The sequence below is a fragment of the Lepeophtheirus salmonis genome, chromosome 14 (genome assembly GCF_016086655.4).
Source record: "Lepeophtheirus salmonis chromosome 14, UVic_Lsal_1.4, whole genome shotgun sequence".
Taxonomy (NCBI): Eukaryota; Metazoa; Arthropoda; class Copepoda; order Siphonostomatoida; family Caligidae; genus Lepeophtheirus; species Lepeophtheirus salmonis.
Genome location: NC_052144.2, coordinates 28,105,813 through 28,249,991, shown reverse-complemented (window position 1 = coordinate 28,249,991; position 144,179 = coordinate 28,105,813). Strand labels below are relative to the sequence as shown.

Genomic DNA, 144,179 nt, shown 5'->3' with positions numbered 1-144,179 from the left:
TAAGCATCTTTGTGAGATCAGAGTTAAAGTATAACTTGATGTATTCATCATTAACTTGATTTTTTAGATGAATATCCATTCTCTTAATATGAGATGAGGATAAAGAGTGCCATTTAATTCTAGACGGGGGACTAAAGGCACATTTATATCTACAAATCCGACAAGCCATCTATTTCTCGTCCGGTAAGTATTTCCAAATTCCTCTGCCTCCATTTCCAGAAATCCAGACAGAAGGATCCTCAGAAATCCTCATAATTTGTCATTGAAGAGCGTCCCAAATTTTAAAACATGTTCCACAATTGTCAGTAGACAGCAAAAGAGATAGGATGGGTCTTGGATTTGTATCCAAAGTACTCGGGTACAGTATAAGTAAACAGGTATTTTCCGACAAGATCCGAGATCTGAGACCCGAACTGCCTTCGGGTACTCGAACTTTTACGGATCTTACCAAGCTTATAGTATTACTTAATAAAGACAGTACGAGTCTTTAATCCTGATCCGAATTACTCGGTTACAGTATAGGCAAATATGTATTATCCCAGATCCTCCATCTGAACAGGCTTTTGGTACTCAAACTTTTACAGATCTAAAAAAAGATTCGAGGTTTTTTAAAACTTCCAAATCCTATAGTAATTTAAAATTTTGATACCCACTCTGTTGACCTTTCAAATTTTGTTTGGAGTCAAAAAATGTGTAGCAGAAACAGTTCCTGAAGAATACAGCCTTGAGCAACGTTTCAATAATGCTCTCTATATCTCAATAACATTGAGAAAATATAATATGTAAATACCAATATATAGCTTGTGGTATTTAATGAGCCAATTTACATTTGATTAAACTTTCCATTTATATTATACATACGAGTAGAATAATTGCGTATGGATTATAATTGAACGATCCATTGCTATTTGAATTAGGACTGAACGACTTATTCTAACAAAAGAAAAAAAATAGGTAAATTATTTGGTAAGTCAATGAAACCTTCTAAAAAAATTATTCTCAATTCGCTTGGAGACGCTGTACCATACTCTAAATACTAAGTGGTCCATTAAAATCGGAACACTTTAATTTTTAAACTTCAACAAGATATAATTAATTAACTAACATTAATAGAATTTCGACAAAATTAATGCTATAAATAAATGTGTGCCTCAGCTCTCTTAATCATTAATGTAGCCTCTTTTAGCGGCAACTATGGTTTCTAGAAGGCGGCGGAAGGGATAGCAGCTGCTGCAGATGTAGTCCTCTGTAATACCGTCCCAGTACTGGCTGTCAGTGACTTTGAGCGCCTCGGTGTTTGGATGACGGACACTGCAGGCCTTCCCCTCGACATTCATCCAAAAGTTGTAGTCGAGGGGGTTGGCATAAGAGCTGTTAGGTGGGCCAAAAGCATTTATCGTTTGGGATGAGACATATCATATGTGACTTGGAAACAGGGCCTTCGGAAGGCAAACTATTAAAGAGTTGAAGTACATTCTGAAAGACGATCATGATAGTCTTGCAAACAAAGAGAGCAACGCCATCTAACGCATTTAAAAAAAAGGTATGGGGATTATTATTATTAATTATTTCAATACAATAATTAATCAATACAGTCAAATTCGTTGGACACAAGTAGTAGATGACAGAAAAAAGTACGACTTTCTCATGGATTCGCATAAATTTAAAGGGAATAATCGATAGTCATTTGGAGAGAATTCAATTTCGTTGGTTTATCGATCGACTATTGCAATGAGAAAGAGACTACTAAAACGGCTAACACTTTGAGAGCAATCAATCTATCGTGGAAAATTCCTTGAAAAATCAAAGTTTTCCATTGCTTCCATTACTCAAGTTATTATTTCTGCGCACTGCAGCTATGCTGTTAGAGTGGTGTATATAATGTGTAGGGATGGACATCGAGCGAGTGTGTGTAAAAAGCGGAAACCAGACATATGGTACTGTTGATTAAAGTTACGGTCTTGGAGGATAGAATATCACGTGATTCTACTTTAGAAATGCGAATCTTCTATACATATTTCAAATCACAATAGAACAGTTAATATAAAAAGTATTCGAAATTTTCAAATTCAGGAATACTTGATTTACTTCGTGAAACTCATAAAATTAACTTTCATATTTCTATATTATAGATCTAATAACATTGAGATCTCCTAAATTTCTTCCCTTAAAGTCGCTAATACGATATGTTATACAATGAGTAATCAAAAACTAATGGCTAACACTTAGAAATAAAATCCGTCTTCATCCTATCATACTTCAAATACACTAAAAAGACTTAAAATTATCTTAAACAAATTTCCCATCTACATGTTCGAATCCATGGATCATACCCAAGTGTTTACCCAAAAAATGGATGTTAGCAAAGACCTTGCACACCATTTGAAGCTAAGATCCCCTTTGAGACCATTTAGGCAGTTGCTCTACGTTGTTCGTAAATCCAGATACAACTTAACTTACAACTGCGAAAATATGGATTTGTATTTTTGGATGAGACAAATATACGAAAACTCTTCAGATATGTTATCCAAAAGATAGGAGGACCAAAGCCAGATAGAGGAACTCGAAGAAAAATACTTCTAACTTCATCATCCATCTCAAGAGAGTTGATTTGACTCTTTCCTTGCAAAAGATACTAAAAGATTGGAACATTTAAGAGATCCATTCACGATGATCAGGGAATTCTAATATTTCAAATATAATTATTATTTACTTTATTTGAATTTGTACGAAGCACGATATTATACAGAAATATTAATTATTACATAGTATGACGTTTTTATTGTTACATTGAAATAGGGAACATTATTAAAATAATTTAATAAAGTATTATAATGCATGCTTATAATAGTAAGCTAAATATGAGTATGGGTAAATTTAAAAAAAAATCAAATAAAAAACCAATTATATTAATTATAACTAAAAGTCATAAGCAAAGAATCCGACAAATTTAAAAGGACAAATGATATGATATGGAAGTTATTAATATAAAATAAAAAAAATACATTTAACAGTTTATTAGTGACACTATACATATACAAAATGAAATGACACATTTTTTTTATATTTTACATACATTTTTGTACTTTTGAACATAGAGGGAATGATTCACGAGGTCAAATTCATTATTACAGACCTTGAAAAGAAAGGGACAATTGTACAATGAACGAACCTTCCATTCAATAAGATAAAATCCATCGAATGAGACACACAGAGACGAGATCCCTTGAACAAAACATGAAGAGAGGATCAGAAAAATATGATCTCCGAGGGAAAATGGATGGATGGGGATCCAATTAAATGCAATCTAGGGGAAGGGGGAATTTTTTAAAGGAATTTAACTAATAAAATTAATTATATTTAATATTACTAAGGTAAGAGGCAAACTATAGTCTTTATTAGAGGGAGATGTTGTACAAGAAATATTAATAAATAATGAAAGAAAAAAGAAGAAATGGACAATCTACCAACTATTTTCCTTTTCTAATCTTAAAACAGTAACTTATTAGACAAAACAGCTCAACTTTAATAATAAGTAAACATGCTTCTGCACTGTATTCCATTGTAAACATAGAATTTTCGTGGTTTATGGCTTACAATACAATAATTAATGTGAGTTTTAGCCGGCTGGCTTTCCAAGATCGGAATTTTGTTGCATAGTGTTACTGTTGTCGTTTTTTGTACTAATATGTCTCACACGTCGTTATCTTTATTGTATCACGCAACCTTTTCTCCAAAAAGAAACTGGGGAAAAAGACCTGAAATCACCTGGTAGTTTGCCAAATAATTCAATCATACCAATTTCTATTTATATCTTATATACTATCACTTTCATATTATTTCTTCACCATTTTTAAAATAAATGACATATTATTAAAATCTACATTGTATTTTATTCTATACTTTATTATAATATTGCTAAGTAATATTTGATTATAATAGTAGTTATGCTTAGTTATTATACTATTTACTATTACTATGGAAATAATAAAATGGCCAATATATATATTATATAAACGACGTGGGATCAACAAGAAATTGTATTCCTGTTCTTTTAGAAACGGAGCATAAGTATAGAATAACTTATTACTATGTGTACTTATCAAAAGGAATAAATTGTGAAATAGCCATGACATATCGAGGGAGAGGAGCCAATCGACAGCTGAGAACAAAATACATAGGATATTTTTGGGTTAGCGCAGTAAGGCCGTGTCAGCCGTTTTTCCTTTGGTTATCGATATACTTACTTGTTGTGCTTAAAGACCGAGATTAATAGAAATGCAAGCTTATAACTTAACTCAGGCACGACGGATGTTTGACTTCCACCACGCTTTTTAAAATAGACGTCATAGTGTATGAGTAGTTGTGTGTTTTCTCAAAATCTGTTTTTCTTGCTCAGCAGGCGGTACAATACATTAAAGTAGGTACGATTTTCTTATATCTTTATCTAATAAATTAAGATAAAATCTCAAAATCTCACGAAATCATAAGTTCAAAAACTTGAAAACCATGTGTTCAAGCTCAAGCTAATTATTAGGTTTATCTGGATGGCAGTGCATAAAAATGCTTAAATAAATGTCCCCTCAGACAGTGGTTCCCAAAAAATTTGTGGCCAAGGCACGCCAAAAGACAAATAAAATTTCTTGATACACCTATTTTAATTAAACCAATAATATTGATCATTATAAGCTATTGGAAATAATGTATGGTCGTCATAAATCGTTCAACAAACATGAACTCGCCTTAGGGAACATTGTTTGGGACACACTTCCCATAAGCGCTTATTGTCTAATTTGCATGTGGTAATGTGAATTCTATCAATTTAATAATTTTTATTCAAAGTAATTTGAATATTTGTCAGATTGCCGTTAGATCTAATCAAGAACAAATGCTCCCTTCTGCCTTATACATATATTCGTCTGAATTGACGGTTTCCGTTTGAGAGCAGATTGTTGGTAAGCTGCAATGCGTGGCTATATTGGTTTAACTTTCCATTGGATTGAGGCTGATTTTTCTTATGGTCAAAACAGTATTAGCATGCTCTAGAATAAAAGACAGGCACATTCACGATAAAATAGCCGAAGCTTTAAAAACCATTAATTTCTACTATGGCTTGCAAAGTAAGTGTGATGGAGGAATCCTACTCACAATGCCAGAAATTTCTTTGTAGGTGTTTTGAAAATTATGGAATCCAAAATGATGAAAAAGAAGATTTCCGGTATGAAGATGTACAATATTTTGAATTAACACCTGTTTTTATAAAAGATTCAGAATTTCGCCTACAAAATCATTTCAGATGTGCTGCTCACCGTATGAATTTGATTGCACGGAAATAAATAGAATCAGTTTTTAAAGATCTTTTGTTTAAAGGATTATTTTATAAAGCTTTTGAAAAATGTCAATCACTTTGGAACAACCAAAGTCCTAATATTATTGCGGCTGAAACTATTAAAGATATTGTAGGAAAACTTCTGAGAATCCCAAATGAGTCAAGATGAAAGGGAAAATTGGATGGTGTTTTGGACATTTCCAGAGCTTTTGAAAAAAGTAGTGATCCTTTCCATGAGTTATTTGACAATATTAGATTGATTTATTTCACCCAAGTAGAGATAGACTTATTTAATTAATACAATTTGTGTTTTTGCAGCTTCCTTACATATCTTGTAAGGTGAGAAGAATATGTTTCTTGGCTACCTTTTGCCTTCACTTTCAGTGAACGAGAAAAAACTCACAATTGTGAGGCCCTAGTAGAGGCTTTATTAAGTATGTTAAAATGAATTTGGTTTTTTCTATTAGTGAGCGCTCTTAAGACTGAAGTAATCATCTGTCATCCCAACATATCATTTTTTTTTACCAATTTTTATTATTATTCTTTAAATCTTGAGAAGAGAATACGTCATATGAATAAGTATTATTGTATTGACTTGTTACATGTGAGTGTCCTCATGAAAAATGGCAAGCAACATTGAGGATTTCTTGGGGAGTTATCTTCTATATTGTTAAAGAAAAGTTTGTCTTTTAACCGGGCCCTAATTACTCCGGGCATTGCCGGGTACTACCACTAGTCAAATAATAATTCCACAGTTTAAATAATTGACTAACTGCTCACTGACTTTGGGCCTTTTTTCCTGTTTCTTTTCGGAGGAGAGGTTGTAATGAAGAATATAACGACATTCCCAATATTATTATAAGAATAATTATATTAATAACTATGTACTAACATTGAGTTACTTATTCTGTCAAAATCAGTAATCAGTAAAAATGCAACAAAAATCAAGGTCCCATTTTATTGAGATCCAAACTTTAGATAAATTTGTCTTAAATATCCAAAAATTTACTAGAATATTAATGTCTACAAATCCGAACCTACCTGTATCCGAAGAAATATAGATCCGTCCTATCTTCACTAAATTAGTAGAACCGTAATTAAATGAAAGAGGGAATCGTGTTAAGACAATCGTGAAGTAAATGTCATTTCGAAACTATTAAACTCTAAAAAAGGACCCTTACTTTGACCAACTATGGGAGAAAATAGTGGAATGGAACATGCATAGAGTTTTCCTTGAATAAGGGAAGGTATTGACAATTTATATAATCAACACAATTTAACATTCATGCCAAAATATTTAATATATTTCAAAAACAATGGCAAATGACAATGTACTTAGCATGACAATCAAAATATTTTGAACAAGTACTATTTATATATTTATATGTAACAAAATAAATAAAGAAATTGACAATTTATTTAGCTGTTTATTTATCAAAAACATATTAAAAAGTAACATAAATATTTCGAAATAATAAAAAAATATATATATGAGAACATAAATCCCGATATCCAATTGAGCTAGGCATAGATTGCATTCAACTTATTGATATACACTTGATCTTGGGGGAACTTGGGTGGTCTCAAGATCTCCTGAGTATCATCCAATAGAATCAATCTACGAATCCTCTCAACAATTTCGTTCAAATTCCCATTGCGTCGATATGGAACTTTCTTCAATTTGCGAGACTTTCTTCTCCTGAAATAACATTTTATATAATTATTAGTGTTGAGACACGGTTCTGGACCGAATTTTATCTCTGGTTCGGTCTTTAGTGATTTTTTGTAAACTGATTTGGACCGATATTTATATTAAACTGTAGACGGATCACTGTTTGGACCGATATTTCGGTCCAAACAGTGATTTTACACTGTGGACGGAAATTTAATTGTTTTAAAATTGTGGACCGATTTTTCAATGTCAATATATAGAAAACAAATTTCGGTCTCAATATATAGACCGATTTCCTCCTTTATCGGCCTGATTTATGAGTTGTGCACATATGATTTATGCAATAAATTTAACTTATATGACATATAATTCACAATTTTAAAACAAAACTGACGTCATCAAGAATTCCTGTATAGAATCGGTCTAGACCGAATTTTACTTAAGACTGATTTATTTTTCTGAAGGATCCAAACCAATTTTTATTTGAAACTTGTCCAGAATGAACTTCTTTACAGAACTGAATTATTTTGATTAACTAAAAACCGACACCCAACACATATATTTATAGATTAATAGATTTCTCACTCACTGGTTAAATCTCGAATTATGAAAGGCCTTAGGCATTACTCTTTTAAAGTCATAGCCATATAAACTATTTTCACTCCTTTTTGGAGAATAGCCTCCAGTGTGTCCAAGTCCTTCATACGGGCCCCATCCTCCATATGGTGCAGCTGTTGAATAAGCTATCGCGAGAATAACATATATCAGCAATGACTGTAAATATAAATTAGAAATTTATTTGAAGTACTTTCTGTTTTTATAGGATCTGCCGTGATATTTTTTGGGACAATATATTTTTTAAGTATTACTGCACTATTTCAACTTCCCGCGCATTAATTCTCCTCTCACACGATTGATATATCAGTTTTGGCGTTGTATCGCTTAAATTCTCTAAAGTGAGTTGCAAATACACGAAATAGAAAAACATCAAGATGCCATTGTTATGCATTTCTCTCGCACAGAAATAAAAGCCAACGTTGTATTGTTGACGCATAGGGACGGGATTTATGTAGAGCGCGAGCAGAAGGCAGGAACTAGACCTATGGTATTACTTGTGTTGAATGTTTGTAATGAAAAAAAGAGCACGAGGATAAGGGGTTGGAGCGAGACATATGCTACAACTGAATTAAGACCCTGGTTAATATCAGCTACCTTGTATTTTTTTTTTTTTTTTTGGGGGGGAGGATGAATTACTAATATAAAGAGGAGAACCTTCTACGTTTAAAATAGTTTTAGTAAAAAAAAATATTGTAATGATATTAAAAATTATGCATATTTATTTTATAAAGTTTAAAACGATTTGCACTCAAAGATAGGTGAGAATACATACTTTATCAGACGGAGAAGTTAACATCCTAACGACCTATTAAATAATAATATAAAAAAAGCTCATGCAACAACTTCTTACAGAATTTTCCTTTTCTAATTTCAAAAAAGAAAAAATGATAACAGAAACCGTTTATCCTTTTCCAATCAGTAAACTGTATTTTTTCTTTACAAAAATCCAATTCCTGCCCATCTCAAATGATGTCTTACAGATAGGAGGAGAGAAGGAATAATGCTCATACCTTTTCGTTATATCCCCTACAATCAGCTGTGACAAGGGTGGAAGGAGAAAAGGATATAAGGAAAAAAAATTTACTCCGATGTTGATTTACAATTATTACTCTGCAACAAACCCTCAGGGTTACGCTCCGTCTTTTATGAGCACGCACAAATGTTCAATCAGGGTTTGAATATAATTGTTCACTACTCAAGAATTAAATCATAATGACAACTGCTAAGTAAAAGAAAATTCATTCTTGAGATTACCCATTACAAATATAAAGGCCAGCTAAAAAGTAGACTGGATTTCGTCACTGGTTATCATACTACAATATCTAAAAAGTAAGGCACGTATGACCCCCTAATTTTAAGGAGAGGACGCTAATACTTCCAAGATTTTAAAATGAATTTCTATAAATTTTAATTATTTTTTGAAATAAATATTTAAGATCTTTTTTTTATATTAATTTTTATTTGTTTTTAATTTTATCTTTTTAAAAGTTGGCATTCACTGCTTGTCCCACAAAAAAAAAACCCAGTCATTTCATGAGTTGATATAAAAGTTTGAGAACGCTCTGGGTAGAATGTAAAAAGAGAACATCTTTAAGGAAACGAGGACGGTTGGTCACCATAAACTACCCCATCCAGGGGTTTAAGAAGATCAACAGCACCCAAAACAGGTCGAAATCTACACGGAACAATTTCTTGAATTCTATGCAGTTTGAGCCCCCAAACTTCAAACTCTTGCCTTCTACTCTTCAACACTTTCAAATTCCATCTATGATTTGTATGACAAACACGTTCCAAGTATTATATATGCATTGATATAGTCGAAGAAATCAGTCATATTTTTTTATTTTTTTTAATATACGGGCTTGTCGTTATTCGTATAATACAAAGGGCAAATTTTTTGGAAGAATTATATCTTATATAAATTGGCAACAGTTGAAATATAAAATAATTTAGCAAGCAACGTTTTAAAAATGATGAATTAAAGGATGTATTGAGATTGATTCGCATGTACCATTAATAAATACCAAATCGGTTTTGAATTGATAGCAAAAAAGGGAAAAAAAAGTTGACTCTATGCAGATATTTTACTTCATATTTCTTCTATGCAAAGTATTTGATATAGTCATAAAGAAGCATCTGAGAGACTTTTGAGCATAAGTGTATTTTTATTATATAGAGATTTAACTGTATATGTTAATATATAATTAAATCCCCGAAAAACAGCTGGGATGAACTTATGTGATAACAGCCTCCTCATGAAAAACTTAGTCGCTCTTTACAAAATTATCTAAGGCAGTAGTCGGAGAACAGGGGTAAATTACAGGAAATGGGGTTACTTAGAAATTTTTTGGAGTAATGGAAGTGGATGCTATGCCATGCCATAAAGAAGGGCTTTACTTCCTAGTGATAAATGAAATAAGCATTATGCTACTAGTTTGTGGTAAATTCATTTTACTACAAGTTCTTTTGGTTTAGTGCAAAAAAAAGTAACCCGACTTAATTGAACCCGATTGATTTAATTCACATACATATAACTTTTTATCATTTGCATCTAGTAGTATCCTATACAGGGAGTTATGTCTTTCTTTTTTTTCATTTTGTAAAGCCATTTGATAAAAATGTATCAAGATTTATTAGATATTTGTTCCTTTTATGCTGTAAAAAGATGGCTTCCCCTTCAATCCTGATGCAATTTTTGACGTCAATGAAAACGTTATATTGACTTATGAGTCAAGAATCATGATGACAGCATACCGATAGTATTTTGAATTGGTCATCAAATAAGTAATTATATATTACATATACGAGACCTTGTTCTAGACATCACATAATTATCTATACTCATATAATATCATTGACATTTGATGCATTTAATTAATAATGAAATGTCAATAAGCAAAGTAGCTATTAAGATATATTTCCTATACCCATATAAAAGCTAAATCCCTTGTACAGTTACAGATTATTTTATAAGTAATATGTACTTAAAATTACTAAGTAATTGAGATCTTTTCATTGGGTAGGACTCAAAAGGTTACCTAAGCATAACATTTGGTTAAAAACTGTTAAAAATGTAACAAAACATTAATAAAACGAATTATATTGAATATACATCATATCGTTGTGACCTTTCATCCACAAAGAAACAGAAAAAATCCCTAAAATCAGTTATTATTTAGTTAACTATTCCCAACTATAGAATTATGATCCAATAATTGTAAGTAACAAATTCGAATTCAACTGATGAATGTTCCGAATATCAATAAGAAAAAAATAATCATCGGGAGCTGATAAAAAAAAAATAGTGTAATCTTTTGCATTAGTCGGGTAACACCGTGAGGACTATTTGATGTACAAGCCTGGCCATTAGGGTGCCCTCTATCCAGTAAAAATCTGACAAGATAACAAATTTGAAACACTGTGAAGGAAGTCGAATTATTCAAATAACTACGTGGTCTCATTTTCTTGTAATATACTTTGCTTTGAGCTTGGATTTTCCACATTTCATAATGTTTTCGGTCAAAATTATGTTTTAAATTCTTATTTAGTTTTGGTACAATACTAGTCCCTTAAGGATTTTGTTGTACGTCCTATTCGGTGCTAGTATCGTGGCAAAACTCAATAGGATTTTAAGATAACTATGACTGAAAACATTATTAAATGTGAAAAATCTAAGAAAATGATACCCCAATGTAATTTGAATTTTTCGACTTTAGTTCGACTTCCACTTAGTGTTTAAAATTTGAAATCCTGTCAGTATATGACTGGATAGAGGACGCACTAGTGTTTTTTATTGTACATCAAGCAGTCCTTATTTAATCACATCAATAATCTTAAACGAAAATACATTTGTCTTGAACCAAAACAATGGAAATTGATTCACAATTAATAAAACATAATATAATTTTTTAATTGCAATTAAAACGGATTAACAATTAAATTTGTACAACGTGTTGAGTTGAGGAAACTTCTAAGAATCCTTAATTATATAATACAGCCCCTCATGCCTACCACCTGCAGACGCCCCTGATAATTGCACTTATTTTTACTTCATCATTAATGTCAATAATTATTTTTATGCTTAAGAAGAAATAAGGAAATTTTTTCACAGTAAATATTTGTGCTCATTTCGTCTACCCATTTTGATATTGTAACCTATAAATTCCATTCCCTAATTATTATTATCATATTTTGCTGATCTATCCATTATCTATGTACAAAATATTATGAAACAAGCGTTGTAATAAGATTCAATGACAACATACTTGGTTGCATGAACATTACAAGACATATTTAACATTTTCTTGAGAATATTACGAGTCAAATATGAGGATGTGAAATCCCATAAACTGAGGAGATGTTTACTGCATCTACTAGAAATGTTAATACACCGAAAATGTTAGCATCATACTTATAACACTTCCCAATAAATGACTGATAATTTTATATAGATTTGATTAGTGTTGGGCCAGTCCTTATTTATTCGGTTTAGTCCTGCCTTAGGACCAATCCTATTTTTCCTTAGGACCAGTCCATAAGACAAGTGGTCCTTCAAACTGTCAGTGCTAGAACTGATTTAAAAAAAAAAAGTTAAGTGACATCATCAAGGACCGAACTTTTTAAGTTTTAGAACTGATATGTAGGACTTAACTTAAGCAGACCCAGACTAAACTGGATGGTACTACAGTATTTAGTCCTAAATATGAACCAATACAACACTTGATTTGATCTCAATTTTGTGTGTTACAACCTCACTCCTTTAAAAAGTATTTCATGTTCAATACTTTTGGTCGTCATTGTATCTAAAACACACAAGAGCTTGCCAAGGTTTTCTAATCTTTCAAATGTTACTTTAATATCTAAAATCCCTGGATGTTCCATTCTTAGTGGATTTTTCTGTATTTAGTAGTGTATTTACCAAATTACACAAAAGTAATTACTTTATTATATATACTCATATATGGGTTTGTAAATTTCGTAAATTTACACTTTTTTAAACCTATAATAACCTATTATTTTGAAGCTCAAAAATGTAATAGCTAAATAAAGCTTTGAGTTATAAGCTCATTTTTATGATAGTCCTCAAACAGTGAATTATTTGCATCGCACAGTTAAGTGGTTTACAAACTACAATTCAAAACGCAAGGGTCTTAAATACCATTTTTGATCGAATTCGAAATTCCCAATAATGGGTTATTTGACCAACCAAATTTTATTCAAATCGGATGAAGAACAAAAAAGTGTAAATTTTTCATGAAAGGATCCATATGTATATGTATATAGGTACGGTCAAAATTGGTCTAACGGTCCCCTGATTTAAGTGTATTACCGCACTAAGTCACAATATTCAGTTTTGAAATTTAAAACCCTAACAAAATAGGAAACATGGTTTGAGAGGTTGCAACGAGTATTGTACGAGTTCTTGTAATTTTTCATAAAAATGTTGATAGCTTAGTAAGCCAAATAAGATGTATTAGGATCATTGCACATATTCCTATTCTCATTATAAAACAATATTATACGCATTATACTAAATTTTACTTAGTGTTATAATTTATTTTGTAATATAACGGAATAATTTGAAAAAGGAAAAAAGCCATCAACGACGTCATAAGGGATTGACTTTACCTTCTTTAAGGATCAACAAATTGATTTGGACTGGACTGCAGTCCTCGGTCCGAAATAAGGACTAACACAACACTAGTTACAACAGTTATTGCTGGACCATTCTGGAAGACACTAAGGTCATAGAAGTGTGCAGAAAAAGAATGGATCGATTAAACCACATAACGTAAAAAAATATATTAAAAAAGTTTTTTTTTTTTTAAATATTTCATTTTCCTAATTGGCTGAATCCGTTCTTTTTTAAATTTTATCCAATTTGCTAAAATTTAAGCCTCCCATTTTTTTTTTTTAAATGCTTGACTCATATTTAAAAATGGGCCTCCCATTTTTTTTTTTTAAATAAAAGGATTTGTACGACCCCAAAAATAGCTTGGGAGGACTCAAACTTTGCTGGAGTCAATTATTTGATTGTCCCTAGGAAATAATTATTTGTGCAGAGGGGAAAATATTAACCCAAAAATGGGATAATCTTCAGTTATTTTCTTGATTTTTGGAAGACAGTTTATTCATTTTCAAAAATCTCAAAATAAGCACTTACCTTAAATGAGAGAGAAATTAAATGGATAACATTTAATATAGAAATTATTGCAACAAATATCTAAAATTAAATTACATTTAATAAGTACAGGATATATTTTTCATGGCATTATTTTTTAAATGTTTCCAACTCATGATAACACCATCTTAATATTCTATTCAAAGAGCTAATCAAACGTTGTAAATGTATTGTACATGCTACAATAACGGTTTAAACTCAAACATTAAATGAAGTACAATTTTAAAACGTTGCATGCAAAAAAAATTATCTTTCACTTGTTTGAATGGTTTTTGTACGATTATTAAATGGTTGATGATATGGTATCTTTATTGCTCGTGGCAGAATTGTCATTTACAAAAATGCATGTCATTTTTAAAAGTCAATACGGATATGTAAGAGTAAGTAGTACTTATATTCATATTATGAAACCAATGAACATACATAGGATTAAACATTATATGAAGTTATTTATGTTAAAAGTGCTGAATTGAACTTTAGGAAATAAGAAACTTGACAAAATCAACACAATGACTTTTAACCTTGGAGGTTGTAAACGAACAATAGAATCTTAAAGAGACAAAATATGTATCATATACATTGATACAGTTTTTTTAGTAATAATGTCAAGGCACACCTTACAAGACATATCAGATCAACTGCAACTCCTATTCAGGGAATTGAAATACTTGAGTATGAAACTGTCTATTATATTGTAATTTCAACAAAAAACATAAGCTTTTAATAGAAGTATATAAGAATTCGATAAGTTTATTCAATATATATATATAATTATATAGTGCTATGTTAGTCCTTATTTAGGACTGAAAACTGTAGTTTCGTCCAGTTCAGTCCTACCAATCCGTCCTAAAACTTATAAAATTATAAACTTATAAATTTGGTCCTTGATGACGTCAATTAAATTTATTTTTTTAATCATTTCTAGAACTGACAGTCCAAAAAACTGCTCCTAAGATCGAGTAAATAAGGACGGACACAGTACTATCTATATGAACTAGGGTTTCTCTTCCGGGATTTATCTGGGTTTTACTCCTACCATAAAAATTCCGAGGAATTATTTTTTTATTCTGAAGTCTCCCATTTAATTATTCTATAATATAAGCTTACATTATGTAATTTATTTCATGGAAAGTTGAATTCACAAATATAGTTAATCACAATTTATGATACAACACAAATGATATGCATTGATAAAAAATGATCAAACCTACAAATGAATATTTAATAATAACTACAGAAGGTAAAACACATTCAAAGTCTATTCAAGTTAAAATTATTTCTAAAGTATTTAATAAAATATAATTAATGGAAAACGAAATTAAGTCTTTTCATGACTTTTCCAAATGTAAAATATCTTAAATTGAAATTCTTACCACTCCGTAAATGTAACCTTTCATGATCTATTTTTCTGAGTATTAATATGTGTATTTATTTTTCTCATCTACAACATCTGACTCCACACAAACGACTAAAAACCAACATATGAGATCCTTCAAACGTTATGTTAAGCATCCATATTTTTCGGGGAAGAGCGAAAAAAGCACCACCAAGTTCTTCATATTCAACAGCGGGTAAATAAAAAAAAAATATCCGATTGAAACAAATACGTATACATATTCCCTATGGTTTATTCAGATAAAATATGAAATTTTTTGCCATTTTGTAAAGAGCGTGCGCAGTAAGTGGGGGAATGCCTCGTCTATGTAATAAATAATATATCAAAATTATTTTCATGTACATGCAGCCAATAAATCATTAATAAGACAAATGAGTTGAGTCAAAAGAAACATCATTTTTCATCTTCTTGAAACTATAAAATTGTAAGAAAAAAATCTATTGACAGTTTTATACTCTTAGAAGTCATTTATCAACTCTGTAAAACCATCAAATCATTTAATATACTTCTTTATGCTGTGTTCTTACAAGTAGGTTTAAGTTTTTCTGATGTAGCTCTTTATGAGAGCCTAAATTTAAAAAAATAATTAACTAATTGACTTTTTATCCATATTTCATTGCAATAAATTATTTCACAAATTGATATATTAAGATTATAATTAATCAAACCTGAATTATGTCAAAATATGGACAATAATTAAACTTTAGTATTTATCAAAATTAATAAACAAAAACGTGAACTTAATTATAAATTGTACAAAATTAAATAGAATTGAGTATCAATCAAATTTCTAATTACATTGAACTGTACAGAGAATGGACTACAATGATATTGATGATCAAAATGAGTCAAATGAATCGATTGTTGATAAGATGCCTGTAAGGTTAGAAATATTACTAGATATGCCAGATGTTCCTTTGGATATACAGCTTATGCATGCCTGGAATCCAGACGATAGGTATATTGTATAATCATCATATTTATAGGTTTACAGATGGATCTTAATAATAAATCCTTCATGTGTTTTCATTATTTGAATATGTGTATAACTATTATAGTGTGTTTATATTTTGTAGGGTAAAAATATTTCATTATCTTATTAAACGTTGAGGTAGATATTGTTTTCTATTGATTCCATAATTACAATAGACTAAACAAGGTTCTTTAATACTCAAAGTATTTACCCATTCTATATTTCTACTTGTCTTTTTAAGCTCTGATAATATTTTAGTAAAAGAGGAGGACAGATTAACATTCCACCGTCAACCCGTTGCCCAGTCGACTGATGCAATACGAAGTAAGATAGGATACGAGAGAGGACTTCATCTCTTCGAAATTAATTGGCCAAATAGGCAAAGAGGTACACATGCTGTTGTGGGATTTGCTACAGGTAATTAAAGCTTATTATCCTATTTGTAGTAAAATATCATTGATAAAGTCTTTATACCACATAATAATGAACTAAAACGACAATTTTCCTCAATTTATGAAAGTACCATATCGTTAATGATTAATGCTATGCATCATTCCAATTTGTAGCTAAATACGGAATACCATTCCAAATTATTTTAAGTATTAATTAAACATGGTAATTATCAGAGATTGGGACTTGGACTCACAACTCGATTTCAACACAAATCCATATTTTGAAGATTCGTGGCCCCACTCGGACTTGAAAGACATTTAAACTTTTTCACTGGATATAAAGTACTTTTTAAAGTAACTTTTATTTTATGAAGACTTGAGACTCGACTTGGACTTGCAGTATAAGCACTTTTTCCAACCTCTGATAATTATTTATAGAGAGTAGCGTATATTAATTTCAACTACATAAACTCATAGGTTGTAATTGAAATCTGAGAAAAAGATTGGGCATAATTGGCCAATCGTAAGTAGTCCAGAAAAGGAATAACAAAGAGAAAGAAAATAGTTATAATATTTAATAGAGATGTCTCCTCAAATAATATATCGCCACATAATTTTAAACTTTTTAAGAGGTAAAAAAAATATTTGACTTTTCTTGCATGTAAGTGTACCAACTTGCAAAAGTTGTTTCGCTGAGGCTTAAATGATCTACAATCAGTTAATGATCACTTTTACATAAATTCATATCTATATTTTAAATTATTATGTTTCAGATGAGGCGCCAGTTAAATGTTTTGGTTATCAAAGCCTTGTCGGAAACAATGAATTTTCTTGGGGATGGGATATAGGAAGAAGTAAAATTTTTTTTGATTCTAAAAATATACCAGGTGCTACTTATCCAGCTTTTCTTCAACCAGATACGACATTTTATGTTCCAGATAAATTTAAAGGTAAATTAAATTTATATTTTAAAACTTGTATTGTTTATAGTTTTGCAATATATACATAGTTGTTCTTAATATGGATGACGGCTGCATAGGATATTTAGTTAATGACAGGTATTTGGGAACTGCATTCAGAGGTTTAAAAGGTAAAAAGTTATATTTGATAGCTTCATCAGTATGGGGACATTGCGAGGTATCAATGAAATATATTGGTGGAATTGATCGTAAGTGGCCTAATGAGTTATTATAATTTGTAAATGGATAATATATTATATTTTAGCTGAACCCCTTCCGCTTCGGGTATTATGTCGTAGAGTTATAAGAGTAAATTTGACCAAAAATGGAATAGAAGATGGAATGATAGAGAAATTAGAACTACCACTCACATTATATGATTACTTAAGATATAAAGATCATCTCTCTGTAACTTCAAACTAATTTTTTATGAGATAATTCTTTTGGATGTAAAGTTGCATTATTAATTATTGTCAAATATGTATAAAGGTACTTGATGTAAAATTCAGTTAATTAAGTACTTTGTCGTAACAAACCATAGTTCTTAAAATATGTATTTGATGTGATATTCAAAAGCTGTAAGACATTTTTATCCATATACATCAATATAAATTGAATTTTAAATCGAGACTTAGTCCCTCTAATGTTCTGATTTTGTGATTCCTTGTTTTCAGATTGATTTTATGACTTTAATAGAAATACATTCATAGATGCTAAAAGAAGTTGTATATTAAATGATTTAGAACATTTATTTCAGTTCATTGCAGGATATATGGGACAGCTGTAACATTCTTTGCTTATAATTCAATTACTCTGACCTTGTTTGATTCAGACACGTCAAAACTTGACACAACATATGTTTGCTATTTCTATTGTTTATTTTTAGATTATAATAGTAAGGATTTTTTTACTTTTTCTACAAATTATATTTGAATACGCAACTGTCCTTGAAACCAGGGACAACAATCTAAAAATAAAGTTGGAGTAAGAAATTAAGAAAATTATACTAAATAATATTCTTGAGAAGTTAATAAAGTTTTTAATGATTAATTTACTTTCAATGTATTTAGCAGATTAAGATATAATAATATTTATATTACCGACCATTGATCATTATTTGTATATCACTAATTCAGAGTCATGCCCTGACAATCAGACATACAAGCTGTGGTGTGTTGATACGAGTATATAAGATATGAAATAATAAAAAATCAGTACGATGCAACATCAGATTTTTTGAAAAAATATTTTTAAATATTAAATTTTGTGGAGAAAAATTTCAAAAATCCATAGCTATTCACAGACAATGAAATTATTTGAAAAATTTAATTAAATTTCAAATATTAAATTTTCTAGTAAGAATCAAAAACTCCAGCCCTCCCCTGCAGACGGGAGCTGTTATAACTTTTTTGATGTTCGAGAAAATAGGTCTGTTTCAACTTTCACAGTCTCTCCTATGGAATAGTTTTGTTGAAATCATGTTTCACAAGAGAATCAACAAATTGTCTTTTGAATTACAACACAACACGATAAATCTTGTTTATATGGTAATACATCAATTGACGGATAACAAACTTTAATTAGATACCTAATTATCTCAGCATAACTACATTATAAAAAGGCATTATTATTATATAATTAGAAATAGCAAATGTGCAGTTAATATTAGATAAGCTATCAAAACCTTTCATTCTTAACAGTAAACCTTTTGCCAAATTTAGTAACGTCAAATATACCTATAAGTAGTGTTGTGCCATACTTTTTCGGTAAAGTCCAGTTCATAATAAAAAATAATAAAATTGCCAATATTGATTGGGGGAGTAAGGATACATGTAACAAAAAACATTTTTTTTAAACTATCATACGTTTCACAATTTAAAAGATAATTCAACGCCCAGGCAACATGACATAGGTAGTTACCTAAAACAAATAATTTCAAAGTATTTTTGATGTAGTGCAATAATTAATAACCATTTATTGGTGTGTTCGAAAGTAACCAAAATTAGGATACTTGATACACCAGGAGGAGACATGATACAGGGTAGGAGGAGACATTTTACAGGCTAGGATTAGACATGTTACATCAGGAGGAAACATAAAAAAACTGTCATTTGTTATATTCAAGCATTTATTCTACTCTTTAATACAGTTTGTCACCATAAACTAAATATTTATAATAACATATATACGACAAACAAATAAACATTTACAGAAATAGAGCATATTTAATAATAAAATTATAAAACATATTTTTTACTACCGAAAATGTTTACTTTTTGTGTCAATAATTTCAATGTCGAAATTCTCTCTAACTGTAAGCATTAGGCAACCCGGGTTTTATGTTGATTTGATGAAGAAATGAAGACATTCAATTATATAAGAACAGGGTGGTTACTTTACATTTTAAAGTAATTGACAGTGTAACATGTCTCCTCTGTAACAAGTATTCTTACTCTACCCTATATTACATAACGAGAGATCAACAAGAAATTGTATTCCTGTCCTTTGGGAAACGGAGCGTAAGTATTCATAACTTCATAATAATTCATAACTAAAGCTGGGCTATTTTATCAAATAAATTACTGTTTTGAGATTAGAAAAGGAAAACAGTTGGTAGAATTTCCCTTCTTGTTTATTCATTATTTCTCGAATTATTGTTGCGCTAACATCACCTCAAAAAGTCTATTGTTCGCTGAGTACCTTTAAGTTTGTACAATAAAATTAGAAAAATGCCGAAAAAAAATTCTCCCTATGCCTGGATTGAAATTAATGGAGGCCATGAAATTTGGAGCTACCTACCGGACGAAAACAAAATATTTTGTCGAATATGCCGATGTAAGTACTCTTCCAGCCCCCTATTCAGAGTCAAACGACACTTAATGTCCTCGTCCCACATCCAGAACATGAATGTATACAAACAACATTTGACTCATGATGATTCTGACAGCTTTAACACCGACCTCTTAAAGATGCTAGTTTCCTGTAATATATCTTTTTTTACCATGGAGAACCCCCATTTTCTCGAAGTTTATTAATAAATATCCCGATAGAGCCGTCCCTAGTAGAAGGACTCTATATAGATTAATGGAGGTTGTCAGCAAGGATGTAATCTCCAAAATTGGAGATAAGGATATTTTCCTAGCTGTTGATGAGACTAAAGACAACTGGGAACGATCAATGACAGCTATATTGATGGGCCCATTGGATGACCGTTTCTTGGGTCGTCCTTATCTAATCAATATGTTAGACATAAAAGTTGCTAATGCCGTTAATGTTGCAAATTTTGTTGTTCAGAGAATTCAACTAACTCTTGGTGTGAACTTTGATGAAAATAAGTTAAAAGTTTTCATCACGGGTGGAGCGTAATACTGTAAAAAAGCGGGCGAAGGCCTCAAAAGAAGCTACCCCCAATTGAAACATTATTTGTGTAGCTCATGGACCCCATAACGTAACTGAACTTGCACGTAAATAATTCCCAAAGACAAACAAGCTCATTTCAGAAATTAAAAAAAGGTTTTTTTTTTGCAGGGCTAAGAAAACGGAACTTTACTGCTTCTTACCAAATTCCCTTACATCCAACACCTATCCTCGTATGCTAGGGAACTTGGTTGAAAGCAGTTAATTACTATTTCAATGACTTTGAAGTAATCAGGGAATATTTAAATAACCTTAATGAAAAAAGATCAACAGTCGTTAAAGCTAAGGAGATTATAAGTGAAGAGTTTATTTATGAAGAATTGTCAATAATTAATCCTAATCTCAACCCAATTACCGAGGACATTACCGCGTTAGAAGGAAGACTCCCTTTACTTGTTAGCTTGACTATTGTCGAACTAGAGCCATTGAGAACAAAATGAAATACATTTTTAGATGAAAATCCAGTGTACAGCGATTTGCGAGACATAGCAAATTCTGAGGAATAATTTACAGAAACACACATATTGTAAATTGTGACTTAGAGAGGATTTTCAGCATATTGAGAGCCATTCATACAAAAATAAGATCCTGTTTATCAGTAAAAAGTGTCAAGAGGAAGCTAATTATAAAATGGAATATTAAAGTATTAGATTTGTAAGAGTAAGTATTTATCATATTACTGTATTTAGGAATATATTACATTTATTCCTAAATACAGTAATATGGTTAAGAACAACAGCATGAATGGAGTCAAAGGGGTTCTTAGCTTCAAATGGTGTGCAAAGAGTTTGCTAACATCAGTTTCTTAGGGTTAAAAATTGGGTATGCTCCATGGATTCCAATATGTTGAAGAACAATTTATTTAAGATAAGTATAAGTCGTTTTAAATACTAAACATATTAATTTACTTTTCCTTTTCTTAGTTTTACAAATTATTTAGAAGACGAAAAATGAGGATTCTTCATGGAATTTGAAGTATGATAGGAAAAAGACGGATTTAAGTTCTATTAATAATTAGTATATTTTTTTCTGTATAAAAATGTCTCACTATTTTTGTATATTTATAATTTACATTTGTCCCTAATAATTTGTTGAATCCATTCGTAATATTTAATTTTAATAACTTCAATTTTGTTTCATTTGTCCCTAATAATTTGTTGAATCCATTTGTAACATTTAGTGTAGTTTGTTATTATCAATTTGTTAATTTGTTCTACTTTCTGTATATTGCTACTATTAACATTTCTAATTAATATTTTTGTTATAATTAATCGTTTTTTATTTATGCTTTTTTTATTTTACCCATACTTCTTTAACTTAATATCACAAATATACGTTATAATACTTTCTTTTTTTTTAATTTACTAGTAATTAATTTTAAAAAAACATTTATTGCTACACTAAATATAAAACATACAATCAGTACGGTCACGTGTAATAATAACTTTAACTTTCGGTGCCCTCGCAATAGTTTGCCGGATTAGGTATCCTGCAGTCCGTCCTGAAGGTGTTCTAGGGATGGTGCCTTGTTTAGCCAGCCTACGATATCATAATTCATTCAAAAAAATGGAGAGGCTGGAGACGGAATGTCTAAATTTAGTAGAAATCTAATGCTACAGATTAAGTGATAATCATAAGTTTTTGACATTGTATGACATATCATATTAGCGAATTTTGTTAATAAATCTATAATATAGAAATTTCGAAGTTTTTTCATGATTTTCACCAAGTAAATCAGGTATTCCTGAATTTGTAAATTTTAACTACTTTTTATATTCACTCTTCCAGTATAATATGAAGAATAGAAGATTCTCATTTATATACCTGCATCATGTGATATTCTATCCTCCAAGACCGTAACTTTTAATCAATAGTAAGGTTATTAGAAATACAAGGTTAGACCAAGGAATACTAAAAATAAGTTCTAGTATTCCTCAGTTAGACTATCATATAATCGGGCTTGCTAGAATTTTCAATTTGATGTATTGTACTGACTGTTGGGCAAGACAGGCAGATTTCGACAAAACACGCAACCACTCATAGTCTATGACGTCATTGTTGCTAGAATTTTCAATTTAATGTATCGTTCCTACTGCTGGGAAAGAAAAACAGATTTTGACAATACAATCAACCACTCATCTACTATGTCGTCAATATTAACAGCATGGTGGAAGTCAAACATCAGTCGGAAAAGCGTTATGGTATAACTTTGTATTTCTATTAACCTTGCTACTTCGTATATTTATTTTAAATAATAAATTATGAAATAGCCATGACGTATCAAGTGAGATGAGGGAATCGGCAGCTGACAAACAAATGCATAGGATATTTTTGAGTTAATGAGGTAACGCCGTGTAGGAAATCAATCCTAGGACCGATCCAACACTAACTATAACTTACTAAAAAAAAGGTGAGTGACAACAAGAATTACCGAACTTTATAAGTATTGAGACTGAACTGAACCGGAACGAGACTGAACGGGACGGGACTGCAGTCTTCAGTCCTAAATAAGGACTGACACAACACTACCTATTTGTATTCATTTCCATAAAAATACATCTGTATATTGTCGAGCAATCAAGATACTTCCAAACATTACAGTAGAGTGGATATACATGGGTATACGAGTACACCATACTCAACGGAATTGTGGAAGATGATCCTAAAAAGAGGAGAACTCCTCTTACTCTTACTTTCTTTCTGAAATCATTATCTCATAATGGCATATACAAATGAGACAAATTTTAAACAAAGATAGAAGTTGTCAAATTAGTTTGGGAGAATTTATTACTCATATATTGAGCAGAAAATGAAGACCGTTTATGCTTTCCGTTCATTTTTGAACGTTGCTGCATATGAGTGAAAAAAAGTTGATCGTTTACGAAAAAAATCTTTGAACGGTGTTCATTTCTTCCCTTCTTCTTCTAAGACCTCTTTTGCCCCATGATCAAACCTAAAACCAAATAGCGAAGAGAGACCACGGGAACTATTTTTATTTAAAATTAATTTCCTACAAGATTATTTTTTTTCCTGCAACCTCAATCACGTCATTGCCGTTGTTGTATCACGCAACCTTTCCTCCTAAAAGAAGCCGAAAGAACCCCGAAATCAGTAAGTAGTTATTCAATTCAATAATTGTTGGGAATCGTTAACAGCTAAAAATAGAGCATATTCAAATTCAATCAAGTGAAATAGTGAAACACTAATTTTGTGAACTTTCAAGGATTTTATAAAATCTCTAGTTTCACAGTTTTACTATAATAAGGGATGGGATTTTAGTAAGAGTGCAAGAAAAAGGCAGGACCATTATTAATATCCGCTACCTGTTATTTGATTTGAGGGGGTGATAAAAAATGAATGACTGCTGTAAAGAGGAGAACCTTCCACATTTAAAATAGGATTAGTAGAGGAAAAATATTACAACTACATATATTTAAATTCATTTATTTTTCTTTTATTATGCATTTTCAAATCCATTTACTCTAAAAATAAGTGGGAATTCTTCTTTTAGAGGGTGATCTTAAAATACCAAGAACTATTAAATAATGAACTAAAAAGAAAAAAGAGCTCACGCATCAACCGTTTTCCCATTTCTAATTGCTATACTTAGTTTTTTCTTTACACAAATCCCTTCTTTAACTATAATATATGTATAAAAACCTATATTCAAATAAATTATGATAGAGAAACATTGTCGAATCTTTTGTTTTTCGTTCAATCTTTCTAAAAATAGTATTTGATTTAGAACAAAGAATCTGAACATATTTAAAATGTATTAGTCAAAATACATGTAGACTAGACATTCATTCCTGTAGGTAACAGTCAAGTACGGATGGCTTATTTAAGCTTATGGCATTTACCCATAATTAAAATATCGAATAGACAATGTAAGATCATATTCTGGTACTTATCCCAGTTAATTTATTCAAAGTTAACTAGCGTATACACTAAGATGTACCATTCAATGCGTTATCTGTAATTTTGTCTGGATCAAGTTATCTTCTGCTGCGCATATATAATTATACTTGAAAAGTTTTAATTATGTTAGGACAGTTTTGTTACTCTAAAGCAATTTGAAAATGATATTAGTCAGCCAAAATTGATTAATTTTATCGGGTTTAAAAGGTCTCAATTTCAAAAATATTTTGCCATTTTTTCAAGATCTCAACTTGTAAAAAAAAATATGTACAAGTTAGCAAATAACTATTTCATATGATTTAAGAAATAGAACTACTTCATTACCTTTATTGTATACAGCTGATAACAAAATACATAGTTAATTTTTATGCTAGCTTTAAAACTAAGTAGCGAAATACGAATGTTAGCTATCAGAGGTCCATGGTCGTCCTACTATCTTTTCCCCATACAAGATGTTGCTTATTATTATAGCACAGATCACTTTATCATTTTGTTCATTTCCCCTTATGCTGTAAGCATCTTTTGTTCCCTTTTCAGAAGTTACCTTATTAATTCAGTTTAAAGGTTGAATTCATGAAGACTATGTAGATAGTTATAGTCTATAGAATAATATACAATACTCCTAGCGGAAAGAAAAAGTGTTGCTTTTGTACAAATGTTTACGTGGCCTTTGTTTCGTCACTTATTTATAAAGCCTTATAGACTACTATAGTGAATTAACCATAGAAATTTTAAAAAAACATTAATAATTATGTGAAGATGAAGTTGACACTGCCAAAAAAAAAAAAAGGTTGTTGACCAAAACATTCAAATTGTCGAAGTTATATGTATATAGTATAGAGAATATATAAAGTGACAAAGTTTTAGTTAATGGGACTGCAGTAGAGGATTATGAGTAAGCAATTGTCGGGGGCATAGTTATGCTATGAATTGAATCTTGTTAGCTATTAATGCTTATCGCTTATTAGTTATCAGTAACATCTAAAAGGTTTAAATATCGCATGGATGGTTAACGCCATGCTTATGCAATTTCGTCAGATGATAGATAAACATTTTGACTGAATTATTTACGTTTCAAACAAGCGCTAAACTTACCGTTTCGAGAATGAATACGGTTATTCGAAAATCGAATAATACATACTTAATGTTATTTATTTTTGTATTCCAAAAAATTCGTAGAAAGCAAAAGAAAAATTAATTAATAAAAGTTGTAGCACATATATAAAACTACAATTTAAAATAAACAAAAATATTTTTACACAGCCCCAGACAAAAATTTATGATTTGTTTGAAATAAAAAAGATACTTTTATTATGTCCATAGAAATAAAGGACCAAATATCGCATAGATGGTTAATGCTAGCTTTATACAATTTCGTCAAATGATAGATGAAATATTTTGGTGTAGTTATTTATTTTAAAAATTAAATATTTAAAAAAAAAAGTGAATTATATAATTATTAGTTATTTCAAACTTGAAAAATACCACCTCTATTTTTTTTTTGGGGGGGGGGCAAAAGCAGCACAACTACAATGATCCATTTTGGACACTAATTCGAATTATTTAATTAGATCATGGATGGATAAATGACTTCTTTTATAATATCTGGACAATACAAAATTAAATTAGTAAATAGTAAACATAAATGATAATTAGAGCCACGACCTCTTCATTCAAAATTATAATACGTCATAACTCATATGTACGTCATAAATAAAGTTGTTGGGGAGGGGTTTCTATTGTATTATTATACCATAAAAGTATAAAGTATTGTATGATCACTTCATGTTTTTGTCCTTCAAAATAATAAATTTGATTGATTTACTGCCCCCAACAATAGCTGACATGAAATTCTGCGACGACAGTGCCCTAACGCAATCTATATTTATCTATGGTGTGTTAACAGCATTGAGGGCGCTTCAAACATTTTTATGTTCCTAATCTTCTCTGTATTTTATATTCGATTATATATTTTTAATGGAACTTTTCAGTTTTTATAGAAGTATAGGATGATTCCATATAAGGTCTGGAGTAGTTGATGTATTAATAACTATATTTTCCATTGTTTTGGTCAAATCCCTTGCGTTAGCACTCTATGTATAGAAAAAGAAATACTTAGAGGCGACAAGGTGTGCAAAAGGTTGAGCAATATATTTCAGATAACAAAAGGGTTACAGTCAAAGAAATGACGTCACTGCTGATTTTTAATAATTTAATAAAATATATATTTAATGGAGTTATCTGCATGAGGACTTGTACTTATATCGGATTCGGTGACGTCTTAGCTTAGAGGCATAATGACTTGGACTCATCTTACAGTCTGAAGACTTGAATTCAGAAAAAGCATGTGCTATGGATATCTAAGGATCACTGTGCGCCTGTAATGACAAGAATGATGTATTACATGCATTGGAAGAGGTCAATTCGTATGTGAGTAGATATGTGTATCATACAAATATGAAATATATATACAAATTGTATATATATTAAGTAAATAAAGAGATAGTTATGGTCTCAAAGTGTTATAAAAGATATTTTGGTCAGTTTTTGTGGTTTTTAATTGATGATATGACTATATAGTGAATATATTATTTTGTCTGTAAAGTGATATAATTGTCTATATGTATTTCTATGAAGTTGGATACTACCAGAACTGTAGTACTCAAGTCATTTTGCCATAGATTTCATCTCTGAGTATGATTAATAAGACTCAACTCAGACGAGATAGTAGGAAGACATGGAGGCATGCTAAATTAGAGTAGTCTAGGAATTTTCAAAATCACATGAACTCAGGAAAGATGGACTCGACTACAGCAGAAAATATTACATTCAAATCAAGGAGTGTTCTGTTAAAATTGTTTTGGTAATCTAAGGATTTGTGTGTATTTAGTCAAGAAGAACATCCTTATCTTCTACAATGTGGTTGTATTTCAAAAGCGATTTTAGCAACTAAATAATACAAGTTTGAGTTAAGAAATTGATACCAATGGACGTACATTTCATGATTTAACAAAAATAGAACTGAAATTATAAAGCAAACAACTATAATAAAATGTTTCTATATTTATTCATCATATATATAAATAATACAAATTAAATTTTAAAGGTATCAGACACCAACTATTTATTAAAGAGTTTATTCGGACAATTTCATTATTTGTCTTTTGGCAGGTCTGATCCGTATTTCTTCATAGAACTTAACACGCTTATATTGTAATTTAAAAAAAATAGTAATAAAAGTGAACACTATTGTTTATTATTACAAAAGAAAACGAAACTTGAAATTGAATTGGGCGCCATGATTCAATGTAAACTTTACTTCGATCTCTAGGAAACCTATATAAACTACGTCCAGATGTCCAGACGTAACCTTTGTCCAAATTGAAGCAAACGTAAGTAGTACAATATTTTACCATTATCGTTAAAGTCTAAAAATACAATTTATAAACAAATACAATGTAGGAACTTCATTGATTGACAATCTGTAATCACAACTGGGGAAAGTACATTCAAATCTGATAAGGTATTAAGAAATTGAATTCCCTTTAGCTGACATTGAAAATAACACACACTTTTCTCAAGTAGAAGTTTACTAGCGCCTTCTTAATATTTTAATCCACTATCCCTTGTTGTCCCAAACAGCCAATAAAAATCCCATCTCACCTCTATGTATTTCTTTCTCTATGAGACTATGACTCCATGTACTTTACAAAGTGGATATATATAAAAGGTCAGTCGATAAGAGATTTTTAGTCTTTGTTTACTGGCTATTTTGATGACATAACAGAGGAGCCAATTTAGGAGAAAATTTGATAAAACAAATTGTATTTTATATATTTTATTTTCTCATCAGACAATACTATTAATGTAAATTTTGACCATCCAACGATTACGGTACTAAAATTATTATTTTTTAAATAATTAAACGTTTTTTTATATGAAAAATAGGATATCTGATAGATTTGTACAGGTTGCTATGCACAAATATGCCTAGTACCTCTAGAACAAGACATAATTCATAGAATAATATGAGTTAACACTTATTTTCAGCTAACGTCAACCAGACTGCGTAGTAAGTTTCTTATCGACACACTTTATATATAGTCACCTTGGTATTTTATCTCTATGGAGGTGACAAACGTAAGTCAAACTTTTAGTATCTAAATAATCTTTTTGTTAGTCTCAGACTTAACCTATTAATAGCAAAATCCACTCATGTTTCTTTGATACAATAAATTAAAAAATAAAATAAGAGAATTCTATGTATATAAGGATCTGAAAATAAAGATCTATTAAATATTTCAGCACAATTCTTTCAATTAATTCAGAGCAAAATGTCTTGATCTTAATAATCTAATGAAAGATTCTATAAACAGAAGTAAGATGTCTTTGGATAGTATATTTTATTATTAACAGTAACTCCTTTTTTAAATAGCGTGCCTTTGTTATATTGTTATATTTCGATGGTTAACCCTAATAATTTATTTTAAATAATTGTCTATAGAAACTGTAAACAAAAAAAAAGGAAAGTCCACTGAGAAATAAGAACGCTATGACCAAAACATGGAGCAACGCCTGGTTACCATTCTAGAGCTATCCACGTGTGGAAAATCACTATCAGAGATCTCTACAGTGCTAGGATGTAACCACTCTACTGTGTACCGGGTGACCGCGAGAGAGACACCAAAAGCTTCCACAGGGTAAAGATAAAGGCCAAAAGAATTGGTTGAGAGAGTTAAATATATGGTACTATTGAAGGCAGAAGAGGCAAGGTGACCGTCAATGCCCTTACTCGTTAGTTTGACAGGAGCCAGATCACCATGATCCGCTTGGTGAAGTAAGACTTGAACCTTAATGCCTACAAGAGAGCTCATCGTCAGGCTTTGAAGCCTTTGGATTGAGTAAAGTGTGTGACCCAGTGCAAAATCATCTTTAAACAGCTTGAGAAGATTATTCTTGGCCTCCTACACCCCCAACTGTTCCCCCTGACCTTCGGTATGTTAGGGCACCTCAAGGGGAAGCTTTTGGGAGTCTGATACACAACAAAGGCCAAATTAAAGCGCCATCATCATTGCTTGAGCCAACCTAGAGCCAAGCTTGGTAAAGAACTGCTGTCCAAAGTTTCGCACCAGGGTCGAGCTTGTCATTAAGGCAAAAGGTAGATATATTGACAGAAAGTGTAAATGAGGTGCCCTTTGATTGTATTTGTGAATTAAATTTTCCAAATTTGATGATATTTTTTGAAATATAACAATTTTTGTAATTTTCAAAAAGCGTTGCATTTTAGAAGGAGGAGCCTGTATCTAACTAAAGAAGTTCAGAAATTGAGTTTAATGATTCCTCAGACAGAACAACCGAAACTGCATTGATTATAATTTCAAAGAATTATGATATCATACAAGGAGGGATACTATCACGAATGGAGTAGTAGAAAATATGACCTACCAGCAGTGGCGTCTTTTGAGGGGATTTCAGCCCTTGCAAATTTTTTATTATAAAAAAGAAACCAAATATCAAAATGGTAAACCTGACAATTAGAAGAATGTTTGGGAAAAGAGAAGCTTAGCTGCTATAACTCAGAGTAGAATTGAGGATCAATATCGTAGTAATTCCTGCCTGTATCATTGGTAGATACTGAGTTTTCCTTCATCTAATAGCTGCTTACAGCTAATCTAATAAACCGTCATTACAACTGAGCTGCTCTTCTCCAAAGCATTCTTAAGGGTTACTATGCTGATCTTCAGTATCTTTTTTTAGTATACTGTTAGTTCATATTTTCTACAACTCTATTCATAATAGTCTCCAAAAAGGTTGTGCCCGGTTCAGGTTCAGCAGTTCTATGGGGTCCGGTCTCAATTCTTTCATTTCAACGTTCCGAGCTTCTGTCTTGGTTCAGCTTTATTGGTCTCGGTTCCGTTCTTCGGTCTCATTTCTTTTTTATACATGCTCAATTTGGTAACAGGCACTTACAACGCAGGGCCTCGCTAGAAAATTCGAAAAAAGATAATAGATTCTAACAGGGCCGCAGCTACTTTATACGCAGAGTGAGTAGCACCAGCAGAAGCAACATTCATTTTTCCATCTTCATTTGGGTACCCCACAATACACATCTTTCCCCTTCTTTCCTTTTTAGATCATTACGGCTACTGAAAAGAAGAGACGTAGACACAGAGTGTCACGTTTTCAATTAAGTGTGGGGAGTAAAGTATTTTTTGTGGAAACAAAGAACAAGAAATCTAGTTACGTAATGTGTAGCGAAAGTGTTGAGCTTTTGAAAGAGTACAATCTTCTGCGTCACTATGGGAAAAAACTTAGAAATATGAGTCAATAAAATGGGCTTTAGAAATTCAAAGAAACTTCTGCTTGAGAAAGTTTGCTGTAATTAATTAATATGTCACTGTTACAAGTAACAAAACAGAATTATTATGATTATGCGGCCCGCGCACGTCATTCTTTCAGTTATCAGGCAGCAGTAAAAAAAGTTTGGTGACCCCTGATCTAGCCAATGTAAAGTATATACAGTGTGAGGAATCAATCATTAGAATCCTCTTCGATGCAGTTCTAAAAGTCTGACAATTTGCACTTGGCGCCATTCAAAAGTGCTGACCAAAATCTACAATTTGATGTTCAATTCGTTTTGGTACAATCAAAAATGTTCGAGCAACAAGCAAAACAGCAAAGGGTGTGTGATCTCCTCCGTACACAAGTCGATCTCCGACAAAAAGATCTTCATAGTGGACGCTGTTCTGAAAAGAAGAAATGATCGCTTCTTGGCTGAATCAATAGCTCAGGTCAAGGGAACTTTCAGAACCAAACATCCAGCTCAGGTCATAGTCCTCGGCGTCGTGGCGTCGACAGCAGCAAAATGCCTCCTTATTTCTTCAAGGCAAAGGAGAAAGACAATACGGACGTATACTACAAGTTCCTCAGATACCATGTCTTGTCATGGTTGAAGAGCATGTTCCCAGGGACAACTATGTGTTTACCCGAGACGGAGCTATCTTACTCTGATTTTGAGTGAATCTTTGATATCTCTTGTAGAATACGTAATTTTTTTTCCCCATGCACTTGTCAATTTAGTTTTGGTTCATCTGAGTCACTGAAGTTTCATCATAATTCATAATGTCTTTTGAAGAGACAAGATACGGTAAGTTAAAAGTAGGAATTGTGTGACTAGAAAGTTTTTTATACGTTCTAGCTATTCTTCTTTATTTTCTTAGTTGTTAAAATTCTTAAATCCGAGCTAGGAGTGAAGAAAATAAAAGTATACCTAGCACCGTAGGACTAAAAGACCAATGTATCGCTCCTTAGGACCATTGAATGGTAAAAAATATCCAACCAACTTAAAGGGGGGAGGGGGGACTGATTAGGAAATAAGTCCTAGGACCAATCCAACTCTACTCATCACCCTATATATTGAAGGTTTCAAGATAAAAACACGTGAATTTTAGTTCTACATCCTGTATATTCTTAAACAAGGAATTGCAAACAAAAATAAGACTAGAATTAAAATAGAAAAATACATACCTATACATCAAGGTTAATAGAAATACATGGTTAGACCATCATGTAATCAGGCTTGCTAGAATTTTCAATTTGATGTATTGCACCATCTGCTAGGCAAGACAGGCAGATTTTGACAAAACAAGCACTTACTCATAGTCTATTACGTCTCTATTGCTAGAATTTTCAATGTAATATATCTTTCCGACTGCTGGGCACGAAAAACAGATTTTAATTTTTCACTATCGAAAGCTTTTAAGCTACTTGAAGCACAAGGTTTAATGTCATTGTGCACATTGATGAGAAAAAGTTTAAAGTGGACGCAGAAATTAGTAGGCAAAATGCAAGAGTCATTGCTTTTGATCCGAATAAAGTCCCGCCAGTTTTGAAGTTCAAGAATCCGCCCGTATTCATGATTTTTGGAGCCATGGCCACCGATGGTTCCATCATGCCACCACATTTCAATGAGGCTGGACTTATGATGTACCTGAATTTCTTGCTACCCTAGATGGAAAATAAGTTTCGTTAGAAACAATGTGGTAATTGTACAGGATTCTGCCCCCATCCATGCCTCTAATGCAACTCATTCCTATCTGAGATGGTCCTGTTTTTGTGAAGGCTGAAATCTGACTTAGAAATATTCCAGATTTTAACATTCTCCATTATTATATGACGCGGAGCATCCATCAAGAACATGTCAACAAAGGCTCCTACAGATTTGTTAGTTCCCTAAAGGCTAGTATCACCAATAACTGCAGGATGATTCCCGCTAATCATTTAATCAAGGTAGCATGGATTATTCAGACCATGAATCAAAGAGGTTATTGAAGCTGGAGGAGGCCACATCAAATCAATCAAAATACAAGGTCGATGGCAACAACTTCACAAATTTTCATTAGATTTGATCAATAAATGACCATCTTTATTGATATAATAATTTACCAAGAACAAATTTCCAATTTATTTGCAAACCCCTGTGATTACGAAGTTCTGCTTATCTTTTACCTAGGATAAAATGAGAAACTTGTCCTGGGTTACAGCATTCGATTATCTTGCAGTCTTGAAGACAACAGTTCAGCCAACTATTTGAGTAAATAAAGATATCTAACCAAATCATTAGGTTAGACTAGTAAACAGAATTGGTTTGTCACAATCTTCATCAGATGGCTGAAAAATATATTTAATGTTTTCTTCATCACTGGAAGCAGGGGAGTAATTATCTATGTCATCAGTTTTTGACTGATCGAATAACTGGGTATTGCAAATATTCCTTGTTGATCTTATTGAAACCTTTTACATTGACACGTCAGAAACAGCAGTCATCTAAATGATTGCTTAGTTTTTCCCCCATTTTGTAGGTACATGAAACTCAAGTTTTACATTTTTTTCCTTGAGATTATAATCTTAAAGTCTCAAACAGGTTCTGCAACATTTGTGAGAAGCCAAATGCTTTTTTTGGTCTCCAATTAGTACTTTAAAGTATACAAACTCTTAACAAAGTCAGCAATGTTTCGCCCTAAGTCGTCAAAGTAAGGGATCCACAAATATGGCAAAACATATTTTGATCATTTGAGGACTTTCTTCTGTGAGATATAGAGTCGTTGTTAGAGCAGCAAGAATAGAAATGTTACGTGTTGTATTTTGACGTATGTAGAGGCTGCTCCATTAAAATCTGAACACTTTGAATTTTAAACTTCAACAAGATATAATTTATTAATTAACATTAATAGAATTTCAGCAAAAATTAATACTATAAATAGATGTGTGTTTGAGCTCTCTACATCATTAATGTAGCTGTTCTTAGCGGCAATGATGGATTCCAGGCGGTGGAGGCCTGGCACCCGCTGCAGATATAGTAATCTATAATGGCATACGAGTGCTGGCTGGTTGTAGCTTTGAGGATCTCCGTGTTTGGATGACAGACAATGCAGCCCTTCTTTTCAACATGCACCCAAAAGAAGTAGTAGAAGGGGCTGGCATCAGGGCTGTAGGGGATCCAAAAGTGTCGAGAAAGTGTTTAAAAGAACTCAAAATACTCATTCAAAAGAGTCTTGCAACGGACGAGGTAAGTTTCTTTCATTACTGGTGTCAAAAGTGGGCTCTCCACCCTCACAAGGATCTTTCCACCCACTTTTTTTATACCTCTCTGGACGGTCTGGTGTTAAACCCCGAGATCTCTTGCATGGACTTGAGGGGATTGGCATGAGCTGTTTTCTTTCACTCGTACAGATCCAGTTTGGTCTTTTAGGCAGATCCCTTCTTCCTCTTCAACGTTTCGGACTTGCTGACCACTACTTGGAGATCCTGAATGGAAATTCATCGATCACGTTCAAGAGTAATTTCCTAAACTTGTACATAAACTGGAGAGCTCAAGTTTGTTTTGTTTTTTAACTAATTGTTTATACTTTAACACATCAAAATATGAATTCATTTCAATAACTCAATCTTCATTAATTATTGAATTAGTAAGTGTTCAGATTTCAATGGACCACGCGATATACGAGTATATGTAAATATCATTGTTGAATGTATTATATATAAATTGTTATTAATTCGATTACAAAGTTTTATAATTGGCGTAAAAAAATTTCACCTCATAATCTATCAATCTGGAACTCTTGATGGGGGTCACACAGTCTCTATTCTCAAGAATGGACTAATCTATGACGTTTAGATCGGGGCTGGAGGGGGGCAGTAGCCATTCAAATAGGATTCCCTCCACTGTTGCGTTTTTCTTGATGTGTAGGAAGGGATACTTTCCTGTTTGAAGGTCTATGGCTCATTCTGGAAGTACTGTTTGGGGCCGGGGAACAAGATCTTCCTTCAGGATGGTGTTGATATACTCATTTGTGTTGATCTTCAACCCTGCCGGTACAAACACCAAAGTAACTTCACTGTTTCAGTCAGGGGCACCCACACCATTACAACTCACCTTTTTTGGCAAGAATCCGATCACTTTGTATGTTAAAAGCCTGTTCCATGGTGGATATCTTATCATCATTGCACACAATGTTCGAAGCGGTGTGAGTCATCAGCTTCTGAAGAATGGAATTGCTTCTCTCAAGTCTTCTAGCCTTGACCTTGATTGCCAGGTATTATTACCCCTTCAATTTGTAGGAATACATCCCAAAAACATCTGGGATAAAATCGCTCATTGTTCTTGCACCCATGTTGAAATCCTCCTTGGATTTCTTCCAACCCTTGTCCTGACGACTCAGGACGTCCTTTTTGACCTTGGTCAGCCTGATCTGGGTCTTTCCTTGATAGATTAAGTATTTTCCTACCTCTCAATGGTTCTCTTGATGCGCATGGGTTTAAACTCCATGCTTTTCAGGATGGCTGGTCGAGATTTGCCCTTCAGGTAGTCTTTGATTATAGCCTCTCTATTGGCTTCCTTTTCCTGTTAATAAAACTGTTATTTTATTGGAAACTGTTTGTTTTGATCTAGTTTCGACGCTACTAGAGTTTGCACATAATATATCGCAACCTTACAAATAATTATATTATATAATGTTAAATTTAACAGGAATTTACATGGACTCTGTATTTAAGAAGAATACACTTTTATTAGGGTTGACCTTTTTTAAAACAAAAAGGCAATTTTAAAAATAAAATTACTATTATTTACTAAAAGATACTAAAAGTAATAAAAAGGCTTGGTTTTTTCTAAAAAAAGAACATTTTAAGAATAAATGAAAACTAATTGCCTTTGAAAAAATGTACTTGAATAAATATTAACAAAAAGTTTAATAAACAACATTTTTGTGGAAAGAAAAAAGTCACGAAATTCTTGTTAGGTAAAAATATTCGGGCAAAATATGAATGTCCTTCCCATAAAAAATTCGAGACTCCATGCTTATGGTTATATTATTATCCCAATACCCAAGTTAGATATTTTTTCATAACAAGTTGGAACGTTAAAATGAGATTTTTTTAAAACATACTAGATTTTTTAACCATATGTTATTCATCCATTGTTATAAATTTGTAAGTTCTAATTAAACCTTCAAAAGAAACAAGGTTGTATTTTATTTGTTAATATTAAGAAATTTGAGGGTCTGTGAAGGATATGGAATATAATAATCCACATTTTTAGTGTTGTTGGAGAAAAAAATTACAGTGGTTGTAAGTTTAAACGCATTTATCTTTATGATGTGTAATAATTTTATGTTAGAATTTGTACTCAAAATTTTGTAATTATCTATAACCAGTGTAGTTGCTCTTGTTAAAAATGTAAGAGTTTTATTTATATAAAAATTATTTGTCAAAACTTTTCACAGCACTTTTCATAGTTTATCTAATATTTTTAATCATATTTTCCCTGTCTTAGGGGCACCTTCCTCAGACACTCTTCATCTAATCAGATAATAATAAAACAATCGATGGATTCCAACCATCAGGGGCGTCCGCTGGATTATATTTTTCAAAGATGAGGCAAAGGGCTTTGTTCAAAATTTAAATAAAATATTTGAGGAAAAAATTTCAAAAATCCACAATTGTTCACAATCTTTTATTATTTTATTTCAAAAATCAACAGGTGTGCACCATATGTTAATTTTTAATACTTCAGAAATTTATTAAAAATAAATTTGAAATATTAATCTGTGCAAGGGAATTTTAAAAATTCATAGCTAGGTTGCGTGAATCACGATTGCAATAATATTCCGTCGAAAAAAAAATAATATATAATTATTCACAGCAGTAAATACTAATTAATTAATTTGAATATGAAGCATCTATTAACTTGTTTTAATTCCCTTACATATAAATTTTGTAATTATATATTCTCATAAGTAATGATATTCTTCCTTCGGAATACTAATGTAATATATATTCAGGCAATCTAACCAGCTTATTATATTTAATTTTTTTAAATAAGTATTATAAACTTAATTGACCATAAAAGCACTCATTTAAGTAGTGTTGAGTCAGCCCTTATTTATTCGGTGCAGTCCAGTTATAGGACCGTCCCTAAAGACTGTCAGTACAAGAACAGATTCAAAAAAAAGTTAAGTGACGTCATAAGTTTGTAAGGTAATATAGAGCAGGGGTTTCAAAACTTTTCAGCCTGCAATACCCAAAATAACGGTGCCAGAAACCAGCGATCCCCAACGATACTGGAGGAGGTTAATAATGTTGCGCAGAACCCCGCACATGCATTGGCATGCGTGTCTAATCTCCCAGACCGCGTGCACACACACATACCAAGGGGCTCCACTCACTCAACCGACGCACACAGTGAGATCAGAGCTCGTTAACGTTACGTGACTGGCTCCTTCTTAAAAGTTAAAACAGTGAAAACACATAGTCTCTCTGGTTACAGCTGCTCAGTGATCAGCGCCACAGTTTCTTCAAACATTAGAGGCAACGGGTTTTTGGTACCGAGTTTATGTGTCCGCCTCCAGTATGACCTACTAATAACTAGGGTTGTGGGAATCGTGTTTTTCATAAGCGCGCCCGTAAATACACCTTCAACTGGTTCCTCTGTTTTCTTTCGGACATAAATAAACCTTTATTCATAAATCATACTTGATGGTCGATGGGTAATTTCGAACATACTTATAATATATCTCAATTATGATTTTTTAACATTACAACTTATCTGAAAATTTACTACATATTGAATCTTTCCTTCACCAAAATATAGATTTACTGGGTACTATTTAATCAAAATAATCTTATCAAGAAAATGTCTTAATGTTAGTTATAATTTATTGTATGATCCAAATAGTATTAAATATTAATTGTCATAATATAAATCTTTATGTTACGAATATCAATATACAAGGTGGATCTAATCATCGTTAGACCTGAAATACAAGTATATAACATTCAAGGATGACGTCTAAAAAATTGACAGGAGTCCAGAAGTATTGAGAAGCACAATTAAGATTATTTGATGATGCAAATAAAAGATGTGAAGTATATATTAATGGAGAATAGTAGAAACGGCCAAGAATAATCAAAATAGTCTAAATGATTTAGTATCAAGGGTATTAACCCAAATACAAACGTAAATACAGTCATGTGGATTAAATATATATCGAAGAAGTCAAAGCTGTAGGAGATCGTGGAACAAGAGCCAAGAAAGATAGTGCAAACAGTGTGGTTTCCAATATCCTCATAAGAATGGGAAAGTTTGCTTGTAAAAAGCATCGAATGCACAAGATGTGATAAGAGAGGCCATTATGCAAGAGTATGTGGGTGTATAAAAGAAAAATCTTATTCGATCAACTCTATTCAAAAATTTGAACTGAATAAATTACCCATCGATGCATTGAATGTTTATGGAAATTACTTCAAAAATATAATAGCTACATATGAGAGTGGTACAATTGTGTCTGTCGCTGGATCAAGAGTTCAAAGTAAATATCGATTCCAACCCAATTAAAAGAGTATCGTTTAGAATATATCTTTAACTTAAATTATTTATTTCTTTACACATGAAGGAAGAGAGATTGTTGTATAGTATTAATATATAACTTCCCTATAAATAACTTTATAATGTATATTATATTCTGTAAATTTATGCAAGACAAAATATATTGTTAGTTAGAAAACATAAAACCCAACTTCTTAGTGACCACCAAAGGATGAACTTTGGCACGAAATCTAAAGAATAGAAATGAGGCAATTAAGTAAGAAATTATTTAAAAAAATATTATTATTTACGTGTTGACAATTAAATGATAACGAAACATTCATTCAATTTGGTGTTCAACAATTCCCTCAATTTCTTAGTACTTAGTTTGGACCTCCTTTTCGTATTGATGATATTCATCATACTAAAGACTCTCTCAGCATCACATTGACAATATTTTTGTATACAAGGTTGTCCCTTGTTGAGAGTTTCTTTAGTTTTGTGTAGCCAGGATTCTTTTGAAGCACTTCTTTGAACTTGGTCTTGAATGACTCTTCCTTCAAATCTTGAGTCAGATTTTCTACTATGGATAGGCTGGCAAGAAGAGGTAATCTTTCCTCAAGCGCAGTTATTGGCAAAGGTATTTGACGAAAATTTTCCTGTATCAATACGACTTCTTCTCTTAAGGAATCATTATTAATTAGTTCTTGTGCTCTTTTGGTTGCTGCCAAATCATCATCAAGGCTGTTTAAATATTCTCTGAAGACGTCAAAGTGATGGCAGTAGTACTCCACTGCTTTTAACCAAGTGCCCTATCTTGTTATAATTGGTGATGGAGGGAGGAGAATTTCGTACGAAACAGTAAATACTCTCTTTGGGATTATCCAGAACATTTAAAGAGAATAAACACGACACAAATAACTTTGCTACACCCAAATTGAATGATGAACCGTTTAATTCTCCTTTGTCTCCTTGAATCTTGTGTTTCTTGGAGACTTTTAAGTTGTTAATGTGATGAGAGATTATGGAGTGGCGGATTACTTGCCATAAAGAAGGAGATGGGCACGAGAACCCGCAAAAACGGCAAGATATACTTTTGTTTTCCCAATCATAATTCTACACATCAGTGCCTCCGTTGTTAGAAACCCATGAAGAAAGGTACGTTTTCTTCGGCATGATGGTGCACGAGAGAGAGTAGTAAGGGGAAGTTGCTTTACTGATGATTAGTACAATAATAAGGAAAATTTGATTAGACGATGCAAGCGTACCAACGTATTTAATTCTGTTTTTTATATATATAATCTCTTTCAACTAATCAAATTCGTTCTTTTTCAACGATTCCAACAACCCTACTAATAACTAATTAATGTAGAACAAATAATTTAAAAAAAACATATGCTCATTTTGACAATGTAGCATAGGATGTAATAAAAGTTAAAACACTTTAATAAGTTTCAAAGTACTTAAGTGCATTGTGCGTACATATAGCTCTATAGATGGTGAGCACTGGACAATAAATTCTCCATGTGGCTTTACAGCTAATGCAAGGTGTGGAACGTTACACTTACATGAATAACTTATTTTTATGGATGACTAAATACCTACTCATAATGCAACGACATTTTGAAGAAAACTAAACCTCCTTCAAATGTTTGCATTACAGACATACAAATGATATTTAAAGGATTTGGATTTAAATGTTAATCTATTGTAATTTTGTTCTTCCATTAAAGACAATATTTATAATACTTATAGACTTTGAAAATATGCAGTTTTCCAATGATCCAAGAACAATAGATATAGGAAAAAGTCCCTATTTGGAAAGTCCAAGTTGAGTTTAAAGTCTTTGATCGCGAGTTTAAAGCCTAAAACCTTTTTTCTTAGTCTAGTTCAAACAAAGTCTTAAGTTGTTATTTACTTGCGCTTGTTAGCAGTAATGTATTAAACAGAGGCGAAGTCTTAGGACTGTCTTAAAAAGTTTAATGTTCGGTGTACTTAAAAAGAGGAGTTAGATCACCTAATCTTGAGAAATATGGAAATTGATGTAAATTAATAAACGAACCCAGAGAGCATCTTTTTTGAGAAAAAAAAATAATGGGGTTAAGTAGTGAAAATCAACATGGTAACCCTGACAATTTAAAGAATGTTTTGGACGAGTGCAGCTTAGCTGTCATGACGTTTCATTAGATCAGCTACAATCAGGTGTGACAAAAAAAGAGAGGGGGGGGGAAATAAATTAGGACATTGGCGGGTATTAATCCAATGTTGATCCTCAATTCTACTCGGTGTCCAATAAGGACTTATAATTATAACTCTCCAATACATTCTCAAGTTTACAAGCTTTCATGAGTATACACAAATGTTCAATCAAGTTTTGAATATAATTGAATCTAGTAGGAAAATAAGTTCACTACTCAGGAGTTGAATAATAATTTCAACAGTTTAAGAAGATAGAATTCATTTTTCAATTTACCGATTTAAAAAAACGGATAACCCTAAAACCCCGATTTACATCACTATGCATGAGCGTTGTTTACTTATATTAATTTGTAAACAAAGTGGCAGAGAGTGGCTCTGTTTTACAGCAAACTAATACAACTCCTTGAATGATAATATTTTTTATAAATGTGTGTATTATTCCCATAGAAGTGCTGTGAAAATTCATTCAGCATGTACCATCTTTTAAAACAACTAGCTACAGACTGTCACACCACGTTCCAGACAATATATATTTCTTAGTTTTCCAAAGCCCCAAAAATGATACTCTCAGCACTCCTAGCGGTCATAAAAGTATTCTTGTTACCCTTTTTAATTAGCTTTGGTCTTGAAGTAAAATATGTCATTGCTTAATAATCAAAAGTGAGCGAATAAATGAACACCGTTCAAAGATTTTTGCCTTAATCGTTCATTCCCCCCTCACATTACAGTGCTCAAAAATGAACCAAAAACAGGAACGGTAGTCATTTTCCGCTCAATAACCAAACTTGTAAATTATATCCGTAAAGGTTCAAACCCAAATCAAACTTTTTTGAGAGTGATTTAAGGTAAAATACGAGGGTCGTTTGAATATTCCATGCAAAGTCCAAGAGATAGCACTACAGGTGCAAATCGAGGTTATATTTAGTTAGTAGCATCTTTTGGAAGAACACCCATCAACTTTTAGCCAGATTGGCATATTTCTTTTTGTTTGGTATACGTTTGAATCGAGGAAGTGGAGTGATTTGCAAAAAAAAAAAGACAAAAAAGAATTTCATGTGTTGATTAAACATTACTTTATGAAAGACAAAACCCCTCAGGAGACTAGACATAAGCTTTATCAACATTATGGGGGACTCTGGTCCTTCTATTAGAACAGTTTATGTGTTATTTAAGATTTTCGAAGTGGCATATGGGCACAAAGGACGCTGAACGTTCTGGACGCCCTGTTAAGGTTACTACTGTAGAAATCATTGATAAATTCATGATATGGTGATAGATTACAGAAGAGTAAAGGTGCTTGAGATTGCTAGTTCGTTGGGTATCTCGCGTTGGAACCCTACATATTTCCATTAACTTTGCGACCACAACTACTGAGATGTGAGCTGGTGCATTGTCTTGATGGAAAAGGAATTTTTTGTGGTCCAATTGTGGACGTTTTTCTTGCAACTCGGTTTTTAAACGGTCCAATGACGACAAATTAATATGTATCTGTAATAGTTTTACCCTGTTCCATATAGTTGATAAGGATCATTCCTTGCGAATCCAAAAGACAGTCGCTATAATCTTTCAGGTCAATTCCTCGATTCAAACGAATGCCAAGCAGAAAGAAATAAACCGATCTGGCTTAAGGTTGATGTGTGTTCTTCCAAGAGATGATAATAATTAAACATAACCACGATACGAGCTAGTAGTGCCACCTTGCACGACTTTTCAAACGACCCTCCTAAATCAAGAATGAGCAGGTATATTTTACTCATAATAAGTACTACTTCTTTATATATAAATATTTATTTGCAGTTAAGCTTTTTACGAATAATATTAACATTAAATGTAATTTCAGCACATGAAGTGTTTTATGTAAGATGTTTTGTTTCAAATGCAGAACCAAAACATTTGAATCAAGAAACTCGTAAGTTAAAGAGATATCATTATTTTACAGCTTTAAATATATGGTTGTAAATCCTAAGCATTTTTAGCGTGCAAAGTTTGTTTGTTAGCATCTTGAACAGTGTTTTTGTACATTTTAAAGCTGTTATCTTTATTTGGCCATCCTTAAAGAGAGTAAATCTAAGTGTAAGCAGGTTCCACTTTACCTTCTTTGAAAGTTGAAGTGCCAATATCTCTCAATTCAACCATTCATTGCGTGACCAATCAACCGTCTTCATTTACCGGACAAGTACTCTATTTTACATCTTATCAAAAAGTACATTAGAATTTTTTTATAAATTCATGAAATATCCTATTTTTTCAGGGTTAAGTCGATTTTCAGAATGTAAAAAGATGCATGTTCGTGCAAAAGAGGACAGTAATTGGTCTCCCTAATTTCATGTACAATAAGGATTTTCTGTAATAATAAGAAAAAATAATATAAAAGTCTATATAAAAATAGAGAAAGATCATAATCAAATAAAGATTTATTTAAAAAATTGAAGATAATAAATAAAATCGGTACATAAAATGTCCGACTCCAACGCACAATTTTATAATAACATACTCTATGGCCAATATAAGTACTATGGAGTCATTTCAGTCTATATACTTTGAATATAGATTTAATTTATAGCTATAGGTCTTCCTAATACACTTATAAGTTTCTTAACATAATGTATGCACTCGTAACTTTGGAAAAACAATACAAGCAACGTCTCATTACTCACAAGACTAAATAATGTCGGAGTAGGTACAAATTGTCTGACTCCGACTCCGACGCCCTATTTCAAACTGTCAGTTTACAACAGTAAAAGTTAAATATTCCCTTGAATAAAGTTACCTACATAAAGAAAACAAATTACTTTCTTATCCCATTGTCCATTGCATTTCATTTGATCAATTTAATTGACCTATTAATCATAAATCATATTCAATTTGATATTGATTGTAGCCAGTCGTGACTATACAATTTTTCTGCACATTCTTCTCCACACAAACAATATAAACTACTTAGAAGCCATTTTATTTCAAATTATATAAGGGACAATGGTATACTCCTTAATCTTCCATTACTTCCAATCAAACTCCAACACAAGTACTTTCCTTGAATATTTAGCCACTCTAACATTAAAATGTATACTTTAGTAGTATAAAACTATGTATGCCCTTAGTTACTAACAAACTTATTTCACTCATTCCGAGTTATAAAATGCATAAATAAAAATATTCAAAAGTCAATGACTTTTATCATGTTTACACTATTTACTGTCCAATTGAAATTAACCCCAATATTTCTATAGTGTGGCCTGTGATATGACTCATTTCATTTTGGCTAACACCAAATAACGAGAACTCCTTGTCTAAAATATAGTTAACCTTTTTGGGTATCCTTATTTACACCAGAAATATTATTACAAAGGCAATATTTGAGCGAAATATGAAATATTGGTGTTTATAAATATTAAATATAAAGAAGGGATCTATGTAATGAAAAAAACTAAATTTAGAGATTAGAAAAGGAAAAACTGGTGTCGCGTGTGCGCTTTTCTCTATTTTGTTTATTATCTAATATGTCGTTAGAATGTTAGTATTTCCGACTACAAGAAGAATTATCGCCTATCTTTGGTGTAAATGCATTAAAAAAATTACCCTAAAAGAAATTAAATATAATTATTATATTTTCCGGCACTTGTGCTATTTTAAATATAGAAGATTCTCTTCATTACAGCAGTAACTCATTTTTCCCTCCCAAAATCATATAAAAAGCCGGTATCATTAACAAGTGTATTAATTCAGTAGTACCATATGTCTCACTCCCGCCTTCTCCTCGCTCTCTTACACAGATCCAATCTCTAATTATATGTAGTGGTGAAAATCGTGTGTATAATGGGCATGTTAAAAAAAGCATTCAAAAATCAACATTGTAACCCTGACAATTTGAAGAATGTTTTGGAGGAGATGAGCTACAATCAGCTTATGACAAGGGAAGCGGGGGGTAAGGAAATAAACAAAGACATTGGAAAGAATTACTCCGATGTCGATCCTCAATTCTACTCTAAGTACAAAAAGGACTTGCACTTATAACTCGGCAACAAGTAACCTCAAGGTTACTTTCTATCTTTTTATGAGCACACAAGAATGTTTTTTGTTTTTTTTAATGTTCCTTTAATTGGTCAGATGGAGTTGAACTGATACGTATAAGTAAACATTATAGTACTATATTACCTCTATCTTCTTTGAAGTCCATATACATTTGTAAGTATATGTCCTTCTCTATGAGCGACCGAGAATCGAAACTACGCACATTGAGTTCAAGAGAATAATTTATCCAGAGCGTGTTGTCAACTCGGGTACGTCTCGTAAAATGAGTTACAAGATAGGTGCCAAATAAATTAGCTCTAACGCACAAAAGGGAGAAAATTCGATCAGCAAAGCCTACCAGAAACCCTTATTTTGATAAGGGGAAAACATTTTAAGACTCAATTGTAACTATGAATTAATAACCAACATTGTCTTCTATACCCCATAGACAAAAGAAGAAGAAAATAATAATGATAATTGCGAAGGAAAAGAAAATTCATTATTCAGATTACCAATTCTACAAAAAACGGGCCGGGTAGAAAATTCACACGATTTATTAATATATTCTAATAAAATGAATAAAAAATAAATTATTTCAAGTTTGTATTAAATCACCAATTCATGATTTATTCAATCTGATTTTAAATAAATACTAGTGATGTGCCACAAGCAAAAATTGTAAATTGGTACTCGAGTTTTATGAAGTAAATAAAAAACGGCACACAAAAAGCTCGGCTCGTAGGCATCAAAAGCCGAGTGTTACATGGAATTCGTCAAAAGCTAGGAATCTGTCAAAACCTTAGAACTCGTCAAAACTTAGGGACTCTCTTTTTTTCTTTTTCGATCTCATTATAACATCTAAATCTTCTCTATGAAATTTAGAATTTATGTTTTCCCAGAGCCAACAAAATTAGTAGAAACATGATTACTTTTGGGCAATGTGTATTCTTAATCCCAGTTTGTTTGAAAAGTAATCTTAGTTTGATTTTTTTGACTAGCGGGAGTAATCGACATTACTTGGAATTACGTAGTTAATTAAGCACACACTTAAAAATTCATCCTCAAACCAATAGACATGCGACAAACTTGGCTGCATTAATATAGATTAATGAATATTTCTAATGAGGGAGGGGACACTAATCAACATAAATATTAATGGACAAATTTGATTTTCAATTTACGAACTACTAATTCGTTTGGCATATCCCTTGAGATTTAATCCCCATTCCTGTAGCACTTGTAGTATTTCATTACTAGTGATGGAAATTCCGGCTATTATTAGAGAACCGACTCTTTCGAATCGGCTCGCTAAAAAGATCCGCCTCTTTTAGCTCCCAAACGGCTTTTTTCTTTTGCTGCAAATAACCTTTTTTAGAAAAGAAATCCTTAAAAATTTTATAATAAAAAGTCAAGAAATTCATCATTTTGTGTGAGTCGGCTCCAGTCGTTCACATCAAAGAGCTGGCTCATAGAGCCATTATTTTCGCAAACGACACATCTCTTTTCTGTAATAGAGTATATTATCTAAGTGACTATCAGTATGTTCTTTGTTTAAATAGTAGTTACATTTTAGAATAAACTAATTAAAACTAATTTTTAGAAGCTCGTAAAGCCCCGAGTATTTTTTTTTTTTAGAAACTCTCAAATAATGATGCAGCAAAATTCAGCTCGCGGTACTCCAATAGTAAATACTAAATTATGAAGACACGCCACTTATCCGTAATATCATAAAATTAATTTTTAACAAAAATATTTTACTTAACATACATCAATATTTGTTTTCACACAAAAAGACATCAATTCTTTTGATGAATATGCGAATTTGAACTTATATTCAGTATTTTACTTATTTATTAGTACAATGATCTCATTCATTTAATTTTATAATCGCCTTCCCTTTTTAATTACTTCCCAATCTTATATTTATTTTAATTCAAACTTATTATTTTGATTTACTGGTGTGGAATAACTCAAATCCTGTTAAATTATATGATAAATAGATATGAAAAAATGGCCAAAAACTACACTTAAGAGAATGTCATAAAAAATAAGATAACTTTAAGAGGCGATATACCTGCTGACATAGACAAATAGAGTGGACATGTTACACGTCGTTATCTTTATTGTATCACGCAATCTTTCCTCCAAAAAGAAACAAAAACAGGTCATAAATCATCTGGTAGTTAGGGGAATAAGTAAGTCGTACCGCCCGCTATTTATATCTTATATACTTGCAAACCATCACTGCCACCATACTTCTTCACCTTTTTTAAAATAAATTATATATTATAAAAATCTACATAGTATTTTATTCGATACTGTATTATAATATTGCTGAGTAATAATTGATTAAAAGAGTACTTATGATTAGTTATTATATTATTTCTATGAAGAAATAGCCAAAATGTCTTCATAGAAATAATGAAATGGCCAATATATATATTATATTAACGATGAGGGATCAACAAGAAATTGTACTCCTGTTCTTTTAGAAACGGAGCATAAGTATAGAAGAAATTATTAATTTCTTGTATTTATGAAAAGAATAAATTATGAAATAGCCATCAAGGGAGAAGAGTAATGGACAGCTGAACACAAATCGCATATGGTATATTTGTGTTAGCGAGATAACGCCGTGGTTAGTAACAAAAAATCTACGTTTAAAATTAGAAAAGGAAGAACGGTTGTTGCTTGTACTCTTTCTACTTTTTGGTTCATTATTTAATAGACTGTTGTGGTGTTAACTTCTCCCTTTGAAGTAAGCATTACTTCTTATCTTTTGTCTAAATTGATTTAAAATGCATAATAAGATATATATATGCATTTAAATATAATTACAATATTTTTCCTGTACTAATGCTAATTTAAATGTGGAAATTTCTCCTCTTTACAGCAGTCATTCATTTTTTATCAACCCCTCAAATCAAATAACGTGAAGCAGATATTAACCAGGTTCTTAATTCAGTAGTACCATACGTATCACTCTAGCCTTCTTATCAACCTCTTTTTTCCTTGGAGAAATTCAATCTCTAAGAAAAACTAATAAAAGCACTAATATCCCGCAGATTACTAGATATATATATATATCTTTTATTTACGCTCGCCGGTATTTCCAACTTTTTCACGTCTCTAGATAATTCTCTTAACAATGAAATTACTGTTCTAAATTTATAGTAAATAAAAATTTCGTAGAAGACCTAAGAAAACGAAAAATATTTTTTTCTTCTTCAAAACAAATTTTGTTCGCAATGTGTTTATTTTTAGATATTACTAAGCGATCTTATTGGCAATTATAGATTTTTAACGTTTTTCAAAATCGCCAAGGAAATTACAAATAATTTGAATGCTTCACTTTTCCAACTTATACATAGAAATTAAATAAATATGATGCTTAAGATTTTAATTAATTGATACTAATAAAAGAGTAGCCTATGTGGAATACTTTACAAGTAAAAATGAAAAGAAGACATCATTAGAAACGAACATACATTTTTAAATATGTAGAGTGGACACTTGAATTTCTAATAGGATTTCATTTTGAAAACTACTTCAAAATGGATTATTTCCAGTAGTTAGTAGTTACATGTAGTGTTGTGGCAATCCTTATTTAGGACAGAGGATCCCGGTCCAGTCCAGTCCCACTTGTCGGTCCTTAAAGAAGGTAAAATCGATCCCTCGTGACGTCAATGTGGGTGTTTTTCTCCATTTTAATTATTCCCTTATATAATAATAAATTATATAACCAAGTAACAAAATAATATGTCTTATTATATTGTATTATAATAAAAAATATAATATTTTTTTGCAAGATATGTGCAATAATGTTAATACGTATTTTATAGATCTTATTTGGCTCAATACACGATCGATATTTTTATGAAAAATTCCAAGGACCGAATAAATAAGGACCAACAAAACACTAGTTACATAATAGTATTGGATTATAATTAATCAAACTGGAGCTTAAATCATACATAAAGCTTGATGTACAAGTTACAACATGTATTAACAAATTGTCCAAGTTGTAAACTTTAAAAAATTAGATAAATAATTTAATGATGAGGATAATGCAATAATTGAATGAATGATTCAATATATTAACGCCGTAAGGGTCATATTGGGCTATTTTGATTACAAAAGACGAATTCTGTGGGACATTATAAAGTTCAAATGCCCAGAGTTTTATGAATTGTTAATACAAAATGAATGTGTAGTTTTAATAGCTCAAAATGAAATGATAGCACAGTTGATAATAATTAAATAAAGCGTAGTGAGACGAATAAATTGCAACTTGTTCAATCTGTTTATACAAGTGGCAACTGGTACAGAAATCACAGCTTGTACAAAACTTATATAGGTAATTAATTATTATATTATAAATATATGACTTAAGCAATGCATTATTTATAGGACTTAAATTGTTTATTATAAACAAAAGATAACATGCATCGTACATTTGTAAGTTGAATAATGATATCTAGCTATGGTAAAATATGTAATTTAATCTGGAGCAGCTTATTTTCCAGAAGGAAAACTTGCCATGGATTTGACATGACGCTCCTCGTCTAATTGCGTGTACATTCGATCAATATCCTCTTGATATTTTTCTTGAATTGTCCTTCTTTTGAGCTTCAATGCTGCAGTTACTAATCCACAATCCGGTGTCCAAGGTTCTGGCTCGAGAAGTATTCTTTTAGGGATTTCAAACTTTTCGAGTTTTTTAGCTGAGTACACTTGGAGAGTTTTAAGAAATATTTTAACAATTTCTGGGTCAGAACAAATAGTGGAGAAATCTCGATTCAAATCCTCTTCAGCATGATTGTTCTTGAGATGGTTTAAAAATTTGTATTTATCTGGAACCACGACGGCAACAATATCAAACTTGAATGAATTACCGTATGAACAAATAGCGTCAACAAAAGGATGAATTTTCCAAGCACCTTCTACTTTTCCTAGTGAGACATACTCTCCCATTTGAAGCTTTACAAGATCCTTTTTTCGATCAATTATTTTAAAAGCACCTGTGGGTTGAAGCTGTCCTATATCCCCAGTTGGGAACCATCGAATACCGTCTTTTTCGTAGAAGCTTTCCTTTGTTTTTTCACTCATATTATAATAACCCATAGCAACAACATTGCCCCCAACGTGAATTTCGCCTCTTGGGGCTGTACTATTGTTCACCTTATATCCTCCCTCTTCCCAATTCACCAATTTGATGTAAGCACCAGGCAACGGATATCCAACTTCTCCAACATGATAATCATCATAATGGCATAGTGTTATACCTCCACATGACTCAGTGAGGCCGTAACCTTGTGATATTTTAACACATAAGACCGTCTCTAGAAAGTCATGAACTTCAGGGGATAAAGGAGCTCCTCCTCCTATGATAGACTGTATTTCTCCACCCAGAGACTCTCTTACCTTTTTGAAAATAAGTTTGTTCATAATAGGTGTGTCAAATCCCAATTTTCGCCACATTGATCTATATTGATAGCAAAAAGTAAAAAGATTTTCCTTGAAAGCTCCTTCTTGTGAAACTTTAAATTGGATCCCTTTAAATATCCTATCCAAGATCACAGGGACAGCAATCATAGAAGTTGGCTTAAGGGCTCTAGCATCGCCCATATGACCTCTTTTGATCATAGTACCCGCATCTGTTAGCGTATTAGGTCCAGAATATCCAATAGATGTACCCCTCAAAATCATTGTCATCTCAAGAGTAAACTCAAATATATGTGCTAGGGGAAGATAAGCGATATATCTATCCTCTTCGGGTGGAACTAATAAATTGCAGCCATATGGACAACATGCTAGAATACCACTAAGAATGTTGGCATGGGATAATAACGCTCCTTTAGGATTCCCAGTTGAACCGGATGTATACATAATAATAGCAATATCTTCTGGAGTTGCCTTCCATGACTCATAACAATCTAGATCCGGAGAGTAGGAAGATACTCCAATTCGAATCACTTCCGTGAAACTATAAACATTTACTTCCGATGCCTGTTCAGATCCATCATCATTCTGTGCATGAATGTTCATTTTCTCTAATGGTTTTTCTATATAAATGATGGTATGAATGTGACCACCTTTCTTCAAAATACCCTTTAACTTTGGTAAAAGATCCTCTGAGGTAATAACAACTTTAGCATCCGTTTGATTTAAACTATATGCAACTCCGTCTTCTCCCAGATTGGTATATACTGTCACAAGGGTATATGCATTTCTAAAGCATCCCAGAGCGGATATTAACCATTTAGCACTTGTTTCAGCGTATATAACAATTTTTTCTCGGGGTTGAAATCCCAGATATCTCAAACCATGTGCAAAACTTTGAATTTGCTCATTAACATCATTATAGCTGAGCCATTTATAGTCAGCAAGCTCGTGCTTCGTGAGTAACCGGCCATCATTGTTTTGTACAGTATCAATGCTCAGTATAGGCCGTGTTCCAAGACATTGTTTACTTCCATGAACATTAATTGCATGGTTCATTAAATTATTAATAGTATCAATATGAGGGAAGTCGGAGAGGATTTTTTCTCGGATTTTACAACTAAAAGGCTTTGAATAGACAGTAAGAGAGGTGTCATCTTTTTGTATAGTGTCTGCTCGGCAACGATTATTATCCAAATAGTATTTCCATGGTTGATATGCCAATATATAGATGGGTAAAGTGACAAGGTCAAAGAGATGTGTAAAAATTTGTATTGAGGTGACAGCTACTTTGGCTACTACAGTATTTAAAGTCATTTTTGCGCCGTTGTCTATTTCTTCAAAATCGTCTGAAAATAAGTAGTGTAGAGATAATTATTCAATTATAATAATAATATATGAGTTATTCCTCTTTTTATTGAGGGAAAATATTTTCAAGCAGTATACAATATACTGCCACAAGACTGCATCAAAATTAAATATGTTTCATGTTCATCCTGCGCAAGTCCTAGAATGTCATCCTTCATAGTATCATTTATTCTATCATGGGCCCAAAGCAAAGGTATAAAAAGTCACTTTTCCTTATATGTCAAAATGAGATTTTTAGTTGAGGTTACTGCAGTATTATAATGATTCAAACACTAATACCTTAACATCCGGGTTTAAGTCGTTCCTGGATAGAGCTCGTAAGTCAAAGCAATTTATCCCATAAAAAGAACTTTAAAATTCAAACTTAAAACGGCTCTCGCATCCTTTCATCAACTCTCGACTAGCTTGCACCTCAAAAAATAACTCCTATGTCAATACAGATTTGACATACGAGATTTCAACTCGTATTTTCAAGATATTACTGTAATTGAAAAATATAGATAATACTCAATCTAGTTTATAAATTCTACTTTATAAAAATGTAAGATTTTGAAAAATTTCATTCCTGATATTTAATAACAATATTATATAGCATTTGTTGGACCTTTGCTTCAGATTTAGTACTCAAAACCAAATAAATATATAGCTAAATATTAAAAAGTGATCAAAGATCATTTCAAAATGCAAAATCTATTGACATATCCTTTTTAAATAACTCAACATCTACGAAGATGACGACATTCAATTATAAGATATAGTTAAATCTCTGAGATAATTGCTTAACAATAAGTCATAAAAGATATTGATTCGGAGTTAAAAACTTGGATCCAATTAAAATGCTTAGAAGTAGAAAAAAAGTATTATACATTAGGTATTTATAGGAATATTTTCGTAAGTAAATCATAACAGTAATTACTTATATATTTAATTCCCTTATATTTAATTGAACTTTACTGCATATTGAAATAAACATATGTATATAATGTTATTAATGGGAGTCGGATTGAAATTGAAATTTAGAGTAGTGCACTTAATTCCTTAAGAATTAATAATAATAATTAACATTTATACTCTTGATAGAAAGATAAGAACATTAAGCATAATTAATCATATATGATATATGTAGGACATGTTAGCAATACTGTACTATTGATAATCCGTATTAGAAGATTAGCATAAAAATGATATATTATAACATACGGAGAATTATATTTTGAGGGATGAACTTTCCACATTAAATAACTAAGTAAAAAATTAAATAATGATTAAGTAATCAAGCAATATGAAATTATCCATTCTTATATATTTTTGAAGGGAATTAAAACTCTATAATTAATGGCATTACTCATTGATAGATATTATGATATTTTTTCCAAAAAGAAGGTATATTTTTAAGAAGGCGAATCATTAATTTGGAAAATGTAACCTACAAATTATTATGAATTCTTTTTCAAAGCTTGATATTAAAGCTTACAATAAGCAAGATAGATATGTAATACATCGACACTTGAGACCAGCAATGAGGCTAAAAAAGTGTAAAGCAAAACATATTGGGATCAAGACAATTACTCAATTCATAATTAACTCTAAGGATATTACATATATTAAATTTATCAAAACGTGAACATAGAAAGTGTTCACATATGGCTACATACGAAACACATCGTTTACATTATTGATTCCTAAGAAATCCTATAAAATGACATAATAAACTTATACGTTGAACTTTGAGCTCTTGGTCTTAAATTAGAATTGTCATGGGAACATCTTGTTTAAAAATTCATACAAACAATCCAGAGAGAGAGATCACATCATTGATATATGATATAGCGTTCATTTATGTCAATAATATTCAAGAAACATATTGCTATTATAAAATATAAATGTTCATTGATCCTGTGAGATTAAGTCAACAACTCCATGGAGAGGAGAATTCATGGATATATTTAATATCTACGTATTATGATAGGGAGTTATGGTCAAGTAATGATCCGCTATGTTTCCCATCTCACATCTGAATCCGGAGTTGCTTTCGGGTTTTTTAAAAAATTTAAAAAAAGGTTTGCCGATGTTTTAACGCTCTTATGACGTCATACTGTTACAGTAACTGCCCACTACTAATAAATTAGAAATGATTACAAAAGAATTGATCCACATACTTTTTAATAAATAGTATTAACAATATTTCCCACAAGTGTAATCGTTAAGACTGCGATTTCAGCATGATGTATTGATACTGGAGCAAGAGACTGGGACACGACTCACACGATTAGGCTACAAAATATGACTAGAGCGAAGAAACAACAGAGAGTTGAGTAGAGTAGGGTAGCTTCTTACTTCTTCTAGTACTAGTAGTATAAATAGAGGATCTCTCTTTCATTATTACATTTTCAAATCCTACAAACTGCATCGCAGAATAAACCTAGGAGTAGGGAAAAGGGAAAATTGATGAGAGGAAACGTTAGGGAACTAGTTTTCTTTTTCTTTTTTTACAATATGATCGACGACGCTCACTCTAATTTTAATTTGTAATCCTAGTTTCACTTGGATGCTACGGGATTTTGTAAAAAAAAATTACCCCAAAAAACTTGAAATTCAAAAACAGTTTCGTCAAATAATATCAATATTAGTAATATTACTAATGGCATACGTATACATCCATGATGACACATCTAATCATCATTTTAAAAAAAAAGTGGATAATTTTATATAATAAGTTATATAGATTATGATATAATCAATAATTTAATACTTTATAACAAGGAGGCTTTTAGTATTTTATATAATAATAATAATCTTGACGAGATAGGAGTCAGAACATACTGTTAGGATGACATTCAATATAATTGCTTTGCTTCACTTTTTCATAACATGAACAGTAGTGCGTAAATGAACATTTTACGTAAAATATCATGAATAACGAATTATTTCGATGTGAAACACAGAAAACTCCCATATATATATATATATATGTTAATAAAGCAAAGGTTATCTGTATATATGTAGGAAAACAGTAACAGGGTTCACTGTATATAGTGCTCTCTGATGTGTACCATATATCGAGCTGACTTTTTGTAAGGAAAAAAGAGCGCAAAGAAAGGAAAAGGCGGGAGTGAGACATATGGTACTACTGAATTAAGACCCTTGTTATTATCAGCTACCTGTTATATGATTTTGAGGGAGAAAATGAATGATGCTATAAAGAGGAGAATCTTTTACATTTAAAATAGTATTATTGCAGGGAAAATATAAAAATTATATTTAAATTCATTCATTTTTATTTTATTATGTATTCTTAAATCAATGTACACCAAAATTAGGCGATTCTTCTTTTAAAGGGAGATGTTAACACACCCATGACTTATTAAATAATAAGCAAAGAAAGAGGACACGCATCAACCGTTTTTCCATTTCTAATTTTTAAAGCTAGTTTTTTCATTACAAACATGTTAGCTCTAATCATGTATCAAAACAGTGCAGTTTAAAAAAAACCAAGAGAGTATAATATACTCCGAGTACTGTATAAAATGAATTAAATATCGCAGCCGTTTAGTTCAACAAATATATTTTTTTTTTTAAAAGGAAGTACTTCATATAAAATATATAAAAATGAATACGACTTTAGATGAGATTGAGCAACGAGCTAAAATTGTACTCCCTGGCTCTTCAAATCATTTTTTTATAAAATTTATATGCTATTATCTTTATTTTTTATTCTTGAGGAGAAAATGTCTAAGTATTGAGTGAGTAGGTACGTGTGAGTGTGCACATAAAAAATGAAGCGTTAGACTAAGGATTTGTTGGGTAGTTATCTTCTATATGCCAAATTTCAAAAAAAAGTGACAAAATGGAAAAAATGGCACAATTCTATATATAAAAAAAACTATATCTACATCAGTTATACTATAATACGGATAGTTTATACTCATCACAACAGTTATTTTACCAAGAAATAATGCCCACAGGATTATTTCTTGCCGGATTCATTATTTTCAATTTACCATACAAAATTGAATGAATTTTTATTATTATGACTCACTGACCCCTGGATACAGTCTATTTAAGAGATAATAGGAGAGGGTCAAGTTGAAACTGGTAACCTCTTTAAATTTTTTTTAAACCAGGGTTACAGAGACAAAAATGAATCCGACCACATCTCTCTTAGCTATATCGCAGGATTCTCTTAAGGGCGTCGATAAAATATTGTGTTTTCTTATTTGGTATAACTTACGTCAGCTTAAAACAATTGCGCCATTTTTTCCTTGCCACCAAATATAATCAAAAAACATTTTCTAAAAATTTATGTATTGATAGATTTTAACCGTATTTTTAAATAATGCAAAATTGAATTTTGAAAGGTATTTTATTATTAAAATCAATAATAAAATAAAACATGGAAAAATCAAATAAGTAAGTAAAGCATGTAACCCAAGACAAAAACTTGGAATTTAGACTCAACCCTTTAAGGCCGAATGAACATATACAGGGTTATAGTCAAAAGTAGATTCGAACTTTCTAGTATCGTGTTGTTGTATGCATATCAAATCGGCTTTTATCTCTTAGACTTAAGTATATGAATTTATTTATTTAATTTTAATTATGAAGAGCAATAATGTCACTATAAAAATAACTATTTTTCTAAGATTTAAGTTCAAATCTAAGTAGTTTAATATTTGCGCTAGAGAAAAAGTCAGAAATTGGATAATCTAATACAAAATGCGCCTTTGGTAATCTGGTTCATTATAATGTGTGCATTTTTTGCGATTAACCTTTAAAATAGTAATATAAATTTCTTTTAAGACTTTTGCATTTTTTTTTTTTTTTACTAATGAACCAAAAAAAATTATTCAATTAAGAATGAAAGAATAGCTAATTATGAATATAATGAACCCCTCTTTGTAGATCCTAATAACTACAAGAAGGTTGTTAAACGCCAAAATATATCATATTGTAAAAGTTATCAAATTTTTAAATGAAAAAAAAAAAGGATCTGAGGATTTCAAGGAACTTATTTCTGTCATTATTTGATTTTGTAAATTTTGTGTCTTCAAAATGGGTCTTCACAAAGTTAAATATATTAATTAAGCTTATAAAATCTGCTTTTAGAATAATACGTAAAATCTTTTATTTTGAAGGAAAATGCAAAAATGTTGTTAGAATGAATAGTATGAATTGTAACCCTTAAGATATTATATTCTCTTAGTATTGTTCATTCGGATATCATATTTTTTTAAAAATCAAGGGACTACAATCTATATTTTTGCCCTTCATAATTTCTTATCGAAGAGACATGCAAAAAAACAACACAAAACAAAGATATTTAATTTCATTTAATGAGTAGCTAAAAAAAATAATCCCTATATAATATTTAAATAGCGACCTTCGGATTCAGTATCTCCTCCTTCTTGCCTCTTGTTTTCTTCTTTTTTTCCATGTTTCGGAATCAAATCCTCCTTGTCTTCCATCATACGTCCTCACTATTCCATACAAAAAGTACAAGTGACACTTACTGCCGATTAAGTAACTTGGATGGGAAGCCATTCCAATGATTTTTTGACTATATTATTCAGTTATATAATAATACGGATTCAAGGCTCAAAAAAGACAACAAGTATGTGAAATTTCAGACTCTCAAATCCTTTTAAGAGGATTCATGAATCCATACTCAACTACAAATTTTCCTAATAAGCAATCCAAATATTAAATAAACAGTAATAGGAGGTTATTATAATTGATAATCTAAAATTATTTATCGGACAGAACATCAAATCAAAAAGCTTGTATAACAACTAAAAGATTAGTGGCTCTCTATTCAGAAACACAAAAACAAATTAAAATGATTTTTCTCAAAACAAAGACTGATTACATATTTTATATTCTTCAACTACGAATAATTATCACTAATTTATATCTAAAGGAATTATTTTGATTAATGCTTTGGAGGCACTACTAATGGCAACAAAAAGTCATCGTTGCTATGAAAGAATTAGAAATGGATTGATTTCATGAATTTGAAATAGGCCATTCTGATAAACCAAATGAATGTTTTAAATTATAGTTAACGTTCTAGGGAATATCAGTTCATCCCAGAAATTTGATTACAAAGCCAATAATTTACTGAAATATGTCGTCTATGATGTAAAAAAAATAATTTGAGCATTTTAAATTTTGTTGCAGAATGTTTTTGTGTTAACCCACCACGAATATATTTTTATCCGCATTGGCTATGATAATGAATGATATTATTCAGGAATTATGTGTACAAGGATATTATGGATTAAGGGAAGAATATTAATACAAATTTGGATTTGATCTCCTAACAAACATGATGAGTAAAAAGTATTATAAAAATTAATTAATTATTGAAATATATGTATATTTTTCCATGTATACAATTCTTTCTGAATGAAACAGAATATTAAAACTTTGTACATTTGTCAATACAAAATAAAATAAAAAGAAATATCGGGACGATGGACATACAAAACGAAAATTAATATAATATAAATTAAAAGTTGTATTAAAATAAAACGGGACATATTATCAGAAGGAATGTCCTTCCTACTTAATTTAAAAAAAGTGGATTCAATTCATATCATGAGCAATTGAAACAATTTCATCATTTTCAAAGAGCTAAAAGGAATAGGTATCAATGTTATCTTTCTTCTTCATAAAAATGACATATTATGAGCACTACGAATGAATTAAAGAAAATACTTAAAATAATAATGAGTTTGGAAGAAATACGACAATTAAAAAAACTGTTAAAAATGAATATTCAATAATGAGCTAGGAGGATGAATAAAATTAAATTCTAGGTAGTTATATCTTCATTTGTTTCATTCTCGTTTTGGTTATTTGCTCTTACGTTGTCGTCGTCACACTCATTTTCATCACAAACTTCAATTTTCTTAAAATCAGTAATGAGTTGGCTTTTATTTGAATCCGTCTTCACCTCTTCTTCTTCCATATCACCAACAATACCATTCTCTAACAGCCTTTCCTCTACAATAATATCCTTAATATCCTTCTTCCACGCTTCAAGCATTGTATCAAACCCATACTTACTAAGGATATATCCATTCTCTGTGTACAAAGCTAGCATTTTATCCTCGTCTTGAAGACAATCCAATACATGATCATTATTTAGAAAAAATACTTTAGAATTCTCTCTTAACCTGCTTGATATTTGAACATTCATAACTTTACGAACATTATTGGGAAAGGAAAGGCCCTGAGATTCGAGAGTATCAAATCTTGGAAGCAAAGTTGACACAAATACTTTTAAATAAGGAATCTTTTCTAAAATGGCCTCAATAATGTCACAAAACTCATTGGCTAAATTATCCGAGTCGATCCCCTTTTCAACATCATTTCGATTCGTCTTGCTCGCAATATCTTTTGCATCATTGTCCAAAACATGAATTAAAATAAAAATATCTCTTTGGGTATCTATTTGAGAGATAGAATCACGAAAGTCTTTTAAACGGACGACGGGGATGACACGTTGAGATAGTTTGGAGCAAATTGGTGTGTCTCCCAATCGATTTATAACATTCGATATTCCGAAAATAGTAAGCTGGTTAGAGCCTGGAGGTGGATCTTTGTTGGATGATTTAGGTATAGACAATGTAGAAGTAGTGTTGATGGGCTTTTTGTTATATCCTTCACTTGGCCTTTGTTTTTGAAATCGAGGAGGGATTTTTGAGATTTCCCCACGGGATCGCCATGATTCAGCTCGTGAGCCACCATTATGATAATATCTACTATTACTAGTGTTATTAAAATTTTTAAATGAATGGTACACATTTTTTGAATGGTTTCTCGGAGAGTTGGCATGCAACGACATGGTAGAAATAGAGACTTCTTCCCCTGACGATGATGGGTTATGACAGTTCCTAGGGATTCCATTAGATGCTGATTCAACAGCTGAAGGAATAGTACCACTCTGCGGAGGCATTTGTTGATATGGATAAGCGTAGTATTCGTGTCCCACTGGCATGTTAGTAGATGTATACATGGATTGAACCCCGTATTGATTTGGACCAGGGCCAAACTGAGGAGGTAAGGATACATACTGAAGCGGAGCACACCCATACCAGTTTTCCTGTGATGAAGGATCCACTGAATCTACGTTCGTTACTTCATTTGCTACTTCATCTGCCCAAGAAGTAGGTACGTAAGATTCTGTAGTAGTCTGGTACTCATTACTCCACTCATTTGGAGCCCAAGAACCTTGTAGAGTGGTATCTTCTTGAGCTGTTGAAGACTGAGGAACCCATTCGGCAGCGTTGACAGACATTTCAGAATTAGTTTGAGGAGGTGTCGTGGTTGAATGGCCTTTTTCTTCTCCTCTTCCCCCTTCTCGGGGGATGGACTGCCTTCTCTGAGAAGATTGTGGTTGATGTGTTGTTTTATTAAAATTATTTTTATTCTTGGAATGTTTTTTCGAATATTTGGAATCACCGGAGATATACTTGGTCGTTACAGAGTCCGCTCTTATTTCCCTTAATATCAATCCATTCCTATCTTCAGACCATGAGTCATCCGGATGGCCATTGTTGCCGAAGGGTCCGTTATGGTTATTAAACCTACGAGCAAAGCCTCTTCCTCGGGAGGGCGAGCGGCTGAAATGAGAAAGGATTGTCATTAGTATAAATTAAGCCTAGTATCAAGGCTGCCAGTGCTTGACACCCCTCCCCCTTAGATATTTGGTTTTATAGTAGCCAATTGGGGCTTAATTCAGAAAATGTATTGAATTTTGGGGTTAGCTTATATAATAAGCTAATAAAGAACAATTTTTAAAATTTAATCGCTAAATATAATGCATTTAGTTTTTTTGATTCAAGCGTATTTAGTGGATCCAGTCTTGTGCTTTATATTATATACACGTTTGAAAGCTTTTTAAAACATTTTAATATACAATCAAACATTTCCAAACTAAGTAATACTATGGCCACAATAAAACCACACGTTACAGACATTTAGTGTTTGAACTACTGTTAAAATAAAACATTCGTGGATGCTGCTAAATTGATTCAAGAAATAAATGAACTGTATTATGGACTGTAATAATGGTAGATATGTCGAAAAAACAGAAAAAAAAATTACAGTAAAAAGAAAATGTAAGTTTCAGGGTTCTAGAATGCTTAGAATATAATCTTGAATCCGAATCTTGAATTTGTACCCCTCCCCCCACCCCTAGTAATATATTTATATATGTTATCAACTATCAAGAGAGAATAACGAACGAATCAATGAAAAAGAGGGATTTTAAGATTTTATATAGCTACGTCTGGGGTTTTGTTAAGAAGTTGAGTGGCAGCCCTGTCTAGTATTTATGATTGTCTGAATAGGTGTCATATCCTCACTTTTCATCTTGCGCCAGTTTGGCAAAGATTTCTTTTCTTTTTTCGGGTTTGAGGCAATCCAGATTAATGGTGGGCAGAGGCTGTCGCTCCGAGGAGGAGGAAGAGACGGATGAGGACCCATCTCTCATGCGGTCTGCAAGAAAGCGATAGGAAGGATCTGGAGGAGGAGACTCTTTCAAACGAGGTCTTCCTCGGAGGTCGTTATTATTCAGACTTCCATTATGATCTGGAGTACTGGAGTGTTCCACGCTTCGAACCCCCTCGGATTTGCCCCTTCTCTCACCCAAGGGTGGAGTCTTTCTTCTCTCATAACTAAAATCCTTGGGATTTGTACAAGTGACTGAGCTCTGGATTTTCTCAGCCTCTTTCTTATCCGCTTGAACCTCTGCATGGCGCCGTTGTAGAGCCTCGTTCTTGGCACGGATGGCGGCTATCTTGGCATTCAATGCAGCTTCTTTCTCCGCTTTACTCATGTCTCCGAAATATGCATTCCATTTGTTGCTTCCTTCAGAAAAAGTTGATTTTCGTCTTCTGATACGAAATAAAACGTCGTTTTTCTCTTTCTTTCTTTCTATTTTTTTTTTCTTTTCTAACTCTAGCAAGCTGCTGGCACAACAACATACACAGCTGGCGGGTATTTTTTATTAGGATTCCATCGTGTATTCTTTTTTGTTTTTTTTTAAATAATATTTCATACGCACACACTGAGTCACAGACACTAGTTCTGAGGGAACAATGAAATGAATATGGACCGCGCTCTTTTTTGTGCTTGACGGGAGTGCAAAATAATTTTTTTATATTAATAAAGGAAATACAGTAATTTTAACTTTTAACAGCCAATATATTACACATTTCAAAATTTATATAAATTTCTTTCATAGTGTTTTCAACCCAACGTTTCATGTCGTTCATTTTGGGGAAAAACCCTAAATAGATAGATCTGCTGTAACTTTTTTTTTTTGGGGCACGATTAGTGACGATAAAAACAGTACAATTCAGGGGCATCCACAAAATTATATATATATAAATTTATATAAATATAAATTTTGAATATTAACCGATATTTAATTTTTTTGAAAAAAATTCAAAAATCCACAGCTATTAACAATAATAAAAATTTTGTAAAAAAAATTAAAAATAAATAGAAATTTTTATGAAATTAATTTTTTTTTTTAAATTAAAAATGAATAGCTATATTAAAAAAATTAAAAATTAATAGCTATATAAAAAAAATTAAAAATTAATAGCTATATAAAAAAAATTAAAAATTAATAGCTATATAAAAAAAATTAAATTTTTTGGAACAAAATTTTAAAAGTTCACAGTTATTTACAAAAAAATTTCGAAAATTAAATTTTAATTTTAAAATGTTTTGAAAAAAAATTCCGATATTAAGTTTTTTCCCAAAAAAATTCAACAATCTATAGCTATTAACAGAAAATTAAATTTTTTGTCCAAAAAATTTTAAAAATTAAATTAAATTATTTGAATATACATTTCAAATATTAAATTTTCTAGTAAAAAGCAAAAATTCCTTTATTTGGGGGCTACAGCCCTTCCAGCCCAACCATGGCGGTTGCCCCTGTATATCGTATAAGCTGTCAAAGCTCTAATTTATAGCATTTACTTTATTGATTATATAACAATATTTTGCACTTCAGTCAAAAAAAGCGCACGCCAAAAAATTATATCCATTAATTCAGTGTTCCTCTGTACTCATTCTGAATAAATTCCTTATCTCTCTTTCTTTTGTTAACTACTGACTTTACATACAACAAAGCTGTTAACCTCAATTTGTAGCGTGCTACACAAACACCACATTGACAAAGTAAATATTAAATATGCAATGGTCGGACTCCCATAATATGTATTTATTTAGAATACTAATGTCTAAAATACCACAGGGCTCTTTATTTAACATATTATTTATATTTATATATATATTTGAAACAGCAAGTGTTTTCAGGCAATATCTCTTGACGTTTAAAAATTGACATTCTTTAGATCATATTGTCGTTATTATTGCAACTTTAGTTATGTACGGCATAGTATGAAAATATGCGCATGTAGGCAAATTTTTGTACGATCATTTTGTATAAAAAAATATTATGTATATCATGACTAATTCAATCTTGAATAAGTCATATATTTAAAAAGAATGCCAATAATATATGTACCAATCTTATTTATTCTTTCATTGATGTCATGAATGAATATGAGTGAAACGTGATGAATAGCAAAAACATCTCTCACCCTCGTTTAATTAACTTTCATATTAATATTTTAGCACATTTATGTTTCCATTAATATAGACTAAATAAAGGTTACTGACGCCATCAAATGCGTTATATATTTTATGGTGATAAGTAAGAAAGTAAAAATTGTCGTATTCCCCCCATCAAACAGAAAGTATATGTTGGAAAGTTTGATAGGTGACATATTATCTTTTGCATACATCAGATCGAGATCACGTTTGAATTACCAAAATAGGTATAAATAATTAATAGTAGCACCAATATTTTGGAGGTTACCAACATAACTATTATTCTATATATTTTATTTTTAATTTATGTTCACGAGGATTTCAACAGTTTTCACATCCCTCTAGTGATAACTTATATGAGTAATATGACAACACTCTACTACAACTGATCCGTCTAGAAAGCCAACGTTCATCTTGTCTTGCTGTTTCATCAAACGTCATTCCATTTCAAAAGTTCTTTACTTGATTCAACAATTAATTAATATAGTATTTCCATGGTGATCATAATTTTCAAAAAACGTAGTTGAAATAATCTATTAGGAGCGACATACCCTAATAAGTAACACAATACGTATCATATTTTATACACGATTGTTAAAGTCCTCAATTTAAGCAGTTCGAAATTTTTTTGGATCAAAAACTTCATGAATGCAATTCCAAATATATTATCAATGGATCATTAAACAGAAAAAATGCAAATTTCTTAGACTGAACCTTACAGTGTTGTATGTAGCAAAAGTATTTGCCACAAGAGCATAAACCACTTGTTTATCGAAAAATTACAAGTCTAATTTGATAAGTTTTATATAGAGAAACTCATTCATTTTCTTTATAAATGTCAGGAAGATGTCAGTCAGTTACTTTGAATAAAAAAATGTTACTCAATTTCTAACCAAAAACTTTAAAATCTTCGATTTTCAAAATAAACAAAAATATTTTTTTGTTCTAAGAGATAGATAATAATTAGGTGATGTTTTTAGGTTTGGTATTGTTCTTTGAGAAAATGAGATGTGGAAATAACAATTGTATCTACCTCGCTCGTGAAATAGGAAATTAATACAAATAAACTTATTTAATTTCTTTCATTTAAAAATATCAACAAATTATGACCCCCCTCCCCCTTTAACCTAATAGAGTTAAATATGAAGAGTATACAACTGAATAAACAAATAAATAAACTTTATTATGTGATTAATATTAAACAGCAAAAATAAAATTTTCAAAAAAATTGCGTATTTAATTAAGTCCAGGGAAAAGGTGCTCGTTCTCGCAGTATTTTTTGCCCATGTTTGGCAAATTCTCTAGGCTTAATCCACAACTCCTGTGCAGATTCAAGACATGCCAGAACTGCAGCACCTCTCCAAGTTGTGAACTCCGCATTTGTGTCTTTGGCATCAATGATAATATCCATAGGTTCGGATCGGAAGGAGGATGAAATCTGTAGAATCAATTTGTTTTTAAGAAATTGAGTTATTCCATCAAATTTGAGACCACCTCCGACTAAAAGGATGCAACTATACATTTTCTTCTTTAAGTCATCCGAAGGACAAGCCTCGATACTTTTAAGAATAGCTTGATCTAATGACAAAACATTTTCAGAGGTTACAGCAGTAGAAGTCTTGGTTTGATTATTTTCCAAAACTATATCTAAATCGTCGTCTAAGTTTTGAGAGACATCCATATCACCCGATGGATCCCCAGCTTTTGTGTATTTTCTTGAAGTTTCATTTAAATATAAGAGATCATGCGGATCCTCGTGATCTCCTTCATCTGGAGTAAAGAGCTCAATTCTATTCCCATTACCAGTGATTTCTAAGAGCTCAGTATGAAATAAAGCAGAGGGAGCGATGATAGCTTCGTCTCCGACATATATGGTGTAGGATATAGATTTTTCTCCCTTTCGATGTGTTGAAAAAGTCCGCTCAACGCATCCACAAATATCTAGATTCAAATGACAATGTTCTTTCTTCAAATTGTGAATCAAAAAGGCGTCTGAAATAGAGTTTTCTGGATTACAACGAGAGTAAGGAAAAGCAAGGTCTTTGAGAAGAGTATAGTAAATCCTTGATATATCACCGCCACCATAATTGAGTTGTATTCGGGTATCCGGATGAGAAATACCATCCTCTACACATGAAACACTAATTTTTTGATCCCCTGCATCAACAACACAAGCTACAGGAACACCCGATCCAAAGGTTGCTGCAACATGATCTTGAAGAAGAAAGGCCGAGCCGAATCCAATTTCTAACAATAGTATGCGAAGCAGGGATTTGAGAATGGGTCTTGAATAAAGAGAAGGTATGATGAGGACCACTTTATAAGAAGGAAAAAGATCTGGAGATATGTTTAATTCAGAGGATAGTGCAGACGTCCAAATAGTATTTAAATCCACGAGTAAAGAAGAAAGGGATCCTCCGATAACACCGGATCTAGCTCTTAAATCTCCTCTTTGATATGGGAAATGAAGATTATAGGGATCAAGGGAGGCAAGTTTTAGAATATCATTCCCTACAACAGTTTCAGGTTGTGACTCAGGATGAATGTCTTTTGATTTCTTTACTTCGGAATCTACTATGATTTGTGCTTTTCCTGGATAATGCTTGGATTGAAAGCGTTGTCTACCCTAGAAAGAAGTAATGTCAATATCTATCAATGAATCAATTATATTTTTCTCATGAAATGAATTACCTGTGAGGTGAGCGTGCTTGCAAGAACGGAAGCCACAGAAAGTCTTGCTTCTCGATGATCATAGGAAGAAGAAGACTGGGAAACAAGAATAGGATCTCTATGATGACCATATTTTCTCTTACGAGCAATGCAGTGAAGAACTTCCTTGGGTTGAGGATCGGACGCCAAACCCAAGCGAAGGTAAAAAGAGCCAGGATGGATAACTACTATTTTGGAAGGATCTGTGAGCTCATGAGGTATTTCAAGACCACTCAGTGGAGTGTTCATACCCAAGGTTTCCCCCATTTAAATTACCTAATTATTTATTAATAATAATGAGTTAATGTCAATGTAATTAATCTCATTTGATCAGACTTGCACTTTATTAAAGTTTATTGTTAACATTCATTCTCATCACAAATAAAACCAAACAAAACATTTATAAACAAAGCGGTGCGACACCTATGAACCCCTTGTGTACTAATAAAACACTTTGAGCTCAATATTGAAGCCAGTGGTTCTCAAACTGCTCAAAACTACTAGGATCGGTAATTTTGGATCGAACGTTTTCGCCTGTTGTAGATTTTATAGTATGACATACTCGCCGCCTTTTTAGGCTCAAATATTTAGGTTCGAAATTCATATTTAGTTTTTGATATTAATTGTATTTATATATCAAAAGCTAGCTCGAAGTAATGCAAGTAAAGGACTAGGGAAAGTGCGGTTAAGGGAAAAATGAACAATTCAATCTAAAAACAAGGAAGATCCTAACACAGACCTAATAATGTTATTGTTGTGATGTAGTCGCCCTTATTCTTCTCTTTTCACTAGGGGAGACGACCTGTTCAAACTGGCTGAGTGCCTAGAGGAACACTTGATGTATTAATCGTTAGCTTGATTTTATAGATGAATATCCATACTCTTGATATGAGATGAGGATAATGAGTGGCGTGTAATTCTAGACAGGGGACTAAAGGCACATTTATATCGACAAATCCAACATGCCATCTGTTTCTCATCCGGTAAGTATTTTCCAAATTCCTGGGCCCCCATTTTCAGAAATCCAGACAGAAGGCGACTTTATTTTAGGCATTTTATTCAGTTCTCTATCGACTATCAGCATCTAATATTATATTAATATTGAATAATAAAAGAAATAATTAGAAACCGTGCAAAACTCTATGCTTATCCAACAAATAGATGTCAATTTGGTGTCAACAAAATTCTGCAGTCAAAATACATTGCAGGAACCTATTGAATGTCCTTGATTGAGTTATTTTTGATTTTTTGTAACCTACCTGCTAGATATTGTTTATCATCGTTTTAATAGTAATTAGTAATAAATTACTATTATATTACATTCATAAATTTTCCTAGTATACCTCTATTTATATAGTGACTGGCGGTGGAGTCCTGTAATAAAACTTTGGATTTGTGCGGTTGCAATTTGTTTGAATTTATACCTTAATATATGATCATGCTTCGAGTTACGTCCAGCTTATCTATCCATGATTATGTCAACGAATAAGAAGACCCATTTACAACTCCAGGGATTCATTGTGTATTAGTGTGATTCAATTATCAACTCCAGGGATTCATTGTGTATTAGTGTGATTCAATTATCAACTCCTGAACATTTACATAAACAACAAAACACATATAATTTCATGAAATATATTGAAAAACGCGAAGAAGCATTTTCTTGCTTTTACATTTCTAATGATTTCTTTAGTATACTCCTTTGTATATTTATGATATTCCAATCCGTTAGATCTATGTATAATATTGAAGGCCTTGGATAAAACTGGTTACTAAAGTCGTATGTCTTAGTATTATTTTAATATGTTTTACTTAAAAAATTATTTAATATCTATCTATATATATATATATGAGTCTATTTCGAATGGATTCATGAACTAGTGGTATCATAGTCATGATCTTAGTTGAGGCTTGAAGAAATGTATGAAGGCCCTTCGATAGAGAAAATTGAATGTTTCAAGTATAAAGACTAAAGATAAAGTTCGAATCTATAAAATATAGTATAAAAACTTAAAAAGGAAACAAATAAGTAATGTTTCAAAATCTCAAAAAGGGATATTACTACGAGTGAAAATATTCGTGGTAAAGTTATGTAGAACTCAAAATTGCATCCCATCAGAAAGCCACTTACAAAATTTGTGTTCTCTACTTCCTCGGTCATAATAAATTTCGATTTTCAAATAATATTATATCTATTATAATAGGGGATTCTAAGGAACATATTTAAAACAATCTGCCTAATCATACTTAACTAAAGACATATTGTTCTTAAGAATCAATCCATTTATGTTGTTTAAAAAGACCCCTTTTCAATGAAGACATGAAGTAGAGTCATGTTTCCAAATATTTTAATGTGACAAGATTTTAAATGTGTTCGAACATATAAATAGACAATTATCATCCAAGAACATTTTCGACATAGCAGTAGAAAGAGAATCAAGTACAAAGCTGGTATACTCAATACTCATTCCCGTTATTATACTCTTTTTTTAAATGAAGGGAATCTTCGAATAACGCATTTTGGGTATGTGGCCGACATTAGGATTCCATACCTCATATTGTTATGTATTTAATATTTCCTTACATGTTTTTATCTTCTTGTATATTCGTCTATGTATTATAAGTACTGTGTTTTACGTATTATAAATAGTCTCGTCTTTTGTAAATATATTAGAGTATAGTTAGAAGACACATGATCTTATAAACAGTATTACATTATTCCTCCACGTGAATTCTTCTCCTCATTTCTCTCGGTCATCCTGGATCTCTCCTATTATAAATAAGCTTGTGTCTCTCCCTCGTCAAGACGCAACACATATCTTAATGTTCTGCGTAGTCCACGGCAACAAACTCTATCAAGAGAGGTATTAATTCAACCATCTACATAATTTATAAACTTTTCAAAGAAAATAAAAGACGAATTTAATCAATTCCACAACAACTATGTAGATACTATCCCATTTGTTATGGATAGACTGATTAAAATTATTCATAGTAAATACCATAATGAACCTCGTGAATTTATCAAAAATTTATACTTATTTTACTAAAACATATTAATAAATGAAATAAGAACCGTATAACAAATAAATTACCTAGGAAAATAAGAAAGATGACTCATTTTTCAGTTGACTTTTCAAGTAATTAAATATCAATTTTTAACCTACTCTCATTTATTTTTAAGTGCAATTTATGTATTTTTTATGTTTTCGAAATATAGATAATTTCCCTGTATAATATCTTATTTTTAAGGTATATTTAGTTTTAAAAACTGAAAAGCATTTTAGTCATAATTATTAAGATTCATACACTTCATAATTATGATTGAATTTAATAGTATATCGACTATGACGTCACGCTCCATCGACAAAGGAAACACGCGTGGTGGAAGAAATACATCAGTCGAAATAAGGGTAATTGTCAATTACTAATTGATATACCTTGTCTTAAAGCTTTAGTATTTCTCATATTAGTGTATCTTTACACACCTTTAGTGTATCACGCAACCTTTCCTAGGAAAAGAAACAAAAAAGGCCCGAAATTATCTGGTAGTTAGCCAAATAAGTCAATATCAGTACTAGGATCGATCCAACAGAAGTAATTACTCAGTCATTAGTCATTACACATTAGCCCCATCCACACGCATTAACCAATTTATTTATCCGTTTTAGGCTTGCATCGACATGAAACCCGCCTTTCGTTTCACCTTAAATAATCTTCTTTGAAAACATCTTCTAGGTTGGAAGGCTCTTGAAAAGTTTAACATTTTTATTTTTCTATAGCAATAAATATTTATTTAATTACATATTGATTAATTATTACTAATAAATAAGTAATTAAATAAATAATAAGCTTCCTATTACTATTACTATTAAATACATCAGCATTCTTAACCGGCTCGGATTAAGCAGATTTCTTGCTCATGAGTACACAAAACTATTTATATTTGAATAGAAAAAATACACTTTCCGTGTGGATATGAAATAATTAAATAGTAGTAATTAGTGATTATATCAAAGTTGGTATTTACAAAAATGACCATTACAACGTGCCGCCGCTGCTACGGCCTCCGTTATTGTATTTTCAGTCTCGATCAAACCGATAGTGATAAGTCAGATGTATTGTCCAATATACAATATATTATCTCGTCTCTTCAGAATTTGCGGATATTGAATTCACTACTTTTAACTGAAATGTTATACAAAGAGTTTAATTTCATGTATTATTAATACTTACTATTAGAAATTATAATTTATTTTTGAACTGACGATGTATTTTTATTAATTATACGCTTTAAAAAATATTTATAGCCTGCCATTTCATAATTGTAAATTGCTATTTAAATTTGTAGCCAAATGAATTTAAAGTAAAAAAAAAAATTTGATGAAGCCGTTGAAACTCAAGTCATTATTCGTTTCTTGCATTGAGTTTTACAATCAAGTTAAATAGCTATATCAATATGGATCCATAATAATTTATGGGCCATCATTATAAATAATACAATAGGCATGTCATATTCAATAATATAAAATTTCGTTACCCAATCGTGGGAATTCACTGTACTATTTAAGCAGGTCGGTTATTTTTGCTTGTAGCTAAGCTTCTTGTAATATAATAAGTTATTAATCATTATTTAAGTGTTCCGGCTATGACTATACTATAGAAGCAGGCCGGTTTTTTACCCCTTGTAGTTAGGTTTGTAGTTTGTTGAGTTGTGTACTAATAAAAAATAATAATTTAATTGTAGTATCTACGTCTGAAGCTTTAAATCTACTACTACCCCCACAAGTTAGCTAGTTACTAGTTAGTAATTCTCCCATTCTTGCTCGCTCCAGCCGGCCCTTCCTCCTTCACTAGCTGAGGTCTCTTTCTTTCTTTCTCTCCCTTCTTTTTCCTATTGGATCCTGCTTCTTTCTTTCTTTCCTTCTCTTGTTCCCCTCTCTACAGTGACTGGAGCGCAGGATTCAATTGAATAGTGTGATCTCAGTGAATCGGTGATTCCTCATTCCCCTCGTTATTAATTATTCAGCACAATGCGAGGCAAGATCTATATCGGGAATTTGAACGAGACCATACGAAAGAGTGAGCTTCGACAAGAGTTTGAGAAGTTTGGTGAGATTTCGGATTTATTTGTGAATCATGGATTTGCTCATTTAACGTATGTGGACACACGCTCCTCGGAAGATGCCATTCGAATTATGGATGGAGAAGTCTTCTTTGGAAGTAAACTCCGGGTAGAAATGTCTCAAGATCACGAAGAAGGACGGCGTGGGAGGGGATATTCTCCACCACCCTCACATTCTCGGCACGGAGGCCCTCCTTACAGGTAGGATTAGAGCAGATCTCCAAAGTGGGGACAGCCCAAAGTTGGAATGGAATGACTGCAACCTTTGATGCGGACAGCGGCTCATTGACTCTTTCTTCCTCCTTAACAGACGCTTTTCAAATGCAACGTGTCTCGACTACCATTGGCTTATTCAAAGGTTGCTAGAATTGAACTCCACGTTTCCGCTTTCGCTGTCTCCACTTTGAAGAGTCAAGGATTTGCGGATAAAATTGGGCAAAGCATGCCCATAATGAATTGCGCCTTTGTGTATATTTCCTATTGATTAATTTTCTTTCTTTTTTATGATCAGGGGCGGAGGAATGAGCCGAGGTGGAGGAAGATCTCATGACATGTTTCACAATCGCCGTTCTTCACCATCTCATTCTGGCTTTGGAAGAGGGGGATCTCCTCCACGGAGAGATGACTACTACAGTAGGCGCCATTCTCCCCCTCCTCCAAGGTACAGGAGTCGCTCTCCCATTGGTAGTCGCTACAGGTACGTTGCAAATCATATATGAGGAAACCTCCTTCACAACGACTTAAGATTCATTTGAGAGGGAATTCCAACTATTTATGTCGGGATGTTTCTTCCCCATTTCAATCCATGCATTTTGTGTCTGGTTTGAATTTGCTATCAGCAAAAAGTACGCACCTTAGTGAGACAATCATTATTGCATCTATTTCTATAAATGCTATTTGTCTTTTTTATGAGTTTCATCTTCTAAAAAAACGAGGTAGTGCACTAGATATATTTCTACAAATCAAGTTAAGTTGTATCTAAGTGTATGGCATGAAGCCTACAATATTTTGATATTTCATCAATAATTTATAGACAAAGCTTCTGTTACAACTATTGTAGGTTACATTGCACTCAATGTGACGTACATGTATTTCCTTTTTTATACAATAAATGATGCTAATGTCTGTATAGATTTTGCGATTTCTTAAAGGGATTTCACTTCCCATACAAAATACACCCTAGGAATCGGAAATACTATTTCCCAAATATAATCTTTGGGGCATAAATAGGTTAATACTTTTTTAATCTTCCTTCATAATCAATATTTTTTATCTGTGTTTGATCTTTTCACCTCAATGACTCAGAATGAAGCTTAAAGTTTCTATGATTCAATATTTATCATTACACACAAAAGATCATTCATTTCAAGTTATATTATGAGTATTCAATTTATTTTGCACTTTGAAGTATCTTTATGCTCGTTGACAAACATAAATTTTTATCATTGTAGTATGTATAGCACACAATATTTATTTCACTAACATAATTTCCTACTTTAAAAATAAAAATATCATTTTATAAGAAAGCAATATATATATATATATATTTTTTTTTTTCTAAAATAAAAAGGTCATAATCTTTTAAGTGACTCAAGAATTATTTTAGTTTATTTAAAATTGTAGATGTAATTTTTTAGATATTATATCTAAAAGTAAGATAGTCGGGTATCATGTAGAAAGTAAGCTTACATTATTTACTTTTACATCAATATTTTTTATACAGTTTTTAGATCAAATAATGGCAAAACTATCCCCCCCCTCACCGGCTTTAATCTTAGGGGAAGTATCTTTTGTACATAAATCCTCCATATCTATTTATAAGTCGTTGTTGAATTGGTTTTTTATGGGTGTATTGTTGTGTTTTCTTTCTTGTCCAGCTTGAAAATTTTCTTCTTCTTCCATATCATTGGTTTTTTTTCCACATGCTATTTTCTATACCTTTTTTATATATCATGACAAGATTGCTTTCAGCTTGAAGACGCCATGGTATACTTTACATCCATCTTTTTGACTAATTATTATATCAAATTGAAGAAAACGTGAGTACACAATGCCTTTAATAGAAATCAACTCAGGATAGAATAATTAAGTAAAAAAAACGTTTTGGTGTTCTAAGGTCGGAATGATGCGAGTATTTGATCTTTGTACTTGATGATCATTCTTTCAAATAATGAGTTACTCTCACACTATCTTACTCACGTTCTCTCTCTCTCTCTCTCTCTATCTAAAAAGAATGACTTAATTAAAGGAAATCATATTTATGATGGTTGGATATCTTCGGAAAAATATATTTGTAAGAGCGTGCAAACATTAGAAATGCAGCAACAAAGCTGATCAATCACTACAAATTAATAATTACCAAAACTATAATAGGTTTTAGAAGAACTAAAATAATGAAGAATAATAATATGTTTAGAGCCTCCTTTTTACTTACTTTCACAACACTTATAATGACATCAAATAACAAAAAATTCCTTTTAAACTGTCAGTATAATTATCGCCATACTAGAATTTTCAGCGCAGAATATACAAATATTAATTTTATATATTAAGGAGAGATCACAAAAACTAGTCTGTCTAATTGATATGCATGGAATGTTCTAATATTATTAATTACTTAAACCTAATTTTTCAATGGTATAATGTCATTCTTTTTTCTGTACATACGATAAGTTTTATTCTTATTGGATCGTGCATATTCAGGATTTTCGGGACACTTAATAATAGTCTGGATTTACGACATTTTACTCTTTATTAAGGAGAGCCTATAATCTTAGACAGTACGATATATAATGCACCTATCTTAATCCTAACTTCTCACGTTCAGATATAACTTACAGAAAATTCGGAAACGTGTTGTTCCATTACAGTACATATAAAGTGAACAAAAAATTCATATTACATATCATGTCGAACTATGAAAATATGCAATAAGAAAGAAATGTGTCCTATAAATTAGCTCTAAAACAATTAAGTCACTTCTCTCATCAAGGAGCTGCTGCTACTGCTATCACCACGCTGCAATTATTAAGAAAGAAAGAATGATATTAACTCATATAATCATGTTTTAAGGAACTTGTTATCTCGACTAATTACATAAAAAAACCTTATTAATATAATATTCCTCATCAAAATCACATATCTATCAATTATAACTATATCAGCAAATGGATGAAAATACTCCTATATATGATTTATCACAAATGATTTAAAAGGTACGAAGTGAGTCTAACATCATTATTTGATTATACTTTCATTCAAAAAGCTCTAAACAACTGTAAAGCCTTATATTTCTTCTTAAGTGAAATGGTAATGATTTACAGGATTTGGAAGATAACTATTTCATCTAGAATCAAATACATTTTGATGAGTGATCTAAAAGACGGTTAAATAATGCATGCTTTATAGAATTGGAACACATAAATTCTGGCTCATTAGTTATTTTTTCTGAAACTTTGACATATTTTATTCTTTAGTGTGACTGCCCAATCATACAGGCAAAACATAATCTTACTTTCATTGATCTAAGAAGCATCTACAAGCATAGTAATAGTAATAATATTAATTACATATTCCACCATATATTTAATTATTTCCTGGAAAGGCATTGTGTAAAATTTTGGGATAGTAGTCAACAAACTCTTATTTCTAATTGATTAACAAAAACCATCATACCTAGCAGAACAATAACGTGGACTTACGATCCTTTCTTTTCCTAAATATTTGACATTCATTGGATCACAATATACTCATCCATTATTAAATTCACATAATGGCCTCACTGCAGAGTCAAATTCTGAAATATGTTGACTACTACAAACTATTACAAACTCTTTGATATTTAAATACATATTTTTACATTAATTTTATATGAAAAAGTTGCAGCAAGAGATCCATCCACTTATTTTTCTTGATAGTTCATCTCATCGCATGCCAAGCCCCTCCAGGTCTAGTCTTCCTCCCAGAGATAATTACGGACCTCCACAAAGAAGCTTTAGTGATAGGGATTATCGTGGAAGAGGATCTTATAATGGAGGACGTGGAGGAGGTCGCTATCAGGATGACTACCGCCCACGTGATCTAGGTAGAAGCTCTGATCGCGAAAGCAACGGGCTTTCTCGAGGATATGATTCTAGAAAACCAAGAGGTAGAGGTGGACCACCTAGAGATGGCGGTTCACGAAGTTTCGGAGGACCTCCAAGAGATGGATCCAGAAGTCGTGGAGAAGGCCCTAGGGACGAACCTAGGCGTTTTGATAGAGATAGCAGGAGTCGTGGTGGACCACCACCTCGAGATGGATATAGGAGTAGAGGTCCCCCAAGAGGAGCTCCAAGAAGTCGAGGAAGGTTCATGAGAGGGAGGTAATTGAATGATCTCTCTCAGATCTGGTCAACAGAGTATGATTTACTCTGTGTGATGGATCAAAACTTTTCTTAAAGAACTCTCCAAGACTCAGAAGTTATTTTGAATTGTATTATTCATAATGTATATAACTGGCTATTATAATTACTATTAATTATCATTTTCTACAGTATTGCTCTACCTTGAAATTAAGCATCTTTAGAACGTAATAAAATCTCTATTTCATTTACTCAAAATGAGTATTATTATATTATGTACATTATTTGGAGACTATGGAAAGAGAATCGGTTGATCACTATTCATCATCACTCATTACGCACACAACAACAGAATATCAAATACTACTGTTTTCTTCAAAAATTGGATGATTATGTCACATTTCATTTAACGAGTAAGGGCTTATCTTTACCTAACAATAAGTCTATTTTAAGTACCATTCCAAACTTGGTGGGTAAAGGCTCAAAAATTATTCAATTCAAGGAAAGAAAAGCAGTGTTTCACATAATATTTATAAATTACAACCATCCTCGTAGAAATGAGTGAGCAAGACCGTCGTCGTGGTGGGTGTGCGCCTCGTTCTCAATTCATTTTCCCTTCATCGATTTTTGTCTCATTTTTATAAATGGTATCAATGTATGTTCTTCATACTATACGGTTCTATATTTTCATCACTTCATCAGTATTTATATAAATTACTTCCAAGGATACGGAGAAGGATCATAATCAGCGAAGAATCCCGAATCCATTGCCAATGATAATAATTTTAAATTTATGAAGGTAAGCTTTGAATCAATCAGTCAACGTCTTTTTATAATAGTAGCAATGATTATCATCATCCTCTTCATCTGATTTCATTCTCAGCCAAAAGATTGATCATTGACATATTATTAAAAATTACTATTGTATATAATAACTCTACTGATGAATTGGAGGTGACACTTCTTACTATATGTACAATTACTAAATAGATAGAGAGAGAAATATACTTCCACTACTTCACAAAAAATACCTTTAGGAAGGATGATTCAATATTAATTTATATCAAATCATTCGAACAAGTCATTGGACAGTGTTCCCTCCATAATAATAATCCGTAAGTACTCTTGATAGATATTTGTTCATTAGATAATTGCTTGGTTCTTTTTATATTAATATGTACCTAATAAAATATATTTTATGTGTACGTTGTGTGTGTCATTTCCAGTGTCGGAGTGGGAGGGCTTTTATAGGGAAGGAGGGCGGGCCATGTGTAAACTTTAACCCTTCCCTCTATATTTACAATTTAGTATATATATAAATTAACAGTGAGGGGAATTTCCTTAAATTGTATTTTCTTTTATAGTAAATAAATTTCAGATCTCTCCTTTTGATTATCCCCCCACCCCCACCATAAATTTTGGTAGAATCTGGGTAAGGGCTCATAGATTTATGACGTCCAGTTGACTGGCGATTTAAATATTTTTTAAGATGAGGGAGGGGGTATGTGATATTTTGGAGTCCTGACTCCCTTTTTCAGTGATAAAAAAAACCTTCTCAATATAAAATACATCAACAGGGGCGTCCACGGGGTTTGGGGGTGGAGGGGTTCTGTAGCACCTTACAAAAGAAGGATTTTTTTTTGTCTTATACTATATATTTTTTTTTCGGGTGGTATAAATTTCTTAATGAGAAAATAAGGGTAAAAAACTTTTATTGCGGATTTCTTTTATATATATATATAAAATCGACTAAATTATGCAACGGAGCAAAAATTATAATTTTTGAAATTAATAGAAAAAAATCTAAAGTCTTCAACATAACCAATATATTTTATTTAAAAATATATACAATCTAAAAATTATGGACGTTCATTTGTACAATTGTACTTTTTTCCGGACGTCATAAATATATGAACCATATATTAACATCACTAAGCGACTGATTTTAATTTTTTGAAATAGGAAAACTTAATTGTTTTTCTTCTTCCAATCTGTGTTTTTTAAAAATAAATTTTGAGTCTGGTTGGTTTAATATAGAAAAGGAAAGTTGTAATCTTCATGGTTTTTTTTAGAAAAATAAATTTTAAATTGTATATTTTGTCGCTCTTTAAAATGTTAATAGTAGGGAGGGCCATTGATCCCCTTACCACTCCGCCACTCGGATTTTAATATTATGATTAGGGTAATATATGTCAAACAAAGATGTGATTGAGTAAGTTCATAATACATTTTTTTTGGGAGTGGGGTTCAAACTTAGGATGTCTCAAGGAGGAATGAAGCGTTCGAATTCCGGAACAATTATGAAGACTTAATGAAAACTTCACGGATTTATGTTTCGGTTTATCGTATTAATTATATGTTACGAGTATTTTCACGTGACGTCATCATTGTCGGTATCGGTAACAAAGTTGTATATGAATGAAAACCCCTTTTTCATTCATATTAAGGAAACCATTGCATCTCAAAGTGGGAACAATAAATACAATTATTGTATATTAAAAAACTATCCCTCTAATGTAGGGATGTCCAACCTGTGGCCAGCTTGATGTTCAAGTGCGGTCCACTTCTCATTCTCACTTCAAGTAGTATTTTGTAGCTAAATTGACACAATATCAACAAAACGTGTTGAACACGCATAATACGTACTAAGATTGAAAAAATTATAATGAAAAAAGGCCATTCGATCAAATTATGCGGCAGAAAAAATTTTAATTAAAAAAAAAAAAAAACCTTCCCCAAGAAGAAAAATATGATTTGTGGACGTTCCTAAACATGGTTGCCAGAATGGCCTTTTTTAGCAGTTTGGCCTTAAAAATAATATATGACCTTTTTTTATATTTGGCCCTAATTTGAAATAAATATGTTTTAATAGGTTTGTTTTATGAACTCATTTTTCATGTAATTTAATTTAATAGGTTCTGTGGCCCATTAACATATTTCAAGTGACAATGCGGTCCATTATATTTAAAAGTTTGACATTCCTACTCTAATGCCTAGTTTTATTATATATCTGACATTAATATGCAGGGGTTGAGTTGTAAAATCAAACCAGGGGGAATTGTCAGCGATGGATTCAGATTATTGGGGCTTCGGGGGGATAACCTGAAAGTACAGTTGGTTAAAGTGCAACTGAAACGCAGTATGCGTCTTTTAGAGGGGGATAAATTTAGACGATTGACAAAAAAAAAAGTACAAATCTATTATATTCTTAGTACATATTACTTTCTTTATTATTCAAATATCAGTGTTTTTTCATTGGAATCAATTAATATTTAATGCATATTTCTTTATTTTTAAAGCTATTTGTAGATGTAATTTATTCAAGGTGTTTGTAAATTTGTATTTAGTATATAGTAAAAATATCACCTTTGAGCCCCCAAGAGGGCGTCTCCTTCAATTATGATGCAATTTATGACGTCAGTGAGAATGCTCTTCTATATTATACACATAAAATATTTCTTCTATAATCTATTCTAATCGAAACTTTAAATATGAATGGTATAATAATATATTTATATAATATTTAAGTGAAATAAAGTTATGATTATTTTATAAGAAAATACATTTAATGGGTTATTATTTGGGATCCTTTTTGACACAAAGTCTTGTGATTGGATAGACTAGTGGTTCTTATACTGTGGTAAGTGTATCATTGATTTATAGTTTATAGTGATCTCTAGTGATGTAAATCGTAGGTATCTTTTAGCTCGCCTGTTTTTTTAAAATTGGTAATATAAAGGTGATTTTTTTCTGTAGCTGTTGTCATTATTATTCCGGCTCGCTTTTTTAAACAAACAAAGATGTAGTGAATTTTCCTTTCAGCTGTTTTCATTCACTTTTCTGTGTTAACTCTTTTACGATTTAAAGTAGCTGATTTCAAGTATCAGCAACTCAAAAAAGGTCTTACATAGGATTTTGATTTTTATATTAATTTATATCCATCGTTTAGAACTCGTGCCATATCATACCCCGTCATTGATAAAATTATCAAGTAGATGTATATAATATTTAATAACATTCTATAAATATTAATTAACAGTTGGTAACAAGAAAAACACAGAAGACAACTACCGTATGTTTTTTTCGGAAACAGAACATCTACCTTTTAACAAGTAGTCTTCGTCCTTTTACACCCCGCGCATTTCACTCCCCGGACCCTTTACCCCCAATCCTTTTTTATGATTATTATTGAGAATCACAGTTAGTAAATGATAGAAATCCATTCATAAAATGAATGCTATGGTTGTTTGAAGCGGTTTTTGGGCCGAGCATACTACTTTCAAGTTCGAATCGGAAAGTAATAATGAGTTCTATAAATTATCAAAATTTTAATACTAAAATGAAAACATTTTTCAATTAAAATAGATACTTAGACTGATTGTTTCGCCATAGGCATGGCATAAGCTTTGTTAAATATTTCTACTTAATCCCACGACAAAAAATTAGCAAAACATTGAGTTTTAGTTTGTTATTTTATACAAAAATTTAGGGATCTATTTTTGAAGGAGTATGTACATTAAGTTATGATAAATGTCTGAGAATGGATTTTCGAATAACTCCTTAACCATTTCCAGTTCATACTATGTCTCTTGAAACGGTATCGGAAGATAATTTATAATTTCAATGATCTTGCACATTAACGATCTTTTTCAGTTATTATCCACATTAATGGTCTAATTCAGTTATTATGCACATTAAGGGTCTAATTCAGTTATTATGCACATTAACTAGTTATTTGCATATTGACGGATTTCTTACTTTAACTGGAACATATACATTTGGAGTTGAGGTCGTTATATAAATATTATTATGATTGGTGGAAGACTCTTATATGTAATTTGAGACTGTTTAGAATGTTAGACTTCATTCTCAACAGTATGTTCTTGTTGGACTTAGAGTAGAATTGAAATTGGATCCACATCGAAATAATTATTATGAATGCACTTGTTTATTTCCTTCTCCCAGCCTTCCTCGTTATAGCTGATAGTAGCTGAACTAATGAAATGTCATGACAGCTAAGCTACTATCCTCCATAAAATTCATGATATTGTTAGGGTTACCAAATTAAGATTATCTAAGGCCTGGTTTTTACGCTCACCCAAATTTCGACCTTTTTCACTTCAACTTTATTATTCAATCAGAGTTTGGGGTCTCAAGTTGTATTTAAGAGGGATTTTATACTCGATTGGAAATCAAAGTGAGAAGACTTGCGACTCTACTTGGACTCGAGTAGGTGTAGGAGACCCGATTTAAGCAAGCCTTACAAAATTTGGTCAATTAGTTTAAAATAATAATTAAAAACTATCATCTACGCCCATGAGCTAGATAATAAACGAAAACAATTACCAGCTTTGGATTATATACGTCTTTCCAATTGTTATCACTTGGGACTCCCTACTTTTTATCCCTCATTAATATCTTGATTTATGATGAAAATTAATCAGAGAAAGATATAATCATAAGTCATAAATAAATGGTTCATAATAATATTTGTATTCAAAATGACAGAACGAAAAAGCATAAATATATTGAAGAGCACTCAACTCCATAGCGGAATACAATTTACAATATCATCTATCCATTAAAACATTATAAATCGTCTTCCTTGAGGCCCCAGTCTGCTCCCAGATGGTCTTCTGGAACAATCTCGTGCGGAGGAGATCTGTGATATCTTCTCGTACTGTGTGTTCATGGTGGTGACTAGGACAATGTTTTTGTTAGCATTCGACGGCTAATTACGTGTTCTACAACATTTTGAATAGGAAAATTGTAAAAAAATGACTCTTAACCTATCAAATTTGCATAAAAGAGATGAATAATTAATAACGGTTGGCCCGGTATAAGAATTTAAATATATTTATTATTAGTGATATGCCGCAAGCTGAATTTTGTTGCATGAGTATTTTCGAGTTTCTAAAAATACTCGAGGAATAACGAGTTTTACTCGTTACACTCTTGAATACTCCTTATTCCCCTAAATACACGTTACTCACCTGACACTTTGCTCGCTAAAAAACTCGTCAGATAAAAATTTTATATTTTGTAGAATAATTGAAACTTGTAATTCAAAAATTGTTTTCGTAAATAAATTAATTTAATATATTTGAATCATGGTCATAAGCGTAAATCAACAGTTTATGTAGTCTACAAATAATTATTTTACTATAGTTTGGTTATATCTTATAACCTAGGACTACATGAATATATATATTTATATAGTCCTAGCTTTTAGTGGTACTGATGCTTATTAATATAATGCATATGTTAATAAGGAGAAAAATAAAAGTTTTTAGACGGCTAATATTTATTTTTTACATACTCATCCTCTAAGAGGAAAATTGACTTAAAAAAACAAAATATTTATGCAATACGAAAACATATTAAAATTTTAACCAGTAAATTCACTTCAAGTTCACTTCTTTACTATTTAAACAAAGCAGATAATGATAGTTACTAAGATAATTCTATAGTACTGCAATTGCTAGAGGATTAGGGATTATGTTTAAGCTTAAATCTCAAAGGATTTATCAAATGAATTAGTAATTATTAGATTGAAAATAAAATTTGACAATTCAAATTTATGTTTAATAGTGGGCTTTCCCTCACGCATTTAGAGATATTAATTTATGAATGACAATAATCTATATTCATGTAGATAAGTCTTTTGTTCTAAGGATGACTTTTGAATGTGTGCTTAATTAACTGCGTAATTCCAACCATTGTTGATAACTACCGCTAGTCTAAAAAAATCAAACAAAGATTACTTTTCAAACGAACTGGGATTTTATAATGGGTTTGAAAAAGAAAAATAACCCTCGACAACTCGTTTTTGCAAATGTTGCAAAAATTATCCAATAAATTGTACTGTAAATTGGAAATATTTTATTTACTTTTTTAATGTTAGAATATATTTTTTTTTGTCCAAAGTACATATTTTTGTCGCAGTACGTCAATTAAAATTTGGAAACTGACGTTTGATGAAAAAATAAAAATATTTGTTTAAAAATTATTGATAAAATGACAGATATTTCAATTAAACATCAATTTTTATGAGTCAAATTTATATACAAAATAATTTATAGATAAATTTATACAAACTTCATTTTAATTATGAATCAAATATTTCATTGGAAATCCATTTTTTTGCATCTGATGAACAACAAAACTGCAATTTTCAGCAATTTCTGTTTTGCCCATAACTTTTTTGATTTGAAGTAATTTAGTTAACGTCCTTATTTCCATAGTTGTTTTTTGAGAGGCCAGTCAATTTTTGATTTATAAAACTCAACACCATATGTCTTCTTCTCGAGCTCCGAAAACAATTTTTATGTTTTGGACATAGATTAACCCTCCTGATATGACCCCCCCCCTGAAAAAATCAGTACCCCGTCTTAGCCTGACCAGTTTGAAAAGAGGCACCCATCAAAATTTTCAGTCTCCTAGGTCCAACTGTGTGGGCACCTATAAGGGGTTCACTGTAAAGTTATTGTGGTAAAAAGTTTGCGAACAAAAGTTGTGTGGTAATATTGTTGTGTACATTATCATTGTTGGACAAAAACGTCGTAAGTAATATCATCGTGAAGTAATATGATTGTTAGAATTTCATTGCAAGACAATATTATCGTATGCAACTTCGTTGCAATTTGTATTATATTCGGACGATGAAACTATGGAATGATGATGAGACATGCCAGGATTAAACCCTTCTAATATACTATAATCACTTCTTCATCGTTCAATAGTTTTATCGTCCGAATATAAATCTAAATTGCAACGAAATTATACACAACATATTGATAATGTACACAACAATATTACCATGCAAGGATATTACTGAACGTTTTTGTACGCACCCTTTTTACCACAATCATTTTACCGGACACCCCTATTAAGAACACACTCACAAACTCTATTATATACATACAGATTATATTTTTACTTAGTTTTTAAGTCAAATATGAGATATGTATTAAGATCATTGCACAAATCTTGCAAAAAAAAAAATCCTTTCTTCATTATATACAATGCAATACGAACTATTATATTTTTATTTAGTTATATTTTTTAATTTATAATATAACGAAAAAAAAAAAAAAATGTATAGCATCCTCAATGACTTCAGAAGGGTTCGATTTTCCCTTCCTTAGGAAGCGACAAGTGGGACTAGGCTTGAATGGATGGGACCGAACTGGACTGGACCGATACAACACTAGACTCATGAGTCATGAATATGAGTCTTATCCTTATGAAGTGTTTTCCCTATACCTACAATTTCTTAAATATTTTAAATGACGTATTTTCTTCTTTTCTTATATTCGAACACTTATTGCACGCAAGTCGCATTTAACTCTACTTATCTGCCCATAACAGAAGTAGAAAAAAAGATAAAAATGATCATTAATCACCTTAAAATATCTGTTGGGAAGTTCGTGTAAAGTATGGTCATAATTAGTGTCAGATTATGTAATACTTACACACACAAAAAAAAATCTTGAACAAAAATCAGGAAAGGGTGAAATGTACAATTTATTTCTTAATGACATTGTTAGTTTGTTTCAGAATTGCAGTCTTAATGGAATTTTACATGGAGGGCAACATTTATGCACTTAATATCCCTTAGGTATTTTGGAACTTTTGTAGTTATGAAGGAATATTTATCTGAAGGATGAAATCGTTGTATAACTATCTGTTTACAAATACGTTGTGGATTTGGCTAGAATTCACTCAACCTTACATTAAATATAAGAACATATATTACATAAAAAAATACGTTCAATGTGACAATAATTCATTTTAACTTTTTTCCACCATATAACTTAAAGAAATAATGAAAGCAAAATAAGTTATTGAATGCCTGATCTATGAATGTTATGTCTTGGGTTGTATTGGTACCCCTGATTTACATATTTGTACCAGTTCGGACATGAGTAAAAAAAAGTATGAGTTTTTTATTATCATTTTGGTGGTACAAGTGGTACAATCTCAAGTTAGCGCGCACTTGTTTTGGATATTCAATTGGCGATTATTCATTTTCAAACATTCCATATAAGTAATGGAGAGGGATGGAGAAACATCATGTAACCAGCTAGTCTCAAAACCTTATATCTGAATAAAATGACATAGATGGAATATTAAAAGGTTATAAATATACCAAAAAAAGTAAAAAACGAAAATAAGCACAAGAACCGAGACCGACAAACCATATGTTTCGGTCTCAGATCGACTTTGTGGGTTCCAGTTCTAGTGGTTCATGAACCGAAATCGTTGACCGATATGGGCACAACCCTGATCAGAAGAGTATTTTTTATTTTCCAAAGCTGTAATTATTATTATTTATGCCTTGAAGAGAGAAAATTTAAGTATATAGTAATTACATGTGCGTTTGCTCATGAAAGAGAGAAAGGTTAGCAATGAGGGTTTTGTTTGTGAGCTATAAGTGTAAGTCCTTGTTGCAGTTAGAGTGGAATTGAAGGTCGACATTGGAGTAATTCCAGCCTATACATACGTGCTATAAACGAGTGAGATTTGTGTTTATTTCCTTCCTATCACGGTTGCTTGCAGCTAATCAATAAGGCAATCATAATTAGTAAGACATCAGGAGAGTGAAGCTGTTCCCCTCTCAAACATTCTTCAAATTGTCAGGACTACTACGTTAATCACACAAATTTAAAGGGTATTTTGTTATAAGTTTCACTCTTGTTAACAATTTTTGAACAATAATTGGACAGTTGGCCAACTACTAACTGATTTTGTGCTCCGCAAGGACGCAGAGTAAAATTGTAGATTGGTTTGTGTTAATTACCGTTTTCTTATAGCTGCTAGTATCTAATCTAATGAATCAGGATGGCAGCTAAGCTACTCTTTCCAAAATATTTTTCAAATTGTCAGGAGTACTATGTCACTTTTCGTTTTTTATTAACTAATATAACTATTAGTTATCACAAACTAACCGGAGTACTCGGTATTGTTTGGAGTTATTAAAGTCGGCAAAAAGACAGATACACTTGCTTTAGCACTTGCGAATTAAAGTATGGATCAAGTATTCTTAGAAGCATTGGAGATTAATAACTGTAGGATAGTTGAGTTAGATTGATGAAAGTTTGAATGAATTTTTTGGAACCAATACATAAAATATGGCAATTTTTATGGCAAAAAAAAAAAAAAATCCACCTGCTAATTAGCCAATTATTCCATATCTATTGATATATTCTTTATCTAATAGTAGAAAGTTAACAGGTTATGAAGAGCTCATTCAAGTTCAATTAATCAATGATAAGGAACCTTTCCTCCAAAAAAGTAGAAAAAAAAATCCAAAATCAGCTACAAATTATCATCAACTGTAGAGTTATAATTAAATAACTGATGAGTATTGAAGAGCTAATTCAAATACAACCACTCAACGTTAATAACACTGATAAAGAAAAATGAAGAGAAACATTGAATGTGAATTGAAAATACGTTGTAAATTTTTAAGATTTTCATCCGCATATCATCAATTCTCATTTCCTTCATTTCTATAATCATCAATCTAATTGTGAAATACATAATTTTCAAATACAAAATGGAGGAGCTAAAAGTTAAATTACCCAAAACTTTCTATAAAAATATTTGATACGAAACGCCACATATTTTACTACTTAATGAGGATTTTTTAGTTTTATTTAATAGCACATATAATAATAGCATATAAATTTTCAATATGAACTCTATTAGCCTCAATCATTGACTCAATTCTGCCACGGAATGCTGTTTGATGATGTCCGCAGAAAATAGCTTTGAAGCCACGTGCTTTATCGTGGCCTTGTGGGATTTCACTCTGTTTTGTGAGGTAACGCAGGTGTGTCTCTCCAACTCTCTCTAGACATAGAAGTCGAATTGATTCAGGTCAGGGTTGTTGGAGGGCCACATCTGGAGTCCCAAAAGGTTGCCCCATTATCTTTCAGCCAGGTTTGCAACTTATTGGTATGTAGCAGGGGAAGAATCCTCCTGGAATAGGTGCAGAATCCTCAATTTGCCTTCTAATCCATCCAAGGCGTCACCACCAACCTCAGGAGCTTCAGGTTTAGTCATTAGAGCTCAGTATTTACTCTCTGCCTAGTTGAAGAAGTGAATCAGGGTGTCTTTCTTGCTGCTGGTGATGCCCAGGACCATAATTGAGGCCATACTTTTTGTCTTGAAAGAGGCTGGTACGTCTTTTTTCTTAGTGGTGCGAAGCAAGGAGTGCTTTATTGCCAGCACAGACATGGGGGTCCCTGGATTAGCCTTGATAGATTTCTTTAGCTCTGCCTAGAAGGTAGAAGTAACCTTCTTCACCTAAGACCTGTTATGGACTTTCCTGGTGATGTTGCGGGGTGTATTCGCAACTGAAACACCCTCCAAACTGTGTTTTTGTGGTTGCCAGTGAGTATGGCGAAGGATTTTGCTTCGTGGTCTGCTCGGGGATTGTGTTTCATCTAAGCTGCTCGATCTCGACGACAGACTATAAATGAGAACAAACGGAAATTAATTTTATTTGTCACCTAACTTGATGCACTCATACGAAATATGATTCACTGCTTATTTCTTTGATAGAAAGTCAAACAGTTCAATCTCATTTATTTTTTGGAGAAGGGGAGAGGGTTAATCACTCATCATCCTGACAAAATATATTTTTTTTCTTAGAATGTAAGAAGGGGAATATGATAATTTCATTGAAAGTAACTTATCAGGGGTATATTTTTCTCATTGAATTGTATTTAACTTCTAAGTAGTATGTGGATTTTGTGACTTGTACTTTATTTTACATATGTAATTAGTGATTTGCAGCTTTGCTTTTTTGAGCTCGCGGGTTCAACATCTTTTGAATTCTGTAACTTGACCTTATCGGCAACATAAAAATATTTGATTATTTCTTGCACTTCATACGACTTATCGAATACACTTAAATTCAAAGTATTTAATTAAAATTTGCTAGTTATTTGATGAAATTTCTCATAAAAACTTCCATTCATTATGAAATTAAGTACTTGTTATATTTCCTATTACTATTGACTTCTATATTCTACAGGATTAATCAGCTAAATCCGGAACATCTTTACCTAAATCCTGTACAATAAGGAAAGCTTTTAACTTAGTTATTTCCATTTTTAAGTCAGAGGTTGAGCGTTAGCTTTAACTTAGTTGGAAACTTTTTTTTTTAAACACATGTATTTACGATGTAGGAGATCTGGAGGAACACCATAATCGAATTTGCTTGCGTAGGACACAGTCCAGAGTACATCAAGATGATGGTCAGATATCCAAGTACCACAATCTATGACGTCTACAACCCATGGAAGGAAGAGGAGCATATAATAGAAAAGCCCACAAGTCCCGGATTGATAAAAAAGGCATTCTCAGATTCCCCGTAAACCTGAAACTATCTGTGAAAGTCATATCACCTCTACAAAAGATATATAATTACAAAAAAAAAAAAGAAAAAAAAAAAATGAGCGACCCCTGGGCTGCCCACCGAAGAAAATAGCTGAACGATTTTAAGTCCCATCATAGTAATCGAATAATCTTTTATTCGAATGAGCAACAATGGAATATCAAGAAATCCCACAACATCCTGAAAGACAGATGGTTGGCCACAGAGAGAGCTAAAGTCCCCCAAGTCTTTAAAACTAAGTTTCAGGGCAACACCCGGAACCTTGGGATCATTTAGATGCAAAGGCAATGCCATGCCTCCCATCTTCTGTGAGGCAAAGAAGAGGTGGATGTTGATAGGTACTGTAAACTCCTGTCTGATACCATGGATAAAAGCTGAAACCAATGGTGTGAAGTTCCTGTTTAAAGAACACTCGACCCCTCTCACAAGGCCCACAAGATCTAAAACTTGTTGAAAGAAGATATGGTGTCATTTTGGCCTTCTAACTCCGCCTATATGAATCCCATGGATTACTTCTTTTAGAGGAAGTTAGAGAGGAAGGTCATTGCCAATTCACACAATTGTATTGACTCCTTAAAGGCCTCCATAATCAAGTACTGGAACAAAGTGTCCCCTGCGGACGTGGTAAAGGCCTGCAAATCCTTTAGGCCTCATATCAAGCGAATGTTTGGTGAAGATGGGGGATACATTGAATGAATTTTTCCTTTTGCATTATTAGAACTTACCTTATTGCTTACCTTATTTATCAGAATGCAGTTAAATGTGCTACGGATTTACCTGAACGACCCTGTATGTATCTATCTTGTTGACTGAAAATAAATGATGCCTTTTTCTTTAGTAAGAGGATTCTACAACAACTTGAAGAGTGCATTTAATTTTTTATATATACAAATACAACTAATCTAATTATATAAATTAGAAAAAAAACCAATTTTATAACAACAATATTGATGAAGGGAATTATAGAATTATAGTAAGGCTATACATAATTCAATTCTTTAAATTACAATTTAAAATAAATCTTGGTTTTACAAAAAATAAAAATAAAAGTCCTACAAATATGGACGAGGTAATTCCCTTTTTATCTTACTAAAATGTATGTAAAAATAATGTTGAGAGTCTAATCATGACTAATACTAATATTTCGTTAGTTGATTGTTTTATTGGGGCGGTACCCTTGGATTTACCAAATTTTCATTAATTATTGTAAATTACATCCGTTTGTTATCATTTATTGAATTTGCCTAATTATTGGGGTTCATTTGTTAACAATAGGAATTAATTTATCCTTTAAATGTTTTTTGAAATTTTTTTATCCCAAATACGACTGCTCCCATTTTTATTAGGCTATGGAATCTGACTAGTCATTTTGGAGCTGTTATTATTTAAGAGCATATTGCTGTAAGCGTACTAAAAAACTTCCAGGATTCGGGGTTTCCCTCGAAAACCCGGATTTCGAGGTACCTCAAAACTAATAATTACAAGTTTATCTCAAGTCTTGTTGACGACGGGCTCGCTTCTCCTCTTTTTTTCACCATTATGGAGTAACACTGATAGTGTGTGTGTAAGTGCTCACTAGTGTATGATGAAGAGTGAGGACAAATAGTCCAATGAGTACTTTAGTATTCCTTTTTAGTATGCGGGAGTGAAAAGAGATGAAATGGGTGAAATATTTGGAATCAAGGCTTATGTTTGTCTCCCCCTTCCTATTTCTCCTTTTTTCCCCATCCATCTTCTTCCTTATACTTATATTAAATAAGAACGTATAAAATATGTATTTACTTTAAAAGAAAAAAAATAAAAATATTTTTACGACTTTAAATTAATAACTGGGAATTGTTTTTTTATTATAAAGTATAACAATTAGAGTCCGGAGAAAGAAATTTATTGTAATAAAAAAATATTTGAGTTATATATAGAGATGCTCTTTTTCTAAGAGTCGGAGGAGAAGGCAGGAGAGAGACATATGGTACACTTGAATGAAGATCTTTGTTAATATTTCATTCCTGTTTTATGATTTTGAAGGGACAAAATAAATTACTGCTATAAATTAGAGAACCTTCTAAATCTGAAATAGTAAATAATAGGGAAATTATTATTATTATTAGATATAAAATTCATTTAATTATGCATTTATAAATCAATTTCCAGTAAGAATAGGCTAGAATTCTTCTTATAGTGGGAGATATTAACACTACTAAACTATTCAACTATAACACTATTCAATAATGAATAAAAAGGAAGAAAGAGCACACGCATCAACCGCTTTTACTTTTTTAATCCTTGTACGTAGTTTTTTCTTTACACGGATCCCATCTTTAATTATAAAGTACAGATTTTATTAATTTGATCTCAGTTATGATTATGTTAGCAAGAAGACCATTTAAAATTAAAGTGATCGATTTTTTATTGAAGACAAACATAACAAGCCTTGGTAATGACTTAATCTTATCTCAGACTTTTTATCAGGGATCCGTGTAAAGAAAAAACGTAGAATAGTGATTAGAAAAGGAAAAGTGATTGTGGGGTGTGCTTTTTTTTTCTGTTTATTATTTAATAAGTTGTTGTGTTTTAACATAATATATATAAATTTAAATATTTTCCCTGCACTAATGCAATTTTAAATGTAAAAGGTTCTCCTCTTTATAGCTATAACTCATTTTCTATATCAAAATAACATAAAAAAGCTAGCCAATATTAACAAGGATCCTTATTCAGTAATATCATATGTCTCGCTCTCGCCTTCTCCTTCTCCTCTTACAAAAAACCATCTCTATTCTATTAAAGAATGTAAATTGATCCTTCGTGACGTCAATATGGGTGTTTTTCCTCCTTTTAATTATACCCCTATATAATAATAAATTATATAACCAAGTAACAATGTATTATATTCCTATTATATATTGTATTATAAAAAAAAATATGTGCAGTAATCTTAATACATATTTCATATATCTTATTTGGGTCAATAAAGTATCAATATTTGTATGAAAAATTCCAAGGAACGACAGTTAAGGACTGGTCCTTAAGACCGATGGTCTTGAGTACCGATCACAAAAACTGACTGTCCTAAGGACCGATAGGACCGGTGCTAAGACTGGACTAGACCAAATAAATAAGGACCCACACAACACTAGTTACAGGCTGAATTGGTTGGTATATGAATATTCTTTTATAAAAGCTTGGTGAAATGTATATAATTATACAGCTGATAATAATGATTACTTGTAGGAAAAATTATAGTTGGGAACGAATTTGGAACTATTCAAGCAAATCCTAGTATCTAGAATTTGTTCAAGTACACTAATAAATTATCTTTGGTTCAAATAAGATGTTAGGAATTAAGAATCATACTTTTAGTTATAAGACTGATTGATATTAAATATTTGAACATAATCTAATTTCATATGTTACAATTTACACGCATTTGGTCCTAGCCAAAAAATTTTTTTTTTTATCCTCTTCAATGTAACAATATTAACGGACCAGATATAATGAAAGCAGTTTCAAAGATGTTAAGTCGGAGAATATTTTAACGTCTCAAAATCTGATTTTTAAGATTTCAATAACAATTTAAATCACTGATTTAATTATTCATCAACAACTCAACATTTCAAATTTTATATGTCCACTCCATACCTGCTAAATTAAATTATATCAGATAATCATGTATTTGTGGATTAATTTGTTGAAACATATATATTAGTGATGCAGGACAGAGTTACTTTGCTAACACAAAAATATACTGTATATTTTGTTGTCAGCTGTCGATGTTTCAGCTTTTTTTCTCCTAATCAGTATTCTAAACGTTGATTGATTCAATTATTATTAGCTCTTTTAAACTGTTAACAATTCTCAACAATAATTGAACAATAGTTCTATGAGTAGTTGGGAAGAACAACTGATTTTTGGTCTTTTTTCCGTTACTTTTCTTTTGAATGGTTGTGTGATACAGTAAGGTAGCGACAAGGCAGAAGATATTATTTTTGACAACCTGTCCCGCCAGGTATAACAAAAGTTAAAGTACGACCTGACCCGCTGTCCAATACATTTTTTTTTGGACAATTTTTTTGGATTAGAAAAATTTGATTTGTCCATAGGTCATCATCACATCTCCGATGTTTTTCGCAAGTGCACTCATAACCTGTTGATAAATGCTGCTTGAAATGTAAAAGGAAAAGTATGGATTACAGGTGTTTAATTCTTCAAAACTGTTAATTTGTGAAAAAATTTTAATGGTAATTCTGAAGGTATCCATGGAAAAAACTATTTTTTTTTATAGTGGGATTTCATTTTTAAGAGTTACTGCTGCGAGAATTTGTGGAACGGAACACTAAAAATGGGATTTCTCATTCTGTTTAGTGTTGTGCTCATTGAACGTACGCTGCGCTGAACGATGCTAAATTTTGCGTTTAGTGGGAGAAGCCTGTTCCCAATCATTTCAACAATTAAGGGTGAGGTGATGTAGCACCCATAGTCTTGAACAGTTTGGTATTTGCAACAAAAAGTTATTAAATACTGCTTATGCAGACCTAGGTTCAGGGGTTGAAAGTTATAACAGCCTCTATTTTTATCTTTGGAAGGATGACACAATGCTCTTGTCAATGAAACCACGCTCCTGTATATTTCAATCAATTTTACAAATATACTTAAAAAGTCACTGATGATATCCTACAGAATTAATAACAATAAGTTTTTGTTAAATGGATTAAACCAAATAATATGGATGTTACTTGATCCTGCATACATATATAAGCTGCGTATGTTTCCTAAAGCCAGAATAATAGTATTGAAAATGAAAGAATAGGATATGTAGTTGTGCACAACACCAAAACACGCCGGCCTCGAGGGGCACAAAAAGACCCATAAACACGTTAAATACGCAAATATAAATAGAAAAAACAGAGAAACATAATCACATTCAATTTTTTATTAAAGTTGTAATAAAAATATAATTAAACATTTCAAACGAGATTATGCACTCGGTAGAGGGCAAACCTCCCCCTATGCCCATTTCTTCATTATGAACATTAAATAAATTTTTATCATTTTTTAGGAATTTATAGTGTTATTATGTATAGTCATTTGGGCGAATGTACTTTTAAAGCCATGGTACATAGATATAAATATTAACTTTTTTTTAAATGTGCATTTAACCTTAAAGCATAATTTAAGATTTTTATTTACATTGTATTAATTGTGAAATATAGCTTACTAAAGACATCTATCCAAAAACGCACATAAATTTTTATATAACTAATATATTTATTTTATTATGCGTTTCAAGACAACTTACACCAAAAAGTCGGCGAGAATTCTTCCTTCAGAGGTTGATATTAACACACACACGACTTATTAAATATTGAACAAAAAAGAAGAAATAGCACAGACATCAACAGTTTTTCCTATTCTAATCCCTATTTTTTTAAAATTCTTTACACATTTTTAGCTCTGTTGCATTATTCTATAATTCTGTAGGTTCTTAGTATATAAGTCTATAATACAATTGGGTACGCAGGGGTTGAGCTGGTGGGGCTGTAGCCTCCCCCCAAATTAATGATCGTTTCATTTTTAATACAAAATTAATATTTGATTTTGTTTTTTAATTTTATATTTAATTTTTGAAATTTTTATTCCCAAAAATTTAATATTTTGTCAACAGCTTTGAATTTTTGATTTCTTTTTCTCCAAAAAACTGAATATTTAAATTTTTTTTAAATATCGAATATTTTGAAAAGAAAATAATTTTTTGTGAGCAGCTGTGGATTTTTGAATTTTTTTTTCAAAAATGTAATTTTTGAGAATAATTATAGATTTTTGTAATTTCTTCAAAAATTTAATATTTGAAATTTAATTTTTCAAATTTTTTTCCAAAAAAAAATTAATTGTTGGATTTTATTTAAAAAAATTGAAAAACCAAGCCTCTTCAAAATATAATCCTGCGGACGCCCCTGATATAACTACAGATTACTCATGTAGATAACAATACACGGTTCTACCCGAGTCTGAAGTTGAATTACTTGGGTTTACGCTTTTGAAAATATAAAAATACTAGAAACCCATACCTAAAGAGTGGTCCACAAAACTTTTTTTTTTTGATATTGCTATAAAAAAGACGGATTGATATTTTTCAAAATTTTTTATTTTATTTGAAAGCCTCAACATTCCGGTTAATAATGGAACACCACTTTATTCGTATGGCAGTAGCTCATTCTGTCGACCCAATTTTTCAATACATTTTCGATTGTGTGAGCTTCAATAGCTGCAATGGCCACTCCAATTTCGTGTTTCAAATCGTCAATCGTCTCTGGATGGTTGGCGTAACATTTATCCATGACAGTTCCCCACAAAAATAGTCCAACCGGGTCAAATCGCAGCTACAAGGCGGACAGTTGAGGTTGCCGTTTTGGCTTATGATGCGATTGTCGAAGACAGTGTGCAAAAGATCCACTGTAACGTTGACTGTGTGGCACGTAGCGCCATCCTGTTGGAACCAAATGTCGTCGATGTCTTCCTTTTCGATTTTGGGAAACAAAAAATCTTCCAACATGGCCCGATAGCGCTCACCATTGACCGTAAAGGCAGCTCCTTGCTCGTTTTTTCGCTTTCGGCAACAGCAGCAATGTTTTCGATTGAGCGCACTGGACGAACACGGGAACACGTTGTTTTATCCATTAACGAACCAGTTTTGCGCACACGCTTCACAAATTTATACACAAACTGCCTGGAAGGCGCTTTATTTTGACCGATGCAATTTTCTTGCAGTTTCGTTTGAAGACTCTCCATTTTGGAAGTAAGTCTTCTGTATTTCCTAATTTTCTTCGAGCGTTAACTTAACTATTTCGTAAGCCGGAGACCTTTTACAAGATATTAGACGCAATGAGAATGTTACTACAGCTGTTAGACGTCAAAAAAGTGGTAGTTCAAAATGCAACTGCTAGATGGGCCACCTGTTAGTTCATATAAAAGAGGGTCTCTTGTATTCCTCTATTTTGTTAAAATATATTTTGAACTCGTAAAATAAAAGCTGTTGAGTCATTTATAGGATGACTCAGATCTTTTATAATATATAATCGTACGTATAGATATACCGTAGTTATCATGCAATACGTTTATTTGACTATTTATTTTGATAAATAATTAATTAGCCTAGAGATGGACTATAACACAAAGTGAGCCCATTTGAAGGACAACGACTATTGTTGGAAATGATTATTATAGTTGTATTAAAAAGCAATCCCTTATTTTCCCAGTAGATGGCTCTAGTAATGTGCATCTTGTGTTGTATAAACAGGAGCGTCCGCAGGATTATGTACATATATATATTTTTTTAGGGAGGGGGCTTGATTTAAAAAAAATAAATAATTCATAAATACATAATTATTCAACCATAATTAAATTTATTTGAGGAAAATTTCAAATATAAATTTTTTTGAAAAAAATTTCAAAAATCCCAAGCTATCCATAAACTAGTAAACCCATTTAAGAACTATTATGTACTTTTTTCCATGGATATAAATATTAGGGTAAACCAAAATGGTGTTATTTTCTACTTGAAAAATTATTTATTAGGCTCTTCAATATGTTCATATGTTTAAGAAAAAAAAACACATTTGTATTTTTATGCTATTCATACATAAATAGATATTAGGTCTGAAAATCCGCATGAAAAGAAATAGTCGAAAAGGAAGCTATCTAGTAATGTTTCTTAAAGCCCACTAAAAAAATAAAAAAATGTAATAATTTTTAATGAGGGATTTGGCATTTGAGTAAAATATACAAAAATATTATATTTTGAACATGTAACGTATTTTTACAAATACACATTATATTACAACTTAGAGTAGATTTGCCCTTATAAAAAGCTCGACTTTGATTTATTTTTTAGTTAAAAATCTGAAAGTCGCTTTTAGGGCCTCGGGGTTTGGATAACGGACACTTCGAGGTTGTTATCTGGGTTGTAGGTGGCCAAAATTGTCAAAAAAGAGTTCAAAAGCACTCAAAAGACTAATTCAAAAGATTCTTGCAACGGAGGAGATGGTTTTCTTTCATTCCTAGTGTCAAAAGGGGCCTCTCTACCTTCACAAGGCTCTTTCTACCCATTTTTTATAGCTCTCTGGACAGTCTGGTATAAAACCCAAGATCTCTTACATGGGCCCTCATGGATGTGAGGGGATTGGCCTGGGCTATTTTCTTTAAATCCTCCGGGCACAGTTTCTTTTGTCAGAGTCCGTCTTCCTCTCAAACGTTTTGGACTTGCTGACGACGTAGACGGTAGTCTTGGACACTTGGAAATTCGTCGACCTGTACGTAAGCTAGAGACCTCAACCTTGTAACTCATTGTTTATGCTTTAATATATCAAAATATGAAATAATTTCAATCACTCAAACTTCATTAATTATTGAATTAGTAAGTGTCCAGATTTCTTTCGATAAATTGTTGATTGGTATTAGTTTTACTTAAATAAATTTGGCTATATTTTAAACCTTATCCCTTCTCCTTTTATTCCCCATGTTATTTTTTTTCACTCCCATTATTCTTGATCTATTTAACCTGCATTTTTCCGCGACACTAATATCGTACATCCATGGTATATTCAATTATTCCATTACCTCATCCAAAGTACAATAAATCTTTCATTTAAAATGCTTCATGTCATTTTATACAAGCTGCAACTTGTACACAACATATAAACACATTGAATTGATATTTTTATCGAATTAAGCATGAATGACAGAGTATGAAATGACAAACTTCTATACGAAGGCCCTTGATTGTTTACAATTAATATAAAAATCCAAATCCTATGTACTATCTTTTATGAGTTCTTCATACATACATAGAGTCAGCTGTTCTAAATTATGCAAGAGTCCGCTTAGGAAAATTAATGACAAAGAACTTAAAAAAATAGCCTACGTCTATGTTTATATCAAAAAGCGAGCCGTGAATCTACTTACATGAATATTTATACTGTACATTTATTGTCAGCTATTGATTGGTTGAAAATTCGCTTAGTGATCTTTAGTAGATACTCTACTCTAGTCCCGTAACCAGACTTAACATATTTTAAAGAGGGTACACTGCAAATTGTAGACCAGGGTTTTTGTTTTTAAGTGGACTACCTTGAAATTAAATTTGGATATCCATATTTTTGAAAGTTTCTTATACGTTCTTTTTTTTATAAAGTCAAAAATTTTAAAATATTATTATTCTTTTTAGAATGGACAAATTATTTGACATTAATGTTAAATATACCTCTCACTAGTCACAGATACTGCCCCAGCATATTTAAAAGAATCGATTTTTAAGCTCTTTACTAGGATGTATGCTAGACCGGTGTCAACTTTTTTCGAAAATCGGCTAGTTTGGAAAAAATGGGGTTTGGTAACGAAATAACCTATGCAAAATTTCATTTTCCTACGATGTCATCTTTACGTAGCACATCTAGTTCAAAGTTTGAAAGGAGTCAAAAGTTATCTATTTCGTCTATAAATATTCAAATACAGCATTATTCATTTTTTTACATTAATTATGAATGACAGACATTATAATAACCTTTATAAATGATAAATAAAGTTTTTTTCCTAAAGCAAAAAGAGAGAATAAAATAAGGAAGTTTTGATCTTTTCTTTATGAAAACGTGCAAAAATGATGTGCACAATACACGGATCATAACATTTTCCTAACTTTTGTTGCTTAATAAGTAAGTTATAGAAAAAAAACTTATGAAATTTTTTATAGCTTAGAAAAATGTATATCAAAACAATTTTTTGTGCAAAATAACTGAAAATGTATTTTTAGTATCTATATGCACAAAGTAAAGAGTTTTTTAAAAATAATTTGATGGAAATGTGCAACTTGAAGATGACCTCTAAGGACAATACAATTTTGCAAGGGTAACTTTCATGACAACTTTTCCACACTATGTATAATCGAAATTCGAAAAAAGTTTTGGATTTATAATTCAACAACCCCTTATCTAGTCTCCTTGGGCTGCAAAAAACGGTTTTTGTATTTTTGGTATGGCATAAGCCCCCCTATACGATCCTTGCAAAAATCAACATAGGTCTTAGCCTAACCATGTACAAAAGGTGGACCCATGCAACATTTTCAGCCTCTTAGGTTCATTTGTTTGGGCGTGCATAAAGGACACACACACAATCTCTCTTTTATATATACAGATTATACTGAAAAAAATAATATTTTTTGCAAAATATGTGCAGTAATCTTAATATATATTTCATATATCTTATTTGGCTTCATAAAACATCGACATTTGTATGAAAAATTCCAAGGACCGACGGTCTCAAGGACCAGTCCCAATGATCGACAGTCCTAAGTAATGATTAGACAGTTCCTACTTACTCCTTGTGTAGGTTAATTTTCTTGTACAAAGACAAACACATCTTGAATGTTAAAAAGTCAGGAACAATAATAATTAATTAATCAACACTTAATTAGTACAATTCATGACAAGTAATTAAACATTTTATCTTATAAAATTGGGATAACTTAAATAATTATGAAATATATGACTATTTTTGTACGCAAAAAATCCGCTCCGTAAAATGTCCGTGTACGCTCATAATCAATATTTCAGCAGTGGAGATAATAGAGTAATTGGCTGGCAACAAGTTAATTTTGTTACTATTTTTCTTATTCTCTTTGAAGGACTATGAGGACTTTTTTTGTAGGATGAAACAACTCTTAAATCCTAAAAACATCGAATTTTAAAATAAAAGGAAAGGCGTAGGAGATTAAAAAACATAAAGTCCATTAAAAAGAATTCCCTTGGCTTTTTTTTATGACTTTATTTATTTAGAGAAGTTACATACAAAAAAATATATATAATTAAACATTCTAGTTAAAAATTAATTCCCTAAACCAAAGAGAAACATACTTAAAATTTATTTATATGATGTTAGTTATTAACCCATTTTCAACAAAAAGTTCCTACTATAAAATTATTAAGGTTTTAGGTAAATTCAAACAGTTTAAGTATCCATCATAGATTTTATCCACCTTTCCTTCGGAGTTTTTTTAGTTTAAAAAAAAACAAAACATTATAGTGTTACATTTACTCCATCTAAACTAGGAATCTTTTGTTGAAATCCATATACATACATAATTCAAAGTTAATAGAAATACAAGATTATAATATAACGCTTGTAAGACTTATGTTTGAATTCCGCCACGCTTTTAATATTGATGCCATATTAGATGAGTTGTTGTGTGTTTTGTCAAAATCTGTTTTTCTTGCCCAGCAGTCGGTACGATACATTAAATTGAAAATTCTAGAAATATCGACGTCATAGACTATGAGTGGTAGCATGTTTTGTCAAAATCTGTCTGTCTTGTCTAGCAGTTGATACGATACATCAAATTGATGTATCGAGCAAGGCCGATTATATGATGGTCTAACCTTTTATTTCTATTAACCTTGGCATAAAGTATATTTCTTTCTTTAGGAATCATCTGGGCGCGAACGTACACACCATTAATTCAAGAGACTAACTTCTCTCGAGCTATGGCGATTCCATTTTTTCCATTTTATGATATGTTTTTTCTAAAACTGATATTATCTGTTTACTGCCTTGATGTACTTCAAAGTTTCTTTTTAAATTAACAAGTGTAGCATTTATTTCCAAGTCTATTTCTTCTAGCTAAGTGTGATAAAAGCTAGTTTATGATCAATTTAAGAAATATGTTTTTTAAGGAAATTATATATATTTTTTCTATGTTTAGAATACTTTTATTATTTTTTAGGAATTTTTAGTGTTATTATGTATAGTCATTTGGGCGAATATACTTTCAAATCCATGGTACTTAGATATAAAAATTTACTTTTGTTTTCGAGTGCTACCATTTTCAGGTTGAGGGTGTAAACCTTTCAGACCACCCTTGTATGTAGAACATGTCTCAATATCGCTTCAACTCTTTTTGAAGCTATAATAAAATTTGTATTCCGTCATTTATTTACACTAAAACATTTGATAATGTTTTTTTTTGACTCAATAGTGTATTAATTCAAGAAATCAAAGATTATATATTCTTTTAGTTTTTTAAATATGATTTAAAGGCCTCATAAAGCAAAGACGAAATCTCAGGAGACCTATTTTGTGACAGTGGCTGAGGGGGAACTTTTTGAAGGTTCTTATCCTTAATTCAACATATGAACTTTACCAGTTCCCTAATTCTGAATCATGGGGATGAGGCTCATCATTTGGCCGTAAATGTAAGCAAATGAGCCACTAAAAAAAAGAAATTCTGCCCTTTTGTGTTGGAAAGATTGCTGTATACGTAGGCTGAAATATATAATTCTGGCATACTAATGAAAATGCGAATATTTATCATCAAAAATGGTTTTATTGTTTTTCAAAGTATTGCATGCGATCAAACCAATTTTCGAAGCTCTTTTTCCACTCCGATTGCGACACCTCCAATACATGGTTTTTAAACGCTTCAACAGCATCTTCTCATGACAAAAATCGTTCCCCCGCATTTTTTTCTTGATGTGCCGGAATAAAAAGAAGCCATTGGGTGCCAAGTTAGGGCTGTACGGTGGATGACCCATCGATTCGACGTTTTGGCCGGTCAAAAAGGCGCAGGTTTGAGCTGATGTGTGAGAGCTCGCATGCCATGGTAAACAATGATTCGTCTTCTCTTGTTCGTTTTTCAAATTTCTCCGAAGTCTTCAGGCAAACAAATTGTGATGTTCCACCATGAATTGACTGTCTTACGATGCTCAAGTGGAACAATCGCCACATGACCAGTTTTGCTGAAGAAACAGGCGATCATTTGCTTCAAAGTGCTTCTTCCACAAACAACTTTCGTTGGATTTGGCACGTCTTCGAAGACTCACACGGTCGATTGTTGTTTCAAATCGGCTATACTTTGTCTTTTAGTCTCTATCTCGACAATGAATGAACCGATTGATGTCAATTGTAGCTCATTTGAACGCTAATACGAACAAAGAAAAAAAAATTGAACCGAATGCTTACAAACCCAGTATAACTATTTGTTTGGTACTCATACAAGTGATTGTTTGTTTCTTGGGTTTAAGCAATTCACATCAAAAGCTCTTCTTAATGAAGATTTCTTTATGGATGTAATATATTGATACTTAACAATTCTCTAAGTTCAAAATAACTTTTTTTTTTAAATTAAAATAATAATTGTATATGTTTTTAATTTATATATATGTATATAACTTTTAGAACCAACCATATTTTAAAAGAATCAAGCAATCTTTGGCATAAATTAATGCAAACTTGAAATCGATATTGAAGAGCTTTTGCAAAAAGACTTTTCGAAACAAAAATATTTTAACAGTCTCTCATCAAATGTCCACCAAAATCCACAGGTTCACTAAGAAAAGTCAATTTAAGAACTATAGGATTGATTTAACTAATTTATAATATGTGTGTCATATAATTTAACTTTTTTCTCTACTAATGTCTTTTTCTCCGGTTTTTTTATACATGTATAATTAATAATACATATATATTTATGATTGAATTAAATTTTTTTGCCTTTTTTCCTCGTTAAAAAAGGCCTTTAGCTGCTCTATAAAATATAATTGTTAATAAAAAGTTATTTAATCATAAAAAAGTTTATATAGGGTGTACTTATAAAAATACCGACACTTTTGTAAAAATTAATAATATAAGATCCTTTTTATGAATAACTGCTATTAAGAGGAGAACCTTCAACATTTGTAATAACATTAGTACAAGGAAATATCCATAATTTAAATGCAAATGTTTGTATGTGTATCCGGGAATCACGGCCAAACCAATTAATAAATTTGGCTGAAATTTTTTAAGTAGCTTTTTAAGGATTTTAAAAACAGTTTTGGTGACAATTTTTAGGCCTTCAATGCCATTGCAGCCTTAAATTAGCATTTTTCTAAAAATACATTTTTGACTAACCAACGACTACTTCATATAAAATACAAAATATAAGGCCGTAAAATTTTATAAATTATTCTTGCAATTTGTTGATAAGTATATTTGCAAACATGGTTTAAAAGTAGCTTAAAGGGTTTAGAGTAGAAAAAAAGAAGAGACAGTTGAGGAAACGACGCTTGAAGATTTTTTTTTCTCTAAACCTTATAATCTTAGAAATAGTGATCGAAGATACATACAAACATGCAGCGACAATAATTCTTAAAATTTTACATTTTAATTTTTCTTTATACGAAGAAAAAAGTGCAGAATTAATTTTACTTTTTTAATGTCACGGGTAACCCCCGGGAAAACCTAATCAAATTATAATTATATTTATTATAACTTTGCATACAAAAATCCATTTATACTAAAAATAGGCGATAATTTTCCATATAGAATGAGATGTTAATACCCCCAGGACCTATTAAATAATGAAAAAAGAAAAAAGAGCACACACACCAAACTTTTCCTTTTCTTATCGGTAAACTTAGCTTTTTCTTTACAAAGATCCCTTCTTTAATTATAATACCCCGTATGCTTCATAAGTCCTTGTACACTTTTATACTGATAATAATGTTTAAATTTCGCACGTTTCATAAAAAGAGAGAACAAAAAACCGGGTTCCTTTTAGATGTTCATTGAAAAAATAAAATAGGCCGTAGGTCTTTCAGAAGTTCCAAAATACAGAAATGGAAAAACTTTGTGAAAAAATCGTTGCACGCATCTAAGCCAGTGACAATCTCTCCTTGATTGCATGTAACTTCGGGATCAGTAGAGCCACCGTATACAACGCCAAAAAGCTCTACTACGAAATCAAATCCTTTTTCCATCGTCACAGGTCAGGAAAACCAAAATCGGTCTGCACAGAGAGCCTCATAAGGATTGTGAAGGCGAAGACAGACGCAAACCAGCGTGACAACATCTGCTAAATGTCCATGTACCTCAGGGCTCACGAAATGACTGTCCGACCAATCGTTAAGGAGAATTTAGTCCTCAATTCTGGGGCTGTCACTAAAGTTCATGGTTTGACGGCTTTACACAGACAAAAGAGGCTGGAGCAATCGAGGATCCTCCTTAATATATTGAGGAACCCAAATAGGAAAATTAATATTAATCCCCTTTTCTTTTTCTTTCTAATAAAGTAAAAAGTGTAGATGTACTTATGGCGCATAAAGTAGATCAGAGAATAATATTATACACTTCAAGTGCTCTTTGTATATTATTGTCGCTTTTTTTCCTTATAATGAATAGGTATAAGATATACATCCAGGAGCTCAATATATATACATAACTCACTCTGTATACACGCAAAACACATCTCAGATTTCATTAATATGACTACATTGTTATTTCTTAGATCAAAAATGTTTTTTTTCATTCACATATACAAACTTTGCTTTATTAATATAGATATTAGGGTGTTCTGAAAAGTTTCCAGCCTCAGCGTGAAGGTAGCAGGACCCATTAATATAAGCTAGTCACATCTACCTTGTATCTCTTGATAGTTGTTCACCAAAGTTTCAGCCATTTTGGACATGCAGTTGTTATGTAACAGTCCTTGGAGTGAGTTGGTGTTAGTTTTTTTTTGTGAAAATGGTCAAAATCGTGTATGGAGCTGTCATTAAATATTTTTTTTGAAAGTGTAACTTTTAAATAGATTAGAACAATAACAAAGGATAATGGCTTTTTGTGTTAAAATTTTGCCGCGTGTATGTCAATACAACTCAAAGTAATTGATCTAAAAAAAAAAAAAAAAAAAAAGAAGTGTCTTCTGAACAATTATTTTGCAGAGAAAATCCCGAGTACTATTGGGACAGGTTATAGAGATGGGAGCATCGTAGGGAGAAGTTGGTAGAGTTACTCAGAGACTATGTTGAAATATAAAAAAAAAATCAGAAGAAAAGTCTTCAGTCTTTGTTAGATCGGAAACTTTTCAGACCCCCTCGTACATGTTATATCATTTTTAAAAAAAATTATTTCATTCGAGGCTTCATCCAATAAGTAATTTGATACTATTTATTTCGAATCATTGGAATTTAATTTATTATTGTATTAATATATTACCAGGTGGTCCATTCAAATCTAAACATTTTTACTAATTTTATAAATAATGAAGGTTGAGTGATTTAAATTAAATCATTTTTTGATATTTTAAAGCATGAATAATTAGTTACAAAATAGAACAAACATAAACTGTGTAGTTTTTATACAAATCGAGAAAATGAAACTTGAACGTGATTGACAAATTTCCTCTGAGAGTGTCCAAGACTACTGTTTACGTCGTCAGCAAGCCCGAATTGTTGGAGAGGAAGACGGGGTCTGCCAAAAAAGCTTAACTGTATCCGGAGGATTTAAAGACAATACTCCAGGCCAATCCCCTCACGTCCATGAGGGCCCATGCAAGGGATCTCGGGGTTTCACACTTGACTGTCGATAGAGCTATCAAAAAAGTGCATAGAAAGAGCCTTGTGAGGATAGAGAGGCCACTTTTGACACCAGCAATGAAAGAAACCCATCTCTTCTATTGCAAGACTCTTTTGAATGAGCCCTTTGAACTCTTTTTTGACAATTTTGGCCACCTACAGTCCAGATGACAACCTCAAAGTATTCGTCATCCAAACGCCAAGGCTCTCAAAGGTACTTTCAGCCAGCACTGGGACACCATGACAGAGGTCTACATCTGTAGCGGGTGCCAGGCCTTCCACCACCGCCTAGAAGCCATCATTGCCTTTAAGAGCAGCTACATTAATGATGAAGAGAGCTCAAACCTATTTATAGTATTAATTTTGTTGAAATTCTAAGCTTAATTAATAAATTATATCTTGTTGAAATTCAAAGTTTTCAGATTTTAATGGGCAATCCGGTAATTTAATTAGACGTATAGTTAAATAATATCTCAAATATGATATATTTATACTGCCCTATTCTGTAAAAACATGTTTTCACATGTTATGTTTTTCCGTTGTATAACATGTTTTTAGAGAAAATTAAAGTACATAGTGATGAACTAGTCCAGGAATTCTTTGTTATTACTTCTAAAAAATTACTATATGGAGTAATACTCGTAACTGTTTGTTCTGACAAAGGATTGATATGCAGCAAAAATACATGACCATTGCTTTAATACTTTAGTGTATAAATTTAATGAAACATCAAGGTTTCCAAGTTACATTTAGTGAAATTACTAAAACAAAGTTATTGTGGGTTGGTTGCCATGACTGACTGTGGATGACTCCCTATTAATATGCCCCCGGTGTTATAAAGTGAATACATGTATATTGGTTTGTAATTCCTATGCATTTTTTAGAGTGCAAGTATTGTGTGTCTTGGTAATCTTAGATTGTCATATTTTTTAACCTATAGGTACTTATAAATCATGACAATAGATAAATGGTATTATTCGCAGTTATGTTTTAAAAAAACGAAAATGAATGTGATTATCATGATAATTGGAAGAATGCTTGGGAGGTGAGAAGCTAATCTGTCATGACGTGCAATTAAAATAGCTGCACGCAGCCATAAGATGAAGCAAATAAAAACAAACCCCACTCCGTATCTAGCAATGATATAGGCAGGAATACCACTGATGTGGATCCTCAATTCTACTCCCAGTCTAATAAGAAAAAACACACATACCTCTGCAACACTAGGGATTACTTAATAATTTTATGTTATCTCTCTTCAAAAATATATATGAATAATAATAGTTTTAAGAAAATAAACAAAACTATTCAGGTAGTTACTACAAAAAGCTGCTTCCTCTCCCATTGTTATCAAATTTAATCTATGATCATCATATCCTTAATGTACGGGGATATTTTCACTTTAAACTATTCTACTCCAGGACATCTTGCCTGTCTTAGGGCATTTCACCTTAAAGTCATATTGACTCAAGGATATTTCGCCTTAATATATCAATAGATATAATTATGCCCAAAGATTTCAATAAATACATCACTTCTCCGTTATCAATTAATTATCTTAAGAGTTGATCCATGTTAAAACAGACTCATGGAATGACGAACAAGCATAATATGAGGAAAGAACATAATTTCATTATTTTTATTACAGAAAACAATAACTTAATGCAAGCGTTTTATAGTAAGACAAATTACATATTTTGTATTACAAAATTCAAAGGGAACACCATTTTCAACCAATAATAAACAATGACAAAGTATAAACCACATTTACATATTTATATTTTAAGGCAAAATATCCTTGAGGAAAAATTGCTTTAAGGCAAAGTAATCAAATAACACCAGGGCTCACTTTTTAAGAAACTGTTTTTTTGTATTTAAGAGTTCAAAAGGGTATTAATACATATTTGCTTTTCCGAAAATACCTTGGGATACCCAAAATTCAAATAGCTTCTCCAGGCTGCGATTGGGAAAAATGCTCATTCTGTGCATAGTTTTTAAATTAAAAGCATGAGTAGAGCTCATTTTATGCTCAATATCCAAGACTGATTAAGGTCACCATAACATGTTATATATTTGATCCTTAATATGCAAAACCCAGATCTTAAAATATCACTCATCACTGCATTAACTACAAAATATTTGGTGATATTTTCTTGTAACAATGATTTCTATGCGTAATTCGCTTTAAAAATATATATGTATAGGCAATGTTATCCATCATCAAGATTATTTTTCAATTTTAAATCCCCTTAACAAATGAATAATGATGGATTGTGACATTCAAATTCAATTCACGTCAGTATTTATCTACATAGAAGCTTAGATATGTTGTAACATTATATCTATATTATTAATAATTATTTAACAATGCAACTTAGTTACTAGTGTTGAGTCCCAGTCCAAGTTTTTTTTTCTCAAGTTCGGTTTTAAGTGATTTTTTCTAGATGTATTTGCGACTGAAATTTAATCGTTTTCAAATAGTGAATTAATTTTATTTTGTCTCATTCTATGGAGCAATTTTCACGTCATCCCAGTTTGTGGGCAGACACTTTGCCTATATCCTATTGCCGAATGGCACTTTGCCCAATAGAAGGGGCGTTGCTAGCTTTCACTATTTGGACGGGAGGGGGGGGGGGCTTAGCCACAAAAATTATCTACACCTTAATATGGTTACTCATATAAATAGGTTAATTATATATATATACTAGCAGAGGGTGGTCGCGTTGCAGGGCTGAATAAAAGGGAATAGAAACAAAGAATGAAGGTAGAATAAAAGAAACAGAGAGTACGTCGTTATCTTTATTGTGTCACGCAACATTTCTTCCAAAAAGAAACAGAAATAAGATCCGTAATCATATGGTAGTTAGTGGAATAAGTAAGTCGTACCAGCCGCTATTTATATCTTATATACTTGCAAACCATCACTGCCACCTTACTTCTTCACCTTTTTTAAAATGAATTATAAATTATTAAAATCTACATAGTATTTTATTCCATACTGTATTATAATATTGCTCAATAATATTTCATTAAAAGAGTACTTATGATTAGTTATTATATTATTTCTAAGAAGAAATAGCGAAAATTTCTTCTTAGAAATAATAAAATGAACAATATATATATTCTATTAACGACAAGGGATTAACAAGAAATTATATTCCTGTTCTATTAGAAACGGAGCATAAGTATAGAATAACTTATTACTTTGTTTATTTATAAAAAAGAATAAATTATGAAATATCCATGACGTAACAAATGAGATGAGCGAATCGAAAGCTGAAAACAAAATATTTATGGTACTTTTGAGTTAGGGAAGCAAGGAGAAGAGACAAAAAGAAGGAGAGAGATATAAAAAGAGCGAAGAAAAGGGAAGTTTTTATTTCTTAGGCCCTAAAAAATATCAAAGGAACATGCTGGGTTATTTTATACGTCTACTTGCTATATTTCAGACTGATTTGTTGGACCATTTTGGATTCCCTTTGTGATAACCCCAAAAATAGACTTATTAATATATGTATATAAGATATGATTAATTTTTTTGTTGGGCCTCAGAAACTTCCAGGGGGAGCTCATGTCCCTACAAAAAGGGGCTAGTGACGCCATTGACCAAGAGATACATTTTACCGAATAAAATAATAAATATATTTGATGATGATTCATGCTCCAATACTATGTAATTATGGTTCCCATTTGTGTTACACCAATCTTTAAAGCAGAGAAGGAGTCAATCAATCAATGATTGTGACTCAATGGCCAATGCAAATGATTCAAATGTTTTGATAGAATGTATTGCAGCTTCCCTGTACTTGGTCATATCCTGATCGACGCTCCTCTATCCCAAGATCGTCTCTGATACTATAATTATCAAGATGTAATTATCATTGAAGGAGTCTATCCCTCTATGAGCCAAATTTTGTTTGCAAATATGTATTAGGTATAACTAACACACATTTAGCATAAAAATAAGATATTTTAATATAAACATATATGTAATTGATTTTGGGCAAACAAATCCAAAATGTCATAGTATGTATTTGTTAGTAAATAAAACTTAAAATAATAATTACATGAACACATAACTCATAGGATTTGCAGCACAAAATTGTTAGAGTTTATGAAGAGCAATCAAAACACCTGCACACACATTAATGTTTAGATGTAACTGAAACACCACAGGTTTTTTTGCGCAATACAAAATGTTAGTGTTGTTCCAAACGTATACTTAACCGGTATGATAAGTTTCTAATAGATGCAATCCACAGTTATTTGATTTATAATTAATTTTCCAAATTTGGGACATTTGGTCATAAAAGGCGAGCAGTCTAGTATTGCAACACAAAACGTCAGCAAAATGGTATTCAGCAAAGTGGATTTTGGAGAGAAGTTTTTCGGCAAAGTGTCCTAAAACCATACCAGTTATATGAATTGTACAAATATGAAGCACTTTATACTTCGTTTGACATCATTGTACAAATGATTTCACGATACCATTATCTTCGTACAGGTTCTGTTACCAAAATTTTTATCAGTGTTTCCATACTTTTTCGACTAATAGAAATAAGAAACTAAAACGTCGTTCAGATCCATTCATATGCACTTACTGGGCCGCCCGCAGGACTTTTTGTGTGGGCTGTGGTGAGGGGAGTGGCTCAGAAATTTGAGGATTTTCTTTGTGAAAGAAAACTTTATTGGGGGAAGGTAGTTAAATCATAGTCACCCAAATATTTGTATGAAAAAATGGCGATGCAAGTACCGGATCCAAGAGAAAGAAGAAGGAGAGGTTGTGAGATACAATACAAGTAACAATGACGTGACATGGAAAATAATTTGGATTTACTTAGACAAATTAGACTTCACTTTTGTACATGCTCTAATTCAAATATATTTGAACTTATGTATGTACATGATCGAAAAAAGAAGAAAATCAGGGTTAATTACATAGAAAAGTAAAGCTACATCTCATTCATGTATGCAGAATGCTCCTTGATGCAAACGGGTAGAAGAAAAAGTAGCGATAATGCAAATGACATATATTTTCTTTGAAATCTTTCCAATAAATTTCAAATAAATATTGTACTAATTTATTATAAAAAATAAATGTTATTCCTATATTTTAAAAGTGAAGACACTCCCGAAAATCTCAGGAATAGCTGAAAGAAAATATTCAATTTTGTGGAAAAATCGATGATTTTGTTAGCTATTTTCTCAATGTGTCAATTTCATCTCTTTCCATATCAAATTGGGGACAACCTAACCGGAAAGTTGAAATTCAACCCTCAAATCCCTTTAATAATAAGAAAAGAACTTCGCTAAGCGAAGCGATACGACAAAAATTATAAATTAGAGTAGGTTGAGAGGTTTTAGCAGTTATAGATAGTGTGAATAACTCGAAAGAGTCGAGATACTAAAGTGATTCGCTCTAATAACACTTTGGAGGATGCTGAAAGTAGGTGGAAAGTCTTATTATGACTAGGAAGTTTGAATCTTATTGTTTTATCAGGGGGAAGGGATTTGGAGTTGATCCGTGGACTAAGGGATGCCCCCGAAAGATAAAGTGGCTATACAAGTTGTTTAATCAAGGCTACATAGAAGTAGTAAAGAGGCTTAAATCTCAAATGGGAGGAGGAATATATCAATAATTTAACCTAAAATTTACCAGAAGAATTTTATAGACCTGACAACAAATTCGATTACTGAGGTTCATTTGGCTATATCTTCTAGTCAAGTTTACGGATTGTTGATGTTAGGATCTGACAACACTAATTTATATGTTTCAGCCTTGTCTCCCTCCTGCTGTGCTAGACAAATAATTTTATAGAAGGCCAATCCTCGATTCCACTCCAACTCTACTGTGGGTATTATTCGTGGGAATTGTGATAAGAAATATTTTTTAAAGAGAACTGACCCAAGACAACTAGAACTTTTAGCATTAAGACGTAACATAATTACTATTCACGATATCAATATCCATTTCGGTGCGGAAAATTCAAATGGCTCTTAATGAGGTCTGCAAACAAGCATACCCTCAAATGCCTTGTCACTTCAAAATGGATTTTTGTGTAACTACTCCAGAGGAAGTCGAATAAATTGTCAATAATTATCTAAAAAAGTTGGATTTACCGAAATTGTGGAATCTTAAGCTCAATGAAGTCGAATCACAAACGGAAGACAATTCACGGCTCAGCTCCAAATCGCAAATGGAGTTATTTATTTTTACTTTCCTTGCAAAGACTATGGGGAAAAGTACAATTATATCATTCATACATTCGCTGATTGCCCATCTACTAGGATTACAAAAACTTTTATTATTTTAAATATGAAAGCTATGAATGAAAAGTTCGCAATATCAATTTTATTATTTGGACCTGCAACCAATAGTTCAGACAAAATTAAGGTCTTAAATTATGCTCTTTTAAATGCCAAAGTCCTAATTGCTCACAAATTTACCAATGAAGAAGAAATTTATAATAAGGACGCAAGACCAGTTTTAATTTCCTCACCACCCTGTACGGAGTGCTCAATATGATCTAGGTAGCACTGATTGGTCATGGGCAGGCGATATCATTTGCTTTTTTGATAGGAACTCCGCAAAGCATTTAAAAACCATACACAAGAAAATACAAGAGGTTCAAATGCGGCAGTTTTTGTTTTTGTTAGTTGTTTGTTTATTTGTTTTTTTACTTATTTTTGTAAAGTGTGCAGTGTTTTTTTTTGCTTATAGTTTTATGACTTTATCATAGTTTTCATTGGAATATTTAAGTGTTGCATTTAGATTTTTTATGGTTGCATGTCATCATAAATACAGTATGCCAAAAACTGGTAGTGGTATTAAAAATATCCGTTTTATAGTTTTAAAAAAATATATATTTTTGGTCGGAATAAAATGAAATTTGGGTGATACAATCATTAGGCAATATTGAATTTTTCTGATGCAATTCAAATTCATCATACATCAGTATCAAAGGGCTCAGAAAACACCACATGATGTTAGTTGAAATTCAATATCCAAAATGGTGAGAGAGCACTCTTTGGAGACCAGGGCCAAGGCTTTTGGCATGCTAGCGGGTGGATCAAGCCAGAGAGACGTTGCGCAAAGATTACAGATTCCTCTCAGGACCATTGAGAATTGGTGTAAGAAAAGGAAGGATGGACAAACCCTTGCAAATCAGAAGGGTCGAGGAAGGAAGAAAAAAATTAGCAAAGTTCCCAAAGGGGTGATTTCAAAATCTTTGACGAAAAAGAGGCAATCCACAAGGAAACTTACAGCAAAATTGACTTCAAAGGGCTATCCAATATCCAAGTCATCTGTCCACAACTACCATAGGCACTCTTTGAATGCTTTACCATACAAACCTCGTCTGCAACCCCACACTTTCAGAAAACCAAAAGAAGGCCTGACTTCAATTCTCTCGTGAGTGGAAACATCGGACTGCAGATGACTGGAAATTTATCCTCTTCAATGTTGAAAGTCCATTTGAGCTATTTCATGCCCCAAATCTCCTAACAGATCGGGTTTGGTAAGAAATAAGGGAGATGTGGAATGAACTATGAAATTTCCTCTGAAAATTCAGGTTTGGTCGTTATCAGCCACCAGGCAGTGTCAGATATTCACCTGATTCCACAAAACCAAACTGTGACGCCCGATTACAATGTAATGGAGATCTTCAGCAAGTCTCTGATGTCAGCTTTGTCTCGTACTGAAGAAACTGGACCTCCTTTGAAGAGGAAAATGTTGTGTGACACATCAAGAGCCATTTTCCAGCAGGATGGTGCCCTGCTCACTACTCCAAAAAGGTACAAAATTTGTGTTCAGAGTACTTGGATTCTTTTTGGGCAGAGGCACATGACCTTCCAACAGTCCTGATTTGTCTCCCATTGAAAAATTGTGAGCCTTGGTCTAGAGGGAACTCAATGAAAATGGGCCAGCAATTGTAAACCCTAAGACAAATTGATATGGCTTCCTTTAAGGCTAGATCTCAACCCCTCCATTATTTTTATAGAGTTATCTAGACTCAAAGGTTAAAGCTAATTCCTGTCATAATTTGTTATCCCATAAATAATTATTTGTCCGAGTATATGAAAAAGAGTGAACGAGTGCACTGTATATAGTGCCACATGATGTATATCATAAACATATTTTGATGTAACAAATACCAATGTAGTAGTATTAATGAAATATTGCAGGCGTGTGCATTTAAAAAACAAGAGTACTGTTTTTTTTTGTCCCTTATGTATATCATAATTCATGTGCATTTTCAAAATGCTTAAAATTTGAATTAAATATAAACGCTGGCATTTTAAAATGAATTTTGTTTGGTTTCATTAGTGAGTTTTCTAAAGATTAAAGTACTCATCAGTCATTCCGACATATTATTTTTTTTCTCAATCCCTTATAATTATTGTTGAGGAGAGAACGCGTCATATATTGTATTGAGTAGTTACGTGTGGGAGTGTGCTCATGAAAAACAGAAAGTAACACTAAGGATTTTTTGGGAGTTATTTTTTATATTGTTAAAGAAAAATTTCTCATATAAACTTACGCATGTAAAAAAAAAAAACTATATAAAGAATCTAAAATTTTTACTTTTACTGTTTTCTAAATTTTTTTTTGATTAATTATCTTGTAAAATAATACCTTTACAACATATGAATAACCCCGTATATTGTACTAATACTAAGTAAAATCATATAAATTTATTTTCTTGTACGTACAAATCTTATTTAACGACTTATTAAGACAGAAATAATATTAATTGATCATGTTTTGACATTGAGAAATGAATTGATTATAAGAAGTTAAGTAGTATTGTGTTATGTATGATAACCAGCAGAGTAAATATACACATTGTTAAGCGTGCAAAGATGCAGAAGTAACAATGGGGAAAAAATAACTTGTATTCTTTCACACTTTAAAATGTGCATATTTTCACATATCTTATTTCAACATAACATTAGAGTCAAGTTTTAAAACAAAGTGCCGTACCGTGTCTGTTAGCTTGAGTAGATTCCTTACTATCTCACTGATATATTTTTTACACTCAAGATGTCTCTTTTATGTTACTACTTTATCATTTTTCCACATGAGGTATGATAATTTTACTTCCACTCGAAGAATTTACCTTGTTGATTAAGATATACTCCGTAGTTAATTATAAAGTAATATTCAAGTATATTCAACACCCCTAATGGACATAAAAATTATCGTTAATGTCACTAATTTGTACAAATATTGATCAGCGAGGTCTTCTTTTACCCGATTGGTTTTCCTAAGGTTAATAGAAATACAAGGTTGTACCATAACACGTGTGCGACTGATGTTTAGCTTCTACCATGCTGTTTAATAGTGACGCCATAGAATATGATTGGTTTCGTGTTTTGTCAAAATATGTCTGTCTTGCCCATGAGTCGGTACAATACATCAAATGGAAATTTCTAGCAAGCCTGATTTCATGATGGTCTAACTTTATATTTCTATTAACCTTGGCTTATACTAAAGTTTTAAGCCAAGTAGCAAAAGGAGGACCGACGTGATCAATAGCTGAAAAATGTCTTGGTGTACAGAAACTTTTTTTTATCCACTATAGGTAATGTTTAGTTATTATTTGCAGATATAATTTGTAGCTATTATGTTATCTAATATATTTTACTTTTTAGAAGATGCTCATTCTAGGTCCTGAAGACGGACTTAGCTTGGCTAAGAAAATTTATAAGAATATATTAACCTACTAACTTGTTTATTCGGGCTCAAAGATTATGTTTATACTGCGTTATATTTTCATATTTTTTATAATTGAACTACGGAGTCCAAGTTCCACCTCTGACAATAATTGACCCATTATCTCTTAGATTATACATTTACTATTAATTATTATAATAACAAATAATAAATCATAAATGTGTAGTTGAAAACTCGTCTTCTCTTTTATCTTTGGTGGGATATTCAAAAAAGAAAAAAATATGGAATAATATAATTTATTATTTCCCCACAGCAATTTTAGAGTGTGAGGCGTCCTTCATCAATCATCCCTCTTTTATATATCTAGGGATGGGCATCGAGCGAGTGTGTGTTAAAAGTGGGAGCGCTTCATATGGTACTATTGATTAAAGTCACGGTTTTGGAGAATATAAATCACGTGATTCTACTATAGAAATGCGAATCTTCTATATATCAAATCACAATAGAACAGTTAATATAAAAAGTATTCGAAATTTTCAAATTTAGGAATACTTGGTTTACTTCGTGAAACTCATAAAATTAACTTTCATATTTCTATATTATAGATCTAATAACATTAAGATCTCCTAAATTTCTTCCCTTAAAGTCGCTAATACGATATGTTATACAATGAGTAATCAAAAACTAATGGCTAACACTTAGAAATAAAATCCGTCTTCATCCTATCATACTTCAAATACACTAAAATTATCTTAAACAAATTTCCCATCTACATGTTCGAATCCATGGATCATACCCAAGTGTTTACCCGAAGAAACGGATGTTAGACAAAGACCTTGCACACCATTTGAAGCTAAGACCCCCTTTGAGACCATTTAGGTAGTTGTTCATCGTTATTCGTAAATCCAGATACAACTTAACTTACAACTGCGAAAATATGGGTTTGTATTTTTGGATGAGACGAAAATACGAAAACTCTTCGGATATGTTATCCAAAAGATAGGACCAAAGCCAGATAGAGGAACTCGAAGAAAAATACTTCTAACTTCATCATCCATCTCAAGAGAGAAGATTCGACTCTTTCCTTGCAAAATATATTACAAGATTGGATCATTTAAGAGATCCATTCACGATGAGTAGGGAATTCTAATATTTCAAATATAATTATTATTTACTTTATTTGAATTTGTACGAAGCACGATATTATACAGAAATATTAATTATTACATAGTATGACGTTTTTATCGTTACATTGAAATAGTGAACATTATTAAAATAATTTAATAAAATATTATAACGTGTGCTTATAATAGAAAGTTAAATTAGTAAGGGTAAATTTAAATAATAATAATTATATTAATTATAACTAGGACAAATGATACGATATCGAAGTTATATATACAATAAAACAAATAGATTTAACAAATTATTAGTGACACATACATTTACAAAATGAAATGAGACATTTTTATAGAGAAACAAATATACTTATCAGCAGAATAGAATATGCATTGGCAATGCAGACAAAACTATCGAGAAAGGAGACGCACATTATCTTTATGAGTCTAGAATGGTCTTCTACTCGTTTTCTGATGACAAAAGAGGGCCGCATGTAATAAAGAAATCAAGGGTCCAGGTTGTATGAGTAATTATTCATGTAGATTATACATCACAAACTCAATCTTATAAATGGAATTGTGATTGAGATAAGTTATTTCTGCGGGATATACATGAAGAAAACTGAAGGATTCTAATAAATGAAATATTTTTCTTGGAGTAAGAGACGAAACAGAGTTGTCTTAAGAACAAAAGAACTTCAGAATTTCAATAAAGGGATACCGGATGGACTATGAGAACTCTATCTGTTCCTCACTTGGGCTTTCAGTTGATTATTCTGTCTTTTTATGGAACTCATTAGTTCTTATAGCAATATACGACTATCCTGTAGAAGATTTGGAGGAATTTATGTATTTTTGAACATAGAGGTCTTTATTAGAGGGAGATGTTGTACAAGAAATATTAATAAATAATGAAGGAAAAGAAGGAAAATCTACCAACTGTTTTCCTTTTCTAATTTCAAGACAGTAATTTATTTGACCAAACAGCCCATCTTGATATATATCCCAGTCTATGGCAGTAAGAATAATAATAGAGTGACGTCATATGAAAAGGGACATCTTGCAAAAAAATATTGAAACGCTGCACCCTTGTATCTCTTCAGGTAAACGGTCGTGTTTCGATACTGGGTTCAAGGCTTTAGTCTGTAAGTACAAGAAAAATGAAAATGGGAGCATTTTTAAGCGTGCGATGATACAATAGGCCATGAGCAAACTGAAGATATATTTTATTCGCAAGGTGTCGTGGTAGTCCCCCTAACGATTTTAGGGATAAATGACAGAGAAAAAAATGTTTCGGGAAAATAAAGAGGAGAGACATAGTGAAGAAAATGGCAAGATTCTTTTAAGCTGATTTAATAACTATTTCCAATCTAATATATACATATTAAGATAGAGGGAAATAAACAAACTCGACAGCGGTTCGAATGGAAGAAATGGTAATAACTTAATTCTCCGCTATCAACTATAATATCATTAGACATTATGGATTATTCCTATTGGACACCACTCATAGATTGACGAACAAAGATTAACATAATATTTTACATAAGTAGTGATTTCCACTTCATTATGCTCCAGGATGTGTCAGAAGAAGAGGTGGTTAGCTGTGGGTAGGCAAAACAGAGAAGTTTCAAGGAAGTAGTCAAAGGTCGTGTGGCTGGAGAGCGCTAGGAAAACTGTGAAGCTCAGTAAAGTTGGAGCAATCGTAAATTCCAATAAAATGATGGTCTTAGTCTCTTCATAGACCATGTTCTTGTCAAAGAGAACGAGAATAGCTGCTTTACGTAGATTCTCAAAGGACTCGAATCCTGAATGTTGTATATGTAGGACTGTGAATTCATATTTACAATGGATATGAAGCCAAGTTATGAGAACACCAAGAAATGACTTATAGGTTTTTTTTCATCGAATAATTATGTATATTTTTCTAGTATGATACAATTACATTTCAATATGTAACTAGGGGGCGTGTTAAAATAAAATTCAATTTTAGCCCAACTTTTTGGATGCAAAAAGAATAATAATAATAATTTCCGGCCAAGCCCTTATCCACAAAATTAATTTTTAACCCATGAATGCGTATTTTTTTAATATTTTTTCAAAGTAATATGAAGAAACCCGAAAATGTTGTGATCATTAAAGTCTTTTTATGACTTAAGCAATAGTTATATAATATTTTATGGTTATAAAGTACAGTTTTAAGGTCATAAAAAAAGTCAAATATCACGAAATAGGTCAAATATCACGAAAAAGGTCAACTTCTTCTAAATTTCTATTTTAGCGTGTGTAATAGAGTGTCCAATTTGTAGGGGGATATGTTAATTCAATCTTTTGTTGTATTTTAAAGAAAAAAAATGTGTTTTTAAAGTTTCAATCTCAAGGGGCGTTTTTTTTACTTTTTTGAAAATTACTTTTTTTTAACGACATTATCTATTTGTAAAGGGATTTAGAAGATTGAATTTGAAAGTTATGTTGCTGAACTTCGTAAGTTTGAATATTATGTTGTTGAATTTCAGACATGAATTTTGGAGATTTGTCTAGAAAAAATATGATTTTTGTGAATAGCTGTGAATTTTGGAAATTTTATTCGAAAAAATTAAATTTTTGTGAACGGGTTTGGGGTTTTGATTTTTTTTACCCAAAAAATTATTTTTTGTAAATAGTTGTGGATTTTTGAAAAAAATATATATCAAATTCTATTTTTCAAATTAAATTTTTTGCCAATGAAAAAAAAAAAAAATGATATTTTGATTTTTTTTTTTAATTTTTAAATCCAAATACTAACCCCCCTAATATAATATAATCTTATGTACGCCCCTGATAGCAAAACAGTTTTTTCTTAAATATTAAAGAATCTGAATCGGGAATTTTTACTGGAATCGCGTCGGAAATTTTTACTAGAATAGCATCAGAATCGGCATAGGGATTATTTTTTGGAACCGTCCCATCACTAAAAAATTTCCCTGCCAATGATTGCTTTATTGAATAAATGTATATGCATATTTATTGACAACAGAAACAACCCTAAAAAAATTATATCATGCTAATACCTGTCTGTCAATCCATGAGTATTGTCCAACATTAATAATCCATTTTGTCTAACTATATTTTAATAACACATAATCCAGTGGAACCACTGTCGTGTTTATTTATTTTTCTTTTATCTTAATATATAGAAATAATAGCATTAAAACAATCGTATAAATAATTCCAAAAATATTAAACTTTTTATAGTATGTATCATTTAAAAAATATATACAATTCCCCAAGTTCACCATCATGAGAAAACTGGCTATAAAATACCGGAAAATAAATCAAATTATAATGTTCCTCCATGTAGAGACGTGACTTTGTTTAAAATGATGACATAAATCAAATTAATAGTGTCAAAGAGAGTTTTTATTTCATTGACAAGATTAATTTCATGTATTTTAATAACAAAATTTTAGTTTTTGACACGATACACATTTGCTTACACTAATACAGGGCCGTTCAGGTAAATCTGGACTACATTTAATTTAATTTTGATCAATAAAGGAAGTAAGTGGAGGTTTGAAATTTTATTTACTAGTTCTGCTAATACTAAAGAAAAAAAATCATTGAGTTTATATGCCATTTTCGCCAAACCATTCGCTCGATACGTGACCTATAGGATTTGGAGGCTTTGACACGTCAGTGGGTACTAGTACTTGATGATGGAAGCCTTCAAGGAGTCGATGCTGTTGTTTGAATTGGCAGAGCCCTTTCTTTACAGCTTTCCCTGTAAAAGAGTAACCCATGGGATTCATATAGGGGGAGTTAGAGGGCCAAGTATGGGGTTCCCAAAATTACAATATATTGTCTGCATGTACAAGCAGTTTAGAAAAAAACATTAGTTGATGAATATATTTCCTTTAGTCATAGCTTAACAAATGAATATTGAACTAAACAATACTTATGTATATTAACGATGTGCACAATTGTTAGAAAAAGAGCTAAGTTAAGCAAATTGTAATTCTGAAATCGAAAGAAGATGTGAAATTTATTTTCTTTAAAAAAAAAAAAAAAAAAAAAAATCTAAAATTATCCTTACAATTAGTTAAATTAGAGTGTTGCTTCACACATGGCCACTGGTCAGGGGGAATAAATTCTTAAAACATACTTTCTATAATAGAACACATTCCCCTTAAATGAGAGATACTTCTAGAGCTGTGGTTCTTAACCTTATTGGGGTTCTGAACCCTGTAAGCTTCATCAGTCCATTCACCTTCTTGATTGGAAAAATAAAATATCATTTCCTCAGAATATCGGTATATATTTTATTAAGGCACAAAATGAACCATACATCCGTTGCAACTAAAAATAACTGTGTTCAAAGAACAAAACCTACAAAACATGCATTTCACACAAATGCATAACTCAATGAGTATTTGCTGCAAATCAATCAAATGTTTTGCTGTTGCTTTTCAGACGCAAGCACAGAAATGCTTGGCTTTAACTTGGCTTGTGCGCTTTTCGGAACAGAGTCTGTTCCTTTTCTTCGTTTTTATGTCGACCATCCTCGAGAAGGATTTCTCAAAGATATCTGTTGTTACAAATGGTATGAGTATCTCCAGGGCTTTCTTTGCAATAAGAGGGCATGGTTCAATTTGCTACACCAAAAAGTTGACAGTGTTATTGTTCTGAAGAGTTGCTATTGAATCTGTATCTGCTAAAGTTCAATGATTTCATCGAGATATTCATCGTTCACGTCTATTGTTTCAACACTAAACGTGAACTCTTGTCTCAACCATAGTGGATATGATCCTATGGTGTGGGAGTATCCGTCGATATACTTTTCAAGCTCTTTTAAGTGCAGGGCAATTGCTTGCTCCAGCTCTTCAGGTACAAAAATATCGCCAATTTTAGCCACATGTTCGATCTGACTAAAACGGTCGTCCAGAGGGGAAAGTTTGCAAATTTATCATTCTCTGTTCGTCGTTTCATAAAAGATAGCTTTTTTTAAATGCCTCCAGATTTTCTTCTGCTTCGATGATGCTGACTCCACCGCCCTGCATCTGTTGATTGAGATCATGGAAAATATCTGCCATGTACGCCAAAGTAAGAAAGGACTCATAATTTTTCAAAGTAACCTACCCAACAATGTCCCTACTCTCGATAAAAAAGATATTATTCTACATGTATGGCAAAAACACGATTCAGCACCTTTGGATAACCCTGGATGATCACCGAACATTAGAATGGTACAGAAGTACATCGAATTCCAAGCCCATTTAATTACACAACTTTTGAAGATGCAGTGATTCATAGCACTATTTCTCACGTAGTTCACACATCAACAATAACTTTAAATACTTGTCCTACTTTTGGAGTCAAGGCCTTTGTTGCCAACGACATAGTTACTAAGAAGAGATTGAAAGATTAAAAGAAAATAAAAAATGACGTAGAAACACTACAGCCACAAGTTGACTACTAAGTGCACCAAATTCCCTGCAGCACATATATCACATGATCACTTGCAGCCGATTGTGTGAAAAGCGGAGCATAACGTCACAAATAACACGAATGGGTTGTATTTATTTTGTGTAACAAGGAGAAGAAACTTTTTTGAATCTAAAAGCAGGCCTCCCCTTGTTTTTCATGTTAATATCCCCCACCCCCGCTCTGAGCGATGCAACGCTGTCGCGGCATACTCGCACTGAAAGCAGGTTGCCCCGATTGACAGTAGTGTCAGCGTATGCGGGGGGCTTGCCGAACCTCTGAGAGTGTCTCATCGAACCCAGGTTAAGAACCACTGTTCTAGAGGATAAAGTATGAAAAATTTTATATTGGAACAATATTTAATATGCATATGAATCAAAGAAAAATTGTCTATGTTTCGGAGTCTTATTTTTGAGTGTGTCCTTAATTTTTTAGCACTTCGTGACAGCTTGATCTAAGAATAAATAATGTAGCAACGAGCGTCGTATCAGTAAAGAATAGAACAAGGGAGTACTTATCTTTATTATTACAGCTGATTTTTTTGTCTATATGTGGACACCTAATGACTTCAAACAATGCGGGAGGCTCCCTCTAATTATAACCATTTCTTTTTTTTGTCAAATTTCGGTCTGTTTTTTAATACTGTCACAGTATTTTTTTATTTTTTGTGCGTTCCTATAATTAGTGAGAAGAACCTGCACTGATTAAGTATCAGGGAAAAACTATAGTATTAAAATTACTGTACTTGACCTAGGAATTGTCCTTTCAAGTCCATATACACTAAGCATATAAAACTAGCAACCTAGAAGCGAAGGCTCAAGCCTGCCCGCTACAAATAAGGTAGAATAACTGATAAATTACTACAATGGTATAACATAACTTCAAATGGTAATTTGTCATATTTTTATGGGAAAAAACAACAACAAGACATTCATTAGATTCATATTGTCAAATATATATGTATGTATTTACCTAAAATGGAGGCTTCTGATAGTCTTGATTTTGGAATAACATAGTTGAATAAAACTGTGATTTATGAATTTCACAGACCTGATTATTTTATAAAGGTATATACTTGACTATTTAAATCCAATAACTACTTTTCCCCCCCATAAAAATATGACTAATGACCTGATGAACTTATGTTATGTCATTCTAAGAATTTCCCAGTCCTTCTACCACATTTGTAGCAGACATGCTTGATCCCTTGCTTTCAAGCTTCTAGCATTCACTATATTTCCTTCCCCAGGAACGACTGTGTATCGAACATATGCACATTGAGCTCAAGAGAATAATTTCATTCGAGCGCGTTGTCTATTGAGCTACGTCGTTCCATTTTCAATGTTATTTTTAGAGTTTTGAGTCATCAAATATGTTTTAAGAGTCCGTAGATTTCGGAATTTTTATTATTATCCGATGAAATACATTAATCGTAATGTATATTAAGGACTGATACATTATAACATTATGTATCCTAATTTGAATCATTTGCATTTAAGTAAGTAATGAAATGTAACATTAAAAATCAAAATTAAATTATTATATGAATGATAGTCGTAATTATTTATGGGTAGACGGTAATTAAAGTTAAATAAAACGTTAGGAGATATATAAAGTGCAACTTTTGCACAAATCATACAAAAGTATATTGTTTGACTATAATTTCAGACAAAGATCTAGGAAGTTGATACAAGATGAAGGTTATCATATTCATCATGCTGTCATCAGTCTACGCTGTCATCTCAAATGGAATTCCCCATTTGTCCACCACGCCTACAATTGCTTCAAAAAACTCTTCTGTGGCTCCTCTCAATGGTACATTAGGATTACTCAGTAAGTTAAGACGGCTATTTAATTTTATTTCCTGGGATTTAAAAAAAATAAATCATTTTTTATTACAGATGAAAATCAAAAGCATCTAAACCCGCCTGAAAATAAGTCTCTTGCAACAAAAAATAAAGCTTTAACTGCTAGAAAGATCCAAGATAGAGACGATTATCCACCAACTCATCCTACAATATTATACAAAGAACGGGAAGTTTCTTTGGAAGACATCAAAAGTCACTGGTATGTTTTATATTTGACGGGCAATCAAATGTTAAATAAATCTGTTCTAAAACGAGGTAGTTTTACTCATGATCTTATAAAGAACATTGCCTCCAAGCTTAAGTTGACTCATGGGGAAATCATTTTGAACTTTTTGACCTTATCAGGGAATGACCTATGTCTTAATTTTACAATCTTATCTTCGTCCTCATCTAAAGAAAAACAGCTTTTAGAGCAGATTACGAAGCTTGTAAGCATGGATGTTCTGTCTCTGGGCGGTGAAAAGTTTTTAATTCATCGTGTCCTCGAAAGCAAAAACAAGCCTCATATAATTAAGCCAATACATAGTTTGAGTTATAGTCACCCCTATAGTCATACGGTGTCTCTACTCCAAGACGATGCTCAGAGTCATTTGCAACATGAACGAGTGCAATTGGTGCTTTATTTGACCATTGCAGGTCTTTGTATATTTTTTGTCGTCTTTGCTCTATCATTCTTAACCATTCGATTTATGACAACTGGAACTTTGAAGGTTTCTGATGAAGATTACGAAGATGAAGATTTGAAAATTTCATTTCCAGCATTGGAGGATTCTTATTCTCAACCACATGATCATGAATCGAATAATAATGTCCAAGATGACAAATTCCCTGGCAAGAGTCATTGTAATAAATGTGAAATAGAAAAGCAAGACACTTCTCCTCTGGTTAATTTTACAAAAAGTTCAGGACATCCACAGTCATTTGCATTAATTTCTCCCAAAAGGAATTATTTTTTGAAATGGATTCCCTTAATTCAATACTCAAGGAATCAAATTGATGTCAAATATTGAAGGTTTAAAAAATAGAAAATCATTTCCCTGTTTATTGTCAGTGATGTACTTGAATAAATCTTTTCATTGTAATACTTATATGTATTTTTAATTTAACAAAAAATATGTTTATAATTTAACAAAAAATATGTTTATAATTTAACAAAAAATATGTTTATAATTTAACAAAAAATATGTTTATAATTTAACAAAAAATATGTTTATAATTTAACAAAAAATATATTTATAATTGATTTATGAAATTTAAACTATTTTCATCGTACCTAATACTTATTGGAAATTTTAATTTTACAAAATACTAGCACGAGCTCGCTATCTTAAAGATAACCAATGAAAAATTAAAAAGATTTTATTTATATTTAGCTTATTTATGTTCTAAACTAAAACGATTTACTATAAACTATAATGAAATAATAGGTAAATTTATATTGTATAACCTCCTTGTATACAACGTTTATTGTTGCTTCTGTCCATTTGATGTAAATATAATCAAACCTGCACCCCCTTTCGACACCCTTGAAATTGTAACATATATTGTGAATAAACTGATTTTGGTAAATATATCAATGAAGATTGAAGATGCATACTAAGATTAAATCGCTCATCCTCTTCGTAATTCTCTTTTTAATTCGTATTTAATAAACGTTCTGTTAGTACAATAATTCGTTTTGTTTGGATTTTTAATTTTTTTGAGACACGGGAAATCGATCTTGTTTTATGAAAAAAATCAACTTATTAGCAAAAAATCACACTTTCCTTGCAGAGCCCAGAATTTTGCTCTGATCAGAGTTAAACATATCCCTATGTATGTAACTCAAAATGTGAAACGTACATCATACATACAAAAACTCACATACATAGTTTTAATACTATATAATATATTGATCAAATTCAAATATATTACCAACGATGTTTTTTTGGGTTTATGATGAGATTAGTTCAATTAACTGATCTTGATATGTTGACTTGACACAATATCTGTATACGTGATATACAGAAATTTTCTCCAAATCCTATTCAATCCTCATTGTGAACAACTTTACAGATAAATGGTCTCTTGTATTTACTATTTATCAATCCCTAAATAAGATTCTTTATTTCGAGAGGGCCTTGAAAATACATATATTTTTTTTTGCATTTTGTCAGAATACAAAATCCTCGTCGTAATAGGACGATGGTTAATTGTCACAAAGAAACGAGTTTGTAAGAGCGAGTAGTGATAGACAATGAAGAAGATGAAGACTAATTACGGGATTTACTTCTATTTCCCAAGTTATAAATAAGATCCACGGATCGGAACTCAATTCCTACTCATTATTAAAGGTTTATGATGACGTCATTTATAATCCATAACTAATTCATATCCGCCTTCCATTCATCACTTTTCTCCAGTGCCCACATACAACTGCCCTTCCCTCACTCTACAACCTTATACAAAAACGAGTGATAGGACGATTAATCGGAGTCGGAAATAGTAGAATCGGGTATTTTTTCTGGAATCGGAATCTGCACAGGGAAAATAATGTATAATTTGCGATTCCGATCCGTATGTATTGTTATTTCTTACTGGTATTTAAATAGCTATTACTTTTCTATGTTATGAAAATACCAAAAAAAATTATTAATTATTTCCGTCAAGAGATAAAAAACGACGGATGTGTTACTTGAGTCCTATAATTACATAAATATTGTAATAAAATAATTTATGATAAAAAATACTCGAAAACTGCGAAGAAACAAATTGAACACAAACTAAACGAGAACGAAATTGTTCTTAATATTTTAGGGGAATAAGTTTTGTAAAGGGACCTTGGAATGCTTGCCTTTGCAAAATTTGAATTTGGAAAGTTTACAGTGGGATAACTCCACCTGGAAAAATTAACATTGGAAAAAGCTCGCCGGGCAGAAGAATCATCTTTTACGTCACTACCTTAGGCTAGAAAATCTGTATGTATATATATAAAAAAGAATGTTAGGTGAGCTATTTCGTTGAAAGCATGCATCTGTTCTTCCAAATATAGACCAAACCCACAATAAAGTTTTTTTGTTGTTGTATAATCTACTAGCATTCATACAGTCAAACCAATCATGAACTATTTGAATAACTCTAGAATGAGATCCTTTCTTGTGCCCATAAAGGAATAAAATTGCTTTGGACATTGTGTTAGATAAAAGCTGCGCCATAGTTCTAACTCATTGTCTTTCATTTCCATTACGTTCAAGATGGGATTCTTTAGTCACTTTGAAGGTTATTCTCAACTCACCACAATCTTATTCAAGAAAGTCTTGGAAGTCATATTCAGTTAAACTTGCAAAGTTACCATCCAAATCATTGACAATAAAATCCATGATTTAATAAATGATTTTCAAAATAATTTGAGCAAATGAAGACAGTCAGGGAAGGCATAAATTTGGCATTTTTTATCCATAGGATTTTCAAATGAAAAGTTTTCCAGAGAGAACTGTAACTGGGGTGATTAATGATTTGTTGCCTAAATCAAAAGCAATGAATTTTATTAAAATTCTAACTTGTTCAAGCTTCTCAATGATGGAGAACAATAATTTCTTTTTCGTATGTGTGTCGAATTTCACATTTATTGGTTGCTTCCACGTATGATAAAATCCCTCTCACTACTGCAACCTGCATTTTCCAAGGACCAAATATTTATTTAAGTTTGGAGGAAATTTCAAACGTCCTTCTAACTTCCATCGCATAGAAATACAAAACCGCCATCAGCTCTTGATATTCTTCTGAAATAATCACCTTTTTCAAAGAGAATTGGGGTACTATCATCGAGGAAGCCAGGTTAACACTTAAATCTTGTACAAAGATTTATTGAGTCTGACAACTGGGTAATGGAAAAAGGTTCCTGGAACGTAAATGCTCAAAGGATCGAGAACGAATGCTTCGTAAGATGAGGGCAGTGGTTACATTATCTTTTGAGTATCTTCGATTGTGCTTCTTTAAGAGATCTATACTTTTTCTTACTCGGATTTTGGAGTGTTTCTTTTCTAGGGTGGTTCTTATGAAATTTTGTTTAAACTCCTTTGAGTTTAGTAACTTGGACATTGTTTTGTACCAACACAATCCCCTTTTCGTTAAAGAAAGTTCTATTTGCAATTTTTTCATTTGCACTCCAAAAGTAAAGGCCCATGTGCTTCCTCACTCTGGACTCCTTTTTTGAATTTGTAAACGTGAATCTGAGTGCATTGCGTCTTGGTAAAACGCTCTTGTTGGGACTCAGTGATCCAGCTACAAATTCCCATGGGCCCTTCATTATCAGTCTCTGTTTCAGAGTCCATACTGGTTTCGTGGACCTTATTTACTTCCAACAGTTGTTTCACAAGCTCTTTCTTTTTGGGAGTTTTCTTACGAATATCTCTGGAGGATTGGCCTAGAGATTCTGCTCAAAATCATTGGCTGTAAAATGCCTATCACAAATATTGTCATTCTTAATATTAATTGGGTCTTTTCTCCTGCAGACTGAGATCCAAAGACGCTGGAGCATCTTATTTTTATGAGGAAATACAAATTACTGGGCATCCCGTGGATTCGGATAGTAGTTCATTGCGCAAACATGCTTTGAACCTCGAGATGATGCCATTTTTGTTAAACAGATCCAAATTAGTGCACTTCACTTCAATGAAATTATCTGAAATGCTGCAAAAGTGACGTCACTACGTCAGTTCAGTCAGCTAACACAACCAGACTGCCTTAGAAGATCCTTGTTGCCTCACCTTTATATATAGTCACACTGCCCCTATACATTTACTTAATATTAAATGCAAAACGCCTGCGATATTTCATTAATATGACTACATGGTTGTTTCTTAGATGATAAATGACTGTTTTTCATTCAAATATACATAGAGATAATCTTTGTAAGTTATTAATATAGATTATATTAAATATACTTTAACATTATTATGGGGCTGCTTAAAAATAGATATGAGAGCATATCAACGTTCTTCAAAGTTCAAATATAAATGATAGCTTTGATGTAACAATGAGTTTAGTCTAGAAATCTACACATGATGCGTTATTAACCCTTCAAGACCATAAATGCTAATATATATAACTATCAAAACTCTCTTTCTATTAAAAGTAAATTTGTCTGTTGTTAATAGAGCATGAGTTATAAAAAATATATATTATCTAGAAGGTGGTTCGACAGTATGTAGGTAGTTGTTAAAAAAAGGCGCATGCTGAGAAAAAAAATCCAAAGCACCCTCTATGGGAGTAACATATATCTATATTTTATATTAAATAAAATTATCATTCCAGGAAGTTGTATTATTTTGGTGCAAGATGGCCACACTCTGTTTCGCTTTGTTTATTAATTTCCATGTTTGATTTTGTTTGATTTCTGAAAGAATGAAATTTGCATGTAACTGACGATGGATTCTGCATACGGACAATTAGATAATTTTGAATGTAATGAAGAGTAGAGATGTTGCGTCGTTATGATGACTTTGGTGAACTCAAAGGGCAAAATGACGAACAAGGAGATTGCTAACTCACTTGGGGTACAAATACTATTCTCCCAAAGGATCAGACAGAGGTTAGAGGAGGATGAGGAGAACACTGACTCAATCATCAAGAAGAAGTTGAAGGCAAAAGAGAATATGAGTTTTAAATCAACAAATTTAATTTCGGACGTTATTTGAATCATGTTTCTTAATTAAATACACTTTTTCGTTACTATGAAGCTGCATAAAAATGGATATGAGAGCATATCAACCTTCTTCAAAGTTCACCATGAAATAACAAAATATAGGAGATACATATACATAGGAGTGCAAATGCTGTTTGAATATTTATCTCTTGGGGGGCTAAAATTCACAATACAACCTACCAACTCTTCTACCCAGGGGAATCCTTGAAATGAAGGATCTCTAATTATTTTATAAAAACGAATAGAAGAAGGAACAGGCACACATTGTATGTACATAAAGTAGAAGAAGAAATTGAATAAAGAAAAAGAAGAATCATCACTCCTACTTTTGTTGTAATAATAATTAATATAATTTATAAAGGATCATGTCTGTGTTTCCAACTCTGTCTCTGTAAAGAATATCATGGACCCAGTTCGGCGATATGATACCATGTATTCGATGGATACCTCCAATATCCGATTATCCGATAAAGTAGATGGAGAAGTTAACTCTACGACAAAAATTAAAAAAAGAAGAAAAAACACATGTAATAACCGATTTTTCTTTTCTAACCGGAAAACTATTGTTTTTTTCATAAGATAAGTGCCTTCTTTACTTATAAATAAATGTGCAATATCTGCTTTCTTTTATATGATTATATAAAACATATAAAGAGGAGAACCTTTTACATTTAAAATAGCATTAATGCATGGAAAATATTGTAATTGCAGTAACAGCGAGATAAAATCAAAGTAATAAATACTGAAAATTTCCATGAAATGTCTAAATATAAGCTTTTTCTTTTCTTTTTTTTGGATCGAGCAGTGACAAGAAAGTTAGAAAAAAATATCATACGTTGTCCATTGTAATAGTTAACTTTTATCTACAATATCAAAATATTGTATAACCACGAAGAACACATTTTAGGGTAAAATCAACGTAAATAAAGCTAGACTTGTCTCTATGATTTTTTGTTTAATTGATTGTTTGGGAGGACTCATTTTGAATAGCGAGTGTGTGTAGCTAAGCTCAGCACCTAATTTTTAAAAAGAAAAGGGAAGGACCCATGAAAAATGATGAACGTCACTTTAGATTAGGTTTAGGAACGGGCGTGTGTAGTTAAAGCTCAGCGCCTCGTATTCAAAAAAAGAAAAGAAAACTTATACTATGAGGTGTAAATTCTAAGCATTTTTTTCCGTGCAAGTTTTTTTGGTGGGAACCTGAAGAAGATTTTTTCCCCTCTCAAGCTGATATTATTATCTTTTTTTTTTTAAAAAAAAATATAGATTATTCAAAGACATTTATTAACACACAATGACAGATATTATTTATAAATTTGACCTCCATTACTCTCAATGACGGCCTTCGGGCAGCCACCGAAGGTGGATCACACTCTGGCAATGTAGTCCCTTCGCATGAGCTTCCCCTCCTTCTCCATGGAGGACTTATTGACGATCTTGAGGACCTACAGTAGTACCTTGGTCTTCTAAATCACCGAGGAGTCAGGAAGGCGTCCTATGTCTTCCTGCAGAATGGGGAACCCGCCCACCTGTCTTGGATACGTGTCGGAGGTCTTCAGAATGGCCTTTAATGCAAATAACCCGATTTTTCTGCTTGTTGAAGACGGGATCGGCAGTGAATGTTTTTTCATCCGAGAAGAAGATCGCACAGTTGCCTTGATGCTTCAGGTCGTTAAGGAGGTGATTGGACCGCTCCAAAATGACATCTTGCTGCTGTTGAGTCATTAGTGCTCTTTCCACGTACCTCTTGAACTTTCTCCCGGTGGCCTTGATCGCCCTTGATACGGTGGAGGGAGCCACTGACTTATTTTTGACAAATTTGGCCATGGACATGGTGGGCTTGGCATCAAACGCCTTCTTGGGCACTTCTGGAGTCAGTTTGGCCGGCCTTCCACTACTTGGCTCGATTTTAAGGCTTTTCCTCTCATGGGCTTTCTGACCCTGTAGATGGTGTGCCTCTCGATCCCAACAATCTTGACAATTTCAAGTATGCTGGGACTGGTGAAAATCAAAGCAGCAATCTGATTTCTTTTTGCCTCTATCATTTTTGATAGAGGCGATTGCTTAAAACATCGGCTGTTTCTTGAAACATCGGAAATTTACTAATTACAATCACTATACCTCGAAAAATTAATATAGTGTAGTGGTACATCCATTTCGCACTACCCGGTATATCCAGAAAATAACTTATTTTCCCATGTACCCATAGTATGATAAATTGGACTCAGAAAACAGAATATTCGGGAGCATGAGGACTCGGACTTTAGCTGAATACTGAAAAGATAGCCTCCAATCTGGCTTGAATATTGGATCTAATGGATCTTTATTCCTTTCTTTAAGTATATTTATTATTTATGGAATATGTAGAGGATTTATCATCAAGGTGCAGAATAACTAATGAGAATTACCTATGAATATAGGTAGATATTAGTATAGTACTAAATCTTTATATTTTGTTTCTTATATTGATTGTACTATGTAGGTTTTATTGATGATAACCTCTACAAAAATGTGTAGGGCCCTCATTCATATCAGAACACATTTAAGTTTTGCGTACAAATTTACCTATAATAGAGGTTTTGAATGGATTACAATATTGTTATTGATTGCTTCACTGTTTTAATCCATACCATTGAGAATGAATGGAAGTGTTTGGCGTAGTAATCAATCGTTTGTGATCATCAGAATTAAGGAAACAAAAATCAGAGATATCAGTGTTGCTATTTTCAAAGTAATAGCAACACAGAGCGTTGCTATTCTGTTCAGACCATGAGTGAGACAAGTTACATGGAACATCAATGGAAAATGTTGTTTAAGTTTTTTGACTGCTTTTATACAATAAGTTGCACCATCGATAATGAAAACCTTTAGTCTCTCGCCACAGAAAAGAGGTTGATAAGACTTTTTACTTCTATGCTTTAAATTGTTCTATTGTCAGCCTTCTTAATATTTTCCAAATTTATTAAAAAAGGGCAACCTATCAATGCTGCAGTCATGGATCGTAGTTTCGTCTAAGACAATAAGATTATGATTTCCTTCAACTTCTTTGTTAATCTTTGACTACAATAATTAACTTTGGGACTCCATCGACTTTGTGATGTGGTAGCGAGAAGGAATGGTGCTACCATTATAAAGTTCCATTACATTTACAAGACATGGATGACTACCAATATGGAGTGGGACATTGCTGGATACCATCTTGTTCATATCCGACATAAAATTAAAAGGATGATGACTTGATTCAATTATATTCTTTGAATTAAGCTTCAAATTATTATCATGAATAGGACTTTTGGTTTTAGGACAATTGGCCGAAAACATTTTTGCCAAAGGACAATTTGCCGAATGTAATTCTAAATGCAATGAATATAAGTAATGTAAAGTTATTTTCTTAAAAAAAACAACTAATTAATTTATCTATATGACATATATAGTATATCAACAATACCTATTTATCCTAATATCATTTTAAATGGAATTAAAATATGTAATCGTAAATATCAATTATTAAATATCATTATTTTCCAGTCAAATGTTCTTTCAGACCCTTTTATCCGTTCGGCAAAAGGGTTCTCCGGCGAAATTTCTGCTTGGCAAATTGTCCTTTGGCGAAATGTCATTCGACAAATTGTCCTTTGTCAAAAATGTTTTCGGCCCAAAGTCCGCTCCCGGTTGCATTTATTTGTTCTTTTTACATGCATAATATCTTACTTAAAATTTTTTCATTGTTCAAATTCTTCATAAGAAAAGTAAGTAATGTTGGAATGGAAAGTACGATAAATCTTAGAATGAATACATTTAAAAAAAATGTAACTATCCGTAATATACCCATTATATTTTATACAAAAGAAAATATTTTATTTTATTTAATCTTTTTTTTAAGGAAGACTAAAGGCTATAAAATTAACTTTATTTATTTATTTTTTAAATTTCGCATTTTTTTAATTTAATTTTTAATAAAACTTTGAAAAATTCCAAAGGTAGGGGCGGGGGGAATTGACGATCACAAAGGAATTTTTCTTTGACGTCATAACATTGAATGAAATTCATGGAATGACAATTTTTTAATTTAGAGGCTAACATGACTTCAACATTTAAAGAACAGGACAATTTAATATATTGTCAACTCTTCCCATGCCTTTAATGAGAGCAATGCCATGTTAGGACACTAATGATTGAAGGGGATAGCATTTTGAACATCTTTGAACATGGCAGTTGAGTGAACGATAGTTAAACGGTCGGCCATTGAAACTTTTTCCTTCTCTAAACCTTATAATCTCCTTTTAAAAAAAGTGTACAAAGATGGATATAAACATTCAGCAAGAATAATTCTTAAAATTGTTCGGTCTTTATTTTTTGTTTTACATGAAGCAGAAGAGTTCAGAATTAATTATAATTTCTTAATGTACCGGGCAACATTGAGCAAAACCTACTCTAGTAGTCTATAATATTCAAGTATTGCGTGGTGCAACACTTGAACTCATTGGGTGATTTATGTACAAAGGCTTATGCAATGGAAGATCCTATAAGAGTTCTAAATAGTAAAACATCCTTATATAATATTGGTAAAAACTAAAAATACAATATAACGATGAAAATAATGGAAATAACTTATGTTCATAGCGATAAAAGATGAAGAAAAAGATGTACCTAATAGAGTCATTCCATATATGTAAAATGTATATGTTATTTATATTTAGTATACCAAAATAAAATGTATGGTGTTTTTCCCTTCATTCATAACATATTTTCATAGTTATTATGAAAAAATCGATCCTTTTTCACAATACTAAATGTTAACTGGATATCCCAATTCTGTAATAGATCAATTAATTAATTAATTATTGAGTATCCGAATATCAATATGGTGGAGAAGGGAATATCCAAGGACATAGCTAAGAAGTACTCAAATGTAAATCCATATAATACTAAAAACCAGTAAGTGAAGGCTCAAGCATGCCCCCTACAAATGGAGTAGAAAGACTAAGAAATTATGGGATTGTTCATTTTTTTTGGATTGTTTGTTTGTTTAATTTTAACTTTATATCTGTTTTTTTTTAGTTATTTGTATTGTATAATAATGTTCATTGGGCTGTGTTAGAAAGAATTATCTTAGCTACGAGCAATGAGCTAGCAACTAGAGATAGTTGCCCTTCCTTTTTTCTTCCATTAAACTTGAGGCAGCTAAGCAAACTACTTTAGTTGTTGTTGGTTAAAGCTTTAAACCAAGTAGTGAAACGAGGATTCATAGTGATCAATAGCTGATAAATATATTGCTGCACAATTTTTTTTTCTTCCCTAGAGGTACTGTTTAGTTATTATTTGGAGACATAATTAGGAGTTATGATGTTATCTAATATATTTCACTTCTTAGAAGATACTCAGTTGAAGTCCAGAAGACGGATTAGCTTAACTGGAGAAGATTTTTATAATATGGATGTTTGTTAGCCCAATAATTTGTTTATTCTGCGTTATTATTTCATATATAATTAATGTACAAATACATATATGTTATATATTAAAAAACAAGGTCCAAATCAAGTCTTGAGTCCAAGTTCCCACCTCTGACAATAATTGACAACTGTATCTTAAATCATACACTTATGATTATAATGACAATCAATCAATCATGAATGTATAATTGAAAACTCCGGCCTCTTCTCTTTGATGGGAAATGAAAAAAAGGGACAATCAAGCAATAAAATATTTTTGTCTTTCCCCGGAGCAAAAAATAGAGTATAAGTTAGGCGTGCTTCATCTATCACTCTCTTTATTACATCCCATTCTACGTTAGTAATAAGAAAAATGATAGAGTGACGTCATATGAAAAGTGACATCTTGCGAAAAAGGGTTAAAACGCTACTCCATTGTATCTCCTCAGGCTAACGGTTGAGTTTCACTACTTGGTTTAAAGCTTTAGTGTTTGTAAGCTCTCCAACATAACCACTACGAACGTATGTGCACGCACGCTGAAGGAGGATGTGTGGGAGACTGAGAACAAAAAGGAAGTGTGGAGGGGAAAAAAAAGGGAAACGCCTTCGGACGTGTATAAAAAGTCAGAAAAAAAAAGTAGATATTTAATTTAAATAGCCAAATATATACCTACATAAAATATCAGGCCTGTGAAATTCAAGAATCACAGTTTTTATTAAATTATTTAATTCCAATATCAATCCTATCACAGGCCTCTTTTTATAGGAATACATTTATTTTGTTTGTACAAAGTAAATGTGGTTTTTTTTTTCTTCATAAAATATAAAAAATGGCCTTATGTAATATCATTGTTGTAATTTCTCAGTTCTTCTACCTCATTTGTAGCGGGCGCGCTTGAGCCTTCGCTTATCTGTTTCTAGTATTATATGTAAATCCTACTCTGAGTTCAACAAGGACTTGCAATTATTACTCCGCAACAAATCCTTGGGGGTAATCTCTCTTTTTATGAGCACAAGCAAATTTTCAATCCGTTTTCGTATATATCAATGACAGTTTGTATGTAGTAGAAAAGGAAGTTCACTCCTCAAGAATTAAATTTAAAGAAATTGCCCTTGGAATTTTTGTCTACATAAAGTTTAAAAATAGATGTGTTAAAATTGGGAATCGGCTATTTTTAAGTCAAACCACTGTGAATGAACCATTAATATACTCGGATGTTGCAACAATGACTGGATTCTTATCTGGGATAGAAGAAAGATACACACCCATAGAGGGAGAAATGCTTGGTATGGCATGATTCAAAATTGTACGAATAGCAGGAGCAAATAATAAAACAGCTGACACAGCTTCAAGATATCTAGATTGATAATATCTGGAAGATCTGAGAACCCTAAACCGATCTGAAACAGTTATTATTTGTAGTGGACTAAAACTAATCTGGCCCTTTAAAGAAAATAAGACGAAACAAAGGAATATGGAATGTCTAGTAATTGCATAGAATAAATCTTTGCTGGAGGAATTTAAGGTCTGAACATGGTCCCTAATATCTGAGGAGACATGAATCGATCCGTCGATACAAAAATTAATGTGTATAATCGAATCAGGGTTTACAAAGGAAGTTGAGGATATGGATGAGGATATCAGACGATTCTCGACCTATTAGGAGAGTTTATACACCCTCTCGTGATGTATAGTGATATAATTGTAATCCATAATAATTTATGGGAAGAGGTTTTCAATGTATATATAACGACATTACGAGAAAATGGGGACCAATGCTGAACAAGTAACCGAATAGCCCCGTCTCAAAATAGAAATCATTCCTGTCACTCAATTTTAATCAATACACGCCGATTCTTCTACCTGAAAGGAAAACACTATTTAGTGTTTGGAGACCGTCTTTCTGGCTAAGCGGAGGTATCGAGAGTGAAGACTGAATCCGAGATAGTACCTTGCCTCAGGAGATTGTTTGTTAACTGCAGAGCTGCACCAGAATTTGTGGCTTGGAAGACTAAATACTTTTTCAGAAAATAGGGAATTCATCACAGATTGTCACCATCTTGCCACGACCAATCAAATGGACGAGCAGAATGTAGTGGTAAAATTTGTCCTACAAGATAACACAGACTTCAAGGAGAATGTTTTATGCGAATAATGTTTACTAGTACCTATATTCCCTTATATACCTAATATTAAATTATATAACCAAGTAACAATATAATATGTTCGTATTAGATTGTATTATAATGAAAAATATAATATCTTTTTGCAAAATATGTGCAATAATTTTAATGCATATTTAATATATATCTTATTTGGCTCAATAAAGTATCGATATTTGTATGAAAATTCCAAGGACCAGCCACAAAGACTCATGGCCCTAAGGATCGATAAGAGCGGTGGTCCTAAGACAGGACTGGGCTGAATAAATAAGCACCAACACAACTTGGTTGTCGAATGTTTAGGCCACGATCAGTACATATATAGTGAAAGTGGATTGATCAGGGAGGTTGACATTATGCAATAAACGGTTCAAAAGAAAATTTAGAATACTATCGTGTATGCCAGCTCCTAAGGTAGTATACCTTCCCCAAAGCAAGATTCTTAGCTGAAATGATCACCAAACTCCAGAACATCAACATATTTAAGGGATCAAGAAATTTTTTGAAGCTTTACATATTGATTACCTTATATCGATCTATTTAGTACTTTTCGATCTTACAAACTATTTTTTCAATTTCTAAGATTGGACGTTGGTTGACCATACATTTTAGGCCTTTAATGTATGTCGGTGCAAAAAGAATAATAAAAATACAATACAGCAGAGAACAACCTTTCTGTGGGGACAGGCGTTGCTGGTATGGACAAATATTGCCGAGTAGTTCGACCAATAAGAAGGAATCTTATTTTCCCTTCTTAGAGCCACCATTGCTGAGGATTTGAAGTTCAAGACTGTTGTGGAATCTCAAAGTAATTTTTGGTGTCTATTTTTTCAAGGTAAGAAGATTTTGAAATTTTTTTTCTCTTAATTTATCTATCAAAAGAATCCCACAAATTCAAATATTCATATGAAGTATTTAAGTTGGGGATTTATTAGTAATTTGGAATCTTGGTAATTTAATGCTTGGGTCAAGGAGAGTTGAAATAGGCAAAACATCTTTCAATTTTTAATTATAGAAAATTACAAATAATCAAAAAAGAACTCGTCCCCTTTTTTTCATATGGTGCCAAATCAAGGATGGCCTTATCGATGAGTTGTAAAAGATTGATTTTACATTAGAAATAAATGCCAGGCTGGAAGATTTGAGCTTCAGAATTTTTGGGCTTGACAAAATGAGTTTGGGACAGCGGACTTTCGCTTTAGGGCATAGACCGAATCCACCTATATCATCAACAATATCAGAGCAGGAGAAATAGGGTTTTTTAATATTTTAATATGAACGGAACCAGGGCTCTGACTACCAGAGTGGAGTGTATAAGAGGATTATTAGAACTTTTTTTCGTTGTTGACATAATTTTTAATCAAAAATGAGAGCATGATGTCAATATGGTGAGTTTTTTCTCAGTTCGAAATAAAAAAATATTCATTCCCCCCAATTTTTTTTCTTCTTCTCTAAAAAAACCCCTAATTTTTGTCTTAATAAATCGAAATCTTCTTTTAATATTGTCAACGATTTTTCAAAAAGTATAAAAAAATCAAAGTCAACTTGAATCGACAATTAATAATTGTTTGATTCAATACAACACTTAATCTATACCAAAATCTTCCTCTCCTATTATATCATTTCTTCTTCCTTCTGTTTCTTTTATTTTAAAGGAAATACATCAAAATAAAGAAAAAATCTCTGAGTACTAACTAATGAAAATCCTTTTTACTTTTTTCCCAATTTTTTTCCCGCATTCTTTTTTACTATAATATATATATATATATATAATAAGAGTTGATGCCTATATATTCAAGGATAGATCTAATCTCCTTTATATTATTAGATTTAATACATTGATATCGTTATTCGTAATGGTTTGAACATTAAACAAATTACGTTATCATATTTCCAGATCCCTTTATAGCTTATTGAAACTGATTTTGAAGATAATTAATGTTTATCTCGATAAATACTTAAAATCTTCATTCTAGAAGGACTGAAAAAGTACACATTTCAAAAAGTTTTCCTTTCAATTAGGACAATCAAAACCTCGATTTTCAAAAAAGGCCATTTTACCAAAAAATTTATAGCAAATTGATTTGTAAAGTATAGGGATGTTAGGATACCTAATAATCTCATTAATACCATATTGAATTAAAAAATACGTAAAGTCAGCTGCTTTAAATAAGAAAGAGTCAATTGATGATAACAGTTGAAAATAGAATGTATACAGAGTGAAGACCCAAAACCGGAGCATGATTAAATTTCGCAAAAAAAAAAACCACAGGATTTTTATGGAATCAATCAAAGACAGCTCAAAATCAATTTGTGATATTTTTAAATACTATATTTTTTATTTAAAATCTTCTCCTTCACAAAAAATAATAGCCTTGACAAGGCTATCCTGATGGCTTTTCTGAGTGTATCTAAATTTGAATGAGTGTTGCGATAGACATTCTTCTTTATGACACCCTGAGCTGTAAAGTACAGGGGATTGAGGTAGAGTAGAGGAGGACAATATGGAGGCAGGTCAGAAGTAAGAAATATTGTTGTTACATAAGTTTGGGTTCTTCCTGGCTTTATGGGAGAGAGCACCATCTTGTATGGGCACGTAATTCCCTAAGGATAAGTGCCTTTCAGTAACTACAAGACTGTGTTCCTCAGCATCTTGTACTACTCCGTGCCAACTCTCTCTCTCCAACTTTGAAAAGTAAAGCGATATCTTATTTTCGTCACTTGTAATGACACCCAGGGCCATCACTTGGGCCAGTTGCATGCCACAGAATATGCCGTGAACCTCCTCTCTTGTTTCTGCATGGTAACGATCATTTTTCTTTTTCGAAACAGCGTCCTGCGTGAAGATTTTCTTATCTGGTCCATTTTGACTCTGTCGCCATTCCTCACACACGTTGCATTTTTTGCTGTTGCTCCGACATTTGGACACTTAGAGACATATGATAAATACAAAAAGTGTTTACTTTTGTGCTAGCTGTCGTTTAGTTGCCTAATGGAACCTCGTAATTAAAAGAAAATATAATTAAACACTACTCCAAGTTTTGATTTCCCACTCTATACATTTATAGTTCCTTGTAGTGCGTGGAAAATTGCCCGAGAGAAAATTGATATCGAGGAAAATTGCCAGTTTGGAAAATTAACCGTATTTCGTAATTTGCAAACCTAAGGCTTAAACTATTTTTTTTTTGGTTCCTTGGATGTATTGGATTAATTGGTGGTGGTTTTTAAGGATCCAGGGGTAACCCCAAGTACCCCACGCAACCCAAAGGCTCGGAACTATTTTTTGGTATTAGAGGGGTTCCTTGTATGTATTGGATGAATTGACGGTGGTTTTTTTAGCAATCCCATACTACCCCGGCCAATCTGAGGGCGGAGGGTATTCATCCATACTTTAAGAGGCTCTAAACTATTTACTCCCCACAATACCAACTTACCAATTCTCTCGATCCATTTCTTAGAAGATTGATTGAATTTAAGAAATTGCAAGGAAATTGTATTGCAATAATATTACTCACTCTTGAAGGTTCTCCCTTAGGGGATGGAACAAACAAATATGTTTAGATATTTGTCATAAATAATATTAAACGAATTTATAATGTATTATTATTCATCATGAAGTTTGAACAAAATATGGCCAATTTTTCTAGCTGGCAATTTTCCTCCATGCCAATTTTCTCTAGGGAAATCTTCCACGGGCAGTTTTCCTAGTACCGTTCCTTGTGTATGGGCATATCTTTATTGAAGAAAACTTCCCCCTTTTCAAACTAAATAAACTTAGATACTAAGCTCACCTAAATATTGATTTTATAATGAATAATTCAATAATTGATTTTTATGCATGCACTATCATACTGATACATTATTAATAGTGTATGTATAAAAAATCCAGGCAAATAAGATATACATTTATGCACTGGCAAGTAGAGATATGACGGGTCTTGGATGAGGATCCAAAGTACCCGGTTACGGCATAAGTAAACTTGTATAATCCCAAAAGATCGGAGTTCTTATACCCGAACCTGCTTCTGGTACCCCAACTTTTACAGGCCATAAAAAAGATCTGAGGGATTTTCTGGATCTTAAAAAGCTTGTAGTATTGCTTAATACTTAATTTTAGTTATAAAAAAAATATTTTATTTATATCGACCATAAACTAGATTTATTTTGATTACATATTTTACACGGGGTTATCTCATACGTCGTTACCTTTATTGTATCACACAACTTTTAGTTGGTAATAAGCCATTTCTTCCCAACTATGGAACTATTGTTTAATGATTGTTGAGCATTGTTCGCAGTTTGAAAGGATCTAATTATAATTAATCCAATCAAGGTTCACTGATTAGGAGAAAAAAAAAACTTCTTCTTTTCCTCTAATCAATGTTCTTAAAATAATATTAATAATATTTGTTAGATATGAATTAGTTTTTATTAAGCTGTGAACAATTATCGGTTATTATTAAATAATATTTACATAGTTGGAAGAAGCATCAACAAAAAAATGATTAATCATAAGTTTGGTTTATCTATATACTGAGAGAATTGTTATGTAGCTATCTGTTAATTGTTTACTGTTACTGATTATTAGGTATCTTTGCAATTTGTTGAGTTGTCTTCAAAGCATGCGTAACTGTGGGAGTATCGCCGTACACAAAACCGGTTTAGGAGTATTTCTGACGAATATAACCTTTTTTTTTTTTATCAAACCCAGGAGGCTACCCAAAAATAAATTTTTCGCGTTCTTTGGCTTTTTAATGATTTTTTTGGAATAAATTAGGTACTTTTACATTCGATTCAAATAGTTATGAATAACATTATTTCTTTGAATTTTTAAATTATTTGACCACCAACATTTTGTGTCCAAATGCGTCCCTGCCCCTTGTGTCCGTGCAACGGTCAGTCTCATGCTCGTTATCACATACATTTGTTAATAAGGAACGGAACTCTGTTTGCTCTTGAATTCGACTTATATATATGTATAATGTACGTTTGAAGATAAGATTTGACTGACTGAAAGAAAAAAAAATATGCTCTTGTTTCATTATTGTTCATAATTTTCATACAAAGTTTTACAGTGAAGACACAAGGCAAATAAATTATATTAGAAGGTAAAACTAATGAACCTCTATTATTTATATTTTATCAAATTTCATTTAAATGGTTGAGCTCTATCAACTTGTGCACATCATTGTATATTTGAAAAAAATTGTAGTATCATTCTTGGCATTTCGTGACTTATATAATGTGCCTTGCTATATATATCTTGATACGTAAAAGACGACTCCTTTATATCATAAACAGTGTCGTTAATGTCAATATTGAGCAGCATTTCATACACTATTTGTAAAAATTCATAAGGATCTTTTTTAATGCAATGCCACATAATCAGAGATTAGAATATGGCCAAATGACAGTATAACAATAAAAAAATCATCACAAAATAAAAGAATGCTTTATCAATAACAACAGATATCTAAACTTCAAAAATAAAAATATACACTTGTCCTAGATGAAGATATTATTCGTTATTGAAAATAGCTAGCACATGCTATTAAAAAATTATTCTATTAGATTTTTTATGTGTAACTCTAGATGAAATAGATATTATAAGTTTGTAAACATAATGTTAATATAATATTGTTTGCTTGATTCTAAGCGAATAGTATTAGCATATTTTAAAAATACTAACTAAGAATTTACGGAAAAAAAAAATAATATTCAATTAATCCGAACAAAATTGTGTTTATGACAGTGAATGGATAATGACGATAATTAATTAAAATAGAATAGGTATACATATAACATTAAGTAATATAGTAGATCAAGGAAATTTTTAGCTATAGACTTCCTTGCATAGATATAAATTATATTAGTAACTACTAATACAAAGGAATTGTAAATACACACGCTTATTTTTAGCGTTCATGTCCTGTAGTAAAAGATGTCTTTGATTATTACTTATTAACAGTTTCATATAATATGTTCAAACAAGAGTTTGGTTGGAGAAAAGTACATTATAATTTTATTTATGGTATATATATATTTATTATTTAACCCAAACAAGTAATCGTCAGACACAAAGGCGAGCAGTCGCAGTGCATCTGTATCACTTACATCTATCCAGGGGGAAGCATTACACCAAGATGCACATCGAGCACCACTAGCCTAAGGAAATAGCATGGTCAATATTTGTTCATATTTTCGCAAGATGTCGCTTTTCTATGACGTCACTCATATATTTATTGTACGTACTACGTAGTATTAATAAGTTTGAATCAGAGCCCTATAAGTAGAGTTACGTTACCAGACGATAGCTGACTTCCTCATGTGTTTGAGTCGCGTCCCAAAACATTCAAAATTTAATACTATATTTTAGTTGAAGAACTCTACAAAGGGGATATATTTTGTTAAAATACTCTCTTGTAGTGCCGTGGATTTAAGGAATCTCTCTGTGGCTGAGGGGATTACACTTTTTTCATTTGCAAGGGACGAACTCCTGGGAAGTTAATGGGTCCTAAAAATTAAAAGAAATTTTTGGAAACCATTAGATAATTCTCAATTGTACTCTAAACATTTTGAAGAAAATCAGTTCATAAAGAATTACAGCTCTCAAGCCATTCAAAATTGTTTAAACATCTAAAACCTTAAGTTCCAAGGCTCATCAAAAACTCCCAACAGACCCATTTTTATTCCAGAGAACAATGGTGATGCTAAGCAAATTTAATCAGTAAGGAAATGTCAAGCAACATTTTTTAGATCAAATTTCAGGTAAAAAAAGATCTCCACAATTTCAGGATCGTATATACTTTATCCTTATTTGGAACCTCCTATTTCCGAAAATGGAGAAATAGACTTAGTGGACATGAATCTAATTTCATCAACAATAGAAGAGGAAATTTGTTATAATGGTAACTTTGTTTTTACATTAGTTACTTTTTCTTTAAAAAATAATTATTGCATTATATGTATTACAGATATTTCTCCAGATGTAAAACATCTATAGGATATTAATACCAACCTACAAATCCAACTTAGAGTATATGAAGCAGAAATAAAGAAATAACAGAAAAAGTTGTTGAAGGAGAAATATGTCAAAATTCGGAACGTAAAATCAAAGTTTAAGTCTTTAGAAATGCAGCCTCTCCTTGGTATTTAATTCAAATCAGTTAAAATTTTTAAGTTCCAAGTCTTCTCATTCCAAAACCTGCCTCTTATCTAATAAAACTATAAATTGTTTTTGTATAAAAATAATTTCGTATAAATTTAGAAAGAAACGGGCACATACTTTATGAAGTGTCATTTTATACCCCGAATGTTGGGGGTGTTTTCGGGTACCGGGGATACTTGACGAAAGCTGCTAAGAGCTCATCACAATCCCTCCCATCGTACTCCTAACATATAGGAGGAACATATCACAGATTATAATTTTAAGCCAATAAAGTCTGTCCAAGTTTCCTCATTAATTTAAACGAAATTGTTTTTATACAAAACATCCTTATACGGAAATGTTTAATACGAATTGTCCTTATACGAATATGTTCTATACGAAGTACAGCATACATTTACGAATGTAAACTGTATAATTATCAAAGAAAATAGAATAGCTTCTTCTACTTTCGGAAGCCAAAGCATGTGTATGCGGAATAAAGTAAATAAAAGAAATTATTAAGAAAGTAATTATTCCATTTGTTTATAATAATTAATCGTGTATGTAAGCTCCATAAAATCATTTTTTTAGTATTCATTTATTGTGTTCAATTTCTTTTGGGGCCATTTGATGCCTGTCACAAGGCGGTGCTGAAATCTTGTGACGTAACTTTTCTTATAGTACTCTGATTTGAATAAGTAGTAATACATATAAAATTTATTCTAGTCTTAAACATTTTATATTTACATATTATATTAAAGCAAATTTGAAACAAATTAATCAAAAATAAGGATCATTATAGTGTTTGAGGATGCAAAAAAAGAACGTAGTCAAATTTCCAAAAGCTTCTAGGAAAATTTCGCTTTTTTTAAATTTCCCATCCTCAAAAATCCAAAAGAATTCACAAAAAAAAAATGGATATCAAATCTTAAATATCTTCCTAATTGGAAACTTGCTGACCATTCTGTATGTGAAAATCATTTTGAATCATTATTCCTTCTCCATAATTGTTCAAGCAAAAAGTATATGAATGATGAAGTAAATAAAAGTAGAAACAGAAGAATAAATAACTCATTCACGAGAGAAAAGGAAATGATTCTCTAAAATGCTTGAAATAATGATACCTCTAGCGGACAAAAAAAAGTAAATTTTGACCAAGATATTTTGATTAGCTAATAATGACGTTAGCCTTCGATGCGCTACTTGGTTTAATCCAGGGTAATAGAATAGAGGATATGCTCTTGTGAACACTCAATGTGTGTTAAGTTGTTGACACTATGACGTAGTTGGATCCTGCTAA

General features: G+C 31.8%; 7 protein-coding genes and 1 long non-coding RNA gene across 10 annotated transcripts; 4 read left to right on the top strand and 4 right to left on the bottom strand.

Annotated features, from left to right (window-relative positions):
* Positions 1-6,736: 6,736 nt before the first annotated feature.
* On the bottom strand, positions 6,737-15,331 carry LOC121129601 (uncharacterized). The gene is made up of 3 exons (XM_040725328.2): positions 15,174-15,331; positions 7,591-7,775; positions 6,737-7,028 (listed from the first exon to the last, which is right to left on the bottom strand). The coding sequence occupies exons 1-3, from the start codon at positions 15,195-15,197 to the stop codon at positions 6,851-6,853; spliced, it is 387 nt and encodes a 128-aa protein (XP_040581262.1). The 5' UTR covers positions 15,198-15,331; the 3' UTR covers positions 6,737-6,850.
* Positions 15,332-15,901: 570 nt separating this feature from the next.
* LOC121129600 (protein gustavus) lies at positions 15,902-18,242 on the top strand. Of its 2 annotated transcripts, none has more exons than XM_040725327.1 (5): positions 15,902-16,154; positions 16,428-16,586; positions 17,335-17,511; positions 17,571-17,729; positions 17,786-18,242. In XM_040725327.1, the coding sequence occupies exons 1-5, from the start codon at positions 16,106-16,108 to the stop codon at positions 17,941-17,943; spliced, it is 702 nt and encodes a 233-aa protein (XP_040581261.1). In that variant the 5' UTR covers positions 15,902-16,105; the 3' UTR covers positions 17,944-18,242. The 2 variants fall into 2 exon arrangements, with proteins under 2 accessions (XP_040581261.1, XP_040581260.1); XM_040725326.2 differs by having other exon boundaries at positions 15,924-16,154; positions 16,411-16,586.
* Positions 18,243-48,852: 30,610 nt separating this feature from the next.
* On the bottom strand, positions 48,853-54,205 carry LOC121128943 (long-chain-fatty-acid--CoA ligase 4). 2 transcript variants are annotated; one of them, XM_040724564.2, is made up of 3 exons: positions 53,899-54,103; positions 52,019-52,220; positions 48,853-51,720 (listed from the first exon to the last, which is right to left on the bottom strand). In XM_040724564.2, the coding sequence occupies exon 3, from the start codon at positions 51,686-51,688 to the stop codon at positions 49,445-49,447; it is 2,244 nt and encodes a 747-aa protein (XP_040580498.1). In that variant the 5' UTR covers positions 51,689-51,720; positions 52,019-52,220; positions 53,899-54,103; the 3' UTR covers positions 48,853-49,444. The 2 variants fall into 2 exon arrangements, with proteins under 2 accessions (XP_040580498.1, XP_040580497.1); XM_040724563.2 differs by lacking the exon at positions 52,019-52,220 and having other exon boundaries at positions 53,899-54,205.
* Positions 54,206-58,094: 3,889 nt separating this feature from the next.
* LOC121129047 (uncharacterized) lies at positions 58,095-61,730 on the bottom strand. The gene is made up of 2 exons (XM_040724714.2): positions 61,111-61,730; positions 58,095-60,366 (listed from the first exon to the last, which is right to left on the bottom strand). The coding sequence occupies exons 1-2, from the start codon at positions 61,581-61,583 to the stop codon at positions 58,554-58,556; spliced, it is 2,286 nt and encodes a 761-aa protein (XP_040580648.1). The 5' UTR covers positions 61,584-61,730; the 3' UTR covers positions 58,095-58,553.
* Positions 61,731-64,535: 2,805 nt separating this feature from the next.
* Positions 64,536-67,283, bottom strand: Arp8 (Actin-related protein 8). The gene is made up of 2 exons (XM_040725139.2): positions 66,065-67,283; positions 64,536-65,999 (listed from the first exon to the last, which is right to left on the bottom strand). The coding sequence occupies exons 1-2, from the start codon at positions 66,347-66,349 to the stop codon at positions 64,614-64,616; spliced, it is 1,671 nt and encodes a 556-aa protein (XP_040581073.1). The 5' UTR covers positions 66,350-67,283; the 3' UTR covers positions 64,536-64,613.
* A 3,492-nt stretch (positions 67,284-70,775) lies between these two features.
* On the top strand, positions 70,776-75,805 carry LOC121128908 (RNA-binding motif protein, X chromosome). The gene is made up of 3 exons (XM_040724505.2): positions 70,776-71,408; positions 71,719-71,904; positions 75,125-75,805. The coding sequence occupies exons 1-3, from the start codon at positions 71,116-71,118 to the stop codon at positions 75,570-75,572; spliced, it is 927 nt and encodes a 308-aa protein (XP_040580439.1). The 5' UTR covers positions 70,776-71,115; the 3' UTR covers positions 75,573-75,805.
* Positions 75,806-76,181: 376 nt separating this feature from the next.
* On the top strand, positions 76,182-124,025 carry LOC121129904 (uncharacterized). The gene is made up of 3 exons (XM_040725613.2): positions 76,182-76,346; positions 122,252-122,416; positions 122,485-124,025. Exons 2-3 carry the CDS (start codon positions 122,278-122,280, stop codon positions 123,459-123,461), a joined length of 1,116 nt encoding a protein of 371 aa, XP_040581547.1. The 5' UTR covers positions 76,182-76,346; positions 122,252-122,277; the 3' UTR covers positions 123,462-124,025.
* A 17,702-nt stretch (positions 124,026-141,727) lies between these two features.
* Positions 141,728-143,604, top strand: LOC121129727 (uncharacterized). Its single transcript, XR_011783637.1, has 2 exons — positions 141,728-142,640; positions 142,707-143,604. It is a non-coding gene; the product is annotated as an uncharacterized lncRNA (long non-coding RNA).
* Positions 143,605-144,179: the final 575 nt, after the last annotated feature.

What these genes read in the sequence shown, in the direction of transcription:
- LOC121128908 (XM_040724505.2), top strand. Translation starts at nt 71,116, where the DNA reads ATGCGAGGCAAGATCTATATCGGGAATTTGAACGAGACCATACGAAAG. An exon ending in CACGGAGGCCCTCCTTACAG is followed by an intron (nt 71,409 to 71,718) that starts GTAGGATTAGAG and finishes TTTTATGATCAG; the next exon opens with GGGCGGAGGAATGAGCCGAG. An exon ending in CCCATTGGTAGTCGCTACAG is followed by an intron (nt 71,905 to 75,124) that starts GTACGTTGCAAA and finishes TTTTCTTGATAG; the next exon opens with TTCATCTCATCGCATGCCAA.
- Arp8 (XM_040725139.2), bottom strand. Translation starts at nt 66,349, where the DNA reads ATGGGGGAAACCTTGGGTATGAACACTCCACTGAGTGGTCTTGAAATA. An exon ending in CAAGCACGCTCACCTCACAG is followed by an intron (nt 66,000 to 66,064) that starts GTAATTCATTTC and finishes ACTTCTTTCTAG; the next exon opens with GGTAGACAACGCTTTCAATC.
- LOC121129047 (XM_040724714.2), bottom strand. Translation starts at nt 61,583, where the DNA reads ATGAGTAAAGCGGAGAAAGAAGCTGCATTGAATGCCAAGATAGCCGCC. An exon ending in AAACTGGCGCAAGATGAAAA is followed by an intron (nt 60,367 to 61,110) that starts GTGAGGATATGA and finishes TTCTCATTTCAG; the next exon opens with CCGCTCGCCCTCCCGAGGAA.
- LOC121129904 (XM_040725613.2), top strand. Translation starts at nt 122,278, where the DNA reads ATGAAGGTTATCATATTCATCATGCTGTCATCAGTCTACGCTGTCATC. An exon ending in TGGTACATTAGGATTACTCA is followed by an intron (nt 122,417 to 122,484) that starts GTAAGTTAAGAC and finishes TTTTTATTACAG; the next exon opens with ATGAAAATCAAAAGCATCTA.
- LOC121129601 (XM_040725328.2), bottom strand. Translation starts at nt 15,197, where the DNA reads ATGAAAGGTTACATTTACGGAGTG. An exon ending in AAGGTTACATTTACGGAGTG is followed by an intron (nt 7,776 to 15,173) that starts GTAAGAATTTCA and finishes TTATATTTACAG; the next exon opens with TCATTGCTGATATATGTTAT. An exon ending in CATAATTCGAGATTTAACCA is followed by an intron (nt 7,029 to 7,590) that starts GTGAGTGAGAAA and finishes ATGTTATTTCAG; the next exon opens with GAGAAGAAAGTCTCGCAAAT.
- LOC121129600 (XM_040725326.2), top strand. Translation starts at nt 16,012, where the DNA reads ATGGACTACAATGATATTGATGATCAAAATGAGTCAAATGAATCGATT. An exon ending in TGTTCCAGATAAATTTAAAG is followed by an intron (nt 17,512 to 17,570) that starts GTAAATTAAATT and finishes ATATATACATAG; the next exon opens with TTGTTCTTAATATGGATGAC. An exon ending in ATATATTGGTGGAATTGATC is followed by an intron (nt 17,730 to 17,785) that starts GTAAGTGGCCTA and finishes ATTATATTTTAG; the next exon opens with CTGAACCCCTTCCGCTTCGG.
- LOC121128943 (XM_040724563.2), bottom strand. Translation starts at nt 51,688, where the DNA reads ATGACTTTAAATACTGTAGTAGCCAAAGTAGCTGTCACCTCAATACAA.